The 121,896-nt window shown below is 30.8% G+C and overlaps 9 protein-coding genes across 11 annotated transcripts; 5 read left to right on the forward strand and 4 right to left on the reverse strand.

Annotated features, from left to right (window-relative positions):
- Positions 1–30,853: 30,853 nt before the first annotated feature.
- LOC123304963 (urea amidolyase-like) lies at positions 30,854–34,515 on the reverse strand. The gene is made up of 4 exons (XM_044886531.1): positions 34,471–34,515; positions 33,679–33,882; positions 33,025–33,274; positions 30,854–32,314 (listed from the first exon to the last, which is right to left on the reverse strand). Exons 2-4 carry the CDS (start codon positions 33,880–33,882, stop codon positions 30,960–30,962), a joined length of 1,809 nt encoding a protein of 602 aa, XP_044742466.1. The 5' UTR covers positions 34,471–34,515; the 3' UTR covers positions 30,854–30,959.
- A 2,675-nt stretch (positions 34,516–37,190) lies between these two features.
- Positions 37,191–43,540, reverse strand: LOC123303801 (urea amidolyase-like). Its single transcript, XM_044886309.1, has 3 exons — positions 43,323–43,540; positions 39,297–42,500; positions 37,191–38,719 (listed from the first exon to the last, which is right to left on the reverse strand). The coding sequence occupies exons 1-3, from the start codon at positions 43,491–43,493 to the stop codon at positions 37,430–37,432; spliced, it is 4,665 nt and encodes a 1,554-aa protein (XP_044742244.1). The 5' UTR covers positions 43,494–43,540; the 3' UTR covers positions 37,191–37,429.
- Positions 43,541–52,101: 8,561 nt separating this feature from the next.
- On the forward strand, positions 52,102–82,670 carry LOC123304868 (probable serine/threonine-protein kinase MARK-C). 2 transcript variants are annotated; one of them, XM_044886433.1, is made up of 14 exons: positions 52,102–52,184; positions 67,938–68,043; positions 68,109–68,308; positions 69,127–69,344; positions 69,408–69,660; positions 69,899–71,879; positions 71,949–72,089; positions 72,269–72,493; positions 72,631–72,762; positions 73,542–73,662; positions 73,722–73,849; positions 76,075–76,247; positions 81,860–81,906; positions 82,499–82,670. In XM_044886433.1, the coding sequence occupies exons 2-14, from the start codon at positions 67,946–67,948 to the stop codon at positions 82,526–82,528; spliced, it is 3,747 nt and encodes a 1,248-aa protein (XP_044742368.1). In that variant the 5' UTR covers positions 52,102–52,184; positions 67,938–67,945; the 3' UTR covers positions 82,529–82,670. The 2 variants fall into 2 exon arrangements, 1 of the variants encoding a protein (XP_044742368.1); XR_006536808.1 differs by lacking the exon at positions 81,860–81,906 and adding an exon at positions 80,255–80,380 and having other exon boundaries at positions 82,499–82,621.
- A 7,299-nt stretch (positions 82,671–89,969) lies between these two features.
- Positions 89,970–95,810, reverse strand: LOC123290583 (zinc finger protein 271-like). The gene is made up of 4 exons (XM_044870825.1): positions 95,724–95,810; positions 94,409–94,640; positions 93,989–94,216; positions 89,970–89,977 (listed from the first exon to the last, which is right to left on the reverse strand). The coding sequence occupies exons 1-4, from the start codon at positions 95,808–95,810 to the stop codon at positions 89,970–89,972; spliced, it is 555 nt and encodes a 184-aa protein (XP_044726760.1).
- Positions 95,811–97,286: 1,476 nt separating this feature from the next.
- LOC123304882 (zinc finger protein 708-like) lies at positions 97,287–98,982 on the forward strand. Its single transcript, XM_044886443.1, has 2 exons — positions 97,287–97,370; positions 97,731–98,982. The coding sequence occupies exons 1-2, from the start codon at positions 97,350–97,352 to the stop codon at positions 98,970–98,972; spliced, it is 1,263 nt and encodes a 420-aa protein (XP_044742378.1). The 5' UTR covers positions 97,287–97,349; the 3' UTR covers positions 98,973–98,982.
- A 1,608-nt stretch (positions 98,983–100,590) lies between these two features.
- Positions 100,591–102,729, reverse strand: LOC123304901 (RPII140-upstream gene protein). The gene is made up of 4 exons (XM_044886447.1): positions 102,646–102,729; positions 102,380–102,574; positions 101,932–102,097; positions 100,591–101,325 (listed from the first exon to the last, which is right to left on the reverse strand). The coding sequence occupies exons 2-4, from the start codon at positions 102,556–102,558 to the stop codon at positions 100,849–100,851; spliced, it is 822 nt and encodes a 273-aa protein (XP_044742382.1). The 5' UTR covers positions 102,559–102,574; positions 102,646–102,729; the 3' UTR covers positions 100,591–100,848.
- A 1,020-nt stretch (positions 102,730–103,749) lies between these two features.
- On the forward strand, positions 103,750–105,443 carry LOC123304893 (F-box only protein 2-like). Its single transcript, XM_044886446.1, has 2 exons — positions 103,750–104,485; positions 105,105–105,443. The coding sequence occupies exons 1-2, from the start codon at positions 103,979–103,981 to the stop codon at positions 105,441–105,443; spliced, it is 846 nt and encodes a 281-aa protein (XP_044742381.1). The 5' UTR covers positions 103,750–103,978.
- Positions 105,444–109,165: 3,722 nt separating this feature from the next.
- LOC123304902 (BBSome-interacting protein 1) lies at positions 109,166–109,422 on the forward strand. The gene has a single exon (XM_044886448.1). The coding sequence runs from the start codon at positions 109,219–109,221 to the stop codon at positions 109,420–109,422; it is 204 nt and encodes a 67-aa protein (XP_044742383.1). The 5' UTR covers positions 109,166–109,218.
- LOC123304875 (LMBR1 domain-containing protein 2 homolog) lies at positions 109,369–116,331 on the forward strand. Of its 2 annotated transcripts, none has more exons than XM_044886438.1 (7): positions 109,369–109,648; positions 110,741–111,168; positions 111,716–112,463; positions 112,920–113,159; positions 113,758–113,959; positions 114,206–114,316; positions 115,956–116,331. In XM_044886438.1, the coding sequence occupies exons 1-7, from the start codon at positions 109,475–109,477 to the stop codon at positions 116,264–116,266; spliced, it is 2,214 nt and encodes a 737-aa protein (XP_044742373.1). In that variant the 5' UTR covers positions 109,369–109,474; the 3' UTR covers positions 116,267–116,331. The 2 variants fall into 2 exon arrangements, with proteins under 2 accessions (XP_044742373.1, XP_044742376.1); XM_044886441.1 differs by having other exon boundaries at positions 115,995–116,331.
- Positions 116,332–121,896: the final 5,565 nt, after the last annotated feature.

A 121,896-nucleotide genomic window follows, 5' to 3' on the forward strand; every position in this document is an offset into this window, starting at 1 on the left:
TTTATCACATTACACATACAAACATGTGACACATACATAACTGATAATCAAGTATAGTACATATTATAAAATTTCCGCCTAATTGGCGCCCTCACGGGTTAACGGTGATGTTTACGAAAAAATGTTTCAAACAAAAGTTGTTTATTTTTTGATAAGAAACATTTTTTACATTTAAACTTTTGTTCTATCTCTAACGGTTTACAAGATGAGTCCTACGGACCCAAGCCCCAATTGACCTATGATGTTCATTTATGAACTCGACCTCACTTTTTACGTCCTGAGTACGCTGTTAATTTAATTTCAGCTCGATATCTTTTTTCGTTTTTTGAGTTATCGTGTCCACAGACGGACGGACGGACAACCGGAAATGGACTAATTAGGTCAATTTATGAACACCTATATCAAAATTTTTTGCTTAGCATCAATATTTTTAAGCGTTACAAACTTGGGACTAAACTTAATATACTATGTATATTACGTATATGCATGGTATAAAGATAATATTTTTGACGTATTTGATGATTATATAATTTTGTTACATGTTTCAGATCCACTGCAATATTCAGCTGAAAATATCTTAATGAAATGGTTTCGGGTTTTCCATGCTAGGATCAAACAAATAACTCTTGTTAGCTTGTTCTTTCATTGCATTTTTTTTCGCTTACTCGTTTAAATGATTGAACTAATTTGTTTGCAGAAAGTTTTTGATACATATTATTGATCAGTTATTTAAATTTTGTTCTGTTCAAATGTTTAAATTAGTCTTTTTATGCATTATGTTAATACAATATTATCTACTTCCTGTTTCCTCTTAATCACATTTATATACCTAAATGTATTTTATATATAAATTATTATTATTATATTCTCTCTTCTATGTTTTAGCGTAGCTAGCTAGCGAGTTGGTTTAATAAACCATGAGCAATTTGAATTTATAATTTTTTATTTTGAGAAATATTGTGTGTGAAGTCTTTAAACAAAATAATAATGTAATCAGAGGTTTTTAAAATAACATTAATTCGTGCTTAAATATGAATTTATGAAACGAAAAGTCTATTGAATAAAAAAAAAGTTTTAACAAAAAGAAAACAGACTTTTCCAAAACAAATTAATATGCACTAAAAAGTAAAAAAATAACGAGTTATACGTCCTCTTGTCGTGCATACTTAATGCAAATTTAAGACTTTTATGGTTTTCTCATGGACGCCGTTGTCAGAACCAGACCAAAATGAAATGAGACCACACGGGAAGCGCCAGCCAGATAAAGCCAGATAAAGAATCATCAAAATCGGTTCACCCAGACAAAAGTTTTGAGAAAACAAACATAAAAAAAAAGAATACGTCGAATTGAGAACCTCCTTTTTTTTGGATTGAAGTTGGTTAATAATAATTATTATTTTTTGTGCAATAATTTTATCGGAAAAACATTTTTTAGTGAAAAATTAATTATAGTTCTTTTTATCGAACTAATTAAAATTAGCAGATTAATAATTTTTTATTTGCTATATTTGCATATTTTTATTTATTTATTCTTTTTTATAAATTAAAAAATTTAATAACTTTAAGAAAAGCTGTTTATTTTAATTTTAATTACATCATTTACGGTTGCAAAAAATTAAATGATCATATTATTGTGTTAAATTAGACTTCAAAATGCTTGAATAAAAATGCTAGATAATTTTTTGGATGATACAGCAATGTCAACTTCTCTTGAAGGTTTATCGAAAAAAAACTACGAAAATTTAACAGATTTTACGAATGAACGATAAATTTTTCTGGTATCGATTGAAATTGCTCCAGGAAACCGTACTGCGTATATAATTTTAGCTGATATTTCAAAAACCAAGAGTCCAATCGGCAAATGAATGCGATTTTCGCTTTTTCTGAGTAAAAATTAGTCTAGAAAATGATTTTTTATTCACATTGGAGACAAAAAAATATTCCCGATTTATTGTGATTTTCTTAAGGGTTCCCCTTTGAAAAAATCGAGAAAATCGCAAGAAAAATTGTTGTTTCGAAATTTGATAAAACATGGTAATTAGGGTAATTTTAACCCAAAAAATACAAAAATCTTGTTTATTTAACGATTTAATGAGTAATTTATGAGATATCGCTTAAAATCCAGTGCAAAAAGCTTGTATTTAAGAGCGATGCTAAAGATATGTGAAAATAAACGAATCCATTTGTCAAATAAGCTGCTAATTTTAGGTGATATTTCGAAAACCATGCGCCCAATCGTCAAATGAACGTGATTTTCGCTTTTTCTGGATAAAAATTAGTCTAGAAAATGATTTTTTATTCATTTTGGAGACAAAAAAATATTTCCAATTTTTTGTGATTTTTTTAAGGGGTACCCCTTTGAAAAAATCGAGAAAATCGCAAAAAAAAATTGTTGTTTCGGAATTTGACGAAAGATGGTATATAGGGTAATTTTAACCCAAAAAATGTAAAAGTCGTGTTTCTTTAATGATTTAATGAGTAGTTTTTTAGATATCGCCTAAAATCCATTTCAAAAATTCCATTCCATCCATTGCCTATAATTTGGAGCGATTCGGGACATTCGGTACGAATTGTTCTTCTAGAAAGTTGTGTTACATGTTTATTGAGCACTAGTTTCTAAATTTTTTCGTCGCTTTCGTCATTCGGCTTTCAAAAAAACAAAATTTGTAAACTTTACCAAGCTACTTTCAACCGGTTAAATCAAGTTTCATTCTAGTTTTAAAATAAAGAGGCTGGAATGACGTTTAATTCCGGACATTAATTAGAATAATCTTGGATTTAATATTACGGTAATTAAAAATAAAATTACTAATCAAATTCAAATTAATGTCTACAAAAAAATAAAAATAATTCAAACAAAAATTTGCTTTAAAATCTATTTTTTTAAAGACATGAAGACAGAAATTATTATTCAAATTAAGCCCATATAGACATGTACACACACTTTATATTCAAATTAAGAATGTAAATTTTTTTTAGTTTTTTAAATATGTATTCAAGAAATTCCTGCTTAAATTTAAAATGATAATGTTTTTTTTTTTTTTTCAAAATTACTGAACTAGAACAAAAAAATAATTAAAAAATTTTGATGACGTGAAAGTTTCACGTTAAAAAAGTACAAATTATATGTAGATATTTCAAAAAGTCATTATACAAAAATTATAATCCAATCTTCTCTAAAAAAATATGCAGGAAACGAAGGTATAGTCGTTATTTGATGTTTTTACCCGACTGTTCCAGAAAGATCGTAAAATCTATGAACTTTTTTAGTACGAGATACAGACCGCCTGCCCACGCCTCAGAAACTTGAAGATTAAAAATAGGTTTATCCTGTTGGATAACTTTTTATATTCTGGGTAGCAGAGCAGCGCTTTGTCCTGAATGACTGACTGACTGGCGGATCTACAGACAGCTTAAACCACTGATCCTAGAGACCTGAAACTTGGAAGGTGTGTTCTTTGCATGGCGTAGGCATCCGATCAGAAAGGATTTTCCGAAATTCTCACCCTAAAAGGGGTAAGAATGGGATCAAATTTTATATTACTTCGTCCAATTTACTTCAAATTTTGCATAAAAATTCTTTAACAGAATTGATGGAAGACGTGATTCGTATTTTATTGAAACTCATCGTCTAACGGGGCTAGAAAAGGGTAGAAAGAACTTTATCATTCTTGATGTTAGAAATGTAAAAAATTGTTATATGAGCTCATAGTTTGAGACAAAACTTTACTGTATCATTTTTTATTATTAATATCAACTATTTGCTGATTGTTTCAGTCCCTTATTTAATTTGAGAGACTGAATGAGCCTACACCAGCCCATTAATACTATTAATTAAACTAATTTACGTTGCCATGGCGGGAATCGAACCTGCTACCTTAGGAATACCTTCATATGGTAGTTGATACGACTTAACCAACTGAGCCATTAAGTTAAAAATTAATACAATATCAGATATTTAATCCAAAGTTTCCATAATTATTTTCTTCAAATCACTTTTAAGGTAAATATAATTTCTGTGATTAATTTGTTTTTGATATTTTATATTCCAAATAAAACCATTATTGCATATTATTTTTGGAATTTCATATTTATATAATTATTATTCAATTTAATTCGAATTTATCATAAATACAATTATAATTCATCATAACTAAATGTGTTATCAAAATTATTGTGGCTATTAATCATATTAATTATTATTTCGTTAACAATTTATTATTATTTTAAATTAAAGTGTTCAAAAGTTTTATTTGTATATTTATTATACTAACTGGCTGTGCCCCGCAACACTTCGCTGTGGGACATTATGGTTGCAGTGAAATTACGGAAGTCTGAATGTCTTACTGTCAATTTATGCGAAAGTGGCGCTATTCTAGCTTATTTTTTAAATGTGTACTACCCACAAGTATAAAACCTACTTTTAAAAAAGTCACTAGTTCACTTTCAACAAGTGCACTTGTGAAACTTGTGGCATTATGGAAACGAACCTCTTTGACGGTGTCGGTATTTTGTCATGTGCAGATTTCTAATCAAACGTCATAATAAGCACTATATAATACTTGCAGAAATGTGCAGATGCAAAAGAAAAACATCAACAATAAAAGTATTATATTTTTTAAATAATACTAAAGAAAATTTTTAGCTAGGTACATAAGACAAATTATAAACATTAGCATATTATTATTAAATCCGGACATACAATTTTTAATAATTCCAGACAGTTTCGGTAGTGCCTAATTAAAGGATAGTCATCACCGACTGACATCTTCAAAAAGGTTTGTTTCTATAATGCCACAAGTCACAAGTGCACTTGTTGAAAGTGAACTAGTGACTTTTTTTTTAAGTTGGTTTTATACTTGTGAGTAGTACACATTTAAAAAATAAGCTAGTGTAGCGCCACTTTCTCATAAATTAACAGTGAGCCATTCAGGCTTCCGTAGGAAATAGATGAGAAGTATCTAGTAAATTTTATGAAATTTGAGAAACCCCCAATAAAAAGAGTTTATAACTTTTAAGCAGCTGAACTTATTTTCATGTAACTTACAGTTTTTTAATGGAATGGCTGTTTATTTGAAAATTCGATCATTCATCCCCACTTTCATTCCTTCCCCCCATATATCCCGTTGCGTCGGGATAACAGTTTTGTAATCTACACGTCATGCTCTTTTTTATTTGATATTTCTTATCTTACAACAAAAAAATTCTTATCTTATTTACAAAATGTTTTATATATGAGTCTTAATTTGCATGCATTTAAATATCAGAAAATATCTGATAAATGTGTTACGTAATATTATTTATTTATTATCGTATATTAATAATTTATTTATATTATCAATATAAATAAAGATGTGGAATTAAATATTTATCAAGATACCGTCGTGAATGATTATATTGAAATAAAATTAAAAATTTGATCACCGCGACTGACAACAGTGACAATTTTATTTATCAGTTTAGTCAGAGACTAAATCAGGGACGTTTCGCTTTGTATATATATAGATTAATTAATAAAACTTGTTTTTTACTTTTTAGTTCCTTTTTTGGCAGACCAGTTAGGTTTTTATACCATGTATATGAAATATATCAAGGTAAACTAAGTATAGTCCCAAGTTTTTAACGCTTAAAAATATTGATGCCGGGAATAAAATTTTGGTTTAGGTGTTCATAAAAACACCTAATTAGTACATTTAATGTGAAAAAAGATATCAAGTTGAAATTTTTACAGCGTGCTCAGAACGTAAAAAGTGAGACCGAGTTCGTAAATGAGCAACATAGGTTAATTGGGTCTTGGGTCCGTAGAATCCATCTTGTAAACCATTACAGATAGAACAAAAGTTTAATTATAAATAATGTTCCTTATAAAAAAATAAACAACTTTTGTTAGAAACATTTTTTTGTAAACATCACTATTTACCCACGAAGGTGCAAATTAGATGCAAATTTTATAGTATGTATTATATGGGAATATCAGTTATGAATGTATGGCTATCTAAAAGTGGATTGCGTCATCAATATTGTCTGTCTACACATGGTATTTCAATAATTAACCCAGTCAATTGTTTGTTTTACTTGTTAAATTTTTTTGGATGCTTATTTTAACTTGTAAGTGTATTACACCAAGAAAAAATGAACATATATAATTACAACTGATTTAAGCACAATCTTTCGGCTAATATTTTAATATTAGGTACTTTATTTGTTTTGGTTTAGGCAGTTTAGGCACACCTTTACAAACAACTATAAGACATATATTACATACTTTATATCAATAAATAAATATATGTTAATTAAACAGTTATTATGTTGTTACTTATTAAATGAATGTAATTACATTATCATTTTAATATTTTAATATTTAATGATAAAACATAAATTTTAAATTATAAATTATTAATTAATTAATTATTAATATTATGATTATTGTTTTTACAAAGTGCCATACCATACGTATTCCATGCTGATAAAATTTCATTTAGTTAGAATAAGATTAAATAAAAGATATCGATGATAAATTGATTGAAATAAATATTTCAATATTTTCTAACATTTTGCAATATTTGTATCAGTGATGTTTAGACAAAAACTAGATGTCGAACATATTCTTAAAGATTTGAAATTAGTTTAAAATGTCAACGATTTTAAGGTAAACTATTTCAGAAAACCGTTAGCATATTCATTTTAGTACCTTTTATACGATTGTAGTAATTTTTCCTGACTAGTTTTAAGCATAATGATTCAGTTCGTTCAAAATGTGCTCTGTAGCTTTGAAGAAAATGTTTGATCTTTCAAAAATGTGAGACAATGAATTGTTTTATGTTTGTAAAACAGTACACTTAGCACTTTTACAGTAGAGTCACGATTTATGCATAGATATAAGGATTTTCATGTGCTTTTTTTCGGTTAAATAATCGAGGGTGGATATTACATGCGTAAAAAGCTTAAAAAGCTCTATCTATGCTTATTACATATACACCAAAAAATATGGTAAATCTTATAAAAATGATCAATATTTTTATTTCAAACTTTCTGTTAACTGGTAACAATAATCTTCATGAAGTTGGCTCAATCACATACTAGACATGATAGATATGTCATCATAACCAAAATACTCTATTTAAAGCAAACGCAAAGAAATTTTCTTTTAATTAATCGATTCGCTTTATTAACACGATTGTATATTCCAACTAAGTACAATTTTATTCTCCATCAATAAAATGCATGACTTTAAACTAAAATCAATCTCTTTCATGTAAGTAATGATTTTGTTTATTTAACTTCAGTGATTTTGTATCAATGAGTTCATATTTTAAATTCAATCCCATTCTATTGTAAATACAAATATTTAGCTGTACTTGTTCCAATCATTAGGAAATTGTTTGAAATTATTTTAACTTTATTTCAATATGAATCGGCCAACTTTGGGATGAAGTTGTCAATTATTTTAATTTTTTTTTTCAGTGCATTTTTTTTATATTTTTCAGAAAATATTCATAAGGGAAACGCTTCTGTTCACTTCTATCAAAAATAATTTCATATCTCCACCTTTGGTGTTTGTTGCCGCCGCGCCGAATAGAATTGCATTTATGAATTTTAATTAACATAGTTAATCATAATTAATAATTACGTGCATTATTATAAATAAAATACACAATATCGTAGTTGCTACAAATAAACAAGTAAATGCCCTAAGAATGAAGAAGAACCTTAAAAGTAATTTGTTACATTCAATAATTTTACAATATGAAAAGAATGGTTGCTTAATAAACATAATAATAATAATAATATTTGATTCAATTCGATGAACACAGATGACGGTAGCGTGACAATGCGTGAAGAAGAAGATATACAGAACTTAATGTGAAATAAAAAAAATTAAATTAAATAAAAAATAGCATTTATAAAAATTTGGTATGAATTACCACATTACCTCTGTATATAGGCGTAAATAAGTTGCCGGGGGAGTTAAAGGGCTAAAAACGTAATGTGTTCTTTTTTTTGGAACTGTGGACCTAAAAACTCAAATTCCCCTTACAATAGTTTGTTAATTAGAGGTATTAACGGTGGAATCATTGATTAATCGTTCCTGTCACTCTAAATGCCAACTACAACCGGGTCATTTTCAACGGAAAACGTGTAAATCAAATGTATTGAATGAGTTAAAGTACCCAGTTGGGAAAATAATCAATGGAAAATGGACTTGCAAACTTAGGAACTAAATAGGGAAGCACTATAGGACTTCTATCTCTATGAAAAAGGTAGTTATTTTACTACAAGTTACTACACCACTTAATTTAATACACAGCCATGAAGTAATCGCAGAAAACTGTGTAGTCGGAACGAATATCCTGAAAGGGAACATCACTTCATTAAATGCAATGACTTAGAACTTGAAGTCAACATATTAACTTAGCAGAAAGTTCAAAATTCTAAAGATAAAGGACTTTTCACATACTTGGGAAGTATTATATCAACAAGGAATGGAGCTATAGAAGATGTGAAAGCTTGTATTAAGAAAGCCAATGTTGCGTTCGCACAGTTGTACCCCATCTGGAGAAATCGCAATATGTCAAAAAAGACAAAGCTCCGAGTCTTTAATAGTAATGTAAAGTCTGTAATGGAATTAAAGAGAATTGTAACAAATTCAATTACGTCTCAGCTTCAAGTATACTTATCAACAGGCGCCTCCACCTTATTATGAACATTCACTGGCCAGATACTATTTCAAATGAAGATTTGCGGAGAGAAGATGGAGGTGGTTGGGGCACACTTTGAGAAAGCCTGAAGCAGCAGTGAAAAGGAGGACCCTAGATTGGAATCCGCAAGGAGTCAGAAGAAACGATAACCCCGAGGAACATGGAAGAGGACAATTGAGAGAGAAACGAAGTAAGTGAACAAGACTTGGGACGAGCTGAAGGTGCTTACTGGAGACAGGGACGAGTGGAGAGTTCTTCTGGATGCCCTATGATCCCATAGGAGATAAAAGAAATAAGTCTAGTAAGTTAACCTAGCCTACGCGCCATGTTATACTATTTCAAATGAAGATTTTTGTAGAGAAACAGGTCAGCCACAAATTTAACTGCAGATTCGGGAGAAGAAATGATGGTGGTTAGGGCATACTTTGAGAAAGCCTGAGACCGCATTGAAAAGAAGGACCCTAGATTTGAATACGCAAGGAATTTCGAAGAAAGGGAAGACCCTGGGAAACATGGAAGAGGGCAATTGAGAGAGAAGCGAAGTAAGTGAACAAGACTTGGGACGAGCTGAAGGTGCTTACTGGAGACAGGGACGGGCAGAGAGTTCTTCTGGATGCCTTATGCTCCCATAGGAGATAAAAGAAATAAGTCTAGTAAGTTAACCTAACCTACGCGCCATGTTATACTATTTCAAATGAAGATTTGTGTAGAGAAGCAGGTCAGCCATAAATTTAACTGCAGATTCGGGAGAAGAAATGATGGTGGTTAGGGCATACTTTGAAAAAGCCTGAGACCGCATTGAAAAGAAGGGCCCTAGATTTGAATACGCAAGGAGTCAGAAGAAAGAGAAAAATATGGAAGAGGGCAATTGAGGGAGAAGCGAAAGAAATGAACAAGACTTGGGGTGAGTTGAAGGCGCTTGCTGGACGAGTGGACAGCTCTTCTGGATGCCTTATGCTCTCATAGGAGATAAAGAAAATACGTTAAGTAAGTCAACCTAACCTACGCGCCATAATCTTAGTAGGTTGGTTAGGCCATACTTTGAGAAAGCCTGAAACCGCATTGAAATGAAGGGCCTTAGATTGGAATCCGCAAGGAGTCAGAAGAAAAGAAGACCCCGAGGAACATGGAAGAGGACAATTGAGAGAGAAGCGAAGTAAGTGAACAAGACTTGGGACGAGCTGAAGGTGCTTACTGGAGACAGGGACGGGTGGAGAGTTCTTCTGGATGCCCTATGCTCCCATAGGAGATAAAAGAAATAAGTCTAGTAAGTTAACCTAGCCTACGCGCCATGTTAATATAGAGGTAATATAATAATAAAAAAAAAAGCATACTTATACTATTTAAATGCGTAGTGGAAATGAGTGCTCTGATTATTAATTATTATTAAGAACGCAACGAACAAGTGAGGGCATTTAACTGTATGTAGTATAGGTAGTTACAATTAGAGTTTATATGTAGGTACTTACTCAAGTGCTTGTATTAAAAAAAAAACTTAACTTTAATGTATAATAATCGTTAAACAAATGAAATCAATGTCTGGAAAATAAGTTTTTGTGTTGCATACAAATATAATAATTGAATGTACTTACATATAAAACAACAACAACAAAAATCGACCAAGTGTTTAAAACATGCAAAAATGATTCCTACTAATGCTAACTGCCAAGATTTTATGAAGGGGCAACTTTTTAGAGGGGTTGATATACAATCATAAATGATATGCTGAATTTGATCTAGACACTTTGCTTAAAATCCACTTTATTTTAAGATTTTATCAATCAAAATATTTTGTTTATAGACATTTCGACTTGTAAGTCATGTTTAGAACAATGTGATAGAGCAAAATTAAATTAAATTTGATTCTGATTACGTCATAAAGTAAAAAAATTTTATATTTTTGATAACATAGGCAAATTTGATCCGATCTTATTCGAATTTTTTTTGAAATCCACTAATTTTGGGTCATTATTTTCAGCTGTGATGTCAGTTTTTCGCTAGCTATCACTTATGTTCTTAATTCCGGGACGAGGACTCCACATTCTTGAAATCTTTTATAGCTAGATTAATTTTGACCACAAATTTGAAAAATATGATCCAAATTTAGTAGGTTTACATACTTGTTTCATAAAAATTGGATAAAAATGGGATGTGATAGAGCAAAATTAAATTATCGATTCTAATGACGTCATAAAGTTGAAAAACTTATTTTTTTGATAACACAGGCAAATTTGATCCGATCTTATTGGAATATTTTTTTAAACCCACTAATTTTGGGTTATTCTTTTCAGCTGTGATGTCAGTTTTTTGCTAGCTATCACTTATGTGCTTAATTCCGGGACGAGGACTCCACATTCTTGAAATATTTTATAGCTAGATTAATTTTGACCACAAATTTGAAAAGTATGACCCAAATTTATTAGGATTACATACTTGATTTATTAAAATTGGATAAATTTTGGATGTGACAGAGCAAAATTAAACTTTTTGATTCTGATGACGTCATAAAGTTGAAAAATTCGATTTTTTTGATAACACAGGCAAATTTGATCCGATCTTATTGGAATATTTTTTTAAACCCACTAATTTTGGGTCATTCTTTTCAGCTGTGATGTCAATTTTTCGCTAGTTATCCCTAATGTGCTTCATTCCGGGACCAGGACTCCACATTATTAAAACCTATTAGAGCTAGGTGAATTTTGATCACAAATATGAAAAATATAACCCAAATTGAGTAGGATAACATACTTGGTTTATCAAAATTGGATAAAATTTGGTTGTGATAGAGCAAAATTAAATTTTTTGATTCTGATGACGTCATAAAGTTGAAAAATTCCATTTTTTTGATAACACAGGCAAATTTGATCCGATTTTATTGGAATTTTTTTTGAAACCCACTAATTTTGGGACATTTTTTTAGGGTCAAATTTTAAATAATTTTAATAACTACTGACGACTTGCAAAATAAAGAACTGCATCTATAAGAAATAAAGATTATATTAATATGAAGTGCCATGGGAAATATTAAATTTTAATCTCTCGATAAAATGTGAAAAAATTTGATTACCTATCGATTCGTGACACAGGAATTATACTTTTGTATTTTCGGAAATAAAACTGTACATACAAGTAAAATATCATTATCTATGTATAAAAAAAAAAGAGACAAAAAAAAAATTTGTTTATTGATATAAAACAGTAATAAAAATCAACTTTAAAATAATTATTCATGTGGAACATAAAATTTAACAGGTAAATTAAAGTTTACAATTTTAACAAACAAAATGAAAAAGTAAAAAAAAAAAAAATGTTAAATTTATTTTTGAAATTAAATAGAGCTGGTTTCATGAATTGCGTTCCTTTGTAATCTAGCGTCAATGACACTGATAAATCGAGAACATGAAAAAATACTCCCCAGAAAAAGCAATTAACTAAAACTGATTTCAGTATTGAGCTCTTTTAAACTTTACGTACCTACGTGTCAATGTGCTGAAAATTCCTTCGAAAACCTCTTTCGCTATCATTTTGCAATTAAAATAGTACACATCTAGAGAGTAAAGAGAGTATTACACATCTAGAAAGTAAAGAATGTCTCAAATGTCGTGTTCATTGTGCCGAGGGTAAAAAACAAGAAATCTGAGAAATTCTTTAGTTATTCCCGCGGCGTAAATAATATTTTTCTCCCTGACGGTGGCAGAAAGCGGCACCTTCGATTTACACAACGGGACGAAATTTGACACTTTCTTCACGAAGGTAAGAAAAAGTGTTAAGGACATTCTTACTACTGCCGGATTATAGGTAGTGAGACATATGTCAGATATTCCGTCAGTGGCTCGAAGGATCAAAAGTTTTGTGTGTTTCTAGCAATTGAAAAATTGTCTCATAAATTCTGTTTTATAAGTGAATTTTTACATAATTTAGGTATTAATATTGCGTAAAATGGTGGACAAATTAATTGTTCGCTTAAGAAGATGAAAGAAATAAAGGACTCCAATCAGCAAGAAATTAAAGCTCACACATTCCTTCGGACTGTTGTTCTGTGTTTATTTTATCTTCGTTTCAATTTATTTCTACTAATGAGAGCTATCGTTAAATTATTTTCTCCAAGTTCTTTTGCTATTTCATTAATGAATAGTCAAAAGTATGTTAATTTGCACCATTTCTCCTTATCGATGTTTCCCTGTTCTTGCTTTAATGTTGTTCAACTGTTTCTTAACATTCTAAATTTCGTTATTCGAATCATATTTGTCTGCTATGTTTGGATAAAAACCGTTGTATATTGCGACTTATTGAATGCGTTTACAAAAAAGCATCGCAATAATTTTTAAAGAAATGTAAAATAGCTATTTTGTGTTGCGGTAGGCTAATTAAATCCGCTGTGATGAAGCTTTCATTTGTGGGTTAGTTTACTTACTTAGCCACTTTAAAAATGACTTAATTTAATTTTTATTACCGGGTTTGTAGCTCTCTATAAACATGCATTTCAGATATTCATTCTGGAAGCGGCTCGAAGGACCAAAATTATCTTATTTATTTCCAATAATTTTAAAGAATTTGTGAATATGTTCATGTTAATTTACAAGACATGGATCAAGATTTACTGCTGAATCTCTAAATAGTTTTTTTTTATGATTTAAAATCACAAAATATTCAGTAGCATATTTTTTTTTTCTGGTATACACTAATAAGTAATATGGTAATATACAAAGGAAGCAAGTAAATTATATTTTAGTGTAGAGAAGAAGAAGTTCTGTATAGTTAGTTAGTACTTAGATTGTGTAAACCAACGCAAACGTATATAGTGGTCGAATAGTAGAGTCAGTCAGTCGGTGGGAGCAGAAGAAAATGTATATAAAATATAAATAAAATACAATAATAAAAACATTTAAAAACGTGAGATAATTCATCTTTTTCATCATTTTTAAATAATCATCATCAGCCACTTTAGAAGTTTGTTTATTTGAATCGTATATTATCAGAGGCGTATCTAGAACAAGAGACAGTGAAATGTATTCTGGAAACGGCTGGAAGGACCATATTTAACCAAATAAAATTGTGTCTCTAGAGATAATGTATATCAAGCATTGGTTGATATTCCTTCAATCTATAATTCTGGACCAGTTCGGAAAAGTTCTTTTACGTTTACTTCGAGACAAAACAAAAGTAGTTTTGAATCAATAAAAAACAGAAAATGCTGTACCGTAATAAAATTGAATTAAGGTAGTTTCAGCATGGTTTTTGCAATTCCTATGCTATAGCTATGGTAAACATTTTTTCGACAGAATTTAACGAGAAATCAAATTTAAGAGCTTAATAGCACTGACAATTCCAAAGTTTCAGATGTTTTGACCATTTCAATCACGAGATAATTATGCCCACGTTCCCAACTTTGATCAATGTACATCAAAAATAATATCTCGAAAACAAAAATTAAAACCAAACATTCTTTACATTCCTTTCAATTCTCAAAATTGAGTTTTACATGCTTTGAATGGGGAAATTTGCGAACTTTGCAGCTGATTATCTCGTAATCTAAACGACCAAAAAATTTTTCAACATCGGGATCTCACAACATTATTCTGAGTCTGTAAAAAAAATAGGGCAAATCGGTCGACAAGTGCCTCGATCGATCGACAGCGCTGAGTTTCCTTATTTCTTCTGGTTCGACTATGACCGGACCAAACCATTTCCTTCGCTGCTGTATGAGCGCCGGGCAGTAACAGAGAAAGTGGATCGATGTTTCTTCTGAATTTTCTCCGCATCTGTCACACGCGGGAGATTGTCTTTTTCCAATCTGATGTTGGAATTTGTTCAGGTTATCATGCCCTGTGAAAAACTCTACGATGACTCTAATATCAGCTCTGTTTAGTTTCAAGATCTCCTCGGCTCTGTTACCGAGCGAGTTTCGTTCTCCCAACAGGCTTTTGGCGATTCTCCCTCCCTTGTAGCTGGTCCATGCCTTTAATTGTTGGTTTTTCAGATTATCTCCTAATCTGTTAAGACCTTCTTGGTATGGCATCCTCGCAAGCTTTTCTTGAGTGGGAGCCATGGTGGTTCCCAGTTTGGCCAGCTTGTCTGCTCTCTCATTACCGTTCCAACCAGAGTATATGTATTGGATAGTTTAACATAATTCCTAATTGGATCCCTGTCAGTATTCTAATCCCGGTCTAGCTATTTTGTGCGATTTTTGCCCGCAGATCTCCCGGACTTTCATGTACTTATACAAATGACATATAATCTGTAAATTGGTATAAATATTTTTCTGCACTCATTCATAATGACATCTAAATTAATTTTTTTGTCTCTCATTACAAATGTCATTACTTAACTCTTAGAAAATAAGAATTATATGCAGAAACTATCCGTTATTTACACTATTTCTTTATGACTTTTTATGAACCAAAAAAAATTAATTAAAAAAAAAGATTATTTATACAAAATTAACTGTAAAATTTGCCTAAAATTTAAGTACTACGAAGAAAAAAAAAAGAACAATTTAACCATTTTTATATAAAAATATTATATTTTGTTGTATAAAAATATAATTATTTAAAAGAAAAAAATTCAGCTAAAAAATTACAAATATATATTATAATACATATCTACAATTTCTTAGTATTCAGATTTGCTTTTAATTAAATGTATATTGTTGAGAAGAAAAATGGTTTTATTTTTAGTATTAAATTAGAATAATTATTTAACTGTAGGTATATTATATTGGGTGTCCCAAAATTAACGCAAGAATTAATTTTTTAGGAAACACAGTTTTTTAATTAAAAGTAAATTTTTTGTTAATTCAGAAAGTTTGCAGTTAAGTGTTATGTATAGAATAGCATTTCAAATAAAATTTATAACATATCAGGTAAAATTCCAAGTTTTCTTGATCATTTTGCATAAATTTAACAAAATAGTAATAATACAGTTCTGTAATTTCTCCCTCAAGGCGTGGGTCGACGCAGACTTATTGTCAGAAACCTAGTTATGATAAAAATTTCTGTCGATATTTTTAGGAAATAGTAGGGTCTTCAAAACTTATATTTTAGCACTTATAGAAAAAAAAAATACCTCCAAGCTGTCGAAATAATCTGTTACCTATATGCAAATTTAGAAATAGATATTAGCTCCGTGCATGAGTTTTAGTTCAGAAAGTTACCATAGTAACGACACACCACTTAATTATATTATATAATTGTATGGATGGACTAATTTATTTAAATATGTAATTATGATACTTATGTTTAAAAAAGGTTATTTATGCAATTTCATCTCTTATTTTCACAATTTCAAATGCAACATTAAGTGTAATTAATTGTTATTTTTCAGTAATTTTAATTTGACATTAACTATACCATTTACGCATGTAAATAATTGAAAATATAGTCATATTTTAAATAAAACGTATAAGTTCTGTACACAATAGAGAACTTGCTATATTTTTGTTCACAAATTCATAAATAAATGATTAAATAATTTAGCTAAAGTATTATATTTAAGTAACTTTTATTAATTATTAATAAAAAATATTTAAATTTTTGAATAAAAAAAAAGCGGTAGTGACACCCGTTGAGACAGTGAGCCAATCGGAATCACGCTAAATTTACATTTTTCAGCTTGTTTCTATGGAAAATTACGTTATAATTTATTGAATGTAAGTCTAGAAACAAACCATTTATCATTCTGCATGTTATTTTATCATTTCTCCGTGGCGTTGCTAAAAACGGTGTGTTGACGTCACTGGTGTTTAAATTTATAGTAGTTAATTTTTCTTAGTAATTTTTAGTAAAATTTCGAGGAAAAAAATTAAATTAAAAAACTTGCAAATACTCTATTTTAGTTACAATGTTCTTAAATTTATTTTTTTTTACTATGCCCAAAAAATAATTTACCATTGCACAAATGAGAAGTCGAACTGCAAGTTAGCCAAATCTCTGCTATATGTATATAATTAATTTTCCACGTTTAAAATGCAAATTAAGTAGGTTTTAATTTGTTAACCACTTTGTGTTAAACCATTAATATTGCCAAAAAATAAATTTTAAACTGGTTTTATGTTTTTAATTATTATAAAATTATTATAATAGTTATTTCTTTTTTTTTTTTACCATGTGAAGTTTAAGGTAAAAATTAATTAATTTATATTGTGATGTGAGATGGTTTAGATTGTGTGTAGACTTAAAAATTTGTAGTTGGGTAAACAAAATAAGTACATTAAATAAATATAAATATCTAAGTACAACTGTGATTAAAATCGTTTTTTTTTTCGTTCGTTAGTAATTATTTTACTACACTTTAGTAATTTTATTCATTTTTAAGTATATTAAAACATTTGTACGTTAATTTCGTAGAATTTTTTTTGAATTTATTTTCAACTAGACATTAAGGATATAGACATATACAAAGTTGAAATTTTTAAGGGATCGAAAAAAATCTAACTTTATAATATTTTTTCAATCTTTATGCAAGTTTTCTTAAAAGTTAATTTAGACCTAAAAAAAAACAAAAATTAGGCTTAAATTACTGTGAAAGTTGTTAATTTTAAGTTATATCTATACGAAAATTATAGTTATAATTTTTTGAAATTTTCCAATAAATTAAAGCAATTATCATGAAAACTAAAGCTCTGGCTAATTGTTTAACTCAAGTTTCATTTTTTCTATGTCAAAATTAGTCTTTAAAAATTATTTTCATCATAATTAGAAATACAAAATTTCGCTCGAATTTTTCAAATTTTTTAAGGGTTATTATCTCTTTGAAAATTCGAATAAATCGAACGAAATTTTTTGTTGGCGTTTTGAATTTTTCCATTTTCTTTTATGGGGTTTCGTACTGCACCTCCTCGAAAAAGATACGAGAAAATAAAACCGAAACAACACTCTAACTAAGGAATGAACAGCGAAGAATCAAAAAATGCTGGGAATTGTCCATAATATAAAATACAATCGTTTTTTTTTTTTAAAGAGAATGTGGTGTCCGAAAGAAGAGTACTTCTGTCTTTCATATATGGGGGTCGAAATCGAAAAAGCACAGGCTCGCAAGTATATAATTTTGTTAAGTACGCCCAGACAAACACCGGACGCCAAAAAATCTATAGAAGAAAAGTCTTGGTCAAATAATTTATTTCCTACAGTAGATTGCTGATTTTAAAATTGTTTTTAGACCATTTTAGTATGGCTGTAATTTTAATTTGCCTGACAGAAATTCTTAGCGCTACCTTTATTCTAGAAGTCCTGTTTAAGTTCTCTTTTCGTCGAACCACAAACATTCCCATGTCAAAACTGAGAATAACTAATCAAGAACTTCACCACTTTTATTTATTTGTAAAACTAGCTTGATACCCGCTCGATTCACTGGACTTAAAAGTAAAAATCTCGGGTTTATAGCCTCCACCTCTCTTGATCTCACTTTTTCCCCTTCCATAACACTCGAAGGGATTGTTTTACACATCTAAAATATATGCACAGTTTTCAATTTTTCTTTAAAGTGTAAAATGGTCATAATTCATTGTGTATATCAGAAAGGATGGCCATGAATTTTTTGACATTTACTATTTTAAATTTTTACTAAAATCTTTAATTTATAATTCAAAGTGATGATCATAAATGAAGCAGTAAAATGTCAGATTAAATTGAATTTTTTAATAATTTTTTTTTTAAATATATATTTATAAATATTCTGATGTTTGAACTATATTATTGAACAGTTTCATTCAAATCCATTCGGTAGTTTTTGCGTGAAAGCGTAACAAACAAACTAACATTCTTATTTTTATAATATATAAGGATTATTTTGTTATATCATTGATTTTTATAAATTAACAAAAAATAAATAAAAAACTGAATCAAAAATTGTTGATGTATTTGAACGATTATTTATGGTTCAACGATTCAAATAATTGTTCAATGTATTACATAGCAGTAAATACCTAAATTATCTTCCGTGTGTCCGGCCTCAATGATTACTATGCATTTTGATTGGTAATGCTTTTAATATATATATTTTTTTTATTAAACAGAATTTATTGTGTATCTAAAAATAAATCACAAAAAAACAAAAAATCATCAGTAATTATTACAGTCAATTGTTTAATGTTTAATTTTTAATTATCCAAGAATTTTTTAAGTATCGATATCATAACACCTCCAAAATTCTATAACAAGTATAAATAGGAACGGTTCCATGATTTTTAAGGAAATTAATCATTTTTATTGGTTAACCATCGTTTACCAATGGATGAATTTCAAGTATTTCTTTAAAAAAAATTAGTACCTTTCGAAATTGTTCGCGAAAGCGGCCGGGTAATCTTAATCCCAACCAAAAACATTCTGTAAAAAATTATTACTTTTTAGAGATAAACAAGCAGCTCCATCGAGACTTGACTAGTTTTTTACAGAATGCTTTTGGTGGGATTTCACTTCTTTTTGTAGAAACGTGGACATATTGATTTATTTTTTCAGGGTCACCTGGTTCTCCAAATCTTCGATTATCCTACTTATAGTTTTTCCTTTATGTGACCATTAAACCCTAGCTCTGTATCAAATTTCAGCTATCTGAGTTTATGGGAAGTACTAGTTCTGTTCTGATGAACATGAGTGAGTGTCATAAATGCGAAACTTTGTTTTCGCTTAACTTCGGAACTAAATTACCTACAGACTTGAAATTTTGGATTTAAAGTATGTGATTATAGCTTACTGGATGACGAAAATTTCTGTGTTCTGGTCTTATCCAGAGATTCTCAAATGCGGCGAAATGGTTCCAGTAAAGGATGGTTCGGCAGTGTTGGCTTTGCGCTCGACTTGGCGGGGCACTGCCGTGCCGCCGATATTTCTTTTTGTTAATATTTTCCTTGGCCAATAAAGGTGAGGTAGAGTAATATTTTGCAGTCAATGTTTCAGTTTTTCCAGAAAACATGAATAAAACGACATTAAAAAATGAAACCTAGATAGATCGATTGCCCCTCCCCCCACTCCGAACTTTATGTCGAATTGTATATGTATACAAGAATTGCTCTTTTAAAAACACTCCAATATTGGATTAATATGTTAAAAACGTAAGCTTTAACAGCTCAAATCTATAAATTTAACACCGTAAAGAGTATCAAACCATTTATCTAAGAAAACTTGATTTTTTTGGGAGCGTTAGTGAAAAAAATCTTCTTATAAAACATAGCTCTTTTTACAAGAAGTACTTAATCCAAAATTGTTAAATAGAAACATGTAAAAGAAATGAATTTAAAAGTTAATGACCATTACAACTTAAAAATTTTTAAAATAAAAAAATTGAATATTTTTATTAAAAAAAAAAAAAAAAACTAAAATTTTTTTGTGTCCATCTTAATTACTTCATCTAATCAGAGTACTTGATAAATAATTCTCTTTTATTCAGAATACATTACGGTTAGAACAATAATATGTATAATCTTTAATCTACCGACGAAAATTACACTGTTTGGTTCATAGAAACGTTCCATATTATAAAGAGACACTTCCTATAAAGTTTATATATGATAAATTGCATTTTAATTTGTGAGAAATTATTATGAAATAATGATATAATATTTTACTGAAATATTATTTCATAATTACTTATTATAATAATACTAGTAAAATTATAATCCGTCGAATATAAATTTATTTTCTGTTTCTTTTTATTTGTAGGGTATTGAGTAAACCAACTTTTAGTTTGTTAAGGAGTTCAAGCGATGTTAGGTACTATAAAAATGCATCAATTTCATTATTTAATTTGTAAAACGAAAACTTCTATTGGCGCTTTAGCAGCCGTCAAAAAAAGTGATGGGCATAGCACATCCGAAAATCGGCCAAATGCAAGTCAGAGTATTAACTCGCTCATGATTGATATAGTGCATTTCTACAAAGTGGATCTTTACAAAATATATGACGCCCTTACCGGGATTTTGTAAAGTGTATTTGTCCACGTGGGCAAAGCCGTGGGGGCGAACACTAGTAATTTAATAAACCTATTAGATGTTAGTTTTTTTGCTTACAAAAATTACAAAAGTAAATGTTTGGACATTTAGACTTTAAACTACTGAACAAACTTTGATGAAATTTTAACAGCTTAACTAATATACATTTTACATTTAATAATGTTATTTAGGTGCTTTCTTAAATAAAAAATTCAAGCTTTCGTTTTAGTAGAGCTAGCCTGACTAATCTTTCCTGTCCCGCGAAGTATAGAAAACGGTCTCTTTGCGGTAATTACACTCACCGAAAGAGTCGTCAGTATTTGTAAGAACATTTTTATATTAGGGAACAATAATCTTAGTTGCATGCTTCGTACCGACTCTGGTAACAATTGATTCACTGTTTTCACTGCCTAGATATCGATATTTAAATCCTTGACACCACATTTGGTTTAGCTAGTAAAACTCTCAACTGAAATTGGTCGACTACCTCCGGAGACATTCTTAGCCTCAAATCATTGGAAACAGAACCTAATAGGGGTATGCAAATTGATTTCCGAAAGTACTCTTCTACCGATTTCGCTATGATTTTTTTTCGATTTTTGAAATCTACATGCTTTGAAACAAATTGGACAATTTGACAATACACCTGCAACGATTGTAATATATCTATTATCTAGAAATTTCGTAATAATAAGAGATAATCATCTATTTAGAATTAGATGATATTTAGTAATTTCAAAGATATTTTTCTTATAACACTTCTAAAAACATTCAGTTTTTTTTTTTTTAGAAAAAAAAATACAAAATTATTGTCTTTAAATATGTTTATTTTATAATAATAATTCTTCTAGCCTTTTGTTTAAATATCATTATAAATAAATTAAAAAAATTTATTAAAACAATACACAAAATACTTATGTAACAGTGGCGTAACAATAATTAATCAAAATTGATTTAGACTTAGTCCAACTTCATATTAAAAAAATCAAACTTTTTATTTAAGCACGTACATGCGTCAACGATATTAGTGGAGAAATAAAAACAATATGATAATGCGATAGTTTAAATGATTTTCTATGATTTCAGACAGGAAAAATAGCCTGTTTTCGAATTAATTTCATTGAATTTAGGTTTAAAAAGTGACGAAAAGTAATAAGTTTAACATGGTACTAAATAGAAAATATAAATCGATATTTTTCAAAAATTATCTCGATAACCATACTTAAAACTTTTACGAGTTAATAATTATTTAAACTTTTAATAAAATTTCAAAAAAATTTTCTATTTTCTATTAAGGATGTATGAGCATGACAACAATGTTTGATTTAAAGGCTCAAAATTTGTTTGTAGGTAGTCTTTTACTCAAAGAATATGTGGTTAAAATTTCAGCTTAGGTAACCGTGCAAATTTTTAAGAAAAAAGTCATTAAAAATCGATATAAAATACATTGGCTCTTATGGAGGAATCTCAAAAAACGACATATTTTGGAAGTTTTTTATAATTTTCATTTAGAATGAATGAAAAAAAAATTTTAAAAAAACTTTTTAATAGAAAGTAAACATATTAGCAATGAATTAGAAAAGAAAAAAACTAAGTGTCTCCGTCCATATAAGGGATGTAAGAGCAGGGTAGATTAAGGGTTGAAATTATTTTTATCTTATTTTCAACTTTGATGATGAATTTTGTTATAACTTCATGAATGTAGACGAAAAATAAGAATAAAATTTATCGATATGTGGCTTGGTTTTCGAAAAATCGAAAGCTAAATAATTAAACAAAATTTTCAATTTTCGATATTTTGAAAATTAAGCCAGATATCGAAAAATTTTATTCTTACTTTTCGTCTTATATCGTCAAGTAATAATATAAATTTATCACCAAAATTGAAAATATCTATTTTTAAATTTGTGCCCCCACTACCATGCTCATACATCCTTAATTTAGAATTCTTTAAAATTTACATATTGTTTCCCTATGAACGCACATAGCAAAACAGATGCATGTACGTCCTTAAAATTGTCTTGGTGCTCGTACATCCTTAAATGAACAATTTTGTTTCGATGATCTCTTGTATGTTTTTGTTAGCTTATTATAGAAAATAAATCTATTAAAATCAAGTTAGCGTATAGCATGTTGATAAGCAGGAACAAATTATTGAATTTAAAATCTAAAATGTAAATATATTTCGAGACATATTTAGAAAAAAGAAATGTACTTTGTCAATGCATTCATTTTATACATGTTTTCAAATATAATGAATATAATATGTATTTACAGAATGTTATAAAAATAACGGGCTATTATACTACAAAGAAGACTCAAATTTGTTATCAAAGTTACCATAGCTCTTAATAGGTTTCAAGAATTTGGTGTCCTGATCCCGAAATTAAGCATATAAATGATAGCTAGCAAAAAACTGACAGAAGCTGCTGATATGAATGACCCAAAATTAGTGGGTTTCAAAAGTATTCAAGATCGGATAAAATATGCCTGTGTTATCAAAAAAATTTAATTTTTTAACTTTATGACATCATCAGAACCCAAAAAATTTAATTTTGCTCTATCACATCCAAATTTTATCCAATTTTGATAAACAAAGTATGTAATCCTACTAAATTTGGGTCATACTTTTCAAATTTGTGATCAAAATTAACCTAGCTCTAATAGGTTTCAAGAATGTGGAGTTCTGATCCCGGAATTCAGCAAATAAATGATAGCTAGCGAAAAATTGACATCACAGCTGAAAAGAATGACCCAAAATTAGTGGGTTTCAAAAAAAATTCCAATAAGAATGAATCAAATTTGCCTATGTTATCAAAAAAATCTAATTTTTTAACTTTATGGCGTCAACAGAATCCAAAAAATTTAATATTGCTCTATTACATCTAAATTTTATCCAATTTTGATAAATCAAGTATGTAATTCTACTAAATTTGGGTCATACTTTTCAAATTTGTGATCAAAATTAACTTAGCTCTAATTGGTTTCAAGAATGTGGAGTCCTGATCTCGGAATTAAGCTTAAAATGATAGCTAGCGAAAAACAGACATCACAGCTGAAAAGAATGATCCAAAATTAATGGATTTAAAAAAAAATTTGAATAAAAACGATACAAATTTGCCTGTGTTATCAAAAAATTCGAATTTTTTAACTTTATGACTTTATGTAGATTAATGAGCGGCTTTTACATGATTCCTTACTAACTTTTGGTTTTACGTATAAAACATACGATGGCGGTTGCCTACTTTGTTGCGCTTTAGTTTCGGACCTTCTTAGGATGGTTCAGACGCATGATTATACCATGGATATATGAAACATACATAGTATATTAAGTTTAGTCCCAAGTTTGTAACGATTAAAAATAATGATGCTAGGAAAAAAATTTTGTCATAGGTGCTCACTAAATCACCTAATTAGTCCATTTCCGGTTGTCCGTCCGTCCATCTGTGGACACGATAACTCAAAAACGAAAAAAGATATCGAGCTGAAATTTTTACAGCGTACTCAGGACGTGAAAAGTGAGGTCAAGTTTGTAAATGAGCATCGTACTTCAATTGGGTCTTGGATCCGAAGGACCCATCTTGTAAACCGTTAGAGATAGAACAAAAGTTTAAATGTAAAAAATGTTCCTTATCAAAAATTAAACAACTTTTGTTTGAAACATTTTTTCGTAAACATCACTGTTTACCCGTGAGGGGGCCAATTAGGCGGAAATTTTATAATATGTACTATACTTGATTATCAGTTATGTATGTGTCACATGTTTGTATGTGTAATGTGATAAAGAAATCAACACTGACTATGCATGGTATTTCAACAATTAACTCGGTCAATTGTTTGTTTTCACTTGTTTTACTTAATTTTAAATTTCATCTTGATTGTATACATCTTTTAAAACCAAAATTTAATCCATAATTCTTGTTACACCCGGTATGCATATATAAAATGGTCAGTTTTTCCATGAATATCAAATGACAAATCTGATTTACTGGGTGGTGTTTTTGCATATAAAATTGACATAACAAATGTCTCACAAACGAATACATGATGGAATAATATTTATTTATTAAAGTATATAGGTATAATATTCAAGTTCCAACTTTAAATTTTTAAATATGCAACGATCGACGACCATTGGTATACTCTATTCTAAATTTATTCACTTTTCTAAGTTCAGGTCAAATACCTGGATGTCAATTTAGCTAAAAAAAACACATTTCAACAAATTTTGCTTACATCTTTACTCTCGTGATGAGAGAAATTCTCATAAACTCTGAAAGGCTTGAAAAAATTTAAAAAAAAAAACTGTAGATGGGTTGAAAAAAGCTGAAAAAATTCGGAGTTCGAAAATAGATTTAGAATATGAAGCTAGAAAAAGTTTCAACCATATACTACTTGAAAAATAAAAGTTATTTATGTTTTAAATCGAGCATGAACAAAATGCTCATAACGTGAGTGCTGACGGGGATTAAATGCACTACCAATCTTTGGAATTTGATAAAAATATTTTAAAATGATGACTGAATGGAGTCTCTACGAAATTACAAAAAAAATGCGTACACACATTCCATATTAAATTGTATTTTTAAATAGTTATTTAAATAAATTAAAAAAATTCATCTAAAAAACCACAAAATTACACACAAAAATTTTTGAAAATAAAATAAAATTCCTTATCATAGAAAGAAAGTTTTATCTATTTTAGAAGAAACATAGTCTATCAGGTATATAAGCAATTGACAGCAATTAATTATTCCCTAAAACTTTTGTTGTTTAATTATAAAAGTAATTTGTGGACAATCAAAATTAAAGAAAAGTAAACCCTTCCCATAAGCCATAATGATTAAAACATCAAATAAAAATCAAAATAATGATAATTTAATTGTAATATAATTATAATTACAAATTTTTAATTGTACTTACAATAAATAGTTACCTAGATAAATTAAAAAATATTATATTTTACTAGAGTGATACCCACCCGCTTCGCTGGGTTTAAAAATAAAGATTGATAAAGATTGCTCTCGCTTATCCCCTTTCTATAACACTCGAAATAATAGTAAGGATTGTTTTACACAAGTAAAATATATGTCAAATTAAATTAATTTTTAAATTTTTTTATTTTTTATTAATATATCTTTATAAATTATATCTCATGTGTTATTCTGATATATCAGCTATATTGTTGTACAGTTTCATTAAAAACCATTCGCTAGTTTTAGCATGAAAGCGTAACAAACAAACAAACAAACATGCTTACTTTCACATTTATAATATGTAGAGATAGAGATTTCAAATTCGGTCAAGAGAGAATTCTTTAGACATACCTATTTCCATGTATTCCGTACCACAAATTAAATATGACCATAAAAATGTATTCACTCTAGAAGCCAAAATTGAAAATCGTCATTACAGGCGAAATATTTATTTAACATTTATAACAACATTTCGTCGTTATAAGAGATAATTTTTATAATAAAGTGTATTTCATTGGTTATAAAATTTTGACTCTCAATAGAACAAACAAAGCTGTTAAAGTAGGTATTAAGGTTCTCGAAGAAATTGATATCTCAAAGAAACTGACCAAAAATAAATAAATAATACATTCAGACATCTAAAAGAATTCTCGAATAATACACGAAGAATTCTAAAATTCGACCAAGACATTTTCATAGATTTTTAAGATACTCCGATTCAAAAAATAGGTATAATTTTTAGCCATTTGTCTTAATGGATGTGTACGTGAAATGAGGAAGTTTATTGACATGAAGAACTTCTAGAAAAGAGTTAAAAACACCGAAGTTCTCAATAGAATGCAGTAAAACAAGCAGCTGATGCTAACAATCAAAGAGCGCAAACGTAGGTCTATTGGACATATAATGAGAGAAGATAGATATAGAATACTTCGGTTTATCTTCGAGGGGGAAGATTCAGGGGAAAAGGCCAATAGGAAGATGGCAGAATTTCTGCCTCAAGAACTTACGCTGATAGCTCTATTGCCAGTTAGATCGCCAACCTTTGAAGGGAGACGCAATGAGAAGATGTGAAATGAATTTTTTTAAATTATCGATATATTTTAAGAAATACTTTCAAGGATGGGACTTTGACAGAGGCTTGATTTCCCCTGAATCCGTTTCTGGTTTGTTTAAAATTGTTTATTTTAACATGCATCAATTATATGGTATTCTCATAATGTAAAGAAAATGACAATTATAAAATCATATCGTCACAGATAATAATTTCCAATATTAAAGGTACTACTTAGCGGTTTAGTTCAGGTGTAGGTACAATAATTAGATAATTGCGTATAGTCATAAACTACACGAGAAAGACTTTAGAATATTGCCTATTGCGTACCAGTTGGTTAAATCGTATCGGACGGTTTTCGGTTTTCTCATGAACTGATGATTTTTATGCCAAAATTGCCGTTCAATTCATAAAATAAATGATGAATCAATCTTACTTTTAACCCCCGAACTAAAAAAAAAAGGGTGTTATAAGTTTGACCGCTATGTGTACGTGTTTATGTGTTCGTCTCTCTGTCTGTGGCATCGCAGTGCCTAAACGAATGAACCCATTCTAATTTTTTTGGTTTCGTTTGAAAGTTAATTTAACGAAGAGTGTTCTTAGCTATGTTTCAAGTGCGAGGTTAGAGTTCCGTTATCGATAAAACTAAAAATTGGCGATGATCTTCAAAATCGCATCAGTTTGGAAAAGGCATATCGTATAATTTTAACATATAAATAATTACTATGGAAATGAAAAGTCAAATAAACCTGTCTGAATTCATTTTGAAAAGTGAAATGGTAAAATAATTAGGCAATTCAAAACAATAATTCAAAGAACAAAGTCAACTCAAATATTTCAATTTTAATTAAAATATTTCCAAAAATTTGTCCCAAAAAATGATAGCTCTCTAAGATTCCTTTTCATCTCATCTGATGTCCTTGAATATTACTTTGATAATGGTTTACGAAGGAGTGTTGCAAGTTTAAAATGTTTATCTGTGCGTCTATGTGTTTCTCAGAGACTTGATTGAGAATATTATATAACTAAGTTTCAAAAAATCGATTTACAAGGAATAGATCGCAATTGTCGGGAGTTTTTTAAATTGTGTAAATTTCACTTGTATGTGACGATTAAATATGCAGAATAAAAGTGTTAGGTCTTGAAACTCTTCTAATTTATAAAAAATAATGCAAGCACTGACATTCAAATGGCTTTCTATACGGGGTATTACAACAGTTAACTCAGTCAGTTGTCTGTTCTCACTTGTTTAGTTTTAAATAAACAACTTAAATAAAAATTCTCTTTTTGGGAACAAAATTTTATTGTACTAAAAAGTAGAAAATAAATTTTCTCATGAGTCACTCATATAATAATAATATTTGATTTTTTTTTTCCATTCATGGTACACTTTTTCTTGGAATCAGCCAACTACTATTTCATTATCAACAAGAGAAAGCTTTATGTTTAAACTTGATTAATAGCTCTTGAATTAAAAATTCCAGATCGATTACAATACTTCCTTATCTTTTACTATGTACACGGAAGTAATAAAAGCACTACTGATTTTTTCAACAGGTGTTTGACTCGTTATTATACAAAACTAATTGATTTGGATCGTTATGGATGATATAAGAGGATTTTACATGTGATATAACAACACTCTCTCGTGTTCAAGAGTTATAGATATGCATAGGTACTTCAGAAACGACCGACTGATTAAAATGACTAGAACATTTGTATTTTTTAAAAATTAAGTAATAATAGAGAGGAGATTTATCAGTACTTATAAAACATTATAGGATTATATTATGATTATTATTTTATGATTTCATGGAGATACGGCCATCAAGGCCAATGTCCGTGGCTGGCACTATCAAGCACTCGACCGTGTCTCCTCCTGAATCCAAGTGAGCCGTTCACTGGAGCGAGCATAAAACAACCTGCAAATCCTCTTCACAAAAATGTGTATATATTCTATTTTTAAAATCATAATAATAATAATAATGCTACCTTATTATTTTTATATAGGGTGAATATTTAATTTCACAAAAAAAGTAATAAAAAAGTTTATATTTATCTTATGTTAGCCTTATATGCTATGAATATAACAGATTTGTAATACATATTGCATATCTTGAACATATAATGTATAATTGAATAAAGAAATAATGAGAAATGTTGTTGATTCTATATTCAGTCACAACTAGAATTCATGGAAAAACGAGTGCCACTTGTTATAATTTTCTTTGAAGGAAAATATTTGTCATGTATTTAACTTATGAATTTTGCAAATTAATATTTAAAAAAATTTACCTTATTACATAACAAAGAATACTTTTAAAAACACTTCAATATAAGATTTATATGTTAAAAACCTAAACTTTAACAGCTCAAATCCTGCTTAAAAAGGGCATAATTGGATATCTTGAACATATAATAGGTTGGCTGATAAGTCCCCGGTCTGACACATAAATGGCGTCGCTAGTATTAAATGCATATTATTTTTATATAGTACCAACCTTCAAATGATTCGTGTCAAAATTTGACGTCTGTAAGTCAATTAGTTTGTGAGATAGAGCGTCTTTTGTGAAGCAACTTTTGTTATTGTGAAAAAAATGGAAAAAAAGGAATTTCGTGTTTTGATAAAATACTGTTTTCTGAAGGGAAAAAATACAGTGGAAGCAAAAACTTGGCTTGATAATGAGTTTCCGGACTCTGTATTTTTTCCCTTCAGAAAACAGTATTTTATCAAAACACGAAATTCCATTTTTTCCATTTTTTTCACAATAACAAAAGTTGCTTCACAAAAGACGCTCTATCTCACAAACTAATTGACTTACAGACGTCAAATTTTGACACGAATCATTTGAAGGTTGGTACTATATAAAAATAATATGCATTTAACTAGCGACGCCATTTATGTGTCAGACCGGGGACTTATCAGCCAACCTGTTAATGTATTATTGAATAAAGAAATAATGAGAAATGTTTGAAAAAAATTTGTGTGTTTTATGCCTCTTTGTGAAGTGTATCACCTTCGAAATGATGTTATAATTTATAAAAATTCGTTGAAGAAGAGTTATGATAAAATCTTTTTCGATGAAATAACTTTAATTAAGTATAATTATTATGCTTACTAATTATTAAGTACTCATCCTATATTAATAAACACACACGAATCAGATAATTTTTACATAATATTAATTTTTTTGTCTTCGTTTAATACAGAACCGGAATAAGTGTAGATCCACGAGATCCTATACAAAAATAGCTGAATGTTGTAATATATGTCCCCTTTATTACCTACTACCTTCAAAATGGATCAATGGGTTTCGACAGGTATCATTATATTCATTTTAACAGCCCAAGTGTCTTTACAGGTAGGAGTTGAACAAAAAAAAAATGGCTGATATTTGGCACGAAATAGTAATAAATATGATAGTAAAAAAAATTAGCCAAACCTATCGAGTAGAAATAAAGGTTTAATTTAACAAAAAGTAATAAAAACATTCATTTTACGATAGCTTTATATGCTATGAATATAGTATATCTGTAACACATACTGCATATCTTGAACATATAAAGTGTAATTGAATAAAGAAATAACTCTGTTACGTCAGCGACGCAAAGTACTAAAATCGCATTTAAAATTGAAAAAAATGGTACTTTTTGGGTGCTAATTAGGTATCAAAGTCAGAAATTAGATGCTTTATAACTTACACTGCAACTCAATATTCAAAGTTGCGTTGCTAGCATTATGTGATGCTAGCGAGGCAATGAAAATAATAATGAAATAATGAATGTTAAGTAAACACAAGTAGATGCTTATTAAGTGCTAAACGGCCAGGGTTGTGAAATTGTCTAATTAATAAACGAAATACTCGAATTTCGCAAAACAACGCATCTAAAAATCAGGTTTCCCTAAAACTAGGACGAATCAGGTATAAACTTAAGCGTTTCAATTAGGTGCTTGCAAGAAATTAAGATGAAAACGGCCATAAATAAGCGAAAAAATATTTATTTTTTGATAACACTATTGTTTTAATTACGAGATGGTTGGCTTGAGTTTGCCGGCTATAGAGGAGTTGGTTGGGTTCTAAAGTTTTTAGCCCTTGTTTGGTAGATACGAGGTAAAAAGAAAATTGAGAATTTCAAACATACAAGATACGCGTGAAAAACATAACCATTCCTTGACAGTCGGGTAAAAAGAAAGAAACAATCATTAAAAAAAATATAATTTATTAATTGCATATATTTTTGGGTGGGATCCTCTGAATACTTAATCGGGCCCTGTATTATTGATTACATAAATATCTACTTTGAATATATTATAAACTTTGAATATAAGATCGCCAACCACCAAATTTCGTAATATTTGTTGCATTCTCAATTCCAATCGGTTCACAAATAAAACCATGTACAGATGTACTATCTTCTAATTCGACAGTTCCAATACCTAACGGTGCCGATACATTTTCAATAAAAGTTCCAAACTGTTCTTTTGGTACATCCCACACTTCAATTTCGATTTTTGCACCGTTTTTAACACGAACTAAACCTGGTTTTCGTGGTGCTGTACCTTCTAAAGCATATAATTCATACCTTGCGGAAGTTTTAGTTTTCTTCCATAATTTTGCATTAATTTGAGTTAATTGATAATTTAAGGGCATTCCAGATAAATGTGCTCCTACAACAGCTAAGGGAATTGTTTTTTCAGGGCCTTTTAATTGGTCACATTCAGGTAAGCTATTAAAATTTAAACCTAATTTTCGTTTTGGGAATTTACGTAAAAATCGTTCTGCTATTTCAAGCAATGCAAAATCATTGAATTTTTTCGAATATAATGTGATTCCAAATGGTAAATTATCCGATCGAAATCCGGCGGGAATTGCTATCGCAGACATGTCATTTAAATTGACGAAATTCGTGTAAGTTCCTTGTCGACTATTCACAAGAATTGGTTCTTTTTTTACATCTTCAAAGGTTGGATTTAATGGAGCTGTTGGCGCAATTAAACCATCAAATTTTGAGAATACTTCTTCGATTTTCCGTATCAATTCTTGTCGACGATATTCATATTCAAAACAATCTGCAGCCGTGTATTTTTCAGCATTTTTTATAATTTTTCGAACAGTTTCATCTATTGCTTCTGGTATCGTTCGAATTAAATCTTTGACCACCGTATATCGTTCAGCAACCCAAGCTCCTTCGTATAATAAATTTCCTAAATCATGTAATGGTGTAAAATCCACTGGAACTATTTGAATACCACACGATTTCAGTGTATTTAAAGCTGAATCGAATACTTCAGCATTTTTTGTATCGTCAAACCAAAGTGGCGAAGCGGGTACAGCAAATTTTAGATTTTTTTCCGTCGAATTTTCGAATTTTCTACGAATTGGATTTGGTAATTGTCTAGAATATGGATCGTTTTTATCATATTGTGCAACGATTTCGAGTAGAAGTTCCGCATCGGATAAACATAATGTAAATATTGAAACGCAATCTAATGTTCGGCATGCAGGTACAACTCCACTTGTGCTCACGATACCCCTGGATGGTTTCACACCAATTAAATTGTTTAAATGTGCCGGTACTCGACCTGAACCAGCAGTATCAGTGCCCAACGCAAACGGTACAATTCCTCGGGCAGTTACCGATGCGGACCCAGAAGATGAACCACCTGTTAAAAATCCATACTAATATTATAAATGCGAAAGTAACTCTGTCTGTCTGTCTGTCTGTTACTCTTTCACGCCTAAACGGCTGAAAGGATTTTGATGAAATTTGGTATGGTGATAGATGATAACCTAGGCTATAAATAATCACGCCATCGTTCTTAGGGGGTAGGCAGTAGGCAGATAACTAAATTGAGTTAGTGATTTTTAGTCGTTTTTGTTGGGACTTTTGCTCTTTCACGTCTAAACGGCTGAACAGATTTTGATGAAATTTAGTAAGGTAATAGATGGTTACCTAAAAACGGATATAAGATCAAAATGATCACGTCATCGTACTTAGGGGGTAGGAAGTAGGCAGAAAACTGAATTGAGTTAGTGATTTTTTTATGGTTTTTGCTGGGAGTTTTGCTCTATCATGCCTAAACGGCTGAACGGATTTTGATGAAATTTAGTTAGGTGATAGATAGTAACCTAGAAAAGGATATGTAATATGGGGGAGGGGTGAAAGTGGGAATGTTGTCCAGCAAAGCGGGTAGTTCACAGCTAGTAATATAATAAAATAAGGAGTATAAATGTTGATCAGTTTTTAATGTTCGCCATATTTTTTTTCTTAGGGTGGTTTATTACTTGTGTTATTGCACAACTTATGCTACGCACTCGCTGTGCAAATTTCGCAACGCGTACGTTATTATAAGATGCACTTTATTATATGTACCTGATACATGCAATTCTGAAAAAGCACATGATGGTTGCCCATATGGAGATCTTGTTCCCACTAATCCAGTTGCAAATTGATCTAAATTTGTTTTTCCAATGACTATAGCGCCAGCTGATTTTAGTAATTTTACAACATAACTATCTTCTTTCGGTTGATATTTGAATTCTGGACAAGCAGCAGTCGTTGGAAATTCTTTGACATCAATATTGTCTTTCACAGCAAATGGGACACCATATAGTGGGATATTCTTTAAAAAGATAAAAAAAATTACCTGTATTATCTTTGACTTCAGGTGCACCGGGAGGGGTTGCAAAGGGGTGCAGTTGTACCATATCAAAATTTTGTTAATAATAAATAAAGTAAATAATGCAAAGCAAAGATTACCATTTTGGCAATTTTAATATTTAGTATGTATTCATACTAAATTTGGGTCATACTTTTCAAATTTGTGATCAAAATTAACCTAACTGCAATGGGTTTCACGAATGTGGAAGTCCTGGTCCCGAAATTCAGCACATTAGTGATAGCTAGCGAAAAACTGACATAACAGCTGAAAATAATTCCCCAAAAACAGTGGGTTTCAAAAAAAATTCCAATGCAAATGCACCCCCCCCCTGAATGTTATCTTGACGCCACCTATGTTTCACTTACTTTTGATCCTCCCATAATCTGGCTAGTTCTTTGTAAAACATTCCATTGTGATTTGATATCATCATCTGATGCAATTGTAATCCAAGCTGGATCGTCTTTTTTTTGAGTTTCGATTAAGTGCAAGATTCGTTGTAATCCTTCTTCATTTGTGGCCGCTAGCTGATTTTTTTTCCACGTGGTCACTGTCCAACCAAGTGTTGACATCTGTTTTAAAATATTTATTTTCGTTTCAAAAAAAATTTTAATAATTTGTAAATTAAAATATGAAAAACTATTGCAGTTTTTTTTTAGGATTCCATTTACCAATAAATTAATCATCAATTTATAAGGCTTTTGTGAAAAATTCATATCGATTCTAATTAACTATCAAAGTCAATGTTTTTATCCAAAAAAAAAAATTGTTCAGTTTTTTGAACAGTTCTTAGTTTTGGTATGACTTTAAAGCTTGAAACTTGAGAAATATTGAAAAAAGTTTTTTATATAAATGATAAAACATTATTACCGTTTGTTGGTAGCACTTTCGTTTTGGTATCGAAACATTTTAAGGTAAAATATTCGTAAACCCACTTTTTTGCAGATAGATGTTAAAAGTAATTGCCCCTTTGAGAATTGCTAAATTCAGAATCTTTTGCCCGTCAGTTAAAAAAGATATTTCCTATCGAAGTTTGAAAAGAAAGTTGCCAAAGAAATTTTGGCAACTTTTAAATCATATCTTAAAAATTTGTTTACTAATTGTGTTCAAAAATAACTTACAAACACCTTAATTTATGACAATTTTTTTGAAAAACTTACCTTAAATTTAATACAAAAATGGCACACGTTTCACTTTTAAAATATATGAAAAAATAATAAATATATTATATGATAATTACATTCTAGTAATATGAAACAAAGCACATGCTTAGAAAAAAATAGTTATCATCAGGATCGTATCCAGATTTTTAAGTCAAGGGAGAAGATTCCCATGTAGGAACCGCCATAGTTGAACGACGGGGCCTAGCCAACGATTGCCCGAGCCTGGGACATGCCTGGGTTGCCCAGCCTTGGCCGATCCAATGATTATCCAAGCCTGGGCCAACATTGTTTTGCCATAGAACGGCCAACGCAAAGGAACCCAGTCTTGGGCCAAGACTAGGCATCCTAGCCTTGGCCAATCCAATGATTATCTAAGCCTGGGCCAACATTGGTTTGCCATAGAACGGCCAACGCAAGTGAGCCCAGTCTTGGGCCAAGACTAGGAATCCTAGCCTTGGCCAATCCAATGATTTGAAGTTATGAAATTTCTGGTTTGCTTACCAGAAATTTTTGACTTACAAATTTCATAATTTCAGTATTTTTAAATCAATATATACTTGTCCGGCGAAACCAATTGGAAAATTGAAGCCCAAAAGGAGAATCTAGTCTGATTTGCCCTCTCCTTGATACGTCCATGATTATTATTGCATTTTTATGTTTTATTATCAATATTTATCAATTGGTCTTAGAAGCCGTCACTCTAACAGGACTATAAATTTAATACAGTGAAATCTATTTATAATAATACTTTGGCTATTAAGTTATAACAAAATTCATCATTAAAATTGAAAATAGGATACAAAAATTTCAACCACAAGTCTAAACTTGCCTCAGCGCTCATACTACTTTTAATTGCATTTTTGATTTTACTAGATTTATTTTGTTTTACTCGCAAGGCAGTTAATTATTACATTAAAATAAGTATCTTTAGACAGTAAAACTTACAGTGGCGTTTTTGGAATTATGTTCCTTATCTGGTGTTCGGCGGATGGAGGCTAAACAATAAAAATGTCTTGGGGGAATGTTGCCCGCTACTTATGCGGAAGGTCGTCAGCTTGAAATACATCCATATCTTAGAGAGAAGTGACTTGATTATCTCTTTTTTCAACTGTAAATAGATTCATTATACCGTAAAGAACATAGGTCCTACCGCAAGCCCACGACACTTCACGCTCGTAATCTGTCACGAAATAAAAGAATATTTTCCAGATAATATTTTAAAGTGACTCAGGAATCAAAAACTATTATCTTATAATTTCAAACTTATCAATAATGTGTTGACGATCGATTTATGAAACACTTGAGTTGACTCAAATTGTATTTGACTTGACCACTATTTTTTGGTATTACAACCCACTATTAGTAAAAAGATTTTTCTGGCTTGTTTTGCAAAATTTGAAACTCCTCAGCCTCTGTACTATAATCTAGATTTGTAGACAAGCAAACCGGTTTCAGGTAATCCAATTATAAGAAGTTTTACTGTAGATTTATATAAAATCACAATGTTTAATAATGTAAGTCATTAGAATATTTATAAATAAACAATAAAAATGCTTTATGTTATCTTTTTTAGACCTATGACTTTTTTTTCTTATTTATATAATTATTCTCAAACAATTTTTAATCATGCATGATTCTTATCGGTATAGTGATAACATGCAGACAACACTTGATCTGACAACGAAAAGAGTATCGACTTTTTCAACGAGGATGGGGAATCTGTGGCCTCGATAGTTATATTTATCGAAAATATATTAGAAACGAAAAATGAAACTTGCTCTTAAAGTCTCTTTAAATTACTTGTCAGGAACTACTGTTCTAGATAAGGTTTAACTGGTCTCCTGTTTATTACAACAGTTTTCATTTGATACTATTCCTTCCATGATACTATAATTGTCATAGCTAGGGGGAGCGAGGAAAAACAATGCCCACCTTAGGCAGTTTAGTGCCCACCCTAGAAAAATTTAGCTTAAAAACAAGTCTATAGTTTATTTTTATCGGGCAGAAACGTAGCTTCTTACGCATTGTATCGATTATCGATTAAAATCGATAAACAATTTAAAAAAATTTTTTATAGAATTGAAAAAAGTGTTTCAACTTTAACAGTCAATATGTCAATTAATATTCATGTTAAGAAATTCATTTCAATTTCAAAATATCAAGAAAATTATTGGCCAAACGCTTATTTTATATTTCAAAAAAAGATTATTTTTCCAAAGGCACTGAGAATATTTTGAGGGCGACTGATCGGCAGCCCACGAGGCGAAGAATAGCTCGTTATGAAGTCATCGGTTCATATTTGTAAAACAATTTGATGTAGGTCGAGTACTTAAACGTAAAATTCGTCAACTATTCACCAAAATAGGTAAAAGAAAATGAGCCTTTGTTTTTATTAATTTATTAATTCTGGAAACAGTTAATCTAAGTGAAACTTTTACCTTCGAAAATCAAATTATTCTTGGTATTTAGAAAATATAATGGTTTTATTTATGTTATATGAGTGTTGGAAAATGGTTTTTTTTTAATGAAATAAACAAAAAAACAGATTTTTTTTCTTTATTTAATATTTTCCGTAATACTTCTTATTTTTCAAAAATAAACTTAATTCTATGCTTAAACTATTATTGCGAATTAAAATAAATACTTAATAAAAAATTACAATATTTGTACTTTATAATATTTACATAAATCAAGCCTTAACCATAGCCTTGAAAATTTGGGTCAAATGTAATGTCAGTCACACATGGAAACACCTTCACAAGGAAACTCAAATCACCAGGTTTAGCAAAAAAATACCAGTGTATTTTAATTTCCTCAGTCAGTTACATCTTTAACTGGACTACGACGTAAGTGTTACGCATTATTTGCACTTCTTTGATTTGACTCGCCCTAAATTCACTCAGACTTTTGGATAAAATTAGATGATGAAAACCCATTTACAATCTATTTACAATTATTATTCTAAGATGGCAACAGTGTCCCCTGCTTGAATAAAATCACCACAATTACCAAACACTTTCAATAATTTACCATCTTTTGGTGCAGTCACTGTCATTTCCGCTTTCATAGCTTCAATAATAATTAATGGTTGATCTTTTTTCACATAATCACCATCGTTTACCATTTTCTTCCATAATCTTCCAACAAAATCACAGTAAACTAACGTGACATCATCACCATAATCTTGTGTAACATCCGCCGATGAATCTTTTTCATTTTCACTGATTGTCATTGTATTTGCGACCTTAATTAATTCCGCCATTTGTGTGTTTCCATTTTTTAATTTTTCATTATGTTCATCAATTGCTTTTGCGTTTAATTCTAACCAGTCGGTGTAGGCTTTACAATCGAAGATTGTTTCGGTGATTTCGAAATGGAATTTACCATGTGTCGCTAGTTCCGTGAGTTCAGCTAATTTTTCTTGTGTGACAGGGTAAAATCGTACTTGATCGAATATATTCAAAAGCCATGGTTGATCTTTTTGTGGACACAATATAAGTTTGTCCCAAATGGGAACAGTTCGACCAACTAATTGATACCCCCCAGGACTTTCCATCGTATAAATACACATATACATCCCACCTATACCAACTGTTCCATTCGGTGTAAAGGATCGTGATGGATTATACTTTGTTCCTAATAAACGATGTCGAGGATCTAAAGGAACTGCGCAAGGTGCGCCAAGGAATACATCACCTAAACCTAGTACCAGGAATGTCGCATCATATAAAATCTTTCGAACATCGTCTCGACTTTCCAAACCATTTACTTTTTGGATAAAGTCAACATTATTCGGCAACCATGGTGCTTCAGATCGAATTGTTTCACTATATCGTTGTACAGCAGCTAACGTTTCATCATCTTCGAAAGCTAGTGGTAAGTTTATAATTCGTGATGGCACAGTCCAATCCCTTGAATTTTGAATTCTATTTTCGAAATTCAATAATAATTCAAGTAATTTTGTTTGATGTAGATTTTGTCCGTTAAATTCAATTAACACTGAACGAACTCCTGGTGAAGTTTCGATAATATTCGGGCTATTTTCGTTTTTAATTAATTCACAAAGTCTGTAAATTCGATAAGTTAATTGGATATCGAAATTATTTTCACCATATTCAATTAAAATGTATCGATCGCCAGATTGACGATAAGTGATTTTTGGTGTTTGTTCACTTTCTGCTACAGTGCGTAAAATCGGTGTCTTGACTGCTGTTGATGGAAGTGCTTTGATAATTTCACCAGATAACTGAACAAAAATTATTAGTGTCAAAAATCTTGGGTAATATGTTTCGAAGGTTCAATAATCAAGGTTTTGTAGTTAAATGCCTTACTCATGCATGGTGGCAACGTGAAGTTTTTAAAATTTCACATCTCTCAAACAGAGGTTGATTATGGCCTACGATAACAACGCAATAAGGGCAGCAGGTAAGAAGGAGCGGCAAATTGGTCAAAGCGTTCCCGTAAAATTATAGGAAAGTGAAAGGGAATAGGCGAATTCTTGGACAAGTGGCTCCCGTGCGGAGCTGTAGGTAGATTAATAAAGACTAAAAAAAGAAGAAGCGGCAGTGTCAACCGTGGCGTAGGAGCACGAAACAGCTAAATCCGTCTCTGCTCTCAAGCCATATGATATATGAGCTTCTGTAGGAAAAGGATATTAGGAAACGGGAACTGTTTTCCGATTCACCTGAACCTTAATCGTAAAACGATTCTTCTGGCATGATTACTAAAGGAGAATGTTTTTAAGATTCAAAGCATACCATCTGATACGTCATGTATTCCTAAAAATGGTTAGGGTCTGAAAAAATTCAATGTTAATTACTTACCGTATCAATAATTTTAGCTTGATGTCTCCGTAATAATATGGCACGCTCATAATTAATCATTTTAAATCGAATTGTATCGCCTGGCTTCACTTGACCAATTTTCCACATTTCTGCTTCAGCAACCGTAAACGGACACACAAATCCACCCAAACTAGGTCCATCACATGTCAATATTACAGGTTCATCACCAGTAAAATTAACTGCCCCCATCGAATAAACATAATCGTGAGTATTGGAAGGATGTAAACCAGCATCACCACCATCTTCTCTTGCCCAATTCGGTTTCGGCCCAGTTAATCGAACACCAAATCGATTTGAATTATAATGTACTTTCCAATCAGCATCGAGAATTGTTTGAATCGTATCTTCTTGGAAGAAATCAGGACTTCCATGTGGACCATATAAAACTCCAACTTCCCATTCTTTTGTGTAAGATGGAATAAGACGTCGATCTATTGTCGAAGGATTAGCGTTACTTTCAAATTTACCAACAAAGATTACATCACCGAATTTTAATGTTCGTCCATTATAACCGCCCGTGTTACCCAGTGCAAATGTTGAACGACTTCCTAAATATTCTGGTACATCTAGTCCACCACGAATGGCTAGATAACTTCTGCACGCTGTCGTTAATTTTCCTACGCATAATTTTTGGCCACTTTTAACGTAAATAGGAGTCCAATATTCAATCGGTTTATCATCTAAAGTAGCATTAGATGACCCTCCAGTCAGAGCAATTACGGCGTCATGATGGAATAAAATTGTTGGTCCAATTATAGTAATTTCGATTGCTGGAGCATTTGATGCATTGCCCACAATTCGATTAGCCAATTGAAAAGCATAATTATCCATTGGACCAGATGGAGGTACACCAATATGCCAATATTTAATGCGACCTGGATAATCCTGAACAGACGTGTAACTTCCTGGAGCTAAAATTTCAATAGCATTTGGTGTATACACATATTTATCCAATTTCTTAGTATTTACATCAGCAGTTGCAAACATTTCTGAATTAACAATCGATCTTAAATAATCAATATTCGAGACAATTCCATAAATTTTCGTTTCATCGAGACTTTTTTGTAATTTACTCAAAGCATCTTTTCGATTTTTACCATGAACAATAATTTTTGCTAACAACGGATCGAAATCAGCGGAGACAATTGTACCTTTTGAAATCCATGTGTCGACACGAATGTTTTCTGGGAAATGCACATCTATCAATTGACCTGGGGATGGTTTAAAACCTTTAACTGGATTTTCAGCATATAATCGCACCTCCATTGAAGCCCCCTTACAGGTTATAGGTTGGAAAAAGTTCGGTGGCATATCCGCCGCAATAAGTAACATCCATTCTACTAAATCCAGACCGGTTACTTCTTCCGTAATTGGATGTTCCACTTGTAAGCGTGTATTCACTTCTAAGAAATAGAATTCATCATATTTTGGATCGTACATAAATTCAACAGTTCCAGCGCATTTATATTTCATAACTTTAGCTAAATTTACAGCACTATCGCAGATCTTTCTTCGTGTTGCTTCTGGAACGTTAGGAGCTGGAGTTTCTTCAACTACCTTTTGATTACGTCGTTGCAGCGAACAATCTCGTTCGCCTAAATGGATTGCATTTCCTTTACCATCACCAAAAATTTGTACTTCCACATGCCGAGCATTATCCACAAATCGTTCAATAAATACTCCACTATTTTTAAAGTACGATTGTCCCATTTGTCTAACAGTTTCATAGGCTCGTATTAATTCCATACGGTTGTCGCACCTTTGTAACCCAATCCCACCTCCGCCAGCAGTACTTTTAATCATAATCGGAAATGGAATTTGATCTGCTGCTTCAAGGGCTTGATCTAAAGTTTCCAATAAATCCGAACCTGGAACCAGAGGAACATTTGCTCTTTTTGCAATTTCCCTTGCAGAATGTTTTAATCCTAATGAATTAATTGATTCAGCTGAAGGCCCAACAAAAATTATATTCGCATCTTCGCAAGCTTTAGCAAAAACTGCATTCTCTGATAAAAATCCATAACCTGGAATAATTGCCTCACTCTTTGTACGTTTTGCAATTTCAATGATTTGTTCAATATTTAAATACGTTTCCGCTAGAGTATTTCCAGTTAAACATACTGCCTCATCAGCCAATTGAACATGTGGAGCAAATTCATCGGGCTTTGAATAGATTGAAACCGATTTAATACCCATACGTTTTAGTGTACGGATGATTCGTACAGCGATTTCACCACGATTTGCAATTAAAACACGTTCAAAAGGTTTCTTGGGTTCTTTTGAAATCGGTGCTATTTTGATTCCATTTAATTTTTGTGTTCCTTGAATCGATATATACCGTTTCATTAAATCCAATAATCCACGCTCGAAATATTTCGATGCAATTATCGATGCTGAATATTCCAAATTCGGTGATAATTTTGTAGGAAAAGCAATTGCGGGTAATTCATTATAAAAGACATTAAATTCATTCGAAATCGGTAAAATAAAACCATTTAAACTGTTATCGAATGATTGTATAACGTCCTTTCGTAAATAATCGATAAATTCACTTGAATTCATTGTATTCTCAGATCGTGCCAGAATTTCAAGTACGGTTGGTTCCAAGAATTCCGAACGTTTTCGTATTAATTTCTTTAATTCGGTATATCGTTCGGGTAATAACGGGGTTTGATATAAACATTGAACTAAGTGATAAAAATCGTTAAAATTTCGATGTAAAATCATAACACCCAATTCTTTAAGTTGATTTAAAACTTGAATAAATGGATCGATTTCCACACCCAATATATTCGAATTTTCTGGTATAGCAAATTTTGGATTTAAATCAAAATAACGATTATGTGGATTATTTTCCAAAATTGTATAAATTAATTCTAAATCTTCGATGGTTGTTGTGTACAAAAAGATATTTTTTACATTTGAAATATTCTCACATTTCAATTGAATACCTCGCGTTAATTTTAAACAGAAATATCGATTTTTTTCTGATATTTGTTCAGCATTTATTTCAATTGTAAATGGTATTAATTTCTCAATTGGTAATGTTGTAGAATTTCCAATTGTTTTTTGCACGGTGATTGCGCCATAATCTTGTAGAAGTTTTTCAATTTCATTCATGTCGTATAGATCGTTATCGGTTTTTCCGCCTATGCAGTATGGTACGCCGTATAATGGTAATGCCTGGAAAATTTTACAAAAGTAAGATTATTTTCTAAGTCAAAATATCGAAAAAGCAATCGCTTATAGCAGGCCAACACTCGCGTCAGCCAGTTCGGTAATCTTTAGTCGCATGATGAGAGATCTGCTCACACGTTTTGCACATTCGTCAAATATTTCGTGCCCCCAAATTAAAAAAAGGCGTGTTATAGGTTTGACCGCTATGTGTGTGTCTGCCTTTCTGTGGCAGTGGAGCGCCTAAACGGAAGAAGCGATTTTGGGTTTTTTTGTTTGAAAGGTAATTTAATGGCGAGTGCTCTTAGCTATGTTTCAAATGCAAGTAGGGTTCTGTACCAGAAACAACTAAAAAATAGATGATTATACTCAAAATAGGTTCGGTTTGGAGATGGCTCCAAGGGAAATGGTAATTTAATAGAGAGAGTTCTTAGATACGTTTCAAGTGCGAGTTTAGGGCTACAACCCTAAAAATTTCTCGGGGATTTTTTAAATTTTGTAACACAAGATTTTTTAATTTACTGAGTACGGCTTATATTAAACTAACGAAAGTACACGAATCAGCCCAAAAATTTTCGAAGTTAATAATTTTTTGCTTACACTTTTACTCTCGTGATGAGAGAAATTCTCACAAATTCTGAAGGACATGGAAAAAAATATTTAAAAAATTTTAAATAGGTTGAAAAAATCTAAAATATTTATAACAAGATAGAAAAAGTTTCAACCGCATGAGGAATTTCAGTTATTTATTTTAAATCGACCGTGAGCAAAATTCTCAATAACACGAGTGCTGACGGGATATTATGAAATAAAAAGTAAATTTCATTTTACCTGTGCATTTTCATGTTTAATTTGTGTCCACTGTTTAGAAATTTTTTCCACTGAATTAAATTTCACAATATTTTTCGATGATAAATTTTGTTGTAAATTAAGTAAATGTTTTAATCCAATTGTTTCATCCGTTTGAATTTTTTGCCAATCAGCTATCGTATAATCCTCCATTTTTTTAAATATTTTTTTTTTTTAATTATTTAAACAATTATTTAAAATATTTTTTCTTTTTCTTTTTTTTTTTGTAGATTTTGAAATGAACTTTAAATTTAATTAACACATAATAATTTAAGTAAAAACTTTTTGTAAGTGATTTAAAATTAAATAGAGTTGTTCTGTTAAATTAATTGTAAATACATTAAAGATTTTTTAGAAGAATTTCAACATTTTATTAAATATAATTTTAAACTTTAGAATGAACTACTACTAATCACCATAACATAATGGATGGGTCATTTCATATCATTAAAGATTATCATTTATTGTTTAAATAATATGTAAAAGTTTATTATAAATAAATTTATTACATTTATTATATTTTTTTTTTTCATAAAATTTCTAGTATCAACTAGACTAGATAATAGAATAATTATAAACATTTAGTTTTTTTTAATTATTTTATTTTATTAAATATAAAAATGAGGAAAAAAGCAAAAAAAAAATTTTTTGATCTGAAATACTCACACGACTTCCATAAACTCGTTAAATCGAGCCGATTTCATTAATCGAATAAAGTAAAAGCACGGTTAAATAAGAGTTGTATCTTTATTTTGAAATTAAAATAAAAACAAAACAGTATAAGATATCGATATGATTTTTTATTAATTTTAAGGTAGTCTGGCTGTTTGAGCAAGTACAGAATGTTCACTTTGATTATTTCATTTTAAAATTGTGATTTTTAATATAGGACCTTATGGAAGAACTCACAATAATGTTAATTGCACAAAAATTAATCGGTGATTTAGCTTCAAAAAAGTTTTCATCATGAAGAAAATTTATCACAGATTCTGTTTATGTAAAAAAAACTTTACCTTACGGCGCTTTCAAAAAACAAAACATAAAAAAACTTCGGTATTTGACGCTTTTACGGTACTTTTAGACCATTTTATTACATTTACGTCATACAAATTGCTTAGTTTAAGATATTTTTCATACAAATTGCCTAGTTTAAGATATTTTTAGATAATTTTATTACATTTACGTCATACAAATTGCCTAGTTTAAGATATTTTTCATACAAATTGCCTAGTTTAAGATATTTTTAGACAATTTTATTACATTTACGTCATATAAATTGCCTAGTTTAAGATATTTTTCATACATATTTCCTAGTTATTGCCTAAGATATTTTTAGACTATTTTATTACATTTACGTCATACAAATTGCCTAGTTTACGATATTTTTGCGTATTTTATTACATTAACATCCCGTATAGTGTTTTCATTCAGACCAAATCTATGCTATCGACAATTTGCATATACTATAAAAGGCGCAAATCTTCACTCTGAAGATTTGGCGGCTCACGCTGTCAATGTATCTTGCACATATTTTTGATCGTTTTTTGAAGAAATCTCAACGATCGGATTATCTTTGTAGATTTTTGATAATAAAATTAAGACGAATTTGAATGAAAAGTTTGATAACATCATATGATTCACGTGATAACTGCATTGTGAAAAATTTTGATCAAAATGTTATCTTATTCATGTGAAAGTGATCTATTTCATAGATATATTTTTATACCATGTATATATGAAATATACATAGTATATTAAGTTTAGTCCCAAGTTTGTAACGCTTAAAAATAATGATGCTAGGAAAAAAATTTTGTCATAGGTGTTCACTAAATCACCTAACTGGTCCATTTCCGGTTGTCCGTCCGTCTGTGGACACGATAACTCAAAAACGAAAAAAGATATCGAGCTGAAATTTTTACAGCGTACTCAAGACGTAAAAAGTGAGGTCAAGTTCGTAAATGAGCATCATAGGTCAATTGGGTCTTGGGTCCGTAGGACCCATCTTGTAAACCGTTAGAGATAGAACAAAAGTTTAAATGTAAAAAATGTTCCTTATCAAAAATTAAACAACTTTTGTTTGAAATATTTTTTCGTAAACATCACTGTTTACCCGTGAGGGCGCCCATTAGGCGGAAATTTTATAATATGTACTATACTTGATTATCAGTTATGTATGTGTCACATGTTTGTATGTGTAATGTGATAAAGAAATAAACACTGACTATGCATGGTATTTCAACAATTAACTCAATCAATTGTTTGTTTTCACTTGTTTAACATTTGTATTATCAATATTTATACATACGCTATTAAGAACCTGATAGTAATCATTCATTTATCAGTCTATTTATATCATCACTTTTTTGCCCTTGGCGGTAAAGTTTATAAGGAAATGCTTTAAACAGGAATTCCATATTCCAAGGTTGTAAAATTATATGAATTTAAAAAGAAACTTTCCCAAAAATTATGATATTATTTTTACAAGTTTTTATTTTTTACCAGAAGCATAACGTCAGACATTGTGGTAAATCTATAATTTAATTTCTAATTTAAGGATGTACGAGCACCAATGCAATTTTAAATAAAAAGCTTGATTTTTTTTTTCATGAATCGATCAGTCTAAATCAATTCTGAAAATATTTTAGAGAGAGAAAAGATGTTTTCCGATGAATGGATGATATGTTTTCACCATCATCAAAGTTGAAAATAAGATATAAATAATTTCAACCCTAAATCTAAAATTACCTTGTCGCTTGTACTACCTTAAATTCTAAGTAAGTTAAAAACTCGATAACTCAAATTATTTAAAATTTCTCTTGGACTTTAAGTAATCAATACGAAAATTTGTATTGCATTATTACAGCAAAAATTAAATGGCAAAGCATTTTTTTGTATAACTAATAATTCGTGACAATTTCAAGGACAAGCAAATTATTAAGATTTTATAAAAATAAGTTATCTACCTATTAATGCAAGTGCATACACGTCTGACAACAATATTAAATAGAAGGCCGTACTAAAATTGGGACAGCATTGGGCAATTTTGCACTGTAATTCCAGCCCTTGCAAACCATTTCTTTGTTTTCCAACCCTTTCCCAAGACTAATGAATTCAGTCACGTGACAGCAAACACCACTCTATTAATTCTGTTTACATTTTAATAGAAAGAAACAGGTTACTTGATTTACTGACATACACAAAAATGATGGTTTAGCAAGTTGTGATGTCATTCAAGATGCCATGACACTCTACACTGTTTTCGAAGTACATAAATTTGAATTGGTTTTTGAAAATGCAAAATACCTAATGCAAATATTGTTTCTTTTTTTTTAATAATAATTTTTTGGGGTAAATCAGATATTAATGTAACCAATTTTTCAAATTTAGCACAAAAGCCTATTATAAGATTTACAAGGGTTAAAAATAATATTAAGAAGAAAAGATGTTACGTCACCTAATAACTGATAATCACGTCACGCCGAATTTTTTCCAAAGTACTATAAATATATTCTCGGAAGGCATAGGTTTATTGCGACTCTATTCACCTTAGCTACTAAAAACGATGAAATTGAATTTTTATGTTTAAACTAGAATTATTTTAACAAAACGGCTTTGAAAAACTACGGCAACTATTTATTTAACATGTATTTTATCTTTTTTTTTTTAGAGCTCGCATGGATAAAAAAATACACGACTTGTAAAACGTGCATAATAAGTCCGACATAACACGGTGATGAAATATCTGAAATATCCATAACAAATTTATTTATTTATTTCTAGAAAATTGTTTTTTTAACCAAAATTCGTAATATCATCTTTCTAGCATGTATTGAACAGAAAATCGTTATTTTTCTGTGGTTTTTCACGCGCTCGCTTAACAATTACCAATCAAGCACTTAAAATGAAATTTGGCCAAAAATTTTTACGAAATGTTGTTGAGTAAGCTTTACACTACAAATAAAAATTTGATACATATTAAAAATCTGATTTTTTCATTCACTTTTTGAGGGATGAAACTTGATATAAACGAGACAAATTTGTGGCTACGATTGATTCTTGGATCGAATATAAAAAATCAATTAAATAAATACAAAATATAATTAATATTAATAATAATAAAAAAATAATATTAATAGAATTATAATGTCATTTATAATATTTTAAAATCATGTCAAAACATTCTTAAAATCATGAGGTTATCACAACTTTTTATTAAGTACAGAAGAAAGATCGATGAGCGGGCATTATTTTGCTATATTTTGTTTTAAAAACTCTGATCAATAGATCAGTCTCTGGTTCCAAAAAATTGAGTCGGGACTCTGATTTGGACGCCATTCACCCAAATAGTTGAGTATGTAAGATTTTTTTTTTAATTTTTGCTTTTATGTAACCTAGTAGTAAAATTTGGAACTACTGTAAACGAGTCCTCTTCCTGTTTTAATTAGTACGAATTAATATCGCCAGTTGGCGGGATTAATCTGATTTGAATTTGAAATATTGCTTGGCCTTTAAAAATAGTAGTAATTACAAGTATTGCCATCTGGTATTCTAAATTGGGACTATTAAAAATGAGCTCACTTCCTGTTATAATTAGTACGAATTATTATCGCCAGTTGGCGGGTTGAAACTCCCAGTTATAATTATCAGCAAAGACATAGAGAATGGACTGAACAATACCTGTCTATTTTCTATAGGTCTGTAGAAATTCTAGAAAGAGACAACTACTGACCGTAGATTCGCATCAGTCGGACAGTTTCTTGTCCGTATTTACTTAGGCGCTCAGATTAAAGAAAAAAATTTTATACCGTTTTTCGAAGTTCACATGAATGCAAACTTTCGGAGTAGGCTGGAATACTTTTTAAACAGATTTCAACAATTGATGTCAGTGATGACTATTTTTCGGGCTAGAAACAAGTCTATAAAATATTGTTTGTTTAAAAAGGCGTAATTAAAACAAAATATTTAAACATTTTTAATTAGGTTAAGATTTATTTTGATAACCTTATTTGAAAATATGTGTAAATAAATTTAACGGGAAAAATTATTTACATATCCTAGAAATTAAAAGTTTAATTCGTAAATTTAGAATCTGTTTTTTTCTTTTAAAAGCACAATTTTTATTTATTTTTATCGAAAACTAAGCTGTACTGTGGTAGTTATTTTAATAAAGCTAATTTTTGTCATTTCTTTCATAAAAGATTACAAATTTGTTTTTAAATTAAATAAACAACACACCAAAGAAGTTCCAAACAAAAAAATCCTGGCCTAAGCCCCATAAAACAAAAAACAATGAACTTTCCCGAGTCTTGAATACGGATCTTGTGGACGGGTACCCTCTATAATCGTAATATAGATTGAAATAATGATTTAGCTTCATCAAATGTACAAAATAAATTTAAAAAAATTCAGAGAATTTTAGACTCTTGTTTCCATGTAATTTAAAAAAAAAAAGAAAACTTTTTCGCCGCGTTCGTTGTTAGTGGTGCAAAAAATCAAAAGTTATTGCTTAAATTTGTATTAGGAGACTATGTTATAAAAATAATTCAATTGAAAATATATTCTCCTGATAAGCAAACTCAATATGTTGTTAGTTGTTGCATTTGTTTTTACTTTTTGATGATGTTGTCTTCAATATTATTAGGAGAACATCTAAAAAAATTAGTTTTATTCGAAATATGTTCTCCTATTCAAAATTACACTTAATTTTGTTCTCTTATAATGGCGGCTACAATATTGATTCAATATTATGAAGAGTACAGGGCAGGAGTAGATTCTTATATGGCCTTTTGGCCCCAAAAACGATACTGGACTATTTTGCATAAGGAACTGATTAATCTCCAAAATCAAAATTTTGTTGATAAAATAAATAATACAAACAAAATTGGATTAAAATTGTAGTTATTTACTACCATTTTGGTAATTTTGATAAACTTTTAAGTATGTAATCCTACTAAATTTGGATCATACTTTTCAAATTTTTTATCAAAATTAACCTAGCTCTATTAGGTTTCAAGAAGGGAGAGTCCTAATCCCGATATTAAGCACACCGGTGATAGCTAGCGAAAAATTGAAATAACAGCTGAAAAGAATGACCCAAAATTAGTGGATTTCAAAAAAAATTTCAATAAGATCGGATTAAATTTGTCTTTTTTATCAAAAAGATCGAATTTTTTAACTTTATGACGTCATCAGAATCCAAAAAATTTAATTTTACTCTATCACATCCAAATTCATCCAATTTTGATAAACCAAGTATGTTACCCTACTAAATTTGGGTCATACTCTTCAAATTTGTGGTCAAAATTAACTTAGCTCTAATAGGTTTCAACAATGTGGAGTTCTGGTCTCCAAATTAGGCACAAAAGAGATAGTTAACGAAAAACTGACATCACAGCTGAAAAGAATGACCGAAAATTAGTGGGTTTCAAAAAAAATTTCAATAAGATCGGATCAAATTTGACATCAGAATTCAAAAATTTAATTTTACTCCTCTATCTAATCATTTTTCATAGAAAAAATTTTTCATAGAAAAAGCCAGCACTGGACGAATTTAGTTTGTTAGAAGAGTTAGTTGTTTGTTGTTGTTGATAGATGTGCTGTCGTGATTGATTTCTGCTATAATTATATTAGAAGAACATGTATTAAAAGTAAATCAAATTGAAACATGTAATCCTAATCAAAGTTTCTCTCTATTTTGTCACTTGATGTGATTGTTTGGTACTACTTGTGTTATAACGTGTACTAGGAGAACAGTTATAAAAAATATTTGAATCAAAAACATGTTCTCCTACTCAAAATTATACTTCATTTTGTTACTCTCAGTTTTTAGTTTCCCTTTTTATTGTTTACAGAAGAAGAAATATTGTTGACAAGGCTTTCCTTGTGTGAAATGAATTTGTTTTAAAGGTTTTTGTTTTAAATATAAAAAAGATAGAAATGAAATTTTGTACAATTAATAATTGTATTTTTTAACCTTAGCGAAACGACTTGGCACTAAACTTGAAAATTATTCGGAACTCGGAATAAATAAATGAAAAGCAAAAAATGAAATTTTCAGAATTTCGAGTGACAAATATTAAATAGTAACAGAAAAAGCAATAAAAAATAAAGCTTCCGCAAAAAGATTCAAGCTCGTAAGGACACAAAAGAACTTTCCGACTTAATAAGAAAAATCTTTCTTTGTAAGAAAAATCTTTCTTTATTCCTTTATTGGCTGACAAAAAAATTGCTTCAAAAACAAACAAAAAAATTTAGTTTATTTTTTTACATTTTTTTTTTTTTAATTTTAAAATCTAGGATTTTTTTTATATTTATTTTTAAATAATTTATTTTATTTATTTTTTATATATAAATAATAATAATAAATTTTGTAGAAAAGTCGTCGTAGTGGGACAAAATCAAAAGTATTTTAAATTAATATAAGGAAAACATGTTTTATAAATAGTTTAATAAAACATATATTCTCCTAATCAACGTTAATTTAAATTTTGTTATTTGTTTAGTTGTTTGTTGTTGCTGTTATTATTGATTTCTTATGTATTAGGAGAACATCTATAAAAAAATGGTTCATTTGAAACATGTTCTCCTTGCCAAACGTGTACTTCATTTTGTCACTCTTGGTTTATGTGCTCTATGTGTTGCTTCTTCTTTGACTTTCAGTCAGTAAATAAATAATAATAACTTTATGCTCAAAAAGAGCCCTTTTTCATTATTGTTCGTTCATCCATTTAAAATTTTCACAATAATTAAATACCACTTTTGTCTTTTTTATTAACAGTGTTTAGAAAATTTTGAAATATTAATTAATTATCTTATTTAGACTAAAATTCGCCAAAATTCTAACATAAATAAATAATTATGGTAGCAAAAATTGATAAATACGGTAAATTTAAATAAAAAGGTTTTAACATAATAATTCACATTGCCATCTTACAATTAATATAAGAAGTAATATTTGTCAAAATGGTACCAGAATCAAAGCTTCCAATGTTTATAACAAGATGGAGCTAGCCATACTATTTTATACTTTCTACATTTTATTTTTGAATACGTACAACATGATGAAATTTATAAATAAAAGTAAAGAAAAATAAGAAAAACGAACGTCAGCATTATGTTTTATTTTTGGAATATACAGCGGTGTACAGCGTGGAAAATTAAATAAATTTTCCTTAAATTCATTAACATTTTCTCTATAATTATCAGTATTAATTTATTGATTAAATCGTTTTAAAGTTTACAAATATTTTTATTCAATATATTTTCCTAAAATTTAACTTGAAATCTAATAATAGTACAAAGAATGAATATATATTTGACACAATAATGCCTACGCAATAAATTCAATATAACTTTCAAATGAAGCTATTTTTTTTCTATTTTAGGCATTTTAAATTAATTATTTAGAGAAAAAAAATTAATAATATTATTTATTTACGCGTAAAAATAAGAATGTACCGTACATATACCACAAATAATTCGAACTAAAATATAAATATTTTAAATATTCCCTCTTAATTGATTTTGTGTCATGCGTACTAAACACAAATTGCTGAAAAGTTATTTTTGTCACAACAAAATAAAGATGGCAGCAAATAAGTTGCCTGAAAGCAAAAATACATTGCAAAAATGTCGATTAAAATAAAATTAAAATTATCATTTTGTGTAATTTAAAATATTTGAGTATGTGTAATTAGTAAAGACAATAATTTTTATTATAAACTATGTGTGTGCCATATTGTTAAATATATATAAAAAAAAAAAGTGTTTTTATATTATTTTATCCGGCTTAAACATTTTCAAGTGTGATATAAAACGATTTCATAAAAGGACATATACTAGTAGGTAACATTTAAAAATATTGATACATGTATTAAATTACCAATAAACTTATAAATGAATGCAATCAAAACCTTATTAACTATTAGATAAAATATTCTTATCCAAGTAGAATTTGAATATGTTTTTTTTTTAGTAGATGTACATTTTTCTCGAATTTTTCATGAGATTTTATTACCGCCATAAATATTTGAAATATTCCATATATGGTATTCCGTTTCTAATTCTTATTTTTGGCGCATCATACTTATATTTGTAATTGTTGCATATTTGTACGAGATGAACGCCTACATAAATTTATTTTTTAACTTTGAATATAAAGTAATTTATATTCAGCACGTGGGTTTTTTTTCGTTTTACGTGACTAAATCGAAAATAATACTTTTTAAGATTCCTACTAAATGATAGAATTACGTCATTTTTCATTTATAATTTTATGTGTGTGGTATATCCTTTCAGACTAGATAGGAGTATTGACCATATGGTTTTATTTTATAAATTCAAAAACTTTTTTTTATTTGAAAGTGAAATTGGGTTAGGTTTTTGACCTGTAAATTATTTTTAATTTATTTGAATAATAAATATTAAAAAAAAAAAGTTTTTGATTTTTATTATTCTTCAAGTTTATTGATTATTTTGATAAAAAAAACTTTTCTGAATCATTTTTCCAAGAATTAATTTGTGTTTTAATGTTGTTAAAGCCGGGATCAAGAAACAAAAATTCATATTGCACTAAGTGGAATTACCATTAATAAATATTCATAGGAATTTTAAGTGCTAAATACAGATCTAACTCTTGTTTATTCAAAAGAAAAATCGAAATGAGAAATAAGAGTGAACGATAAATTTAGTAAATTGTTTAAATTCTATAAAAATTATGATGGCTTTATTAATGAATTAAAGTTTTACAAAGTGGTTATCGAATCGATAAATTGGTAAATGACGAAGAATTTTTGAAATTCTAGTAATTGTAGACTAATTTCTTTGATAATCTGGTACTTTGCGATGATCACCATCACTTTTCAACAGATCACCCGAAATTATTCAAATAAAAAGAAAATTATTGTAATAGTTAGCCTAATCGAAGGTTTTTTTAGAAAATATACAAAATTTACTCTCGGATTTTCAGAAATTCTCTGTCACCTTCAGGCAATTTAATTTGTGTATCTTGGCTCACTTCAATTCCTTAAGTTTCCTAATTTGAAACGAAGCGAATATGAACCGTTAGTTGAACGTATTTTGGTTTGTCAAATAACTAAAGATTTCGATACATTTTCGAGATATTAAATTTAAACTGTTAACCCTAGTCATTCAGTTGGTTTAAGCGTAACCAATTCCGTCTGCGGTATGCTTAGGGTGGTGCATGGGTAATGCCATGAAAGAAGTACCCTCAGCCTCTGAAAATAATGGCCGAGAGACTCACTTAGGCCCTATGGTCTAAGTGAACCTCTCGTAGACAGCCAATATAATCTAACCTAACCTAAGACTCCAATAAATCTGGTTCTTATATTCGAAAGTCTAAAGTTATGAGTAGATAAGATGAAAAGGATTATTAATTCGAAAATGAGACAGACCTTGAGCCAAATGGATGAATTAAATTGTCAAATACGCACAAGTCTACAAATTGATGCATACGTAATATGTCAAGATAGAACGAAATAGGCGAAAGGTCTCCACCAATAGTCTTATAGGTTATAGTATTTCAAAATCTATGACACTAACGTCATTAAATGACATACAAATCATACTTTTAAATATTTGAAATGATCAGAGAAAATTTTAAGAAAAAATGTCGACAATCCTTGAACCTATAATATAAAACAATAGATATTGATTTTATTGACTTCCTAATATTTTAATTCCGCACTTTAATTATATTTGCATGAAGGAAATTGGCGTTAATATTGAAATGAATTCCCCAAGCACAGCTTAAATCAGTTGCGTAGCGAACATAACTCGCGTTTGGGGCAAAGTTTTTAGCGCCCCCCCCCTTCGTTTCAAAACAATATAATATTAATTAATTAATTAAGTCATAGGCTCAAGATAGGCTATAAATTTGAGAGAAAAAATGTAGTTGAGAAAACAAGACTAAATTTTGAAATGTATCATCTAGAATTAGTTCAAAAGATATCTATTATTTTTCTCTAGCCAATTCTCCGGGCATTTTGCGGCGTCTTCTTACACGTATTGTTGTATCAAAATTACATTTTTCACCAAGAGACTTTTTCTATTGCGTCTTCACGAAGCTTGTCTCGAATTTCGGCTAGTTCAGTCGCTAATGATTCAAGATCATGTCTAACATATTATTTTATCAGACAAATCAAGAAAGGAGATAATTTTTGTAACCACAGCAGCATATAAAGTGCTGACAGACACAAATCGAATCAGCCCTACAAGTAGAAAAGACGTGACTTTTCAATAGGCCTTTTCATCTTGTCATAAGCGCAAGTGCAGAGTTTATTTTTTCGTACTGGCAGCAATAAGTAGGACTGAGATAGAAGATATTTGTTATTCATTTTATCACATTGGTTATAAATCATTTAGTACGAAACAAATGTGAATCGTGATTTTAAAATGAAAAGCCCTATTATGAATATGTTATTACAGTTCGATTTAGACTATTAGTGCTTCTTTTTTTATTTTTTATTTACGAATTAACATTTATTATATTACACTGGCACTAAACTTTGTCAGTAGTACCCAGGGCATGATGCACTCCCTTGCCCACTTCTCCCTACGCCACTGTAGCTTATGTAGATAGTTTCAGTTATATGTACTTAAGTTTTAAAAATCATGTGTTTACAAATGACTTGAATTCAATGATTTGGCAAAGTATTGTGAATTAAGATTTAAAAAAAAAAGAATATATATATATATATATATATGATTTAGTATTATGTGTTGACCATCACCTCGACATATGCATTATTTATTAGTATTGGTTAATGCAAATAAAAACTAACTGTAGTACTCTGAGAGTCCGAATATCGGTCAATATTCTAATAAAAGTGGTAAATTTACGAAATATCAAACAAAAATTTTAAATAATCATGAAATCGGACCTCTATTGTAAAAAATTGTTCCATAAAGATAACATTCCTTGATTTAAACAGAGAGTGATTATTCACAAAAGAAGGTTTGCTGAACAATCTCACTTATCCTCCCATGCATAACACTCGAAACATTTGTTACTTTTTATTATAAAATCCCGCAAAAATTTTTGGTCTAATTGCATTTTATGTGCTTGATTGTTAATTGATAAGACAGCGCCCGAAAAATCACCCAAAAATAACAATTTTCTGTTCTATACATGTTAGAACGATGAGATTTTCACCAATCGACTCGAAGTAAATTAAATTAATCGTCTTCAATATCCAATATAAATCTTTACTTAATTGCACTAACAAACACAGATTGTTAATAAACATAAATTGAATGACACGGTAAATCGAGAGCAACAGCAATGATAGCATGCATCCGTAAGAGCAGGTAGATTCCGGCTTACAAAACAAGCGAGGGTGAGGTTGAGGTAACACAAGTGGTCTGTTTGTGATGGAGTGGTTATCTAACTACACCAAAAACTAATTTTTAATGCAAAGCAAAAGAGTTAAGTTTTCTGACTTTTGACCAGAAATTTCATATAAATACTGTGCACAGGTAAAAGTAATCAAATAATAATTTTTCAATTTAAAAAATGGAAAATAATCATACTACATTGAGAATATTAAAAAACTCTGGTTGTACAGATGGCCATAAATGTTTACAGAAATCTGTAATTTATATTTTTACAATAATATTTATAGATTACGCCGTGAAATGTCAAAAAATGAATTTAATTTTTTTTTAAATATATTAATAATAAATTATACATCTTCATGTGTTATTCCAATGTATGAGCAATATTATTTCAAAGTTTCATTAAAATCCATTGAGTAGTTTTTACGTAAAAGCGTTAAAAACAAACTTACTGTCACACTTATAATAATATATAGGGATTTTCTGTTTATATTTTTAAATGTTTGTATTTCTCTTCGGACTCGGTTAGTAACCACATAATACGTACAATATAATCTTCGGTACGTTGTTATATATTTGATATTTACATATGTCATTTGACCTTGTTACCTGTATGACTTCTAATTAAATGTTTCATTAATTAATATTATTCCTGTAATAGAATAAAATTATCTTCTATATAAGAAAACTTTAATAGTACTTTCGATAACTTTAAAGAGTGTTACTATAAATATAACCCACTGCTAAAACTTATTCATAGATATATTTTAATTTTCAATTAAAATTATCTTAACATTTTCAAATTAAGATAGCCTGCCTATTTTAATTAATAGCTAACTATCAGTGCATTGGATCAAAAAATGGAAAAGGACTTTTCGTCTTAGAATTTTATTTTCTGCCTGATGCAACAAAAGAGTACGTTACTTACGTGACACCTTGTATATATCGAGGTTATATCTATTGTTGCTCGTTGTTTTAAATCTTCTAAAGAGTGATAATCTTCATCTCGTTTTTTGTGATCTATACTTACTGTATTTAGAGTATAGTAAAATAACTGTAATAAAAAGTTTATTGTTTTAAATATAACAATAATATTTGCACAAATAATATAAATGATAAATATTGTTTAACTATTTATCTAGGTTATATTTATTCAAACTAGAAAAATTTCGCAGTCATAAAATATTAATAAACATTTTATTGACTATTTTACAATATTTATTTACTTTTATTATTGTGTTTACCAAACGAAATCTAACAAACATTCGCGGTGCAAAAAAGTCTATGGAAAAATCTTAGACCATACAGTGAGAGATGTTCCAACATCTAAAGGTAATTACTTGGGTCAGTTAGGGACATTTATCAAAAAATACATTTCTTAAAAGAATAAAGGGTCATTTATCAAAAAACTATGCACTGAATCAAAAAAACATACATTGAATGTCAAACTTTCATATTACAAAATGTAACTGTAATATAAAACATCATGGTTTCATAGAACTTTTTCGCTTTTTATTTAAAAAAAAATACTATGTAACATATCTCTTTTCACATTTTTTCTTACGAATTTACAATGACAAGTATGACAACAACACTTTGTTTTGACATTTCCACACCGCCGCCATGATGGATTTGACCCAAGCAATTACCTTAGATGTAATTAAATCGCTTGACGCTCACTCCATGTACTTAATGGTCTAACGGAAAAATACCTATTTTTTTCAAAATATAAAATTGGTTAATTTCAAAAATAATTTCGACATTTCGAGAATATTTTAAGACTTTGAGTGTGAGTCTTTGGAGAACTCTTAATCAAGCAGTCATCCTTTTCGAATAAAAAGGTTTCCTTTACTAGGCAAGTCTAGATATTATCGGATACCAAGGCCGAGCATTATAGACGTCCGTCAGTCATTACCACACTAACGAATAGGCCAGAGTAAAGCCAAAGTACATGTACCTTAGCATCGCTCATGTAACTGAAAAGCTACGAGATCCAACGGGCGGTTAAGTTATCTGCCATTGTCTATATAAAAACAAAAAAAGGCTTTGATTGTGGTCGTTATCTTTATTTTTTTCAATAATGGGGGTTTATCCTCCGTTTTTGTGACGCATGCCTTATCACAGAGGCCACCCACATCATTATTTGTTAATCTTTATTTATTCCATTACAAACACATTTACAAGTACATTTTTGATGTGGGTGGAATCGGTTACTTCGTTCTTATCCAAGAGACGACACTGTGATCAATTTTGCACTCCCATTATTTATAAATTGTTCACACTGCCGCTGCCTGGATTCGAACCCGCAACCTAAGTCTAAATCGTCCAACGTTCTAAACCTAGCGCCTTAGACCGCTCGGCCATTTAGGCTCTATGTTATCTTTATCGAATTGCACTTTCTGTTTTCGAGCTAAAAGAAGTAAATAAGCAATTACACTTTCTAGTTTATAAAATACCCAGAGCGGAAAAAGGGATTGTTATAAAAAACGTCATCATTATGTCTGAACTCCTCTGTAATACACCAATATTGAAATTAGTCATGGGTTTTGTTTTCTTCCAATTCAACTATGCCTTTTACGCCTAACGGTAACATGTACTTCATATTACCGGTACAAACGTTGTTTGACATTATTAATTAATGAACCAATTACAAAGTAAAAACAGTATTTTTAGGATGGACATATATTGATTTATTAATAAAAAAAAATTATTATAAAGGTTAAATTTATTATTACAATACTACACAACATCCATGTACTAGTTTTGTCAATAGTTTTTAAACGATGAGTCATACACAATTAAGGTGCGAGGCAGTTATTTAAATTAAAAACAATAATATGTAAAATAATTTCAATGAGTCAAACTTCAGAAGTAATTATAAAATTAATGTTCGATCAGAAAATGAACAAGGTCATAGTAGTTCATCATATTTATATTGCTAATCCTATGTACAATGAACTTAGATTAGATTAGGTTACATTGGCTATCCACGAGATACCACCATCCCGCTGATAATTTCATTTATCAGCTCCTCAATTATTTTCGGAGGCTGAGTGCATCTCTTTCATGCTTAGGGTATGTTGTGATAGCGAAAAAGGGTTACTTCATGAACCATTTGGAGCTGTTTAAGAACAGCAAGAGTGCTTTGACGTCAACGGACTTCAAGTCGAAGAGGTCGTCTAAGAAAGACTGGCTCAAGTGTATACCATCTCTTCGTGGCAAGAGCTGGGTAGTGATAGAGAAGATGAGACATCGTTTCTTCCTCTTTCTCATTGTCACAGCTCTTGCAGTAGTCATGATACACTACATAGGTTCAGGCGTTCAGCGTACCTGCCTCCTAGCAAGTGTTCTGTAGTAGCAGCCTTGGAAGTGATATAAGATTTTCGGAACGTCCATGATTGTTTTCAGACCATACCTGTCTTGTAGTACCACAAGTACGTTCCTTCCTCCATCTAAGATGGGCCATTTTTAAGAGATCCTTTTTTAGGAGCAACTTGCAGTTCGCAAATGGAACTCCCGGATGTCTATTGATGCTTGTTCTGGCAGCATTATGCCATTTCTAGCAAACTCGTCGCCTTCATAATTTCCCGGAATGTCTCTGTGTCCAGGTACCCATACCAGGCTTACATTCATTTGTTCCACCAACTTGTTTAAGGACGTTCGGCAGTCCAGTGCTCCTTTTGACGTTAGGTGAGCTGAAGTGAAGGATTTTATCACTGCTTGGCTCTCAGTGAAGATGGTAATGTCGCTGCACATGAGAATGTTCAGACTTAACATTCACATACCTCATATATCGCCATGCAGCTTCATATCTTGGGCTTGATACACGCTACAGTGATCCGGCAGCTGGAATGACAGGCTTTAATCTAGATTTTCAGAGAAAATCCCATAGTCTACCCTTCTCTCCAACTTAGATCCGTTGGTATAAAATACCATGCGCTTTGGCTTAACCAAATTCTCTCGTGAGAACTAAGAAAATTAAAATTTTATAATTTCCACAATAAAGGTGCAGAAAATTGAGATCTCATTTTTTTTTTTTTTAATATTTCAACGAGATTTTCGAGTCTTTTATTAATAATTTTTTCGTTATCAAAAAAATGTAATTTTTTTAAGAGTAACTGGTGCTGAGCATTAACTTTTTTGTTGCAGAAGTAGAAAAAAAATATAGTGTTTTATTTATAGAGAGATGAGAATTAAATATTCATCTTATGAGATGATACTAGACGGGTCAATGACGTCTATATACTTTTAATACTTCTTCTCTCTGTCTTATATGAAAGATAATAGTTAACTTCCTCATCACAAATTGAATTTAAAAAAAATATCGAAAAAATAAAGTAGGCAGTAGTCATTAGTCAAAAAAAAAAAAAGAATTATATCTTAATATAATTTGTTTGATTTGTTTCCGTATTCAAACAGGTGTGTGAGGTGTTTTCGACATCAGTGGGTTACCGGAAACATTGCCAAATTGTAAAATAACAATTATGCTTTCTTTTCAAGTTTTTTTTTATGTAGACAGTCATTAAGAATGGGTTTTTGTGCGGTTATCCTGGAAACTGTCAATTTTCGAAATTATTATTAGAAACTGAAAATATCTATGCACCAAAGCGTACTATAATCTTAATGGGATTTTACCTCCGTTCTTCGTCAACATTATTTTATAGAACTCGATATTTATCTGAAGCTCGTAAAGGGGAATTGTAGAAAAACTTCGCAAGTGTGAACGATGAATAAATTGATTATTAACTGTCCAACAAACTTCTGTTGTCGAAATTTGCCTACGGGATACGCTTAAATCATTGAATTGTCTTATTTCGTAAGTGCTCTATAAGTTGATTTTTCTGTAAAATGTGATATATCAATATAAACGCCTTTTTTATGGGTGTGAAAATCGTGGAAGTATCAATTTAGCCCGCTTTGTAAGATTTTGGCGTATTAAGAAGGCATTTCACTGTTAAAGTGAATTTTGTTTGCAAGATGTTATCATTTTTTCCCATCTTTGCTGAGGAAGGAAGCAGATCCCTCTGCCGGAGTAGATTGCCACTTTGCTGGGAAAGGGAGGAACTAAATTCATTTTTAAAGCAAAGCATGTATATAAGAAAAATTTGGTTTACCGTTTTTATTGTAACATCAAACATAATTTTGATTTTGCTCCAATTTTTTAGAACTCTCATTTATGATTCTTGGTAATATTTATATCATTAGCTTTTGCTTTGATGGGATTTGTATTTTTTAGCGGCCACCCACATCATTATTGTCAATCTTTATTTATTTAAACTACATCCGAATACAATTAAATTTTATGATGTGGGTGGAGCCGTTCTTATCCAAGCGCCAACAGTGTGATCAGTTTACCGTCTCATTAATCATAATTAATCAGACTGCCGCTGCCTGGATTCGAATCCGCAACCTAAATATAAGGTTAAAGTCGATTGCGCCTTAATTCGCTCAGTCACTTAGCCTCATTTTCTAGAAGCCTCATTTATGGAATTCGTATGGCTTGAGGACATTGGCGTTTCTCCTAAAATATAAAAAAAATACATTAAACATCTGACTGTAACAATAAGAATTTTTCGGAATTCGAAATATGTATAACATTTTTATATAAAAAAAAAACTAATAATTTAAAAATAGATTAAGTTTTTTTTTTTTAAATTCTTATGACACTGAATGTTATTATTTCATTATTAAGTATTAATAACAACCTACTCAATTTATGAAATTTGTATAAAAATAAAAACTATATTACGTCAACTCAATAAATTTTTGTGTTTTGTTTTTTTAATTTTTGTTTTTTTGATAAATTTCCCTAGCTAACCCAAGCAATTACCTCAGTTATTGGCGCACCTCTTAATGTACAGAAAGATAGGTGATGCTCAGTCTATGTACTATAATGTCAATGCTGGTATCGATGTTATCACAACCTTCAATTTTTTCCAAGAAAGACGTAACAGTAACAGTAACTATTGTAGAAACTAACTTCCGTCAATGCAATCATGCGCATTGAATAACATTCTCTGTTATTGTGTTTCTCTGTCATCTGTTTGAATATTGTATTGTATTGTACTGTTGTCTTTGTTAATCTTCTCTATGAAGTAAAGTCTTAAAAACTAAAAAGGGTCTAAGAAATTTTGAAAAAGTCTTAGGAATTCTGAATTTTTAAACGTTTTTGGACTGTCTAATTCAGACTGAACAAATCTGAATAACTGTGAATTAGATCCAAAAAAGTTTAGATATTGAAGAGTTTTTAGGGTACTTGGTGCACGTTGGGCAAATCTAGTAATAGATGATCTAAGACATTATCTATCAAAATTACTATTTCTCGCAAAGTTAAGTATGTTCTTTTAGCAGTGTAACACTTTTTACAGTCAGTGTAAATAAAAAAAGAATAGTTTTATCATACAATAAATGGTACTATCCTTTTCTACTTAAACCAAGTGTGTAAAAGTGTAAAATGTATATGCATAATAAATAAACATTGTTACATAAACTTTTCGATTTTGGAGTTATTATAAATATTCAAATATAGCTAACGAAATGAAAATATATTTTATATTACTAATATTATATTTATAAAACAGCTTTTCTATTTAAATTTTATATTATTGTATTTAAAAAAATATAAATATGATCATAATCTTGTATGAAAATATTCTGACGATAATATATATTGACGTTTGTGTCTATTATAAATATTTAAAAGTTTTAAGAAAAAAATCTAGTTCAATATTTCTGTCTATTTTTATTATTTTTGTTCTTTATGTCTATAAACGAAAATAAAGTAATATTAGGTTACATTTATATATCTCAGGGTCATCTTAAGTAACACCCACTATTAAATATATTGTATGTTAGATTAACATAATTGGCGCCGTTAGAACTTTTCCTAAATGTTATCGAAAACTGAGAAAATCTTTTATTAGTAAATTTAACAACTCCGTATATTGGTCATATATGTAATACTTCTATATTACCATCATTCTATGTTTCTTTGTGAGAGGGATCGACAAAATCAAGCAAGACAGAGCAAAAGAACTTTGCACGTTATGAGCATGCGCTGGAATCGCGCCTTCTTTTGTTATTAGCTATTCACTACCGCGCCACGAATACTATTGGCCATGAAGTGACGCATGCGAAAAACAGTCACGGTCCTTCGTCGACAGAGTGAGAGAAATTTATCGCCTGCCAGGCAGGATGTTATAAAGTCACTCGATATTTGCAATGAAGATGCTTTTCCAAATGTCTTGCGTTCTGGCAGTTTTGCATGTGACAACAGCAGTGAATGAACACTCTTTTTCAACTTTTTGCGACTTTGCTTTGCATACAAACATTACCTTAGCAACGCCTGTTTTTTGTACCAGACATAATTGCGGAATAAATTCTCAAATATAGTTCTTTTGGTTTTATTTCGTATTTTATTTCAGCATTTTCTGATGTAAGAGCAACCTCTTACAATTTGGTGCATCGTCCGGGAATCGAACCCGGGCCGCCCGCGTGGCAGGCGAGAAGTCAACTTATCTTTCAGAAGAAGGTTCTAGTGAAGACTTCATAGATCCAAGAGGATTCCTCCATGCCTCCGGAGGAATGTCTGAAGATCGCTCAATATACACTGCGGTGTAGAAGAAGATGAGTTTTGGTTTTTCTGTACCTCGCAGAACTAACTTAGTACTTGTATGACCGAGATTTGCTCGTTGTTTTTTTATGGCTCCGAAGTTTTCTAAAAATTGCACCTAGCTAGATCGATTTATCGCCCCCGAAACCCCCTGCATACTAAATTTCATGAAAATCGTTGGAGCCCTTTCCGAGATAAAACGACGCTTTCTAAAAATGATTCCTAGCTAGATCGATTTATCACTCCCGAAAGCCCGTGCATACTAAATTTTATGAAAATTGTTGGAGCCATTTCCAAGATGTTCATTTACTCGAAGAGTTTCCTTTTTTTATTGACTTTATGGCCTAACCCCTGACATGATGAACTAAAGTTTGAAACTCATCCCCCTTGGATGATTCCTGTCATCCAAAAGAAAACTAATGTTTTATTGTCTAAAACAGTCGTACATAATTTCGAAACAAGTATTTTTTTTTTATTACAACAAATAAAAGATATTTCAACATTTTCCATCAAAATAAAATTTAAACTTGACCAAAAAAACTTTTTATAGACGGTTGTGTCATCTTCATTAAATGTGGTTCTTTAAAAATGCAAATATTTTCTGATAAATATGAATGATCTATCTATACAATATTTATTGGATGAATATTTTAGTGTGAGTGAATTTTTAAAGTCACTACTGAATAATTATATATCTGTCTGACAATTTTATTTTAAGCAATCCACTGCGTGCATGTAGATGTATATATAATACATACAAACAACCAAAGAGACACATGAACATATGACTTAGCCTTTCGCACTGACATGACGGACGTTACTGCTCGTGCAACATTTACGTTATTAGACCAGAAGCTTATCGTATCAAAACTATACCATAATTATCATTGCTGAAATTATGGAGCTATTTTGAAAATCTCCGTTTTGTAATTTTTCAAAGGTGGCAACCCTAAAATAAAAGGATCTACAGTAAACCCGCGGTAATCCGGCCGTGTCTACTCCGACGTCCCTTGTAATTCGGCATACTTAGTAAATAAAGTTCAGGTTTATTATAAGGTACTTTTTTTCAAAAAGCTCCGGAATACAGGGGTCTGCGGCAATACTCTACAAAACGTCTGTCGGTTTACCGTTTATCCACTGTATTAAGACACAATAGTAATTTTCAAAATAATTTTCAAATAGACAATGGGTTACACTTTTCCGAGTGGCCTAAAGAAACCATCAGAGGCAGAAATCAAAAAGATCACGAAAATGGACACTCATTTTCTCAAAGACAGAAATTTGAAATGCTACTCAGTGCCGGATTAAGCCTATCGGGGGCCCTAGGCCAATAAAATTTTGGGGCCCCCCTTTTTTGAATAATTGTAAAATTAATCGTTATTTGTGTATTCATAGCATTCGTACAGCCTATTCATATCATTCCAAGGTTATAAACGAAATAAAATGAACAAAATTCAGCTTTATTGAAGTAGAATAGAACTTTATTTGTTCAAAAATAATCATATCAGATTTTCCTGGGGGCCCCTGTCCGTCGGGGACCCTAGGCCATGGCCTAGTCCGGCCTAATGGGTAATCCAGCACTGATGCTACTGATGGGACCAGTCGGAGCTGTGTTCAGTATCTCATTTGAATATTTCTGGTTCGGAGAGTAAAATTTGTTTACTAACTATGTTTTCGAATAGGCTAGCGTCTGGTCTACATTTAAAAAAAAAAAACATTTTACAATAAAACTTGAGAATACATTCATTTCAGCAGATGAGTAAAGAATGCGCACACTTAATTATTGCGAATGGAAATTACAGAGTAAATATATTATTATGCAGTGTAGACATTTTATCAAGAAGTAATGTAAACAAAAAAAAAACAGTATTTTGACTTTTAAAAAATTTTACACTTAATGTTATCAAAATGTTTAGCGGATTTCCGAGGGAAATAGAGCTATTGTCTTTGTTCTGATGATGGAATTTTGAAAAAATTTTCTTCAAATGCAATATTAGATTTTAAGTAAAATGTGCCATTTTTTTTCAATCTCTGTGGGAATTCGCTTGGCAAACGTAGCTTCTGCGCTACGAATATATACAATAAATTTCCGAACCGACAGTGACTAATTCACTGTCAGTGCGAACAAATCCGATGCCTCAAGACAATGATTTTAATGCCACTCTTCAAATTGTTACAACCGAAATACACAATTTAAATGAGAATTCAAAATGGCAGAGCAAAAACTATCATTTTTGAATGAAACCCTTTTTTGTGGAGAGTAATAATAATAATAATAAGGGAGCGTCCATAAACCTACAATTAATTGTTCAATCAACGAACCCTCGATAAACTAAAGTAAGTTTTAATCGCACGCGGTTGAATGGCCTGCTTGTGGTATTTCCTAGTTGAATAATCTGAAACATTACGGAGAATTTTGCTCCGGTGAGACTTAAAATAATGCTCTGTTAGGAAATTATATTTCTCTTGATGGAAGAATTAAAATTAGATGTTTTCGTAAGCTTTCTGGGGAAGTAAAAAACAAAAATATCATTTTAAAAAATTTGATTTAAACGGTGTCCTTTCAAAAGTAGAATAAACATAAATGGAAATATTATAACATTTATTATGAATAAATTTATTTAAATTGATTCAACCTATTTTTCCAAGTTGTAATATAGTCCACTGTCGTACCTACTATAACACTTAATAAATATGTTATTAGATGCAATATAATATAAAAGATATTTATAATGTGTAAAATGTTTTCTACGATTTGATTTTCTTTTGTTGACAAACTTTAGTCATTTTTCAATAATCATTGCGAAAGTAATTTCATTTCAATGTTATTTCATTTTTATTATCAACAATAATAATTTTCTCTTTTACCAAGGACAGTGAAATTATTATAAAATTATTTTTCGATTTGCAAGGACAGTGAATTATACTCAACAAAAGTATTAAAGGAAAATTTTAAAAACACAGTATTTTACCAAAATTTTAAACAGCCGTATTTCTGCGAAAAATAATCGAATTTGGAACCTCAATAGCTCATTTGAAAATGTACTTCCTGGCTTTAAAATAGTTTGCTCAAAAATTTGTAACATCCCTTCCCGTTTCGTACGGAGGATTGAAAGGCTAAGAAATGTTATCTCTGAATTTTATATAAAGTTTAGAATCGCACACAAATTTTAGAAATTATTTTACAACAAATTTACTTGACAAAACCGCTCGAAAGTTTGTTTATTTTTCTACTGGCCGTCATTTTGTAAAAAACTTCCTCTCAAGATTAACTTTCCCGAAAAAGAAACCAAGCCGCTTATCGCATATTCAAATTTCAGCCTCGAAATTGAATAAAAATTGCTCGGCATTAAAAAGTCTGCTCTTGAGACACCTGCATAAATCTATGTTGTATCCAAATAAACGAGGGACAGAAATGAAGAAACTTATAAAGGGAAGAAATCTTTTCAAAAAATGGTGTGCATCATTTTCTGGTTCGAGCAACTGATAAGCTCGTTTCCTTTTAATTGAGAGGAGATTCCCGTTAAAAAAATTGATCTTGAAAATCTGAATTTAAAAAAAAATGTACTCAGAATAAAGGACCCCGCACAATTAGACTGGAAAATGATTTTCTGTGAAACTTTTTCAAACCGCTCCCAAAATGTTCTTGGGATCGCTCTGGTCAAAAGCTCTCGCGGCCACAATTACTATTAACTATAATATATGTGTATCTATGATCGCCCGTAGCTCAAAAACTACTCGTTAAAAAAATTTGTGCGTGGTTAATCATGCAGGGTCCTTCCCCCAAATTGTATACTAGACAAATTCCCAGAGGCAAGATGTATACTTCCCGTCCTGAGCATCAGATACCTCGGGAGACATTTTTGTTGGTATATTCGAATTCAGCGACCCCAAAAACTCCCCGAGTAACAAAATAAAACTCAATTCAATCGATAGTTAGTTTCCAGTTTTTCAAGCTTTTCCAATCATGCAGGTTCCGTTCCCATTATTGTATACTAGACAAACTCCCAGAGGTGAGATGTATACTTTCCGCCTTGAGCACCAGATACCTTGGGAGTCATTTTCGTTGGTATATTCGAACTCAGTGAGTCCAAAAACTCCAGAGTAACAAAATAAGACTTAATTACATCGATATTTAGTTTCCAGCTTTTCCAGATTGGCATTTCTTCCTCATCACCTATTGTTTTCAAAGTTTTAGACACCCTCACGAATCGAATGCAAAAAACCGTATGCCGATTCGTCTTACTGTCCACAAAATCGACAGTTCATTGCTTTATTTCTTCGACTAACACAGGATATGAATTTAACTGAAAAATAATTATATCCAAGCCTGTACTTTTCTCATTAAAATTATAAAAATCAAAACAAAAATATGATATGAATAAACATAGAATTTAATGTCAATACTACTCCTTATTATGAAAGAAATCTCTCAATGAAAGCATCTTCAATTCACTGAACATCTTCAATTAATTCTACTACGCTATGACTTTGTAGTATTCTCAATTGTACTTAACGTTACCATATTTTATTAAACACACCCTAAATTCAAAAATAATTATGTATTAAGATTTATCGCACACTGATTTTTACCAAAAAAAACATTTTTAACTTTTTCTATTTTATTCCAGTATTCAAAATGGTTGTCGGAGAAGCAAATATAAATAATATTATGAGCGGTATCGAGAGTACGGGAGGTGTTCGTCTTCATAATCATCGAAAAAAATTAAAACAAAGGTAATTCAGATAAAATTCAATTCGAGATTTAATTCATTGAACACATGATTTTGTTATTGTTACAGGTTCGATATAATTAAAAAATTGGGACAAGGAACGTATGGTAAAGTACAATTAGGTATCAATAAAGAAACTGGTCAAGAAGTAGCTATAAAAACAATAAAAAAATGTAAAATCGAAACAGAAGCAGATTTAATTCGAATTCGTCGAGAAATTCAAATTATGTCATCGGTACAACATCCAAATATTATTCACATATACGAAGGTAAAATTTTTATTTATATTTTTTAATAAGATTCATTTTGGAAGTCATTAGGTTAGATTAGAGTGGCTGTCCTGGAATGAACACAATTAGAGCATAGGGTCCGTTGGGATACCAAAAAAGGGTTGGTCCATCCCCGGTCACTACTCCATTAACCATTTTGAGCGGTTCTCCATCTCCTCTTGACAAGAGTTGAACAGTGACAGAGAATATGAGATATTGTTTGTTTCTTCCTTCTCCCCACTGTGACAGCGCCAGCAGTAGTTTTGATACATTGTAAGGCTCAGGAAGGGATATAAGATCTTCGGAACACCCACGATTGAGACCAGATCTGTCTTGTAGTATCACAAGTACGCATCTCTCTTCATCTAAGATTGACCCTTTTTAAGATATTCTCTTTAAGAAGCAGCTTGAGGCTTGTGTCCGACAGAATTCTGACATTTCTAGCAAGCTCGTCGACTTCACAATTCCCTGGAATGTCTCTGTGTCCCGGTACCCATACCAGGTTTACATTCATTTGTTCCGCCAGCTCATTTAAAGACGTACGACAGTCCTGTGTTACCTTTGATGTTAGATAGACTGAGCTGAAAGATTTTAGGGCTGCTTGGCTGTCGGTGAAGATAGTAATGTCACTACACCTGAGAGTGTTCACCTTGGAAGTTATTTACACTAAAAGGACTTGCGCCAAAGAGACAAAAAATTTTACTGTTAGCATTTTTTGAACTCGATCTGTCCCTCTATTACATACAAAAACACAAATGGAGCTATGACTTTTCCCAAACTATTATTCTAGAAGAATGAGTTAAATTTGTCTTTTTTAGTATTCGAAAATCGAGAAAAAATGGTTTTGGTAATGGAATATGCAGCCGGAGGAGAATTATATGACTATTTATCTGAAAGAAAAGTATTATTAGAAGAAGAAGCCAGACGAATATTTCGACAAATTGCTACCGCAGTTTATTATTGCCATAAACACAAAATTTGCCATCGAGATTTGAAACTAGAAAATATTTTACTTGACGAAAATGGCAATGCAAAAGTAATTATTATAAAAAATACAAAATTTTTCACAGAATAATTAATTCCTTTTGATTTTTAATAGATTGCTGATTTTGGACTATCGAATGTTTTCGATGAAACACGATTACTTTCCACATTTTGTGGATCACCATTGTATGCTTCACCGGAAATTGTAAAAGGAACACCATATCATGGTCCGGAAGTTGATTGTTGGTCGTTGGGAGTATTGCTTTATACTTTAGTGTACGGTGCCATGCCATTTGATGGTAGTAATTTCAAAAGACTTGTTAAACAAATATCTCAAGGCGATTATTTTGAACCGAAAACACCAAGTCGTAAGTTTAAGAATCTGTGCAAAAGTAATTACCCTAAATTTCTAGCAGCATTTCGCCTTGATGCCCCATTCTGAATGTTCCTTGGGGTCCTATTGGGAAACTTTTTTCCGGCTTATTTGTATTAAGCCAGTCTCAGAGATCTTTAACTAGAGTGCTAAAAACTTCCAAAAATAAGTTAGGGTGATTACTTTATCCCATACTTTTAAAACGAAAATTAAATATAATAATTTAATTTTAGCGGCATCTCCATTAATCCGAGAAATGTTAACTGTTTCTGCAAGTAGGCGTGCAGACATGGAAAAAATATGTTCGCATTGGTGGGTGAATGAAGGTCACGATGAATCTTGTTTAGATATAGCCGAAGATCTTGCAAATCAAACACCAGTGCGCTTAGATTTACTTTTATCAATAGCACCACCACCTCCACAAATTGGAAGTGATAAGTTAGTTATAGCTAGTGCTGAAAATGTGGCGGAAAACGAAACGTTACCTGACGCAAATGTACCTGCACGCTCACAATCAGTTGGAAGTATTATGGAACGTGCTCCAACACAAAAAATACGTGATATCGTTGAAGATGACACAAATACTAGTTCACCAAAACGAAAATTAGAAGTAACTGTTAGTACAGAAAATGCAAATCAAGCGAGTAGTGGAGCGAAGAGAAAAGAACGATCAAGAAAAAAAGACCGTGATAGTTCAGTTGATAGACGATCTCATAGATCTTCCAGCAGAAGCAAAGCTGATAAAATTGATACTACTGCAAAATTAGTCGAAGAAGAACAAAATTCACCGTCATCTGATACACCTACGGCAAATGAACTACAGAAAAACTTGACAATAACAATGGAAGTAGAATCACAGAATGGTGATTTGCCAATTATTGACAATAAAGAAGAAAGTAATTTATCAGTTTCGCCACCTCAAGAAGAAGGCGCAATGTGTACAGAATTAATAGAAGAAGCAAATAAGAAAAGTATAGCAAGCAGAGAAAAACGAAAATCAGTTAAATCAAAGAAACCAAAACCAGAAATTATAGAAAATAAAATAATCGAAGAATCTGATGTAGAAAATTTACCAAATGAAAATAACGTAGACAAAGAAAATATTACAAATGAAAAACAAATCAAAAGTACAGAAGATGTTCCAAAAGTGTCGAAGAAAAAAGTTTTGGGTGATAATAACGAAGCTATACCGGATGAAGCTAAAGAAACGGAAGTTGTTCCACAAAGTCCTACGGACAAAAATGAAGTTAAATTGGAAAATGGTGAAGAGTCTGCTGAGAAAAATGAAGAAATCGCTCAACCACCTACGAAACCAATTGAACGAAGACGATCAAAAATATTTGAAACCGCTGAAAAATTCCAAAATATGGCGTCTTCTAATGATCAAAAAACAAATCTACCTGAAAAACCAAAGAAAATATTTATTCCAGGAGTTAATGTTGGTGGTTTTAAACAAGCATTTGAACGTAGAGCTAGTTTAACTAACTCATCTCCTGTGAAAACATCCTTGTCTAAGAAAACTGTGCTTGATGAAAATAAAAAACCAGCTGAAGTAGAAAATGCAGATAAAGTTGAAACAAAGCCAGTAAATGAAGTCTCTCCAGTATCAAATGAAGTTTCTCCAACGACAGACAATTCGGACAAATCTGTTGAAGACGAAAAACGTGAAATGGTGAAACATGCAGTGAGTGTTATTTCGAATGCTATTGATAGAGAAGGTGCTAGAAAATCAAAATCTCGACCAACAATGATACGAAAACCACCTGTACCGTTTGGTGTTAGTGGACGATCAGCTTCTGGAGGTATTGCGAACTTGGTATCACCTTTATCACCTCCTGGTCATGATAACAAGCGTCAATTTAAATTACAAGTAGGTCCTGAAATGCGTACTGCTACAGTTCAGGTAACAACACCTGAGGACACAAAATATATTCAAGAAACAATACAAAAGAAAGGAGAAGCCGATAAGAGCAATCTTGACGAAGACAGTGATACCAAAACATCTTCAATCGAAGTCAATTTAAAATCTGCCACGTTGCCTAGACGGAAAACTTCTAAAGCAGAAATAACATTAAGTTATCCGCAACCAAAACCAGCAACAATGGAATTCAAGACAGAAATGCAACATCGTATTGATAATAGTCATCCAAGGTTGAAAACTCAACGCTCCGAAGTAGCATTTCCTGTATCTGCTGCTCCACATCTTGGTTTCCGGTAAATATTTTTTTTTTGGAAAATCATACAAATTATTATATTTTGTTTAAATTAATGGTTTGATTTTAGCTCAACTTCATTGGAACCAGAAAAAACAAAAGAAAGAATTATTCCTATTGCTTTGGAAGAAGAAAGTCCATCAGGAATGCGATCTCCTCCAACCAAACCTCCCGCGCCTAGAGTACAACGTACATTTAGCCAAGGACAACGGTATTATATTCATTATTTAATCAACGATAGTCTTAAAAGTTAATTAGCAGTTAAAAACAAACTTTCCTACCCGTTAAATTTCAACAAATACGAAAGAAACACATTTTTAACTTCTGCTAATTAACTTCTGAGAAATACTTATTCGAATTTAATTAAGCTAATTATTAATTACTTTTCAGTGCCAGTAGTGTTTCAAGACAATCAACTCAAGATTCTGATACAGATAGTACATCGACACAACAAGAACCAATTCGAAAATCACCTAGAGAATTTATTATTCCAATTGCCATTGAAGGTGGTGGTTATGTGACACCACGAGCAGGTAGTTTAGAGCCTTCAGAATCGGGCACACCAACTAGCAAATTTAGCAGTACATCTCGTTTTGGACGACCAAGGAGAATGAAGTACGTACATAGTTTTGACTCTATTGTACAAAGTGGCGCAAAAGGAATCATACACGCAATAAATAAATAGTTTGATTACTTTTGCGCTGCATTGTTTAAAAAATATTTTGTTGAATTCATATTTTTAACCATTTCAGTTCTTTATTAAGCGATCGTGATGGTTCCGAGGATGAATCTCCATTCTCAACTTTACATCGTCATGGTTCCGTTGGAAGAGATAGTGATAATGAAGATTCACGCAAAGATAGAATTCACCTACATAGGCTAAGGTTCGTATTATATCTTTTTGTCAAGGAATACCATTTCCATAACTATATTTAATTTAAATCCTATTCGATCCAGGTAAGTTTAAGTTAGAATTGCTGTCCTGGGGCGGGACACACTTAGAACATAGGATCCGTTGTGATACCCAAAAGGGGTTGGCCCTTCCCCGGCCACTACTGCATGAACCATTTGACATCAACGGACCTCAGGTCGGAGAGATCGCCAAAGAAAGGCTGACTCAAATGAATCCGCCTCTTCGTGGCAAGAGGTGGGCAATGACAGAGAAGATGAAGCATCGATAATCATGATACACTGTCACGCCCAGACATTCTATTCGGATTAAGTTACTGATCAGATTTCAGAATGTTCGGGTCCGAAATCTTGGGTTCATCAATCTTGGGAAAGATTCCGGCGGAGAAGTTATGTGCTTTCCGCGTGGCGTCTGGCTTCGACAGAATCCTATAGCTTCATCCGATTTTAATAGCGCTTCTTACTCGAAGACGTCTCGCCTTCGGGTGACAGATCGTTTTCAAGGATGGCACAGAGGATTCTTGGTCTAGGTACTAGGGACCCACTTGTGGAACCTCTCTTTTTGTTATTTATTATTACTGATAAGTTTGATAACTTACCTCAAACCTGAAAGAGATTTCTAGAGCCATTCCGAAGCTCCTTTCTGTTATTCACTATTTCATTTGTCTTATCCTGAAAATCTTGGTCAAGAGGATACCCAGAAAAATTGTTCTTATTTTTAAAAGTTTATTAAAATTGTTCTAAATTTCTGTAGAAGTACGAGACCAAACAAAAGATTAGAACATGCTGATTCACTAAGTTCGGGCGAAGAAGATGATGATGATGGATTTGAATTATTAACAGCTGAAAATTTGTTTTCCACACTTCTTTCAAGAGTAAGTACCTTAAAATATGATATTCAAGAATTATTTTACACTTTAATTTCCTTTTACAGGTTAGAAGTTTAACTCAACGATTAAATGTTGAAGATGGTGGACGTCCTGGTTTTCCTAGCAGTCGTCTCCTAAGTCATTTTGGACGTGATAATTTCTGGGATAATTTACATAGCCGTGAACCATTTAGGTATGTTCTTTTATCTTGAAATATTGAATTAAATGTTTTGATAATTATTTATTATGTGTTAAAACCAAAATTTTGATGTCAAATAATACATTTTAAAAACATATTATGCAAGCTCACACTACAGTAAATGTAGCTACAGGAGTGAGACTACTACAACTACTGTATATACTACGTAAGTGTGAAATGATTACAGTATACAGTAGCCCACAGCCCACAGACATAGAATATGGCACCACACTCAATTTTAATTTCATTGCCTTGGTAGAAATATTTCTTTGAAAAACTTGTCTTAAAAAAGTATTGAAAATGTGAAAAATTAAGTCTAATAAACTCTCAACAACTCTAAATAAGTCAAATATTCTTTGAGATTTCGGACTTTTTGGTAGAATTATTAAGAATTGTTTAATAGAATAATAAAAGCAGAATGAGCAGAGTTTTTTAAAATATAAAGAACTGAATAAAAAATTCCTCATTGGTCCCTCATCAATCATTTTTTAAGTAAAAAATGAACCTTTTACTTAAAAGAAACCAAAGTATTACAATTTATTAACCGACTTCAAACAAAAAAGGAGGAGGTTATCAATTCGACTGTATTTTTATTTTTTTTTAATGTTTGTTACCTCAGAACTTTCGACTGGGTGAACCGATTTTGATAATTCTTTATCTATTTGAAAGCTAGTGCTTCCCGTGTGGTCCCATTTCATTTTTATTGAGTTTTGATAACAACATCCATGAGAAAATCATAAAAGTCTGAAATTTGCATTAAGTATGCACGACAAGAGGACGAATAACTCTAAATCACGCCAACCGATTTCGATGATTCTTTTTTTAGTGATAAATTAGTTAGTGCACTTCAAGTTCACTAAAAATCAATAAATAAAAAAAACTTTTAACAAAAAGAAAATCGACTTCAAAAGAAAAACTTTTCCAAAACAAATTAAAGTGCACTAAAAAGTAAACAAATAACGATAATATAATGTAGTTAAAATTATTGTTATTTTTGGAGTCGGTGTCAGCCAAGCTGTTCTGTCAGAATTGTTTCCTTGGCTGACACCGACTCGTTATTATTATCGTTATTTTTTTACTTTTTAGTGCATTTTAATTTGTTTTGGAAAAGTTTTTCTTTTGAAGTCGGTTTTCTTTTTGTTAAAAGTTTTTTTTTTTAGAGTTTTCAAGACTTTTTCAGAGAAATATATCAGCAGGATATCACTGATTAAATTATTGACTAGTTTCCATCAATATCAGTAGTCTTCAAGTTTCAAGAAGTCAGCCATTTTCATTTTTAATTTCACTACAAAGTATCAATGCATGTATTTATAAAATTAGAGCAGTAGATAAACACATTATAGATTAGTTTATTCCGATCTTTTTTTACACATTCATTTCCTATATTAATTGATCTATTTTTATTAGTAATCAAAAACTTTTAAAAATGATAAATAGTTATTAGGAAATTTAAAATATTTTCTTGCAAGTGTAGTCCATTTTCTATGTCTTCAATAACACATAATACATCATTTTTATTATTCCAAACATTGGCTACGTCAAGCCCAAATGAGCTCTCACGAGAAACAAATGCAACGGGATCAAAAAAAACGGGATCAAGTCAAATCAGATCATATCTAAAATACATCAAAATCTTATGCAAGCAAATGCGAATCAATAAGACAGAAAATCCTAAACTCTTATACAGGGTGTCCTAGGAGTAAAGGGGGGCCTTGTTACATCAGGTAGAAAATAAAATTATAAGATGAAAAGAAGCGCGCTACAGTGGCAAGGCAGTAGAAATAGGAAGAAATTGCGAGGATGAGACGCGAGATTTTAAACGCTGGCGTATACGCATGCATACATGTGCAAGTATTTAAATGTGTAAAAAATGGAAGAGAATGAGAAACGGACGCCCCTTGATGCAATAAGGGGCGTCCGTTTCTCCTGGGGCATACTGTATAAGTATGAATTATGCGAGGCTTCATGTCTAACAATCTAAACGGTCGCCGAATCACAACTTAAAATAAAATCGCCATCATACAAATATTGAAATAATTACAAAATCACACTACCGAAACAATTATCATACTCATCAATAGAAAAAGCTAGAGGGTCTCATCGGATCATGCGCATTTTTATATTTCATATAGCTTTAAATCGTGCATGATCTGTAAGACTCGGTAGTTTTACGCTAAAATAAATTACCAATAAATAAATTTAATTATTAATTTATTCAGGAACTCATTTGGTCGTTCATTTAGTCGTGAACGCGAGCCTCAATCAACTGAAGCAAATAATGGTTTAAAACAAGCACCATGGAGACGTACGAGCACTAGTCGATTTAGCACCGATTCAAATTCAGGTGAAGCAACAGCTCCAGCTACCACAACATCTCAAACGCTACCTAGAGGTATGATTTGAAAGCTCACCTGATTTATTTTTTAGATAAATAATTCGTTTTAATCGAATCATTATCTTTTTGTCTACGAAAAAAAAAACCTAGTGAAGAAATCTAGAAATCTATAAATATAGTTTTTTATAGTTACTACCTGGGAAGTCATTATCCGCTCCAGTTTCTGTGTCGTAGAGCATAAAGAGAATTGATCGTATGTAAAATGTATACTAAAGACTAATCTTTTTTGACCATAACCTGTTGGTACTTTGGTAGAAGATCGTTAAAATCCCCTCAAATTTCATTCGATTATTGTTCTTCACTAGAATTTTTTTACGATAAAATCCTAAAAAGTCTGGATCATTTACACAGTACAAAAAATTATTAAATAAATATTATGATGTTTCAACTTGTATTTAAACGATTTATTCAACGCGCGCACGAATTTTTCGTATCATGACACGTAAAAATACTCGTGTAACAACAAAAAAATTATACTTTTAAAAAATAATTGAGAATAAAACTGTGAAGTTCGTTTATAATGATATCGAAAAGAAATACTAAAAGGTCGTCATTAAAAACGGTTCTTGATAACTGAGAGTTGCAACTCGCCAACTGGCGTTTATAATTCGTACTAATTAAAATCAGAAGTAGATCCGTATTCAGTAGTTGTAATTTCGACTACCAGATGGCAATACTTGTGCTTACCTTAAAATATTCAAATTGAAGTCACATAAATCCCGCCAACTGGCGATAAAAATTTGTACTATTAAACAGGAAGTGGACCGCTTTTTCAGTAGTTCCAATTTAGACCACTTGATTACTTACCATTTGTGAAGTAAGATTTATAAAAACACTTGGTAGAATCAGACAAGGTATGCTCTTTGTGCAGGTAGGCGTAGGGTGGGAGAATGCTCTCACTCGCGGTAATCTCTCTCACACGGTACCCAGTTACCGCCATATTGATTGTTTGTTTACATTCGAACTGTCAAGTTGATTTATTTGTTTAATAATTTTTTTACATATTTATTATCAACAAATATGACATAAGCAATATGGCGGTGACTGTGTACCGTGTGAGAGAGTAAGAGAATGTCCCCATCCTACTCCTGCCTTTCATAAGAGTATACCTTGTCTGATTCTACCAAGTAAAAACATAAAAGTCTTATAATCCTCGAAAAACAGTCATCATAAACGAATTGTCATTATAAACGGCATCGTTATAAACAAATTTCACTGTACTAATAACTAAACGTTAGTTATAATAATATTCAGTAGAAGTTTTGTAGAGCTAAATAATGGATTTGCATTTTGATATGAATATTAAACAAGAAAAATATGATTTTTTTTTGCCATTATTTGAAATTTTTGTTTTTTTTTTTTTAATATAATTTTTTTTGTTATTAGAAAATCATACACTACGGTTAAAAAAAATAGAAAACTTAATATTATTCTAATTAAATTTTCGTATGATACTCAAAACTAAATAAAATTAATACTCCACATTTAAAAAAGTATTCTTTTTTTATTTAATCGCGTGAAAAGATACTTTTCCCAAAATAAATCTATTACTAACGAGATCAAATTAATTGGTAATTAAGTTTTAAAAACTATACTATACATTTTTTGATCTCATTTCTGAAAAGGTAACAAAAATTTAATTTTTTGAATTAAGAATGGCGGCGACTCAAAACTCTTAACGGAAATATGTTTGTTCTATTTCATACTTTTTGTAGTTGGTCCTTTTTAGATTTTTTTTTCAAATACTTAATAAATGACGGCATAATAATATTGGTTTGATAATATGGCGGAAATAAAAACGCGTTAAGTCAAATAAAAGAATACTCTTTTAATGAATTGTATAAGATTATTTATCCAAAGCGATAACTAGTGTTAATCAGATAATATTAAATAAAATAACAATTTTACGGTAAATTTTGATCAGAAGCAACACATAAGATTGCTTAGCGGTTTTTTTTTTTCATACACACAAAAAAGTTCATGATAAATAATTCTTACATGTATCTCCAGATGTCTCTAGCTAAAATTATAAATGCCAAAGGTTAACTTTTATTATCTAGATAGAATATTCACTTGTAAATGTTAACAATGAAATTAAATGTCTCAGAGCATTTCTTTTTCTAAAATTCTTAACGATAGAGACGGACAACACCACCCAAAGCACTTGAGGTAATTCTGCACCTCTTGCCAACTGTTTTCTTTGAAGAGAAATGCACAGCAGTTGCGGGTCTCAGACCAAATCTTTTCTCACCCGGGACTGAGACATATTATGATCATGCACGGATATTAAGAAGGTACTCACATCCAAGATCCGCCGACTATGTTCTACCCCTTCCTAATTTCGGGAACAAGTTCTCAGTAAAAATCCCCTGCAGATAGGATTGGGGTGAGAACTTAACTAATCCAAAGGGCGTGGTATTTTATACCGACGCATTTAAGTTAGAAAGGAAAGTAGATTGCAGGATTTTCTCTGAAAATCTCGATTTCGGCTGCTGGATCACTGTAGCGTACGATACAGTGGAAATCGTAGGCGTTCTCTTTTAGCAGAACTGTCAGTGTCACCTGACAGTGTATCACGATTATTGCAAGAGTTGTCACAGTAGGGAGGAGAAAGAAACGATATTTCATCTTCTCTGTCACTGTCCAGCTTTTCCCATGAGACGATGGACTGAAAATGAAAGCCGTGAAGCCCGTTGACGTCGAACTGAAGTCCGTTGACGCCAAAGCCCTCGTGCTATTATTAAACAGCTCCAAATGGTTCATGGAGTAGTGGCCGGTGATGGGCCAATCCTTTTCGGTATCACAATGAACCCTGTGGTCTAAGAATGTCCCACCGCAGGACAGAAACTCAAACCTAACCTAACCTAATGATAGAGACATCCACGTTTAAAGTACAATGGTTCTTTATAAATGGCTTTGGTGTAATCCAATATTGAACTGGTTTGGGAATCTAGGTATGTATTGTTTCTGATATAAACTGATTAACACAGAGACTCGCTGACTAAATTTTTACTACTTACCAAACATAAGACATACACACACTTTGACTCAAAAAATCGATTAAGTCTGTTTCTCAAAGCTTTTCTACAACAATTTTTTTTAAGAATTTAAATTGTATAAATATATTTTCTTAGCCTACATTTCAAATTTTAAATAAATATTGGAAGTTTTCCAATTTAGGAAAATGAATCGTTAAAATTGTGATTTACATATAAAAAAAAAGTGTTTATTTATAAATACGAATTGCCTTCTGTTATCAGTGATGACACAGATTTTTTTTACTAATAATACGAGAATGGATCAAATATGAACGAGATTTTTATCGAAAGCCCAACAAATCGAAAACTTTTCGAATTCATCACAAAAAGATATTAATTGTGCCTTTAAACGCCAGATACGCTTAATTTTTCCCGGTTAATAATAGTTGAATCCAGGAATACACAGACGTCTATCGAAGACGAAATAATCTTACTTACTTACTAAGAATATGACTTCCGCCTTCAAATTCTTCATATTATGAAGTCCAGCAGGATTTCCATCTGTTTTACAGCCTCGCGAATATGTAAATTTAGAAAAAACCATTTCCCAGTTAACGGATGTAGCTCTTGCACAGTCATTTACTTTCGCGCCGCTAACAGAACTAATTCTGACACTTTTCTTAACACAATCAGAACCGGTTGCCTAATCTCGTTCATATTTGATCCAACTTTGAGAAATTTTTTTTGGCACCGTTCTGTATTTTTCTCAATATTTTTGCAATTAACTTTTTCTATATTTAGAGTTCACTCTTAGAATTGAACAAAAATCTCCGAAAAGAACTAACAATAGTAAATACCATCGAATTTTCCAATGAAAGATTATTTATTAATACAAGTATACTTTTGGCGAAAATTTGTATGGCTATGAATATATTTTAAGAAAATTAAATAATTTGTTTAATAATTATATTGTTTTAAATATGGCTGTATAAAAGTGAAATATTCAATAAAATTGTTGGGTTGCAGCTCGCGTGCGCGTCACGGTGCATGTGCCAACGCTTGGAGGCGGCGCAGCCCCACCATCTTAATCGCCTGTTGTACTACTTAGACAAAATGAGCTGCACCACAATGCAAAACAATCTCCCAATATCGGTATGCACAAAATACCCTCATATAATATATATATATATATACAAAATATACTAACTTTCGCTTACCAATTTTTTTTAACAAAAATTCATTTTTTTGAAATTTTTAGATAGAGATTTTGTGAAATAATTTGTATTATCATTGAGTTCTGAACATATCTTTATTTCTATTACCATTTCAAATCTTTATTACTTTTCTTTTTGAACTTACTGTGAAAAAGTCACAATAAAGTTGACGAAATATAATTAGCCTATATAGTCCCTTTACTATTTCAAAAATTATATTTCTTTTCTTGTAGCCTCATTTTTTAATGTAATTTCGAAAAGTTTGTTCATGAAGTTAGTTGCGGGAGTCGCCCTATTAGCTCAGTTGGTTAAGGCGTAACCAATTCCGTCCGCGGTATGCTTAGGGTAGCGGGTTCGATTCCCTACATCGCAACAGAATTAATTTAATTAATAGTTGTGATGGGCTGGTGTAGTGCATGGTATGTGCATGAAGGAGGTGCACTCAGCCTCTGTATCACAATGGGCTCTATAGCCTAAGTGTGTCCTTCGTGGACAGCCAATATAACCTAACCTAATTTGTAACATAGTTTCGTAAAGTTTGTTCATGAAATTAGTTGCTGAGAATGTCATAATGAGGTTGACGAAACGTCCCACAAAGAACCTTCATATTTCTTTTACTATTTAAAAAATTATATTTCTTTTTTTATAACCTCATTTTTAACATAATTTCCATGAAGGTTAGAGAGAAGGAGAACGATCGCTGTAGGAAATAGTGTCCCAGTAATACGGACAAAATAAGTGAGGCGCTGCGATCGCTAAGTTGTCTCAATAAAAACGGGCTGTTATTAAATTTGTACATTATGCAACTTCACCTACTTATACTCATAAACAGCTAACTTCGCAGATACTACTTACCGGCGAATTTTCAAGGACAGGCGCGCTAATGCTTTAGCGCGTAGCGATCGTTCGCACACAATTGCGTGCTGAATTTTTTATGTTCCAACAAAAATATTAGTATTATTAGGAAATTAAAATTTCGATTCACTATGTAGAACAACTATTTCAAAGTTCAGGACTCAATTCAAAAAAAAAAAATCATTAAACCAAAAACATAAATTGCCCGCATACATATTTATTCACACAAAGATCTCATTTTGTTGACTCAACACATTCTCAAATACCTACATTTTGTGTGCTAATACTCATAATTTTTAATAAAATAATATTAAGTGTACAAAAATAAAATTCAACAAAGAAAAAAAAGTAACCAAAGGCCTAAAAATTTTATGACGTAGTGTGTGATTTTCTAATAATTTGTATTAATATTTTTTTTTTTTTTTTTGTGTGTGCGTTTTTGATAAAACCAATTATTACCGATTTTTTTTTAAATTTTTGTTTATTAATGTTTTTTATTTTATGTTTTGAAGTGTGTTTTTTGGACTAATTTGATTTTTTTCATGTGTTATTCTAACAATAGCTGCGAAGATTGAATGCTCCAAAATAGATAGAAATGAAACTCCAAAGGTAATTATAAGCATGATTTTATAAATTTTTTCATAGGGTGTTCCCCTATGTTTTACCGGATATTTTCTCTCGATTAGCAGTCCATGATAGTCAAAATCTCCTATTCATTATATTTCTGAAATGAAATGAAATGACTCCCCACTAACGAGGAAATTTGTAAGCAAAAGTCTTACTGTGAGACATTCAAATTTCCTGTAGGTAAACGAAGGAATCAAGTTTGAACGTGAATATAAATTATTACTTTAAATATAGATACGAAATTAACGGATTTTTCTCATTCGAAGTTTCCATTGAAAAGACGAAGAAGGTAATCAGCTTTTTCAGAACAAAGTACTTAGTAACCTATTTTAGACATTCAGAATATCTAAAATCTTTTTCAGGGCAAAAGAATAGAACACATTACAGTTCTGAACACGCTGAAAAACTGCTTTTTGGTTGAAAACATTTCCTGCACGATTCATACAGAAATGCACGATGTAGAATTGTGCCAGAATTGCTGTCAAATAACATGCATGATTTAAATAACTCCACATATATTTTGAATTAATTTTTTTTAAATTTTTGAAGAATGATAAATTTTATTTATTTTCAGATTCACATGATCAAAATACACAGGACTTAAACCTATCCGATTTAGACTTATCAAAATTGAAACTTAGCGAAAATGACGCTGTAGCTTTATCCTATTTAACACCTGGTCTATCTCGCCGTATTAAACAACAATTACTCTCTCAATTACCACCTTCACAAGCTAGGAAACTTACCCGTACTTTATCAAAACGTGAAAATTCAAATACAGTACGATCTGAAAATGAAAACTCAACTCGACGTTCAAGTGAAGGTCAATTACCACAAACCGATCAAATTTCAAATCAAGATTTGGAAAATAAAAAACAAGAAAGAATTATTAAACAAAATGAAAATGCCGAATCAACCTCGAATATTAAAACAGATTTTATGAATCGTCGCTCAATGAGCTATGACCCAAATTATAATAAATCAGCTTTACTAAGTCCAAACGATCAATTATCAACAGCAACCCGATCATCGAGTCGTGAAAGATTCTCTCCATTTTCGGAGAGTTCACGATCTGAATATACAACAGATTTAAGTTCCCGATCGGAAAGTACTGACTATCAAAATATATTATCGGGCATACATAATTCAGATTTAACAGAAAGTGATCGTCGTTTGTTAGAAAATTATCGAAAACAACGCGAACAACGACGAGCAATGCGTTCAAATAGTTTATTAGATTCGACACGTAATTCATCGTATTACAAACCACCTCTACCTGAATACGACGACGAGAAATCTGTGCTAAGTAAATATTTGAATACATATTCATCAGATCCATTACGCAGTCGAACGTCCACGTTGAACGATTATAAAAGTGATTATTTAAAAAGTCGTACATTAGATCGTAGAAACACATCGACACCTCGAAGAGTTTCTAGATTTCTTCGACCAGATTTTTACGATACACCACCTCCTGTCACTACTGATAATGTTCTAGTGAAAGAAAAAAGTGAACGGGAATTAGAAACACAAAAAGTATTAAAAGAAATTCGTGATAAACGATTAAAAAAGAGATTAGGGTTGCGTGAAGCATCACAAAATGACGTCGAAAAACCAATTAAATTAGAATCCAAACCTGAGTTAATTGCATCCCCTCTTACATCTCCGATTACATCCCCTATAACATCTCCTCCAGTGGATACAATCGATATTGCAGCTACAAAAAGTAAAATTGCGAAATTAATTCGACCAAAAAGTTTCCCAGAGAAAAGAGACTCACCGCCTAAAGCGAAAGATAAAAAACAGATAAAAGATTCTACACCACCGAAAACTGTAAAGGAGAAAAGTTTATCTCCACAAAAAATAACAAGTAGTAGTGATGATAAAAGTGATTCGAAACCGTCATCGAATCGTAATAAATTTTTACATTCATTAGAAAAGAAATTCGAAAAATTACGTTCATTTAGTACAACGCCATCGGAATCAAGCACTAATGAGGGTGATAAACTATCACGTGTTGGAAATGCAATACGTCGGTTACGGGAACAAAGTTTACCCCGAACTACAGAACATATCACGGAATCGGGTCTTATAAAACGTGCAATTTCAGTTGAAGACTTATCAAGTTTGAATTCGATTAATAATAACAATAACATGAAAATCTCGAAAAGATCAGTTAGCAAAATTTTGAATTTGTTTAAGAAGTATGAAGAACCAAAGAATAAAAAATCATCGACCAGCAAAACAACGAAAGATGTGAGTAGCAGCAGTACTAGCAGTAAAACTGAAACGAAAAAATCTATTTCAAAATCGACCAAAGAAGGTACACCAACGAATACTGAAACTCCTGTAAAAGTAAAATCAAAAATTCCATCAAAATCAACTAAAAAATCAAGTGAATCACAAAGTAAAACGAAAATTAAAAAGGAAAAACTTTCAAACGAAAATAAAGAGACTGTTGAAAAAGTTACAAAAATAGAAAAACCAGTAGAACAGAAAATAGAAAAACCAATAGAACAAAAAGCGGAAAAAGTGGAAAAAACAATAGAATTGAATAGAAAAGATAAAATAGAAAAACTGAATGAAATAAAAAAAGAAAGTAGTTTAGAAAAAGAAGAAAGTAAAAAAGTAACTTCAAAATTACCTATATTTCGGCGTAGCATTGATTTAGGTGAAAGTCAAAAAATCAATGATGATACAACGAAAGAAGCACGAAAAAGCCTTAATATTCCAGAAAACACTCCAATTAATAATGGAAATCAAATCGGTAGTGAAAATCCAAAACGAAAAAGTTTACAATTAGATTTTTCAAAGTTACCTCGTTTAAATTTACCTCCAACACAATCAGTTGATATCAATCACAACGAAGGTCTAACAAAATCACCGACAGATGAAGGTTTACTATCACCAAGAGATGATTCAAGCGTTGAAAATTGGTCAGCTAGTTCACCAGATTACGCTGATAACTCATATCATCATCCGATTAGTGATTATAGTTCAGCATTATCACCAAGCGGTGATGAAAGTGAATCTGTGATAGATCGAATTCGTCGTAAAAGTTTTTATACACGATTCAACGAGAAAAAGAAAACACGTAAAAGTTCATTAGTAGGACCTGGTGCTGATTATAATAATCATTTGTCGTATAAAACAACACCACGTCATTTATCATTAAAAGATGACACAAAGATCCATTTAGAACCATTATCATCGTTGACATTCCGTGAAAAAAGTCCATCAATTTTAAATGATTCGAGTTTAAAACATTATGAGGTTGATTCGTACATTGCAAAGAAAAATCCACTATTAAGTGCAAGTATACCATCATCGTCATCATCGTCTTCTGCATATAATTCCCGTCGTAAGACGAGTAAATTGTCTATGGATCGGGAATTTGGTTCTCGTTCTAATACAATTGGTGGCAAAGAGGACACATTCGAACAGTCAGGAAATATAAGCAGGTAAGTTTTTTTTTTTGCCAAACTTTTTGCAGTGTTTACGTTAAGCCTTTTTATTCTTGAATCAAAATCACTAGACACGAATACGGAAGCCTGATTGGCTCACCGCTGACTTATGAGAAAGTGGCGCTACACCAGCTTATTTATGGCATGTGTACTACTCTCAAGTACGGAAGCCTGAATGTGTCAATAGCTTTTTTTTTAAAGTGTCTAGTCTAGTTGGTTTTAATTTGTGGGTAGACACTTTTAAAAAAAAAAGCTATTGAGACATTCAGGCTTCCGTATATTAATGCTTTTTACAAAACTAACAGTCAAAGTTATTTGGCTTTGTTTTATAAAGGGTGCTTCAATAAGAACGCCAGTTTTGAGTTTATGAATCGAATAAGGCATCGAACAAATGACCACATCGGCTTTGTTGATACAGTACACTCTTCATGAAATTTTCAAAGACTGTAATTATTAATATTTTTTTTTTATAAATTTCAGAGTAAATTCCTACAATGTGCCCTCGACTCCACTGAATAATATTGCATCTGATATAAACAGCAATTTAAGAGAAAATAACAACGATTCTCCAGATCACTAGCTATATAAAAACTAGCTGTATTTAATATGTATTATTTATTTCAATTATTTATTACAATTCTAGATTCGTTTTTTAAGCTAAATGAAACCCACATACATTTTTATTTGTAAATCTTTAATTTTCATTGTAAGGTATTTCTAACGACATGACATATACACTCACTCTGATAGAAATACCTTAAATAGGGAATATTCATGAAATTTAAATTTGGTTCAAATATTTTTCTTCCATAACTTTAATGATTACACATTTCAACAAAACCATTATTTTAGTAATTAATATCTTTTTAATTACTTAAAATTAATTAATAAAAGGATAAATTCAGTGAAGGCATTTAAAAATTTCTAAAACGGAAATTCAAATTTTTATACGGACGTGACATCATAGTACGGGCTTGTCAAATTTTTTTGACATACTGTATGATATTAATTACTTACATTTTATATGGTATTTCATTAAATTATATTATTCTACGGCTTTTTATTAGAAAACTTAATGATAACGAGTGTAAATTCTGTGTTGTTAATTCATTTTTTTAAAGTGTAAATTATACATTGAACTGTCATCAATTGACAGATCACGTACTTATACGTCATCAACAGAGAGCGCCAAAAAACTGCGTTTAAATATCTCAAAATTAGAATCTACTTTTAATATTTTTTTACACTTAAATACAGCATTTTTAAGCAGTATTTATATTTTTTGCTTTGTTATAACGGTGTAAACAATGAATTTAAAATATATAAAAAATACATGAATATTCCCTATTTCGTGGATTGTATAAAGTGGTAAAAACAGAAAGATTACAAAAGCATTACTGTCATTGAAAATGATGCAAGAGTAAAAAAAAGATGTAGAATCAAGTTGTCTTCTCTAATTTCGTCTTTGCATTTACCAGAATTTATACAGGATGCCCGTGACTCGATGAACATAACTTAAGAGCGTATTTGTTGGACAATTTTAAGTCGAAAGTACTTGATATACTTTTGTCCAAAATCCAATAGTTATAAAGTAATGACGTTTGGTAAAGTACAGGGACTATTTTCGATCATGTTAAGGATAAGAACACTTGTTTATAAGGAATTCTTCGATCAAGAAACCATTGCTGATATTCCTGCGCTGATGCTCTTGCATTTCCGTCACAATATTCCAAAACAATCTTAAACAGACTTACTCTCCTTGACTATTATCTTTGAAGACATAATAGTGCTCATAACTCTTTAACTATTGGGTTTTGGACAAAAGTATAAAAGATATTTTCGACTTAAGATTATCCAAAGAATAAGTTCTTAAGCTATGGCCATCGAATCACGGAACACCCTGTATTTATACCCGTTATATATATACGCGTACAAAGTCCAAAATAGAGAATACCCTTAAGTTCTACGTTTCTTTTTTAATTCGGGGGCAATTATTAATTGATTTTGAATGGTCTGCTGTATGTGTAAAATAATTTTTTTAACAGTATTTGGCCTTTAGAGGAAATTTTAGGCACAGGTTCGAAATAACCTGAATCATACATAAATCTATTGTGCTTGATTTTATTGAAATTTGTCTCTTAGCAAATAGAATGAGAATTATGTTATTTTTTAATAACAAATCTGAAGAATGACAGAAAATGGTCTGTTTAAAATAAAAATTAAATCTTCTTAAAGGAAAAGAGGGTAAGGACATAAAGCCTTAGGTTTGCATTGGAAGTTAACTTACTTTGAAAGTTTACTGAAACAATATTTTCTTAGCATCGTTACTTACAATGTAAACTAGAACTGGAGTTTTTGGGGAAAATTTAACGAAAAGTATTTATAAATTTTAATTAAGCCTAATAATTTTTCTTCAAAAAATTTATTTATGTATATACAATTTTTTGTTTTGTTTTTGAGACAACGAAATTAAAAAAAAAGGTACGGGCAGAAAAATGTCTAGTAGACGCTTTAAAAAATCTTGGGTGCTAATTTAAAAATAGTATTATTGAGAATTTAGTCACTTTTTAAAATAGTAATTTTGCAAAATTTTTTGTTGACATTTAATATTTGTCAATATTATCCCGATAAGTTTTATATTTTTATAAATGTGAGGAAAATATGGCCAAGCCAAAAAAATATTATCGAACAAAAATCGATGTAAAAGAAACGAATTTTTTTTTTAGTTTTTTTTCTATTTATAGTTTTAAGATCTCGACCTAGGTTGACTTATCCTCATCAAGGTTTCTAATTTTATAAAGGTAATGTGTATATAACTAAACAAAACATGTTAGGGTTACCAACCCAGACCCTCCATCTCTGCGAGGCTACGCCTAATTAAGAATTACATTTCATCAAAGAGTTTACGGGAGAAGGGAAGCAGAAATGTAGTTGTAAGTAACATCTAGAGTCTGTGGCGATTTTTGAAAATATACTAACAGGAACTGGCATCAGAATGAGAACCGCTTCTCCAAGATGATCTTAATATAAAATGTAATATTCTGGCGCGTATTTACAACATAATAATTGCCATTCAATAAATATTATTTAATAATAAAACTAGAACAAGAAAATTAAAATATTCCTTGCAAATAAAATAATATCTAACCATTTTTTAGAACTTTAAAACCATTAAAGCAGCTGATTTCTGTCAATACGGTCATGCGCATTGAATTCCAATGCTCTGGTATTGTGTTTCACTGTCTGCTGTTTGAATATTGTGTTCCTGGCTTTGTTAATCTACTCTGTGGGGGCGATTATTAACTATAAAATTTGAAAGCCTTACTCGGTACAGGCGGTGATACTCGTATACTACGATTTCACATTAGCTCTTATGGGCTGCTTCTCATCTACCCTGTACTCTTTGAATTTTATTCAACAATTCTTCGATTTAAAATGGCGAAAAGCACTTATAGAGGATTGATTGAAGTTGTCAAAATTTAACCTCAAGAATGTATACATATAAGGACGTGAAACTCGAGTATAGAGGGTTTTGTCCTTTTCGTCGTAAAATCAGAACCGACTTTACCCAAAAATCACGGTAGAGCAAGATCGTCTTTGAAATTGTTTTTCGCATTTAGCATTTAAGCGCCCCTTGCAACCTGGTGCCTGGAGCGTCCGCTACACATGCTCTACCCTTGGTCCAGCGTAAGTTCAGCCACGGGCGGTTATATAGCACGCCATCGGAGGTTTCATGTCCTTAATATATATGTTCTTGTTTACCCTATATATATATAAAATCAGGCTAAATGACTCCAGTATTGGTTAGGAAAGGAAATTTTCTGTTTACCCCTTTATTAGGTACTTTGTATAAAATATGAAGGACTCGATTAGGTTTGGTCTACTTAGGTCGTAATCTTGTACTATTATTTTGACAGGAGATAAATATTATATTTGTGTTAACTCTTTGATGAGATAGTTCCATTATTTATCAAGTCATTTTTGTGGGTAGTTTATTTAGTCCTACGTGATAAGAATGAAGGCTTATTTGTGCCATTTTTTTTTTACTAATTTAATATTCTATATATGTTTTATTTAAACCATATGTTTGGAATGACGATAATTAAAGTAGGCAGCACTGTATTTAATCTTAGTATTAAATCTAGATTAAAAATTAGTATTTGAATAGTTATTGAGTGTCTCAAGAAATGGTAACGTAGCAAATACCGTTGCTTTGACGAATATAAAAGGTATAAAATCAGACAAGAGTAGACTGTGGACGCGTACGCGTGACCATATGTGACTTTTGAGACGACATTTGTACAAAAATTCAGCTTATTCCGTTCGATTCCGAGTTGAAACCTTAAGTTGATCGGAGTACTATCCAAATTTATCTAAATGTATCAAATAATAGACCACAAGGCTTACGCCTAAATTGATAAGAAGAATATATCACAACTAAGAATCATCTAGAACGTCTACTGTCAACAATGCCAAAATAGTTTTGAATTTTCTAGATTTTGGAACACTAAAATCCATAAATTATACCTTTTATATAAGTCCACAACATTTGAGACGGCCAATGATCCGTTGGAATTTAAATTACGCTGCTAAATAAATAAAATAGATAATTCACAATCAAAATTATAGTTTCGATATATTCTAAACTCGTAAAATATTTCAAACACAGTGCTCAAAACATAATTATTAAAAAAAAAGAGTAGGGAATCCTAAAATTACTTGAATTTTTTTTGTAATTTTGTCATAGATTATGTAAAAAAAAATTAAAAATAAATTTATTGTTTTATTATTTATTTTATATTTATAATAATTGTTAATATTTTTAGCTCATCCGTACTTATTACCATTAAAATATTATTTATAAAAAGAAAGAAGTTTTTTTAACCATGAATTTAAATAAAAAAGTCAATAAATATTTATTTATATATTTTAAAAATCATTAAAAATTTTGGCTTACCTTTAATTTAACATCGTGCATATTCATCAGAGATCCATATTTCAGTAAGAAAATCTCGATTTCAAAAAAATTATTAGTAAAAATAGTAAATTAACTAATTTGTCACTAAAAGAGAATCATCGAAATCGGTTGTCGTGATATTGAGTTATTCGTCCTCTTGTCGTGCATACTTAATGCAAATTTAAGACATTTATGGTTTTATCATGGATGCCGTTGTCAGAACTGGACCAAAATGAAATGGGACCACAAGGGAAGCATCAGCTTTCAAATAGATAAAGAATCATCAAAATCGGTTCACCCAGTCAAAAATTCTGAGGTAACAAACATAAAAAAAATAATACAATACCTTATTTGTTTGAAGTCGGTTAAAAATAACCGAAAACAATTGATTATTGAGCACTTTCGATGAGTAATTAATATTTTTTTTAAGTCGAGGTTTTTTTTTTTGAATATGCACGATATTATACAGGGTATTCAAGAACCGCTTACATTCGCGTTAATAAAGAAAGGGGCTTGTTAGTTTGATGTAGCTAAAATGAAGTGAACGGTTTGTCGATTGCATTTGTCCAGCACGTTGAATAATAAATTGTTGGATAATGAATAATTATTAGTAAAAAATTTTCATTTATGTAAGCGGATTTAAAATTTTCATTGTATAATAAAACATATCAATGACAATATATAATAATAATAAATACATGAGAAAATTTTGATGAGTTCCTTTTTTTATTTGGGAAAATTTTTGCATTCAGTGTGATTAAAAAAAAAATGAAGTTATGTGAAAATAATGAAAAATTATATATATAAGAATGTTATTTAATAAAGTTGTGATGAATTTTTATCAAATTTTGTTGTTTTTTTTATAGATTTCCTAAAAGTTTACAAGCCAGAAAAGTTGCAGGGGTGTCGAATTTTCATCGTGCCGTCAATGTTCGTAGAATCATTCGCATTCCTTCGTAACTGAATACTTCATAGTGAACTTTATGGTCGTTGGCACGTATAAAATATTGTTTCGCATGCGATTGGTTCACCATCCCTAGTCTAACCCGTTTTGTAGTTTACGTGAAATTTACACACAAAAAATTCCCGACAAATTTTTCGAGTACGAAACCATAAACTCACACTTGAAACATAGCTAAGAATACTCCCCATTAAATAACCTTTCAAACGAAGCAAAAAAAATCAAAATCAGTTCATCTGTTTAGGCACTACGATGTCAGACAGGCAGACACACACACATAACGGTCAAATAGGGTATTCCACTATTTTTGAAAAAGTACTTCAAAATGTTGATTTTGCTAATAAAAAGTCACCAAATATTTATTTCGGAAAAATACACACGATTTCTTGCCAAAAACTTAAAATAAATTTTAAACCTTTTTTAAACTGTAAAAAACGCGGGCATCCAATTTGATGACGTAATATGGGTATCACTATACGAAATGACACAAATAAGTTTGACAGATATATTCATAGACATCTGATTATAATAAATATAAATACTTATTATCTATGGATATATTATACCCAACTGTCTACACTGAACTAGCTGATGGTCTATGACTCATACCGATATGACATCACAGCAGGGCTTACCCGCGTTTTAGGTCACGTGATATACAGTTTAAAAATTACGATTTTTAATTTAAATATTTTAAAAGAAAAATGTGCTTTTATGACTCGAAATCAGAATATTTAAGTATATTTTTACATAAATTTTAACTTTTTTCAAATTTCATGATTTATTTTTGACTAACGATAATACCCTATTACATCATTCACTTAAATGATTTAAATACGTTCTTATTTTTAATTATTCGATTAATTGATTTTGTATACCAAAATCCATACTTCGGACATTCTTTATTATTGACCATTGGATTTCGCTCAACGCTCACGAATTCATTTAGAGCACTGTGACTCAAAAACATCCAAGATTTTATTTAAAAATGTACAATTATAAAGTGAGGAGATTGCAACGTTTTGGAATTCAAAAATAATGAAATATTTATTCTGTTTTTAATTTATTTATTTAGTTACATTTTTTACAAAATTCTAAACTTGACATCATACACAATATTGCTTCTGTACTTCAACCCACAGATTAAAGTTTTTAATTTAATTCAAAATTCGTTTGCATGTCATTAAAATTCGTTAAATTTCTTTGTGTGTATTCTCAATTGATTGTCTTTATTAACATTTTGTGGATTATTTGAATAGTGGCATTATTTAAGTATTTTTGCCGTTTTCATTGTGCCCCTGTTAATTAACTAATTGTGTATTTTAGTTATATTATTTTCCGATTTTTTATGGTATGTACTCAGTTTATTTTAGCGTTTAGGTCTTGTTAATCGTGTTGATTACATTTAGATAGTGTTTAATTGTGATTATAATTGACTATTAACGAAATAAAATGGTTTAACATTGCATTTAACTTACATCAAACTAATAATTAATTGTTATTAATAATGTTAATATTAAAATAAATGCTATTTTATTTCAAATATTGCAATAAATTATTAATTTACTAATATTGGTTATTTTATTTCAATAATTTCACTTAATTTAATTAGAAGATAAATACAAAAAAATTTAATAAAAAATGATAAACTGAATAGAAATATTTCGAATAGTACCTAATTCCCGCCATTTTTTTTTAAAGATAGTTTAGTGAAAAAGTGTCTTAACTCCTAAAGGAGTGTCTTAAATCCAGAGGGCTTTTTGGACAACATTTCATGTACAGTAGAGTTGCCTATCTATTTATGTAATAAATTATAATGGCGAACTAAATTACCTTGCTGGGAAAATCTTATATTAAAAATGACTTTTCTCTACTATGAACCAGTTTATGTCGAACTAAATGACTTTGCCCAATAAATCTTTTATTACACATATCATGATAATGGTTTTTCTCCACTATGAATCAATTTATGTCGAACTAAATGACCTTTCTGGGAAAATCTTTTATTACAAATATTACATGAAAATGGATTTTCTCCACTATGAATCAGTTTATGTCGAACTAAATCACTTTGCCGAGTAAATCTTTTATTACAAATATTACATAAAAATGGCTTTTCTCCACTATGAATCAGTTTATGTCGAACTAAATTACTATGCCGAGTAAATTTTTTATTACACGTATCACATGAAAATAGTTTTTCTCCACTATGAATCAGTTTATGTCGAACTAAATGACCTTTCTGGGAAAATCTTTTATTACAAATATTACATGAAAATAGTTTTTCTCCACTATGAATCAGTTTATGTCGAACTAAATCACTTTGCCGAGTAAATCTTTTATTACACATATCACATGATAATGGTTTTTCTCCACTATGAATCAGTTTATGTCGAACTAAATCACTTTGCCGAGTAAATTTTTTATTACACATATCACATGAACATAGTTTTTTTACACTATGAATCAGTTTATGTCGAACTAAATGACCTTTCTGGGAAAATATTTTATTACAAATATTACATGAAAATGGACTTTCTCCACTATGAATCAGTTTATGTCGAACTAAATCACTTTGCCGAGTAAATCTTTTATTACAAATATTACATAAAAATGGCTTTTCTCCACTATGAATCAGTTTATGTCGAACTAAATTACTATGCCGAGTAAATTTTTTATTACACATATCACATGATAATGGTTTTTCTCCACTATGAATCAGTTTATGTCGAACTAAATCACTTTGCCGAGTAAATCTTTTATTACACATATCACATGATAATGGTTTTTCTCCACTATGAATCAGTTTATGTCGAACTAAATCACTTTGCCGAGTAAATTTTTTATTACACATATCACATGAACATAGTTTTTTTACACTATGAATCAGTTTATGTCGAACTAAATGACCTTTCTGGGAAAATATTTTATTACAAATATTACATGAAAATGGACTTTCTCCACTATGAATCAGTTTATGTCGAACTAAATCACTTTGCCGAGTAAATCTTTTATTACAAATATTACATAAAAATGGCTTTTCTCCACTATGAATCAGTTTATGTCGAACTAAATTACTATGCCGAGTAAATTTTTTATTACACATATCACATGATAATGGTTTTTCTCCACTATGAATCAGTTTATGTCGAACTAAATCACTTTGCCGAGTAAATCTTTTATTACACATATCACATGATAATGGTTTTTCTCCACTATGAATCAGTTTATGTCGAACTAAATCACTTTGCCGAGTAAATTTTTTATTACACATATCACATGATAATGGTTTTTCTCCACTATGAACCAATTTATGTCGAACTAAATGACTTTTCTGGGAAAATCTTTTATTACAAATATTACATAAAAATGCCTTTTTTCCACTATGAATCAGTTTATGTCGAACTAAATGACATTGCCAAATAAATTTTTTATTACACATATCACATGAAAATAATTTTTTTCCACTATGAATCAGTTTATGTCGAACTAAATCACTTTGCCAAGTAAATTTTTTATTACACATATCACATGAAAATAGTTTTTCTCCACTATGAATCGGTTTATGTCGAACTAAATCACTTTGCCGAGTAAATCTTTTATTGCACATATCACATGAAAATGGTTCTTTTCCACTATGAATCAGTTTATGTCGAACTAAATCACTTTGCCGAGTAAATATTTTATTACACATATCACATGATAATGGTTTTTCTCCACTATGAACCAATTTATGTCGAACTAACTGACTTTTCTGGGAAAATCTTTTATTACAAATATTACATAAAAATGGCTTTTTTCCACTATGAATCAGTTTATGTCGAACTAAATGACATTGCCAAATAAATTTTTTATTACACATATCACATGAAAATAGTTTTTTTCCACTATGAATCAGTTTATGTCGAACTAAATGACATTGCCAAATAAATTTTTTATTACACATATCACATGATAATGGTTTTTCTCCACTATGAATCGGTTTATGTCGATTTAAATCACTTTGCCGAGTAAACCTTTTATTGCACATATCACATGAAAATGGTTCTTTTCCACTATGAATCAGTTTATGTCGAACTAAATCACTTTGCCGAGTAAATTTTTTATTACACATACCACACGAAAATAGTTTTTTTCCACTATGAATCAGTTTATGTCGAACTAAATGACCTTTCTGGGAAAATCTTTTATTACAAATAGTACATGAAAATGGCTTTTCTCCACTATGAACCAGTTTATGTCGAACTAAATGACATTGCCAAGTAAATTTTTTATTACACATATCACATGAAAATGTTTTTTCTTCTAACACAAACACAGTTTCATCTTTAATAATTAGTTCTGTATGTAATTCTTTTTCAAGTTTAATGTTTTCATAATTAATTGTGTACAAATGTTTATCACTTTCATCACTCACAGGTTCATGTTTTACACTTATAACATTATCAATATTATTGCTGGCTTCTTCTTCTGGGATTACATTTTTAATTTGTCCAACTTCCATTACAACATTATTGTCACATGTTTCACTTTTAATAATTATTTCTGTATTTAGTTCTTTTTCAAGTTTATTATTTTCTTTATTGATAAGCAAATGATTAATTTTATTAACAAATGAATTATTTGCCATTTTGTTTTAATATTATTCAATATTTAAACATTAATTCACAACATCAATTCCAAGAACCGTTCAATGATTTAGTAGAGTCAGTGATCTAGTAGAGCACATGGTACAACTAGACAAGGTATGCTCTTTGCAGGTAGGAGTAGGATGGAGACATTCTCTCACTCTCTTGCACGGTACCCAGTCACCGCCATATTTCCTATTTGTTTATAGTATAGGCCATGGAGGTTATAAAGAAGGAGAACGATCGCTATAGAAAATATTGTCCCCAAAATATGGACAAAATAAGTGAGGCGCTGGGATCGCTAAGTTGTCTCATTAAAAGCGGGCTGTTGTGCGCTAATTTCAAATGATCTATCAACGTTTAATATACGTGTATATAATATCATTCAAAGGAAAAAAAAGCAAATAATGAAATTATTATTAATTATTATTACTATTTACTAATGAATAAATTATAAATTATCTATTCTACTTTATAAATTTATCGATAATACTTTATAAATTTGAATGGTACTAACTTCATCTACTTGTACTCATAAACAGCTAACTTCGCAGATACTACTTACCGACGACAGCGCGGCTGGTGGCTGAAAAATGAACTATAAATTCTACAAATTTTCAGGGACAGACGCGCTAATGCTTTAGTGCGTAGCGATCGTTCTCCTTCTTTATAACCTCCATGGTATAGGCGGTGTAAGCGCTGAGTATTTTTTGTATGCATTTACAGGTCTTACTGAACAAGGAGTGTATTTCAACGTATATTTTTCTTTGAATATTTACTTTTTTTCAGCTTGCTCATCGCTCAGAACATGGAGGTTATAAAGAAGGAGAACGATCGCAATGTACTAAAGCATTAGCGCACCTGTCCCTGAAAATTTGTAGAATTTATAGTTCATTTTTCAGCCACCAGCCGCGCTGTCGTCGGTAAGTAGTATATTAGCGCACAACAGCCCGCATTTAATGAGACAATTTAGCGATCCTAGCGCCTCACTTATTTTGTCCATATTTTGGGGACAATATTTTCTATTGCGATCGTTCTCCTTCTTTATAACCTCCATGGCTCAGAATGTGGGGTAGGAGGAATTTGTGATACACTCTTAGATCATATATTTTAAATAGATTAGCTCAGCGTATACCAAGTATGTATATTTTGGCTTCACAGAGTACATGGAGGTTCCTAACACTGAATTATGGTTTAGGTACGGAACCTCATCATCACATAAACGACTCCGATAGTTGTTTTCAATCGTTCTTGACCGCTTTTTTTAAAAATATTTTGTACTTTTAGTGATTAAAATAAAAAAAATTTACCAAATGGAGAATGTAAATGTTTGTCGAACATGTTTAAGTGACACAAATCCACTTTCTGATATTTTTACAATTTTAAAAACCCATGATAATTTTTCTATAACGCTAATGGCGTGTACTTCTATTCAAGTATATACATTTAACTTTGGTAGAACTAGACAAGGTATGCTCTTATGAAAGGCAGGAATAGGATGGGGACATTCTCTTACTCTCTCACACGGTACCCAGTCACCGCCATATTGCTTATGTCATATTTGTTGACAGTAAATATGTAAAAAAATTATTAAACAAATAAATCAACTTGACAGTTCGAATGTAAACAAACAATCAATATGGCGGTAACTGGGTACCGTGTGAGAGAGATTACTGAGAGTGAGAGCATTCCCCCAACCTACGCCTACCTGCACAAAGAGCATAACTTGTCTGATTCTACCAGGCATTTAACGTAAAGATATTTTTAACGATTTCTAAATTATGGTCTGATTTTAGATAATGGAAAACGATTGTTTACCAAAATACATCTGCGAAAATTGTCAAAATATGCTAACATCTATGCATAAGTTTCGTAGCATGTGTTTATTGTCCGAATCAATTTGCTTAAAATATACTGAATCACTCGATGAAACTCCTTTAGAGTACATAAAAAATTCTAGACTGAAAAACCTGAACCATTATTACGAGAATTCAGGTGATTTAGAAGTCGATCCTGACTACTTAAGTCAAAGCAATTCCCGATCATCATCCCCACTCCATGATGAAAATGAACGTAATTCATCAAGATCTCCATCACCTCTTCACGAAATCCAACAAAATAATCGAACAAAATTTCGTCAAAAACCCGAAAAAGAACTTCGAATCTGTTACATATGTGGAAAAATGACATTATGTTTAACCGAACATTTGGTAACACATCGTAATATACGCGATTGGAAGTGTGAACAATGTGGAAAATGTTTTTCAAATCGTGTCGCTGTTCGAAAACATCAAGCTGTCCATAATCCACAAAAAGTGCATGTTTGTGAAAAGTGTGGTTCATCGTTTACAACAAAACATACATTAACACGACATATACGAACTGTTCATTTTCCAACAAAACAATTTGAGTGCTCAATATGTGGAAAACGTTTTGAAAATGCGTACAATTTAAAAGTGCATAAAATGAAACATAGTGGTGAAAAACCGTATAAATGTAAACATTGTCCCGAACAATTTACATGTAAGATTAAATTTCGTGAACATAATATTCAGTTACATAACGTAAAACCAATTAAATTATATAAGTGCGAAAAATGTAATTTAACATTTGTATATAATTTTCAATTATTAGCGCATCAAAAACGACCGGAACATGAAGCGGGTGGTTTGTTCCAATGTACAATTTGTTTGGAAAAATTTGAAAAACAACGTTTATATCAAAAACATATTAAATTAAAACATGAAAAGAAAAATCATGAGGAAAAATCAAATGTAATTGTACATTGTGAAATTTGTAAGAAAAGTTTTAAACAAATACGATATTTAAAACGACATGAAAAGTTACACGATGAAAATGGTAAGAAATATAAATGTGAGACGTGTGGTAAAGGATTTTTATGTAATGCATTTTTAAAGGAACATGAACGGATTCATACGGGAGAAAGACCTGCAAAATGTGAAATTTGTAATAATGCGTATATTTCTTTTAGACAATTGAAAAAACATGTTAAAACACATCAAATCGAAGATAGGTAATAAATTTTGAAAACCGACAATTTTTTTTTTTTGGTACAGGACCCTAAACTCGCACTTGAATTATGGTAGAACTAAACAAGGTATGCTCGATGTAGGAATTGTTTTGGTTCAGTAGGTGCATGTACCCTTAATGAGACAACTTAGCGATCCCAGCGCTTATTTTGTCCATATTTTGGGGACAATATTTTCTATTGCGATCGTTCTCCTTCTTTATAACCTCCATGATGTACCCAGTCGACGCCATTTTAGCTTTTTCCCGCTTCCTGATTCAAATGTTGTAAAAAACATGAATACGTTTGTGTAAACAATCTTTGTGTGAAAAATAGTTCCTGACAATGAATAAATAATTAATGATTAATGAACTTTTTCCGCCTCAGATTTTTTCAATGTTTAATATGTAAACAAAACAATGACCAATTTGACAGCTCAAATGGAATAGTGAAGGCGCTGAGTGCCTACAAATGGATTTTTAAACTATAGAACAAATTTTTTTTATGTATAATTATGTGGGATTTTCTTTCGCTAAAGGCTCGCTATCGACTTATAAACTAATAATGTGTCGGAAAAATGAAAACTTAATACTTACAATCGTGCTAGTTTCGTTGCTATTTCATAAAACGTATTATCATGTGCATAAAATTAAAATATAGACTCATACCTTTAAAATGAATACCTTAAAGTACAAAAATATTTTTAATTGGCCAATCTACGGCCGTTTCAAACCAAGCGCTTCGCGCCGATCTTATGCATTATCATTTTTGTATACAATGTTAATAATATCTCCACACCTATTGGTCCTATCAAGACGAATAAAAAAATAAATATTTGCTTTTACATGTTTGAATAAAATAATATTTGTATACTAAATTTTCAATAACTTAGGAGCTATGGCCGTATAAACAATTTATTTGTTTATAACAACCCCCCCCCCCCTTTGAGATATGAGCAAGCTGAAAATTCAGATTGGTCAAAATACTTCGATACAAAATACAATACACTCCTTGTTCGGTAGGACCTAAAATGTATACAAAACATACTCAGCGCCTACACTATAAATAAATAAGCAATATGGCGCTGACTGGGTACCGTGCAAGAGAGTGAGAGAATGTCCCCATCCTACTCCTACCAACAAAAGAGCATACCTTGTTTAGTTCTTAAAAGTCTAAGGACACTATCCATTAAAACAACTTATTCCCTTAAAGCTTTTTCCAAACTAAGCAGATTTTGAAGATCATCGCCAATTTTTTAGTTTTTTCGGGTACGGAACAGACACAGACAGACAAACACACACACACATAGCGGTCTAGATATGAATTAAAAGTCAAGCGGCCTCTGAGGTTAGGTTAGGATGCAGCGAATGAAGAATGAGCACCTCACAGAAAGCTCTCGCTAACAAATTAGTACATCCATCAAATTGAGCTCCAAAAACTCGTCAAGGAAAAGACGTCTTTTACGCAATTAAATAGCCAAATCGCTTAGGAGTTAATCATTCTGGAAGATGATCAATGGTTGCATTTCAAGTGTTTCGCTCGCCTGATTATTTACTTGTAATAGCGAAGATAAAGGTTGATATTTATGCCGCTATGGCGCTGAAATCTTAATTAAAACCCGCAATATCTTGGAAACTTAATTTATTAAATAATTATTTACAGATTTTGATTCATTTTTACAACAAGTAATAACAACAGTTGAAATAACTTAAATCTTATCTATTATCTACTAACCACTCTCACTGGAACACAGCGCAGAGGGGTTTGAGTTTAAGAAACGTTTAACGTATCCTGCGTCAAACATGTCGAGATCGTATATTAGACAAGATGGCTCTTCCCCAAATCTTTCGACAAGATCTTCCAATAGAATATCTAAATTTACAAAATTATCTGGTTTTTGCATCTGAATCAATATTTTTCAGAACTTCCTCGGGATTCGTTTCTCCAACAACTTGTTTATGATGTTTAATTAATTTATCATCTTCCGTTGCTTCCGCGTGCCTCCTATAAATTTCTTGTACCCGCTGTTCACGATCATTCTTCCATTGATATTGCCAATATCTAGCCTCTTCTAACGACATACCCGTTAATTTTGTAATTCCATATGATAGAATACCAGCAGTACCACCTAATACGGAGCCTAATACACCACCAACTAACATGGCTCGTGGACCACCGTTAAATTTATATAGTGTTCCACTTAGAGCGCCTGCACCAACATATTCAATGATACCAGATTTCCCTCTGTATACGGAAAATGCTGTTGTGAATCCAACATAGGTGAACGTAAATAATCCTAAACGCCAACCCCATTGAAAAGCTCCTTTTGCAAAGCTCATTGTTACAGCATCTTGCAGTTGTTTCTAACAAGAAAGAAATGAGACTTGGTGAGTTTTGAATAACGCTCAGGACCGAAAGTACAATAGAGCAACCGGGACAATGCCCCCAAGCAGGGGATTTTGAAGAAAAAAAATTACAAAATAATTTATTTTTAGTTATTTTTTTACTGTTAATACTGTAGATTAAATTTAAATTTAGCGCCAATAGCGTTTGCTATATAAATTACTTCAAACTTCACTTCAATTGATATACGTCAAATATGTATCTAAATCTAAGCATATATATAAGTTGTGATCCATATAAGGATAACATTAACATAGCCTCGATTGTGAACTATTTAAAAACCAAAAAAAACCTAAGAAAGATTTTTCTTGGTACTTATACGTCATCAACAAAGAGCGCCAAAAAACTGCGTTTTAACATTTCAAAATTATAATGTATTTTTAATATTTTTTTACACTTAAATACAGCATTTTAAGCAGTATTTATATTTTTTACTTTGCTATAACGGTGTAAACCTGTAAACAATGAATTAAAAATATAAAAAAAATTCATGAATATTCCCTATTTGAGAAAGTTTATTCAGTTCTACTTTCGGCCCAGATAGCTCCTAAATTTTATAAGCTTACTTTAGCATCTAAATGTGATTTAAAAGCTGTAGCTTGATTTCTTTCCATAAAATCTAAATACGCCACACGACTCCGAATAAATCCACCATAGCAAGCCCCAATAAATAAACCCATAAATCCTGCTTGCATAGTAGAATTTAATTCAGGACTAAAGTTATTAAATTCACTAAAAAAATACAATTATTTATCAAAATTTGTAAATGACTATATTATATTTTTTGAGAGAATAATCTTACTCTCGGAATTCAGCCATTGATTACGAATTTTGGAAACGGCAGATAAATTTTAAATATTTTTTGTTATATCTATTTTAACAAGGGTATTGCGCCGAAAATTCGCTCTAAGGTTTTTATTACGAACGATCAAACTGGCCGATGTCCCTCAGAGCTTTACAAGAAATTATTCTTTCAATAAATAGAATTTAGTAAAATGTTATGTAAATGCATACTCTAAACTAAACATTAAATACAAGCGATCCCAACCAGTTTCATTTTCTGCATTACGATTATAAAAAGCTTGCGAAGCTTTTGTTGTAGTTTTTATTTGATCAAAATTCTCCCATTCCCAATTAAAGGGCAACACTCCTGATATTACAATTGCAGAATTCCCAAATATTTTTCGAAGCATTTTCGTAGGTTTATGTCTGTAAAAATTAAGGTTTTTTAAATTTAAATGAATTTATTATCGTGAAATAATTTTTTGCTTAAAATCTACCTTTATTTAATAAATATAAAAATACATTTTAAAATCGAATCGGAGTTTTAAATAACCTCTTTATCCCATGTGTACAGTAAAACCTATTTATATAAGAAAAAGAATTTGACAGATAACCAATAACCGATATAATCGAGGAAATAAAATCGAAAAAACAGTCTGACCCAGGAAAAAAACTTCGCGCCAGTACGTTTTTGTAGTCGATGGAAAATATTTGTCTGAGTGTACTAAACAAATCATATTCATGGGAATTTGTGCATTTTCGATTTACGACCATAAAGTAGGGCAGAATCAGTGTTGCCAGATTGGGATATTTACCGCCAATTTTGCTATCTCAATTGTCGATCGGCGGTTAAATTTTTCTGTCGGTGGGCAATAGCCATTTGGGCTATTTATAATTTTCAGAAATATGTATTTTATTTCTAATAAAGTCTTCTCGTGTATTAAAAAAATTATACAAAGAAAGTTACGGTATCGTTATCTCTGTCACATTTCTACAGTCGAACTTTTAGCACAACTTTTCAACACATAAAGTATATGAATCGCGCTGTCTATTATTACCATATGTCTATGATTAGTATTTATAACCTATCATTTTCTTTAATTATTGACAGTATAAATGTTATTATATTATTGATATCCAACCCTTTTTTTTCTTTGAAAAGGATATTTGATATTTTTATCATCCTTGATTGGGCTACTTCAGACCGCTCATTGGCGAGTTTTGCAAAAACTAATCTGACAACACTGGGCAGAAGGACCCTACTTCCTATCATATTTGCTTTATTTAAAATTTAAAAAAAACTAATGAATTTTATATTTTGGGCGATTCTAAACAGTTTTTGGTCCTGATATGTGGTTTTTAAACTGTTAAAAAAAGAGAATATGGTGTACGGGAGTAGGGTACTTTTGTCCCACTTTATGGGCGTAAATCGATAAAAAACAAGTTCGCATGAATATGATTTTGTTGAGTACAATCAAACATTCAAAAACCGGCTCCTAAAAAATCTACTGTCGTATAATTTTTTCCTGGGTTAAATGCCTTATTTCCTCGATTAACAATTTGTATTTATTTTTTAATAATTTTTGATTATTTTGATAAGTCCGAAAAATTATCATTATAATTGGACTTTTGTCCAATGGAAAATTCTAAAAGAATCTATTCCCAAATAAATAATAAAATTTATTTGGTTGAATTCGCCGAATTTGAGGTGTGTCTTTATTTATGACGTTTTGATTAAAAATTAGTATTAGTCATAGAATAATTGGGGGAATAATTGGTCTTATTCACCGCAAAGCTCCGTTAAGGCTAAAAAAATACTATAAAATAATAATGGCTGGAAACGTTCCCAATCCAGAATTAATGATAGAAATATCTAAATTTAAAAATGCTTTTTATACGAATTTAATAAAAAATCCGTGTGGTGAGAATAATTTTGATAATTGGATAAATGTGGACCGTTTTGAAGATTTTACAATTCAAGATTGTGATATCGGTAGCAAAACTACAATTGATAGTAAAGAAACCGATAATATAAAAAAATGTTTTGCAACACAAATACTTCAAAGTTTGGGGGGTGATCTTAGTAAATACGATAGTTGTAAAATACAAGTGATTGATTTACATCGGGAAGGTATAACGCAAGATTTTTTGGATAAATATCAACCGAGAATCTATTTAAGTGAATGGTTCGGACGATTTGATGAAACAAAATTTTGTAATGAATATTCGTTGCATGTGTTTTTATTTGATTCGAATTTTGAACGTATCCAACGTTGCGCTTGTAATCATTTTTTTTTTGGTCGTATTGATTCGTCCGAAAAGAATTCTTTTAAAAAGGTACGTTTATTTTTTCGTAATCTCTTATTTTACCATGTACATGGTAAAATAAGTTTAGTCCCAAGTTTGTAACGCCTAAAAATATTGAAAAAAAAATTTTGGTTTAGGTGTTCATAGAATCACCTAATTAGTCCATTTCCGTATGTCTGTCTGTCGTCAGTCCGTCTGTCCGTCTGTCCTCACGATTACTCAAAAACGAAAAGAGATATCAAGCTGAAATTTTTATAGTGTGCTTAAGTCGTAAAAAGTGAGGTCGAGTTCGTAAATGAGCAACATAGGTCAATTGGATCTTGGGTCCGTAGGACCCATCTTGTAAACCGTTAGAGATAGAACAAATGTTTAAATGTAAAAAATGTTCCATATAAAAAAATAAACAACTTTTGTTTGAAACATTTTCTTGTAAACAGCACTGTTTACCCACGAAGGCGCTAGTTAGGTGGAAAATTTGTAGTATTATAAAATGTATTAATATGGGAATATCAGTTATGTGTGTGTGGATATCTTTCTTTATTTACGTGACGTCAAAAAACAAACGATTGTATCATCAAAACTGTCTATACATGGTGTTTCAACAATTAATTCAGTCAATTGTTTGTTTTCACTTGTTTTTCTTTTGTAGTTTGAATATGTAATCAAAGATTATGGTAAAGATGTTCGTTATGTAGTTTTTATGGATGGAATGTTTAATGGTCAAGTAACCGATGCAAATGTTCAACTATTGTATCCAAATGATGCACACTTAGATTCAGTGAATGATGTGGATCGTCAAGTTGTGTCATATAGACCAGGTTTATCAGATCAACCAGCAACATGTTCGGGTTATCCAGTTGATCATATGGCTTGCTTTGATTCGAATAGTTGCAATTCGACAGCATATAATTTTCTGGAAGATTTTGATGAGAATTATAAAAATTATTTTCATGCGGCAATTAAAAAATATCAACAGACTTATTTGTAGATTCTATATTGATTTAGAAATGGAGTCTTCATCCCTCTTAAACAAAATTATGCGTGTGTTCTGAAATTCATTCCAGCAGCTGAATTAAACTGAAATATTATCAGCTAATTGGCTGATGGTATGATTTGATATTATTAACGTGCTGGATTAAATTTTAGAACACACGATAGATAAACAAACTGCAGTTCATGTGAATTCGACTCTTATGTCTACACTATTAACTTCCCAGATTATGAAAATAACTTCCCATAGCTGCCTTAAACACTGCAATATTAAGGTTGATCGGACATTAATGCAATATATAGATAAGTGCGTTATGTATAATCTAAGGAATTTTTTTACATGTAGACTTTTGTTTTATCCCTAACGGTTTTTAAAATGAGTTCTACGGACCCAAGACCCAGTTGACCTATGTTGCTCATTTACGAATTCAAACTCACTGTTTACGTCAGTTGAGCCCGCAATAAAAAATTCAGTCGATGTATTTCTCAAATATAATATTAATGGTCGCTGTTCCCTAAAATATTTTAAATCCATAAAGAATTTTTCTTTTGTAGTTTGAATATGTAATCAAAGATTATGGTAAAGATGTTCGTTATGTAATTTTTATGGATGGAATGTTTAATGGTCAAGTAACCGACGCAAATGTTCAACTATTGTATCCAAATGATGCACATTTAGATTCAGTGAATGATGTGGATCGTCCAGTAGTGTCATACAGACCAGGTTTATCAGATAAACCAGCAAGATGTTCCGGTTACCCAGTTAATCATAAAGCTTGCTTTGATTCGAATAGTTGCAGTTCGAGAGCATATAAGTTTTTGAATGATTTTGATGAGAATTATAAAAATTATTTTCATGCGGCAATTAAAAAATATCAACAGAATTATTTGTAGATTCTATATTGATTTAGAAATGGAGTTTACATCCCTCTTAAACAAAATTATGCCTGTGTTCTGAAATTCATTCCAGCAGCTGGATTAAACTGAAATACTAGTATTTCGTCAGCTGATTAGCTGATGGCACGAATTGTGATGATAAAAATCTGGATTGAATTTTAGAACTCACGATAGATAAACAAACTGTTCGTGGATTTGCGATCCTTATTGTTTACATTATCAACTTCTCAGATTATGAAAATAATTTTCCATAGCTGCCTTAAACACTATCAAAAATTCAGATTTTAATCTATATATTGTCTTAATGTCGGATCTACCTTATTAAGGTCGAATATTATTAAGGTAGATCCTACATTAAGGCAATATATAGATAGAAATCTGAACTTTTGATATGTTATTAATTGCTAACTCATATATATAAATAATTTTTTGATAAAATCTTACGAACGGTTTTCATATAATTATAAAAATTGTAATTTTAAGATGTTGTAAATAGCAAATGTTGAATTAGCGCATACAATTTCGATGATGTTACTCCACCTTCTATAGATTAAAAAGTAAAAAGCTTCTATTTTTATAAATTAAATCTTGTTGATTACGTTAAAATTTAAAAAAAAGTCTGACGAATAATAATTATATTCTTATATAATACTATTTTGATGAAATTGAATTAATATAATTAATATATTAAATGCGTTATATATAATCTAACGAATTTTTTAATATTCAAATTTGTGCTGTCCGATCAACCTTAATTATTTTATTTTAACAAAGATGTGCAACTTAGACGCTATAAACATGCGCTTTTTATGCTTAAAACCTTAAGATTAATACCCGGCACTTATCTTAAAAAAAAATGATCAAAGGATAAATTATTTTTTAAGTAATTTTCTTCAACTTAACTAATTATCAAAATTTTTGATGATACACAGCCTAAAGGCATTTCTCCATAGTATTTATTTGATAATTCTGAGTTTGAGCACAATTTTTGTATTTATTTTTAAATTTGTTTAAACATATGTGATAATGCTCCGTGCGCTTAGAGTCTTAGACTAATAAAAGTGATTTACAAATTGTATTATAATTAAGTATTATATTTATCTTAGTACCAGAGCTGGTACCGTTTTCGAGAGTAAAATTTAAGATGACCTGGGAACACTTGACCTTGATATCAAGTATTTACGCCAATCATATTGTTAAAAAGATGAATACAATAAATGTTATTATTAAATTTATTTTATTAAACCGCTTAAACTAAATAACCAAAATAAATGTATTTGTTGAATTTAATAAATTTTATTCATGTTTTAAAAACGAAAAATACTTTATTTCTGCCTTGACAAAATTTAAAGGGAAAATGGAAATAAAGTTTTATATCTTTTATCCTGTCCTATCCTCCCCTAAAATTTTCCGTAATTTTTAAACTGTATATCACGTGACCTAAAACGCGGGTAAGCTGCTGTGATGTCATAGCGGTATGAGTCATAGACCATTAGTTAGTTCAGTGTAGACAGTTGGGTATAATATATACATAGATAAGTATTTATATTTATAAGTATCAGATGTCTATGAATATATCTGTCAAAATTATTTGTGTTATTTCGTATAGTGATACCCATATTACGTCATCAAATTGGATGCCCGCGTTTTTGACAGTTTAAAAAAGGTTTAAAATTTAATGTAAGTTTTTGGCAAGAAAGCGTATGTATTTTTCCGAAATAAATTTTTGGTGCCTTTTTATTAGCAAAATCAACATTTTGAAGTACTTTTTCAAAAATAGTGGAATACCCTATAGATAATCGTTTTAAAAAACCATTATGGATATAGCTGTTTTTTTATCATTACTATGTGTTTTATTAAAAATGATGTTAGAGAATTTCTTTTAGTATGTACATCTCGGGATATCGACTTTCAATATAATTAATCTTTTTTCTCGCTCATTTTTGCTATAGACCTTTTCATCATGTCATATGCGCAAGTGCAGAATTTATTTTTTCGTACTGACAGCAATAAGTAGGACTAAGATAGAAGATATTTGTTATGCATTTTATCACATTGGTTATAAATCATTTAGTACGAAACAAATGTGAATCGTGATTTTAAAATGAAAAGCCCTATTTGACGCTGTACATAACTCAATTTTTTTCACCTAGATGGAATCCTAATTTGACGCCCAAAGCTAACGTCAAGCGTTACATCCTATTAACAGTTAACACTCGAATTCGTATTTCCTAATTTTACGCCCAAAGCTAGCGTCAAGCGTTACATTCTATGAACAGATAACACTCGATTTCGGATGCAGGTCTCCAAAACCGAGAACTCCAGATCAAAATTGGAGAGTTAGCAACCATAAGCCAATAATCTACTTATAAATGTTTTGACGAGAGGTTGTCTAAATTAATTTTAGGTATAATATGACAGTACATAAAAAAGTACCCCATTAAAATTAAAATAGTTTACACAAAATAAAAATAACTAATATTTTTTTATAAACCGGTTTTTCTGTAACTAAATACAAAAAGTAGTGATTTTTTAATTCATGTTATGGCCATGCTGTAATTTGACGTAAATGCCAATAAATGCTAAAAGGTTTTTGTGACGTTCCATTACGATGTATGGAAAATATGTTTTAAAAATCTACAGAAACTATTAAAAAATCATTTAAATTTAATACATAACATATGTCTAAATAAAATTTTAATTAATAAAAATACATAAATAAACAAAACGTTAATGTACTTTTAAAGATAATTACATTTTAAACATTAATAAAGTCATTTGCATACTAGTTTTTTTTTATTAAATCACTCCTTAAAAAAATAACTTTAAAACTTGGCAATGAGTTGACGTGTAATAATTAATAAATTCTAAAAGAAATGTCTGAAAGTACAACGCAAATTAAACCTGTTTTACCAATAAATTCCGGTCAACTATTTTTTGAGGATTCTAAGGAGTTAATTTTATGTAAACCACGATTAATGCCATTAAAAAGTTTAACATTAGAAAAATTAGAAAAAATGCAACAATTAGTTGAAAGCGAAATGAAAGTGAATGCTAATTTAAATGTAGATACAAAATAATTAGGATTTAATTTTAAAAAACAAAAAATTAATATCAATTGTATAAAAAAAAATGAGTGTAACGCTTTTTGTCACTGAAGTGATATGTGCATTTATATTGAGTGCAAGTATTCTATATCGCTATGGAAATTGGTTTCGGCATCATATTATTGTTACTCTAGCAGTTCTAATAGCGTGGTATTTTAGTTTCTTAATTATTTTTGTGTTGCCGCTCGATGTTAGTTCGGTTAGTATTCATTTATTTTACCGCCCTATTTTAAATAATTTTATTTAAAAACAAGTGAAAACAAACAATTGACTGAGTTAATTGTTAAAATACCATGCATAGTGTTGATTACTCTATCACATTACACATACATACATGTCACACACACGTAACTGATATCCCCATACATACTATACAATTTACGCCTAATTTGCGCCCTCACGGGTAAACCGTGATGTTTACGAAAAAATGTTTCAAACAAAAGTTGTTTATTTTTTGATAAGGAAGACTTTTCAAAAAATTTTTGTTCTATCTCTAACGGTTTACAAGATGGGTTCTACGGACCCATAGGTTAAGATCCAGTTGACCTATGTTGCTCATTTACGAACTTGACCTCACTTTTACGTCCAGAGTACGCTGTAAAAATTTCAGCTTGATATCTTTTTTCGTTTTTGAGTTATCGTGTTGGCAGACAGATGGACAGACGGACAGACAGCCGAAAATGGACTAATTAGGTGATTTTATAAACACCTATATCAAAATTTTGTTCAAAGCATTAATATTTTTAAGCGTTACAAACTTGGGACTAAACTTAGTATACCTTGCATATTACATATATGCATGGTATAAAAATATGAAAGCAAATCACTGATTAATCGATGAAAGATGAAAAAGACTACCTGTGAGCCAACAAAAGCCACCCCAACCCGTTTTAACTCTACTCAATCCATTATAATCGAAGTATTAAAGCCGAAAAATGATCAAAAGCTTGGGATTTAAAAGTAAACCCGGTTTTCCATGAGACCGGGCGCAAACTGTTCGTATAAGGATGTAGAAAAAGCCAGTTTGGTCAGAAAGTGTGTATTTGAAAGGACCTCGGACACAATACATTGGTTTCGGTTAAAATTTCTTGAAACTTATGGATTCAGGATTCATAGTACATTCAAGTTAGTTGCCCCGATTTATGATCTTATTCTCGTCATCAAAACATATCGAAAAGTTCTTATGAATATGGCCCAGGAAGGTATTCTTCTGGCCTCTCAGGATCATCGACATTATGGCTGTTTCTGATTTCACTAATAGTATTTAAATCGAAAAATTATTTGTTTTCAGACGGTCTTTCGACAATGTACCGTTGAAAATATTCATGTAAATTCAACATTTGTATCGATCAAAGATATCGAAGTAACCGATATTAAAAATGATTCAAATCAAACATCATCGAGTACCGAAAATCCATTAACACCGTCATCATCGTCTTCGGTACCACCGCCGATTCCACAAACATGCCAGGAACCATGGAGCTACGTTCCAGATAATATATTGAAGAATTTATGGCGGGTTGTTTATTGGACATCGTTGTTTTTAACATGGCTTGTTATGCCAATGATGCAATCGTACAGTAAAGCTGGTGAATTTACGGTACGAGGTAAATTGAAATCGGCTCTTATCGATAATGCAATCTATTATGGTTCATATTTGTTTATCTGTGGTGTACTTTTAATATATATTGCACTTAAACCAGGAATTGACTTGGATGGGTAATTATTTTATCAATTTTAATTTAAATTAATTTTCCTGCGGTTTTGATTTATTACCCCGACTATACAATGGCGAAGGTTATGTGATTGACCCATATGTATGTATGTTCATCTATTCGGACCTAACTTCTAAACTACTTATCATAATTTGACAAATAAGGTATCGTTAGAAGTGTCTTGATCGCCCACTGGTTATGGGCCATGTGGCGTCACATTAAATTGTGATTGATACATAAAGTTATGATGGAAAAACAAATTTCGTCATTACACTCGGAGGACCTCTAAGATTTAATGACGACTGTAATGACGATTTTAATCTGTAATTGTCGGGGTTTTAGTTTTCGAACTTTATTTTATTTTAGATAATTAGAGATAGGGATACACAAGGTCGAAAATATAGCAGAAAAGGCCCCAGGACAAAACCAAATTTGAGGACCTATCTAAAAATCGCTCGTTATAAATAATATTGTGAACGAAATCGCAGGAAAATAATATTAGCGAAAAGAAATATCCTGAGTAAATTAATTTAATTTTTTTTTTTGTATAGTCAAAAAATTATTGCTATCGCTTCATCAGCGAGCAACACATGGGGTTTATTTTTATTGGTAATGTTATTAGGGTACGCTTTAATTGATGTACCACGAGAATATTGGCGTTCAGCCCAACCAGGTTACCTATTATCACGCGCCTATTTCAAAGCAACAAAATTAAATTGTGATAAATGTGAAGCTGAAGAGACCGTCGATGATATATTAGAATCATTGCAAGCAGCTAATTTAGCAATTGGTCCGAATCATCCGCTGTACAATAATATGGAAACCGTTATGCAAAAAATTCCAACGGAATTACGTGATCGTATGGCAAGACGACAACTTCCAGCGGATATTAATATCGATGCACCAAGTGAAAAACAATTGATACGATTACATAAACAAGTAATCAAAGCGTTACATACGCTTCAACGAACCGAAATTCAGTGGGGTATACTTGTGAAGAAAATTTGTGATTTAGAAGATATATCGAATAATCAGACATCGCATACAAGACGTTTTAAGCATACATTCCAGAATCCAAAGAATGCATTTTCACGGATCTTTTATAATCCAACGATTGAATGGTATTGGAAATGTATTATACAACGATATATTCGTTTGACATTGGCCTTGATTACGGGTTTATTATCGTTTGCTGTTGTCTGGTCGGAGGTGACATTCTTTAATCGGAAACCTGTTTTATCGATATTTGCAAGATATTTGGCTGTTTCGAAGGATAGTTATGATTATTTAACGATAGAGGTAAGTTTTTTTGATCTAATTTTAGGATTTTTCCTTTTAAATTTAAAAAATTTCATAAATTTTTTATTCGATTTCATTAAAATGAACATATTTCCACTATTAGTTGAATTAATAACAGGGACATGTTGAAAACCTGCTCATGATATTCGTAAAAGTCAAGTCCTTCTTTCCTATTGAACTCTGTAACCACGTGCTGAAAGTCCCACCATTTAAGTCACCAGATTTTTAAACTACTTCTAAAGGACTTCAAGATTGCGTGTCAAAAAGATCCGAAGGTGGCCGGATCATAAAGAAAGTCCATGTGGATAGGAGATTTGGGCACTTTATCCATGAGGAAAAAGTGCCCAGAGCACTATAATAGCTCAAAAACGACCCGTCTTGCACCTTTTTAAAATTCCTAACCTGATTAAAAATGTGTTTTGATCTCAAATTAACTGGTGTTTGTTTTATTTCAAGCTTCTCTCAACAATTGTTATTGCCTATATGTGTTATTGTGCATATTCAACGGTGTTAAAAATTCGTGTCCTTAATTTATACTATTTGGCACCACATCATCAAACAAATGAATACAGTTTAATATTCTCTGGTATGATGTTGTCACGTTTAACACCACCAATATGTTTAAATTTTTTGGGCCTAATACATATGGATAGTCATGTGATTAAAAGTCAACAGCTTGAAACACTTTATACGCAGGTAAGTGTACATAATATTCTTCTTCTTTCTTTTTTTTTCGTTCCCACCCCAAGACAGCCACTCTAACCTAACCTAACCTAATAACTATCTTACTCTTATTATTTTGAGCACTTTTTGTAAAATCCATATTAAAAACTTATACTTGTGCTATAGCATCGCTTGCTTTTCCTGCTTTTCGATGGACGCTTTTTATGTACAAATATGGTCCTGCTTATCTTTACTCTCCATGCATTGGGGCAGCCACGATTTTGTCTTTGTAATGTCCAGCATAGTAAAACAATAAACCTGAGCGTTGCAAGTGAGAAAATAATGGAAATAACGACTTAATTTTTTAAAGAAAATAACTGATTTATAAAAAATTTCCATAGAACTTAATAACCAAGATTACCGGCTTACAAAATGGAAGGAAGATTTTTAAATATTAAACTCATGGAAATCTCAGAAAATTTTTTTCCTCCTTTTAGTCAATATTTAAATACTTTTCTGCCCCCCTCTCCGAGACAAAACTTAAGAAATAAAGCACCTAAATATGTTATTATCTTAGGATCTAAAATAACTTTATTTTTTAGTTTTGATTAGGTAATTTTTGAATTTCTAGGTGATGGGTCATATGGATGTGATATCCATAATATCCGATGGTTTTAATGTGTATTTTCCAATTGCTATATTAGCATTTTGTTTAGCCACGTATTTTAGATTGGGTGCTCGAATACTTATAGTTTTAGGATTTCATCAATTTATTGGTAATGATGAATTAACGTATGATATGGTTGACGAGGGTAGAGAATTAATTAAAAGAGGTAAGTGAAAATGAAAATCAATTTGCTTTATTCGCACTATGGGAAAATGTCCAGGATTACGATCCCGGACAAAAATGTCTACGTAGATTTAAGATTGACTCGGCCGACCAAAAATCATGAATATTCCATCCATAGAGATTCCATGAAAGAAAAGTGTTCAGGGCTTCAAATAGTTTAAAGACGATCCTGTTTGCAAACTTGCAAGTAACTGGAATTTTTTGAAAAAAAGATTATTTTTTTTTATAGAAAAGCGTAAAAGACAAAGAGCAGAAGATTCTATGAATCGACGTAGAGAATTCCAAGAACGTTTCCAAATTGGAGGCAGAAATAGAAATATTAGAAATAGTACAGACACAGGTAAAATGAATTTACATATAAATTTTCGCTTTTTATTTTATTTTTGTTTTACTAATTTTCTTCTTTACAGAACTAAACAAAAATTTTCTTTGATATTGATTTTCTGTAGAAATAATTTTAGGGTTTCTTCATATGTTTCTAATATTTGTATATATTTCATTCTAAATTTTTGCACATAATATTTCTTTGGATTATTGGGCTTTTGTATTTAAAACTCTCTTAAATTTTCACTTTTCTTCTTTCGTGTGGTTTTTCGCTTTGAACTTTTATTCTTTCGTGTAACTCATAAAATATGTTATTCGAAATATGTGCCTTTTCTCTTCTATCTTTTTACTGGTCATTTACTTCTTTTTTCTTTTTGTTTTTCCAATGAAGTTTTCTAAGTATTTCTCAATCTAGTATATTGCATATTCGTTAGTTTCAGAGAAAAACGATAAAAAGTGTTAAATTTATAACTACTCAACATTTCCAGCTAAAAATCTTCTGCTAAATAAGAAATATCTACAACATATTTAAAACTCATGTAGTTCTGTGGTTCCTTTGTTTCCTCCTTGGATTCAAATCGTCTCCTGGAGCCAGAAACCTGCAAGGCGTCAGGTTTTGGTCCGAAATTTTTGGTCCTCGTCAAAATGTAATAGTTTTATTTGCTTAAAATTGCATCTCTTATCCGGAGACACGAAGACCCAGGTTGTTCTCAAGGTCTAGGTTCTAGATACCCATTTTCGGTGCCCTTCAAGTGGATCTCTATGTATTATTATGAGGCATTCTGCGTCCCCAGAGTGTACTTCTGCCTTCAGGCAAGCACAGTCGTGATTATTCAGAGATTGGTTTGTCGCAAGCTATGCGACGACTCCCAGTTATCAAGATGGACTTCTCGTAGCAATTCCTTGACTTGATGAATTAAAGGAGCATTTTCCTAGGAGAACGGAAGGATGAGGTGAAAGGGGCGTCTGACACGGCCCCTCTTGTGCTTACGAGTTTGATGCTCCTTTAACACCAAAGTGGCCCGATATCTACATTAGCCTTAGTGTGTTATATATTCTACGCCGGTATTTTGCGATAATAAATGGATCTGGAAGTCTCAATAGGGGAAACTGATCCATTTTTCCCGGCTTAATTAAAAAAATTAAATTGATAATTTCCCAGATTCCTAGAAAAAAAGTCCTTTTTTTGTAAGAAAATTTTTGTAGCGTTGTTAGACACGTCTTCGAAAACAACCTCTCAAATTTTCAGCCTTGAAATAGCAGTTATATTTTACGCTTGTGTTAAATGAAAATAAAAATACTCAGAAAATTATATTGGAAAAAAAATCGATTTAAAAGAATTAAATGACTTTGATCTAGGTATAAATAAATTTAAAAGGGTCAAAATTTGGTTAATAGGGAAACAAAAAAACTTTCTAATTTACAAATATTCTTCATAAAAATTAGTTTTCATTGGATTTTCATACAAAAAAATATCATTTCTTCATTTTTCATTTCTTCTAAATCATCTTCGATTTTCTTAAAAAAAAAAACTGTTTTTGGCTTAAAGAAATAAAAAACGTGGCTGATTAAAAAAAAATTGTGGTGTCGGGTAAAAAAACACAATATTCAATAAAAATATTTAAGAAAAATTTTGTAATTTTTAAATTTTAAAGGAGTTTATGATCCTCATTCAATGGTTTATTCTGATCCAGTTCGTCCATTAAATCGTGATGAGAGTATGGAATCAGCCCGTGCCGGTTTACTACGGGATGTGGATCCAGTTGATTATTACGTATCGAATCCATCAACAAATTTAGATAGTTTAGCAGGTGGTGAAATTGATTCCCGTTTTGGTATAAGCACACGGGATGCAATCAATGATCGACAAGGATATCAAAGTGCTGCTGAAGATATGTTTGAAATTATTCGAGGTGGTCGTGATAGAGTTGGTCCACCTCCGCGAGGGATATTCGATGATGTATAATTCTTTGTTGGTGTACTCGATTTTAGTTTATGTTATGATTAAATAAAATTGTATATTTTTTATTATTTATTTTATTTTATTATTTTTATTATTTTTTTGACGTAGTTTCTCCAATATCAGTATTCAAGGTCAGAGTTAAGAGAGTAGCTACTCCTAATTTGTAGCAGCGGATATCCACTTAAGAATCATGTAAACAGAAAGCGGATTTCTTTCGCAGGCTGAAACCGGTACTAAACGGTAGTTTCTTATTTAGCAGAAGATTTTAGGAGGGAAATATTTTTTCTATACAGGCCATAAAATTGGAATCATCAGAAATTTACGTGTTATAAAGGAGGTAGTTCAATCGACAGTGTCCTGTTTAGAGTGAGTTTCACCGTCTTCTTCAACTGTGCTCTAGTGAGCTTCAGGCAAGCACAGTCGAATGGCCTAGCTGTGATTATTCAGAGATTGGCTTATTGCAAGCTATGTGACGACTCCCAGTTATCAAGATGGACTTCTCGTAGCAATTCCTTGACTTGATGAATTACGGAGCATTTTCCTAGGAGAATGAAAGGCTGAGGTGAAAGGGGCGTCTGAGACGACCCCTCTTGTGCTTACGAGTCTGATGCTCCTTTAACACCAAAGTGGCCCGATATCTACATTAGCCTTAACAAAAGTATATATCTCTAGCGCCTACCTTAAGTTGAATTAGTCTTTTTCCTCTAAAAAATCCATTAGAGGCAGCATTAGTGAGAGGGGGGGGGGGTAGTACATATGTTAAATTCGAAATATTTCATTTTCCACAGAAATAAAAAAAATACCCCAGAAAATTGGTAAAACGGTTTTTTTAATTTTCGTTGTGGAGTTTGAGAAAAACGCAATATATTTATAAAAGATAGAAGAGCGTTCGGTTTGACTGATTTCTAACCTAACGATATATGCTACACGGGGGCGGATCGTAAACTCTGGGGCCCTAGGTTATTCTACTTAGGGTCTTGATTAATAACTCATTGCCATTTTGTCAAAAAACTGATTTCTATAGTAATGTTGCAGGTGCAGCTCAAAAAGCCGCTAAGTAGATCCGCCCCTGATGCTGCTAGTGTTAGATAGAGGTTAGATATTTACAAAGTAATTATTAATGAATCTCAAATCCACAATTTGAGATACTTGCAGAGTACATTCCGATTTAGGCCTAAAATGGCGGATTTTCTCTTAATTCTGACTATACGTAGATTAGGTTCTGATTTATTTCAATTTGTTTTTTGTTCTTTTTTACACGATTTCTTTTAATTTTATTACATCAGACGAACTTTATTCAGCATGTAGTCCTTCATTGAGTGTCACCAAAAAAATATTATTTTCGTTATTTTGTTAGTTTACGTTTAGAAACCATTGTTGATTTGTTAATTATTACGTTTACGCGAAGCATGAAACTGATAAAATCTTTAACTTCGATTTTAAGTGATAACGAGTCTGATTAAAGGTGATTATTATTTATGGGAAATGTGTTGTTAATTTTATTTTCTGCATCTAAGCAATAATTGAATATCTAACGAAAAGTAATTTTGTGCTTGAACAACCTTAATATATAGAGTGTGTTTTTTAAGTTGATATATGCTTGAAACTCGAAAAATAAGTTGTGTTAGTCTTAGTTTCGTTGTCTTAGTTTTTCAAAGCAATTGATATTTCGAGAATGCTAAGATCGACGTTAAACATTTTATCAACTCTGAATCAGCCTCGTATGAACATTGAGGAAAATTGTCGATGACCTTTGTTAATGTAAATAATGATTGATTACATTTCTAATCACTGAGAATTTCTCGAAATTCTTAAAATATCTAATAATCGATTAATGAATTGATCGAAGGTGAAATTCTGCATGATTATTTATAAAAGTGGTATGATGAGCTTCTTCAATATTTTTTCATACATCCGGGTGGCGGTTGATCCAGAAAATGTGAAAATTTTAGGGAAAAAAATGTCTGTCTGAAATTTGACTCTACAGACCTGATTCTTAATTGATATCTCGAAATCTACACTTGCGGTATTAATTTTGCATTTGGATTCGATTTTTCGTAGTAAATTTTATCAAAATTTGAGGGAAATATAAAATTTCTGTATTTTTCGAATAATTTTGAGATTTTATAAATATAGGCCCGAACGCAGGAATCATTCGAAGAGGTGGAGTTCAAATTTTTATTCATCACGTTAGGTCATAAAGTAAATTTAAAAAAAAAAATTTCCCCATAACTCTGTCCTCATCCTCTGTGCGCGTTTAGCCGGTCTTCAGAATTTGTTGATCTAAGATATGTTTTGAGACGACGCAAAGTTGAAAAGGAGCGTCACAGGTAAAACTGTCAGAAAGCGAAACATTTGATTGTCATTTTGAATGATGATCTTCAACTAAATCAGTCTGTAGTCTTTGGCTTCTGTAATGACGAATATCCATGATCAATAGTCTCAAGATTAAAAATCAATAAATGTCAACAAATATCGAAGCAGCTGCATTTACAGGACTATAGTATTAGTTCAAATTTATGTGGATAGATTTTGAATGGAGGGAGGGGCGCACGGGCCTGTAAATAGATATTTAATGACGAAGGGTCTTTATTTTAAGAGATCCATACCAAGACTTTCTGGTCGTTTTTCCTAATAGCCATGAAATGATTGGAAAAATTAGAAATATGAGCTTATCATACAAACCATGGTCGAATTAGACAAGGTATGCTCTTGCACAGGTAGGAGTAGGATGGGGACATTCTCTCACGCACGGTATCCAGGCACTGCTATATTTGTTTACGTTCGAGTTGTCCAGTTGGTCAATGTTTTGTTTACATATTTGCAATGTCAAGTTGTCTCATAAAAAATTGCAAAAACCTGAACAATTTTTCATTACTTAAATCAAGGAGTGTTCCGTTTTTTACAACATTTGAATCAGGAAGCGGGAATAAGCTAAGATGACGTCTACTTGGTATGTGCGCTGAACCAAAACTCTTCCTCCATCGAACATACCTTTTTTAATTATACCATGGTACAGACTATGTTCGAAAATAATGGTACAAAGTAGAATTGTTTTATAATTAAATGCATTTGTTATTACAACACTGTCAATTATCACAGAAAACGAGTGAGATTTTAATTTTTAAAGATTTTGTTGTGTGTCTTTTATGAAATATAATTTCAATTTTGAACAATTCATTAATATCTTACAAAAAACTCTAGGAATATTAAAGGTAGTAGTAAATTTTTTTTTTTATATTAGGATATATAAGTCAATAAAAAAATTAACCCTTTTTTAAAAAGACATTTCGTATTTTAGAAATTAAGTACTTAAAAAGTCAATAAATTTAGGTTTTTAAAACCAATAAAACATCACACGTTAATTTTATAATGTTAAAAATTTTATTTTGCATGTTTCTAAAATAGTTATAATTAGTTTCTTGTTTTCTAATATAAAGGAATAGATGTTCCTAACTTTTGAACAGAGTTAATTTTGTAAAGGTGCAGTTCCTGTTTTGTGTTATTTAGTTAGTTACATAAAGTTATTCTAAAATATTAGTAGAAAATCAAAGACATTACTTGGAAAATTTATCTTCCAATTTAATAAGAGAGTGGCCATAAAATTATTCATTTAAAATTAGAAAACTTTTTCTACTTTAATAAAGTAATCTTTTCGTTTGGAATTAGAATATGGTGCTGCTCTCTATGTAATCTAATTAGATAAAAATTATTATTAGCATTATTTTCTAATCATTTTTGGAGTTTACTCCTTAAAAATCGATTTTCAAATAAGACGCCCGGTATGAATAAATGTGAAGAGTAAAATCTAGTGATCGAATGACCTGTTACATTTTTTTGCGCAACCTATCTTGTTATATATAGCTTGTATACTTGAGTACTGTCGACAAAGCATCTATTGTTTGAAACTGGCAAAGTTCTGACGGACACAGTATACAGTTCTCTTACCTAGTTCATTAATACAGTATTTGTTATCGATACAATAGCTACTCAGCCATCGTACGTCCTGAGGCTACCAAATATAAATTATACTACATAGTACGTATAACAGATAAAGCATCTATTGTTTAAAACTGACAATAGTCTGGCGGACTTAAGGAGTAAACTCCAGTCGTGCGTCGGAGCTGACACACAATTTTTTTTGACTAAAACGTAATTTTATTTAGTTTAATAAAACTAAATTATTAAATTTTATACGCATAGCGTAACTTATTAGTAATTTTTTATTTAGATATCTAAGCTTCGTAAATCGGATTTTAGGATTACTTTTTAACTTATTTCATTTTTAGTCTTATTAACTATCTTACCTAGTTCATTAATAATTTCGATTAAAACACATTTAGAAATTAATTCGTAGCTAAATATTAGAACTATTAAGGTTCAGTTCTACCTAATTTTAATTAAACAGTTAATCCCGTATACATATAGAAGCGAAATTTAAATTCGAATTTAACTTACAACATTGAAAGTTTAATTAAACATTTTTTAGATTTTGATAAAAAAAATTGTAATAATACATTCTACAAAAAAAGAAATTCGAAACTTTTTGTTTCGTAAAAAATTCACCATACCTGTTAAAGGCCCTAAGGAAATGAGAATAACCAGTTATATGTTTATGCCAGCAAATATTGGGTACCTATTTTTAACGAACAAAAAGTATCGCGTTATTTTTTTTTTTGTGGGGTGTATTATTGTATCAATATTAAACTTTGAAAGTCTTTGTTTCATTCGATCTTTCAAAACTTTCGTTAAATTTAATCGAAATTGGTGGCACTGGACCTAAATCACTAAACCTTAATTATCTATTTCTTAATCTATATCTAATTATTGTTACTTACTAAAATTTGCCTACCTCGGCTCGGTTTTTTTTCTACAAAAGCGCCTATGACACTTTAAATATCAATTGTGCATTTGGCGCAAACAGTTTGAATTATTGGCCGTACGTTTTTACATATAATATGACAAAACTTACGAAACATAATTTATAATTAGGTGAAAAGTTACCATTTATTACTTGTTTATCAATTTTAGACAAGAAATTCAGTTTAAAGTTACCATATTTTTAAGAATACACTCAAAGCTTTAATATTAATATACTTTTACTATTGTACAACAAACCATTTAGGGTTTTACGAGAGGTTCACAATTAGTTACAATTCAGAAACATTATTGTCATGGCGAAATAGAAAAGGGTAATTTTTCAGGGGCAATTCTTCTTCATGTAAATATGATTTGTTTCGAGAATTTCCCGTTTATAGTTTTGTAAGGAACCTCTTTATTATTAACGCATTTAGAAACTTTGGAATTTTTCGTTTATCGGTATTTAGGGCTCCGCACCTCAAAACAAAAATTGATTGAATTTATTATAAAAACCTCTCATACTCTATAACTTACACTTTTTGTATAAGACGCTACTCGATAATCTAATATTCGATGACTCAAATCTTGGATTCTCTAATCATCATTTTCTGAGCACTTAGCCTCAATGAAAAATATGCATTTATAGAAACTGATTCCGTTCATATCCCTTCTTTAGTTGAATATAATTAAATGAAATATACTAATATCTACTGATTATCATTGGCTGCTGGTTATCGAATCATAGTCAGTGAATGAACAAATTTATCAATTTT

Source organism: Chrysoperla carnea, chromosome 1 (assembly GCF_905475395.1).
Source record: "Chrysoperla carnea chromosome 1, inChrCarn1.1, whole genome shotgun sequence".
NCBI lineage: Eukaryota > Metazoa > Arthropoda > Insecta > Neuroptera > Chrysopidae > Chrysoperla > Chrysoperla carnea.

What these genes read in the sequence shown, in the direction of transcription:
- LOC123304963 (XM_044886531.1), bottom strand. Translation starts at nt 33,882, where the DNA reads ATGTCAACACTTGGTTGGACAGTGACCACGTGGAAAAAAAATCAGCTA. An exon ending in AGATTATGGGAGGATCAAAA is followed by an intron (nt 33,275 to 33,678) that starts GTAAGTGAAACA and finishes ATCTTTTTAAAG; the next exon opens with AATATCCCACTATATGGTGT. An exon ending in TTCAGAATTGCATGTATCAG is followed by an intron (nt 32,315 to 33,024) that starts GTACATATAATA and finishes GATTTTTAACAG; the next exon opens with GTGGTTCATCTTCTGGGTCC.
- LOC123303801 (XM_044886309.1), bottom strand. Translation starts at nt 43,493, where the DNA reads ATGGAGGATTATACGATAGCTGATTGGCAAAAAATTCAAACGGATGAA. An exon ending in TTAAACATGAAAATGCACAG is followed by an intron (nt 42,501 to 43,322) that starts GTAAAATGAAAT and finishes AAAATTTTCCAG; the next exon opens with GCATTACCATTATACGGCGT. An exon ending in AAGCTAAAATTATTGATACG is followed by an intron (nt 38,720 to 39,296) that starts GTAAGTAATTAA and finishes ATTTTTGTTCAG; the next exon opens with TTATCTGGTGAAATTATCAA.
- LOC123304868 (XM_044886433.1), top strand. Translation starts at nt 67,946, where the DNA reads ATGGTTGTCGGAGAAGCAAATATAAATAATATTATGAGCGGTATCGAG. An exon ending in GGACGACCAAGGAGAATGAA is followed by an intron (nt 72,494 to 72,630) that starts GTACGTACATAG and finishes TAACCATTTCAG; the next exon opens with TTCTTTATTAAGCGATCGTG. An exon ending in ATTCACCTACATAGGCTAAG is followed by an intron (nt 72,763 to 73,541) that starts GTTCGTATTATA and finishes AAATTTCTGTAG; the next exon opens with AAGTACGAGACCAAACAAAA.
- LOC123290583 (XM_044870825.1), bottom strand. Translation starts at nt 95,810, where the DNA reads ATGGAAGTTGGACAAATTAAAAATGTAATCCCAGAAGAAGAAGCCAGC. An exon ending in TAAGTGTAAAACATGAACCT is followed by an intron (nt 94,641 to 95,723) that starts GTGAGTGATGAA and finishes AGATTTTCCCAG; the next exon opens with AAAAGTCATTTAGTTCGACA. An exon ending in ACCATTATCATGTGATATGT is followed by an intron (nt 94,217 to 94,408) that starts GTAATAAAAAAT and finishes TTTCCCAGAAAG; the next exon opens with GTCATTTAGTTCGACATAAA.
- LOC123304882 (XM_044886443.1), top strand. Translation starts at nt 97,350, where the DNA reads ATGGCGTGTACTTCTATTCAA. An exon ending in TGGCGTGTACTTCTATTCAA is followed by an intron (nt 97,371 to 97,730) that starts GTATATACATTT and finishes GTCTGATTTTAG; the next exon opens with ATAATGGAAAACGATTGTTT.
- LOC123304901 (XM_044886447.1), bottom strand. Translation starts at nt 102,558, where the DNA reads ATGCTTCGAAAAATATTTGGGAATTCTGCAATTGTAATATCAGGAGTG. An exon ending in TATTTAATGTTTAGTTTAGA is followed by an intron (nt 102,098 to 102,379) that starts GTATGCATTTAC and finishes GTATTTTTTTAG; the next exon opens with TGAATTTAATAACTTTAGTC. An exon ending in AATCACATTTAGATGCTAAA is followed by an intron (nt 101,326 to 101,931) that starts GTAAGCTTATAA and finishes CTTTCTTGTTAG; the next exon opens with AAACAACTGCAAGATGCTGT.
- LOC123304893 (XM_044886446.1), top strand. Translation starts at nt 103,979, where the DNA reads ATGGCTGGAAACGTTCCCAATCCAGAATTAATGATAGAAATATCTAAA. An exon ending in AAAAGAATTCTTTTAAAAAG is followed by an intron (nt 104,486 to 105,104) that starts GTACGTTTATTT and finishes TTTCTTTTGTAG; the next exon opens with TTTGAATATGTAATCAAAGA.
- LOC123304902 (XM_044886448.1), top strand. Translation starts at nt 109,219, where the DNA reads ATGTCTGAAAGTACAACGCAAATTAAACCTGTTTTACCAATAAATTCC.
- LOC123304875 (XM_044886438.1), top strand. Translation starts at nt 109,475, where the DNA reads ATGAGTGTAACGCTTTTTGTCACTGAAGTGATATGTGCATTTATATTG. An exon ending in CCAGGAATTGACTTGGATGG is followed by an intron (nt 111,169 to 111,715) that starts GTAATTATTTTA and finishes TTTTTTGTATAG; the next exon opens with TCAAAAAATTATTGCTATCG. An exon ending in ATGATTATTTAACGATAGAG is followed by an intron (nt 112,464 to 112,919) that starts GTAAGTTTTTTT and finishes TTTTATTTCAAG; the next exon opens with CTTCTCTCAACAATTGTTAT.